The following is a 144,179-nucleotide window of genomic DNA, read 5'->3' on the forward strand; positions in this document are numbered from 1 at the left end:
AAATCACATAGGGTGCGTGAAGCCAACTGTTTCAGCTGCATAACCCCACCACCTTTCTATGACGGATCATATCCACTCATCAGATGAGTTTCCCTTTGGCCTCTATCAGACAAGGTTTAGAGTCGTTTTCAGGTAAACCTTTCTGTCCAGTGAGTGCACACCCATCATATTCAGGTTACGCCAAGGTACCATGAGAGAGTTCCCATTTTCTGGTGAAGCCCCTCCCACATCGGTCTATTACACCCCTATCATCTAATGAAACACTCTAACAGATCCAACAGCAAATGGATAGCCCAATTTAATGGTGTGTTTCCTCATTACTGATGGATCCATCATTGTGCTAATGACGGAAGGCCTTTAGAGAGTCCATCAAATGGATCTCCCTATCACACGCACTCATATCTGCTTGGATGGAACAAAATTATGCACTAGTTCTAATTTAGGTCAAACCAAAGTGGCTCCCACTGACTTTCATAAAGCCAGATTTCTGGTGGGCCTCAATCAGCTAGGGGTTTCGTACGCATCCCTTTTCAGGGTTGTGGGGCCCACCAAGTAGAGAGGGGTCATCCAATGACCTTAAGGGACACCATGGAAATGATGTGCATTCAGCCATGGTGTGCGCAAGAGCCACTAACAAGTTAACATGGGCCAAGTGCTTATGGCCCATGGTCGTAGCACATCATACATCCAAACATCACATGTAAAGAAAGAATTGATCCAATCAATTAACTACTGTAAAGCCCATCGAATAGCCCATTTAAAAACCTAAAGCATTAACAATTAATGTTTACTAGGTGTATGGGCTGAATAGCAGTTAGCAGATCGGCCCATACAGCTTTTCTCACAATAATGGGCTTTTGCAGTTTTAACCCTTTAAAACTGGGCTTTACAAGTGGGCCGAATTAATCCCTGTAATTGAACATCAGATTTGGAATAACCAGTGTGAGAAATATGGACTGAAAAACAGCCCCTTTCGAATCTCAGATTCGGTCCAAACAGTTTTGGTCCAATCTAGTCCGAAATGGTCCAAAACTGATTTTCAATTCAAGAATTAATTCATGAGAGATCTGAAATTAATAATTTTTTGATTTTAGACAATCACAAATAAAAAAATATGGACTGTTCGTACCACCTGCAAAACAAAGGTTAAACACAAAAGTTACAGTTACATAAACTGTAAATCACAATAGGCGATTTCTCCATCTGCGAATCTCCAGTGCCGCCATCTTCTTCCTTCTTCTTTAATCAAGAAAATAATTAAAACAGAAATCCTATTTATATTAATTAATTACATTCTTGATCAAATCCTATACATTCAGTCTAGAAAAATAAAAAAAAATATTTACAGACCGAATAATAATAAAAGGAAGAAAAAGGGTGCGTAGACTATCTGCGCCAAATCTGCACTACGATCTCCAGGTTCGAACAGTCCATTAAATCAAAAATAAATAAAGAACAATTCTAAATAAATTTTTTTGGATTTAACAAAATTAATTTCAGATCAAACACCCTTAACAAGAAACCATTTCTTGAAAAAAAAGAAAGCAATCTGCGCAGATCTTGGCAGAACATTTTTTGTTCATCTGCGCAAGGTCAGATCTGATTTTCTATTGGTTCAAGATTCAAACCTGTGGCTCTGATACCACTGAAAGAATGGTAGGATCCATCTAATAGACGCCAAGAAGGGTGCAGAATGGGGGGCGAATTTCAAAAAAATTTCCTACCTTCTTCCAATTGGGAATCATATTCCCTAAATTTAGAATACATTATTCAAGGATCCTACTTGAACCATAAACAAATCAGATCTGAACCAAAAGGAAACGGGAAGGATTATACCTAATCTGGAGAAATAATATCTCCCAAAGTTGGTGTTCACGCCCAAAGAAGTAACCAAGATCCGCTCCTGTTGAAGATGACACAGCTGTGGATGGAACGGAATCAGCAGGGTGCGTCCTACACACTAGATTCTTCACAAGAACCATCTGGAAACCTTGAACGCCGAATCCTTTTGTCTATCTTGCAAGACTATTGTAAAGAATTGCTTTCTTGACTTCCTGTTGCTGCAAAAATTCAATCTTCCAACAGGTAGTGGCGGCGGCTGAAGGAGGAGAAGTCCAGGGACGAAGATGGCAGAATTGTCTCTTCTCTCTGGAGTCTGTGAGAGATTAAATCTCAGATTGCAGGATGTGTTTCTTGCTTGCTCAAACTCCCTAGTTCGAAATCTGATATTTCTGCTAGGGTTTTCTCCTCTTTCTTCTTAATTAAGAAACCTCCCAATATTTTTGGGAGTTATCCCAATCCAAATCAGTATTTGGATAGAGGTTAATCTTAATCCTATATGCGGATTAAGTTAGTTAACTCCTGATCTTATCAGGAGATTACCAGATTCAAATCTAATTTGAATTTGGTCTCTTAGAGTGGATAAGGTCAAAGACCCAATCCTTTTACTAACACTAATCTCAGATTCGCCCCATGAACTGGTGATCATATCAGTGCAATTCGAAATGGGCTTTTGGCCCATTAAGTGTTCAGTGTTTAACCAGTTTTCAACCTGCTGCCCAGTTGGGCTTCTTTGTATGGCGTGGGACCCAAGCATTGATCTACACACCAGCCACATGGGTTCGGCCCAGCCTTTATTACAAGGCCCAACCGAATTCACTGAAAGACTCAGTGACCCCCTTGAGCCCATCACATGGACCCTTTGGGCCCAACACTTACATTAAGTGGTCCCTGGGCCAAGCCATCTTATAAAAACCCAGGGACTGTGGGCAAGTGCAAGATTAGCCCATCAGTTATTATCCTAAATGGTCTTACACTTAACCTCTCAGCCCTTAGTGATCAAGCACTGCCCGACAAGAGAAGACCTCTCCCTCGGCTGCAAGGAACAGTGCCACACTCTCTACTCACATGGATCTCGGGAATTAAACCTTTTGCAAATCTTTTGAAACCGTACATATACATATACATATTAATTTTGCAAAACAAAATTTCAACGATTGAAATCAACTACCTGCAGTTTGGTTTCCATCAGAGAGAGTGCATTCCCAATCATTACTATTGTCCGACAAAGGGGTTGATCCTATCACTATGACTACTCATTCTGATGAATTCTCAGACTGCCCCAACATGTCAAGGTTTTGACCCCCACTAAGGATCTCACTGATTGACACATCAAAGACAGCCCGATCCGACACCGAGTGATGTGTCACAATCGAGTCTAGGGGTCAGGTGTAACTTTCCAGTTTTGCCCATCTTTCTCCAAGGTCTAGGACAATACTGGAAATCTGGTCCGGTTCAAGGGTTCAAGCAATCCCATACTACATGTGCCTTGGGTCTTACCCTGATGGTCGAAACAAGCCATCCCAACACTTGGTGGCACATCAGTATCAGCCTTGGCTGGATAAATCTCCCCAGACTTATCCAATGGCTGTGAACATTTAATACTAACACAAGTTTCTATAAGTGTCCAGTTTTAGGGTCTTACACAGAATTACACCAAACAAAATGAATCAAACATGCACTTTAATTTATTTCCACTAAATAACAAAAGTACATCAAATCTGATTGAAGCTAAGGGCATACAAGACTGTCTAACACTGCCATTGTTAACAAGGGCCTTAACACTACCTTTCTTTGCCTCATCCCTAAGAAAGGGGGAGTTTTGGAAGTTAAAGACTTTAGTTCTATAAGTTTGGTTGGGAGCATATACAAAATTTTGGCGGTTCTGGCCAATAGACTTAAAGAAGTCCTTGAAGATCTAATATCGCCAAATCAGTTTGCTTTTGTAAAAGGAAGACAAATTGTGGACAGTATTCTTATTGCAAATGAGTGTGTGGAAGACAGAAAATCCTCTGGGATCCCGGGGGTCCTTGTGAAACTTGATCTAAGGTGTACGACAAAGTGGATTGGGACTGCATTCTTGACTGCTTAAGGCTAAGTGGTTTTGGGAGAAACTGGATCATGTGGATTAAAGGTTGTATTGGCTCTCCTTGGACGAAGTGGGGGCATGTGGCAAACACAACTGCCTCAAACCTTGGTTGCTAACTGCTTCGGGACTTGTCTCACTCACAATGAGCATGGTGAGACTCTCTTCATGCTCTCTACCTCTTGAACTCTCTTAACTCTCACTGTTCTCTTGCTCACATAAGTTGTTCAGTTCGCACGGATAAGTGTATTTTTTATATGTTTTTATAGATTAGTAAATATGTATTTACACTTGATAGTATCTCTAAGATAAAATTATTTATAATTTATGAATAGTTTTTCAACGGTTATAAATGGACAATTTCTTAACTGTTATAAGTAGGTAATTTTCAGAGTGAAAGTAAAGAATATGTATACCTTCTTTGTGCCTGTCGTATACTGCTTAGATAAGGGACAAAAAATGTCTAATTAAAATTCCAGAAAAAAAGAGGCATTGGCTCTAGTATAGATAAATTTGGTAAGTAACGTTCCAACCTAAATCCAATATAATAAATCTAGTGTCATAATCAAGTTGGGTTAGGATTGAAGATTTCAGTGGGTTTTAACAAATCAGGATGGGCTAGAGTTTTGATGTCAAATGAAACCAACATATGGCTCAAAAGAATCCCATGTTACCATTTATTTATTTATTTATTTTTGAAAGACATGTTGCCCTTTATTTTATTTTATTTTTTGAAGCCACAAGTGATAAATTTCATTAAAAATGCTCAGAATATAAAAAACTACAACCAACATTAATCAAATAGTTCAAGAGATTGACAAAAAATGGAGAAACCAATTTTATCAATGCCCAAACTGAGACGAAGGCCCCATACTGTAGAACCGCACCCATCTAATCTTCTACCCCCCCTACCTTTCCAATCCCTCTATATCTAGTAGACCCTATTAACAAGAATAGGAGAAAAACTCTCAGTAGTGAGAGGAAAACATGCACAGAGGTGCGAGATGTTGCCCTTAGCTTTATTTAATGGAGCAAATTTCAGCCCCAAAAATATTGCACAACCTCGTCTCTTTGGATATGTTCGTTGGTTAACTTTCTTTCATGACTTTGGCTTAATGTAACTTTTTGCAAGATAAATAATAAATTTTGCTGAACTTACAAAATTTATAACTTGTTCAAATTATTTGTAGAGAAAATAGAGTATCGTTTTAGACAACGTACATTGCCTTTGAGATGAGAATCATCTCTTTTGTTCAAGTTTGAGGCAGGAGAAAAGTGAGAGGGGGTACGTCTAGTCACGACAGCAACAAACAGCAACAAGTTGCAAGGTAGAACTGACCGCCTATTGGCATCCCTATTAGAGACTGGAGGAAATCTTTTGTTGTCTCTACTGGTTTGTATTGCAAACAGCAAAGGACAGACACACTTCAGAGCTTGACTCTGATGAATCAGCAATCCAACAACTAGCTTCTGTTCTGTCTGGACATGTAGCTTATTAAATGACAACATAGTGGCCTTTGTTGAATCCACCATTGCCATTACCATTAGCTTCACAAGAACCCATCCATGCTTTTTGGATGATGCTTCATACACTGCACTCAAGACATTGCCTTCTTACTTCTCTTGTGAAGCAATTCTAGTACCATTTCCAAGGTAGGTGTGCATGCTATTTAAGTGAGATTTGAGAATTACGAGACTCTTCTAACACATACATAGGATGGCAATAGGTCATAGGTGGGTTCAAGAAGGGTTTTGTAAATTCTAGACCCTAGACCTCCCAATCTGGTATCCTCCCCAAAACCTCGCAAAGGTTCTAAACCCTCCTTGCACAAGAAAATGCAAAACCCGCCTGACCCTATCCTCCCCACATTTGAGAGTGGGGTAGATCAGATTAGTGGTCTAGGTCCAAAACCCACATTTAATTTCTTATTATTTATAAGAAAGGATAACAAATAAAATAACATGAAGGCCCCGTTCGCTTTTGGTAAGTTATTTATCTAGGAAAATGCAGTTACTTGGGTAAGTTTTTCTTAGGAAGCACTTACCTGGGTTAGTGCATTTGCCCATGCTCTTTTATTTTTCATGTAAATAAGGCAATGACCATTTTAGCCATAAAAAAAACAATTATTAAAAAGGGTTGTTTTGTCCCATTCAAGTGTTGCCAACTTTCCCCCTAGATGGGTATCACTTACTCGGGTATGTGATTCTCAAGAAAATAAACTTTCTATGGTCCCCACATAAATCTGAAAAAAGAACATGGGATTCTTGGTCAATGGGAACCAAAATCCCATTGACCAACTCCCCCCCCCCCCCCCCCCCCCGCCTCAAAATTCAAAAAAAGAATGCCCCCGAAGAAATATCAAAATTTCTAATTATTTGATTGAAATTAGGGTTGTTCACAGGTCTGGTTGGGTCAGTTTACTAGTTTTTTTCAGCCAATCCGATCTAGCCGAGTTACCTAAAGATTAAACCGAAATCAACCTTCTATTAAGCAAAACCAACCTGATCGGTTTAGGTCAGTTTGGGTCGGTTTTGGTTTAAATATATACATTTTTGAAATATATATTTCATCTTTAAATATAAATAAATATATATATTGGAAATATACATATTACATATAATATTTCAGAATATATTTTTTGGAAATATATTTAAAACTGAAATATACATTTCAGAAATATACATATATATATATATATATATATATATATATATATATATATATATATATATATATATATATATATATTTCAAACTGAAATATACATATTATTATAATATTTCAGTAAAAATATATTTATAGATAACTCAGTTCGATTCTGTTCGGTTTCGATTTTCATGTGTGAAAATCGAAACTGAATCGAATTATTAGTTTACCCATCTTTCCAACCCGAAACCAACTGATGGTGAAGAAAAATCGACCAAATCGGGCTGGGTCGGGCCAGGTTGGTGGATTTGGTTAATTTGAATTTATTTATAAACAGCCCCAATTGAAATATGTAGAAGATGCATAAATTTATCAAGAAAATGTTCAACTGAGAGGGTTGGTTTAAAAATGAATTGCTTTGGGTGTCTTAGAGGAGGGAGGTGTGACTATTAGTCTTTGGAGATCTCGTTGTAGAGGATGGGATTAGAGTGTGAAGGCTTTCTTTGACAATGTTTAGTCATTCGTTTCTTTGACAATGATGTTGAATCTTTTAACATTACCAGCATTCACCTCTTTATTATACACATTGAATCACGTGTTTCCGAAACAATTTAGGTACAAGGGAGAGAGAGAAAGTCTAGAGAACAATTTTGAATGGAGAATGGTTTTTTAAATTTTATTTGTAATTGATGTTTTTTTTAATTTTTGTATTTCATTTCAATATAAATGAATATAGAAAAAATAAGTTATTCGAAGCAAATTAGAAAAAATAAAAATATATATACAACAGCCGCTAAAGATGCTTCACTGCCACTAAAAAACCACATGTCGGACTTATAGCGGCAAGCATTTTTGTATTACTGGCAGTTGCGACTGCTACTAATTAAAAGTATTTTTAGCGGCAGTTTGTATTTTGTACGACAACATAGAAACTGCTGCTAGAACTTCTAGCACTGTTTTAATGGCTATTTGCCGGCTACCGATAAAGTCTCTAGCGGCAATTTTAGGGACCTTTAAACCGCCGCTAAAAGGCATTTTTCTTGTAATGATGACATCAATCTGCGGTCAAGATTCATCCCCCATGGGCGGGGCTAAGAATTCTGAAGTCATTCTCCCAAATTAAATTTGGTTTTATATATAATGTCAACGTGCAGTTTTATCATTTTCTTTTTAAGTAAGTCCCCAGGCAATTTCATTCATCATCACTGCAAATCATGAGCCAGTACATGAGATAAGAAATCAGATCGATGGGAAGAGTCAAGAGATTTAGACATACAATCAACACACCATGCTTTCAACACATGATTTAATTAATTGTGCATGAAAACGTATTCAAAATAATTCATAGGTGTTTAAATGTATATTTTGGCATGGTTTTCAAAATCGCACAGTACTGGACGATTGGACCAAAAAAATCAGAAATCGATTCTGTTTTACTCCAGAATTGTTATTTTGTCAAAAATCATTGATTTGATTAGTAAACCGCTGATTCAGGCGTTCAAACCATCCAATAGTTTGGTCATTTTTTATTTTTTTGTCAAAACGGGCCATCTGTTTAGTTCAAACGGTCAAACCGTTTGACCCAAGAACTTGACCCCTGAGCGGTTCGTTGTCCAATTCAATTTTAAAAACCTTGTACTTAGGCTTTGAAAATATAGGCACTCCTTACCAGTTGCTACCCATATTTCCCACATTAATAGACATCCACGGAATAGCCATCCATCATCTTTTATATTATTACTTTGATCTAGTTTCCACCAATGGAAAACGTATAAAATCTGAAATAACATTACCGCAGCGTTGAGGACTCAACCGAAGGCACGACTCAAACCAGATTGATTGAACCTTTGAACATAAAAACATCGCAGCCACACATGGGGAATATCTCATCCTCTTACATGTTATTATGTATATGGAGAGATGTTCCCAATGCAGAGAGATAGTATTTTGTGGATAGGCATGGATACAATTTGGATAGGAGATAAGGAGTCCATGTAATATAGGAAATATTCAATTTCCCCACAAATGGAACAATCTATATCTATACTAAAGTTGAGCTTGCCATGTCAATAGTCCTCTTTTTGCTCCATTGCCCAAACCAAGCAATTATAGAAGGGGTGCAAAATTCCCTCTAGAATCACTAAGAGTTGTCACCTAACATGGCTTATTTCCTTTTTTTCCTCTCCCTAATTCCTATTTAAACTAGAATCATAAACGTGGTAGCAAATATGGTGTTATTTATCAAAATTCATGGGTGGATTTTGATTGGTCAAAATTCTTTCCCTACTATATATTTCTGCATCATAGATTTTCCCCTTAAATTATCTCCAATTCCTATTCATCATCTCCCCCACTTTTCATCTATATCTATCTAAAGAAAGTTTCAATGAAAACATTTAACAATTATTTAAATATTATGATGAAATTATTTTAATAACTTTAAAATATTTATTAAAACACAAAAAAAAATAATTATAATAGGTTTAATAATATTCATCAGTGTTTTAAAAGGTGTGGGAGGCCTGAGGCGTATGCCAGAGGCACTAACAACTATGAGGTGTATGCCTCAGGTGCAAGAGGCATATGCCTCTTGTGCTTTTCCCATGAGGCGTGCTAGAGGCGTACGCCTCTTGTGCTTTTCTCATGAGGCGTGCTAAAGGCATAGGCCTCTTGCGCCTCGTGCACATCTGATATGAAAAAACAAAAAAAAAAAAAGGAAATGAAAGGAAAAGAAAAGAAAAGGAAAGGAAAGAAAAGAAAAAAAAAAGAGAAAAGGAAAGAAAAGAAAAAAAAAAAAAAAGAGAAAAGGAAAGAAAAGAAAAGTAAGGGAAGGGAAGAAAAGATAAGGGGAAAGAAAATGGTTTGCCCCCTATCCCTTCGCTTCGACAAGACCCCCCCCCCTTTGAACTAGTGTTATGCATATTTATTCTTCTTAATATAAAAGATTTTTATTAAAAATAAAGAAAAAATGAGATCCCCCTTCCTTTTCATCCTCCTCATAACCCCCCTCCTCTTAAGGAGGCTTACGCCACCTTGTGTTCAGGAGGCTTACGCCTCTTGTGTTATGAATTATACCTCATGCCTCTAGGTAGTGGAACGCCTAGCGTCACGCCTCCATGTTTTAAAACATTGATATTCATATTATTAATAATTTTATATTTTTATGAAATTCATAATGAAATTATGTAATAACAATATAAATTATAATTTTATGGATTATTCAATTTAATAACTTAATAATATTTTACAAACATAAATAAAAAGTTATTTAAATAACAAAATATTTAAAATTACATAATAACATTAAAGAAACAAAATTTAAATAACAAAAAAGGTTAAATATTTTACATATTTTTTAAATATTTAAATAATGAAATATTTAACATAACTAAAATTTAAATAGTTAAAATAACAAAATTATATAATAATTTTAAAAAAAATCTTAAGAGTAGAATAATAATTATAATAGATTTCATAACTTTTGAATTAATAATAATTTTATATTTACAAAAATAATAAAAAAATTATGTAATAATAGTATAAATTATATTTTCATGGATTACTAAATTTAATAAATAATGGATATTTTAAAATTTTAAATAATGGTATTATTTAAATAGTTAAATAATATTAATAACTAAATCATATCTTATATTATTTTAAAAACAAAAAATAGATTAAATAACAAAATTATTTTATAACTTAAAAAAATATCAATAGCACAAAAGTAATTATAACTAGTGAGGCTCCAAGCGATGCATAGGATGTGGTACCCCTTCCTATCCCTCACCTCCGTAGTCAAGAAACTCTAACCTATTCTTGCCCTATCCTTGGTGGCGGGCGGGTTGGAGGCGATGCACCCATTCCCCATTGGGGATGGGGAATCCCTAAATTTCCCCACCCTGAGGCAACTACCTAAAAACAATCTAATTTGTGGATATTTTACAAATAGAATTATGGGAATTTGGGGTATTTTACGAATTGGGTTATGATAATTTGGGGGCATTTTATAAATGGAACTGTGGGATCCTAGGATTATAAGAATATGAGTTAAAACTTAGAGATATTTTAAAAGTCAATATTAAATATATTGATATTTTACTAATTTACCATCAGGTTTGGGGAATTATATGCAAACCCTGTCCCTGATTTGGAGTAAAAATATTTTCCCCATCCCCATCCCTATTTAAGATTCAATAAAACTTGCCCCGTTTGAGATGGGGCAGGGTATTATTTATGTTTTATATAATATGTTTTAATAATTATTTATGTTTTATATATTATTTTTAAATGTTTTAATATAAAAAATTGAATATTAAATCATATTTTAAGCATTATTTAAAAACAAAAATAGATTAAACAATAAAATTCTATAGTAACTTTAATAAGAATATAAAATATAAATAAATGAAAAAATAGATATTATTGAAATAGTGGAAGTAGATTAAATAACTTAGAGGTGTTAAAGCTTTTTATTAGTTATTTATTGTATTTTTGTTATAAATATATTTTCAACAATTGCGTATTTTCGCTATAAATTTTCAATAATTATTAGAGATTAAACTATTGTTATTTGTTAGAGATTAGGCTATTAATTTAACTAAAAGTAAGAGTGTCCACTAGGAAATTCAGTTCGGTTGGAGATTAGGCTATTAATTTAAATAATAGTCCATTGTTATTATTTTAATAAATAATTATGAAATAATTTAGGAGAATTATTAAATCTATCCACACCGGTCTAGACCACTTGGTTGACTTCAACCACTCTTGGCTTTAAATTAATTAACAACAAATGATTTACTTTTAATTAAAATTAATGTAATTTTCCATAATTACATTAATTTACTATAATTACGTAACATTGATTAATAATAAATAATTTAAGCTTAAAATGTAAATAATTTACATTAATTCACATTAATTTATTGTTATTGTAAATAACTAATTTACTATACATTTTTTTCTAATCAACAACAATTTCAATAATTTTTGAAAAGTATCATAAAATATTGTAATTTATTATAATTTAATTTAATATTAGTTAATTAGTTATAGAAAATTATTAGAATTATAGGGATGACAGTTTTCCTGTAAAACTAGGGTCGTACCCTACCCCACCCCAAACGGGGCAGGTTTTCTCGAATTTTAAATAGGGATGGTGAAGAGATAGGGTGGGGATGGGGAAAATATTTTTGTTCCAAATCATGGACGGGGAAGGAATGGGGAAAATATTTTTGCTCTAAAAATTAGGAACGAGGTTTGCATATAGTTCCCCAAACCCTATTGTAAATTAGTAAAATATCAGTAGATTTAATATTGATTTTTAAAATATTTCTATGTTTTCCTCCTTATATTCTTATAGTCCTAATATCCCACAATTTTATTTATAAAATACACCAAAATTATCATAATATAATTCCTAAAATACTTCCAAATTCCCATAATGTTATTTGTAAAATATCCAAAAATTAAATTCTATGCATCCGTTAACCAATGCTTGGAACCACTTTTTGTTTTTCTTAGAAAAAGTCAAATCGTCGATGCCGGGGATCGAACTCGGGTCGCCCGCGTGACAAGTGGGAATACTCACCACTATACTACAACATCCTTAGTTGGTCAATGGCTTATTCACCATATGCATCCTTAACCTGTCCCAACTCATCTCCATTTATTGGGCCTGGTGTGGTCGTGTGGGTGGGTCGAACTCAATTGACACTTCAACTCGAAATAGAGTGGATCAATATGGACTTATCCGATCCATTGAAATCCCTAACTCTTAACCCATTGTAACCCGAATTCTTTTTTTTTTTTTTTTGTGAAAATTATACCCCGAATTCGGAACCCAATATTTTACCTATAATCAGGTACATTATAATGCAAATCCAAACAGCCATATCTTTTTCCCATTGCTCTCTTGGGCATAAAAAGACTCATTTCAATGAAGAATGCCAATTGGTTGATTTGGTATGGGTTTTGATGTTGTGCGATTGGAAATTCCCTTGTATTAGGTGATTTGAACTCTAATTCAGATATCTCCTAGTTAGGGCCAAACTGAAAGGTGGACAAATTAATTTATACTGCAAGAGAAAGAGAGCTAAAGTACTCGGGTGTCTTTTATTCGGGGAGGGCACTCCGATGCTTAAGTCAGAAGATGTTTGTGAATTCTTTTGAGAGATTGAGAGAGTTAGAAAGTATGTAGTCGTGTGTCCCTTCACAGGTAGAAATGAGTGCCTTATATAGGTACCTGTTGTCAAAGTCCTCTTACAACGTGCTTCAGCTTCTCACGGAACTGTTACCGCTTAGTTTGGTGCAGTTATGTGTCGGTTGTGAGATTGGCATATGGTAGGCCGGTCTAACGGTTGAGGTATACGCACTTCGGAGATCTTAGGCTAGTAACATACTGTCAGTTAAAGTCAGCATGTTTACCTTGCAGCTCGCCATCAAGTCCTACAGCTCGACCGGTCTTTGAGGCAACTCGCCATGAGTGGAGAACTAATAAGCTCATTCTGGCTGAGGTGGAGGTCGGCCAGGCAAGGTGTTTCGAATTGACTTGCCAAATTGATTGGCTTACTCAGCGCCAAGATGTCACTCCGAGGCCACGTGTCGCAAGATGATTAAGAGGACCAAATTACCCCTCACAGGTTTAAATCAATCGAATCCTACCCAAATCACTCCAACACAAATGCAACCCAACCTAGTAATAGGCCCTTCTTCCTAATAAAGGCCATATTTACAAACTTTCGAATGTAACTCATCCAATGGTTGAAGTTAATTCGGTGCAGATCAACAACAAGAACCTTGATATAATCGGGTCAAGGCAGCTTTTGCACTTAATACAGGGCCCGGATTTAATAAGTACGTTAGGTAAGCACGAGTGGACCTAATAACTGTGTGACACTTGTCCCAGCTATTACGTTAGATGGGAGAGGTAGCATTTTTCTAAAGGCACTGTAAATGGACTCCGAAAGTTTGATATTCGATTTCACTCTCAATCCAATTATTTCGGATTTGGTTGTTAAAAATTGCATCTGATTAATGATCGAATGGGATGGGCTGAATAAAATTAAAATCTGAGTCTGAAAAAATATTATTTTATATTATATAATATATATAATCATATTAATATTTTATATTTTATATTTTATATAAAATATAATTAGTTTTTTTTCAAAACCTTTTTAATTTTTTATCATTTTAAACGTGAATTAAATCTGAATCTAATCTAAGTCTGACATGTTGGATTTCGGATTAGATTTAGATCCAACAGTTTGATAATCGGCATATTGGATGCGGATGTAACTGGATGTAATCCATTTGCAGCCCCTACTATGGTTATAAATAACTAAGTTGTCAGTTATTCAGTATGATTGATACCACTTGATAACCCTTTGGCCTGTAAAGACAATCTTACATTGAAAGAAGCCTAAACTCCTTAGCTCTCTTCATCACTTCTTGCACTCATAGTCTCTCTGAGCTCACCCTAGCCAAAGCCAAAGCCAACCCTTCTTAATGATACATCAAAGACTTGATCTACCTCTACCACTCCTATGCTTATTGGTCACTATCATCTCGTCTAGCTCACCAATTCGAGACACCTTAACTCGTCCAACTCAATAGAATCAATGACCATCATTTCTCGATTCACATACAAGCCAAGTTAAAGAACGGATCAAGTAGGGTCTCCCTAAGAGGATGACATGTGCTTAACAAGCATGAAATGCAATGGCTCCCCAACTCAAGCAGGGCCTTCCTAAATTATCTCTCCCCCACTTTTTATCTATATCTGTATGAAGAGAGATTAAATTAAAAAATTATAAATTAAAAAATTATTGAAATATTCTAAAAAAATTATATAATAACTTTAAAATATTTATTAAAAACATAAAAAAAATAATTATAATAGATTTAATAATATTCATATTATTAATAATTTTATATTTTTACAAAATTCATCATGAAATTATGTACTAAAACTATAAATTATGGTTTTCCAGATTATTTAATTTAAATGTTATTCAAATAATAAAAAATTAACATTAAAAAATATTATTTAAATATTTCAATAACTAAATATATTAAATAAAAAATATTAAAAATAGTGAAATAATTATACAACAAAATATTTAATATTATGTAATAACTTTAAAGATAATAAAATTCAAATAACAAAAAAATTTAAATATTTTATATATTATTTAAATATTTAAATAACTAAATATTTTAACAAACAAAGTATTTAACATAACTAGATTTTAAATAGTTAAAATAATGAAATTTTGTAATAAATTTTTAAAATTTCTTAAAACTAGAAAAATAGATATAACATAATATTCAAATTAATAATAATTTAATATTTTACGAAATGAATAACAAATTATGTAATAATAGTATAAATTATAATTTTATGGATTATTAAATTCAATAAATAATTAATATTTTAAAATTTAAATAATGATATTATTTTAATAACTAAATAATATTGTAAATAACTTATTTCACTTATATAAATTAATAATTCTAGAAAATAACTTTCAAGAAAAGTAATATTTATTAATAATAACTTTAAAATCTTAATCCATATTTATTATATATTTATATATACTAAAATTAATATTTATTATTTTTTAAGTAGTTACTTATTTTTTTGAGATAAATATATTTTCAATAATTATGCATAAATCTATTTTTTGTTTTGTTTTTAACAAAAATTTTTCAATAATTATTGGAGATTAAGCTACCATTATTTAATTTTTTAAGTTTTATTTATTGTACTTATTGCATTTTTGTTATAATTTATTGATTAATATTTATTAGAGATTAAACCATTTATTGAATAATTTAATTTTTTATAGTGTTTATTTTATTTTTGTAATTATTGTACTTATTGTATTTACATTATCAACATGTTTTCAATAATTGTGCATTTTTATTATAAATTTTTAATAATTATTGGAGATTAAACTATTACTATTTATTAGAGATTAGACTATTAATTTAGCTAAAATTAGGATTATTCGCGGGTTGGTTCGATTTGGTTGTAGGCTGTTTGGCTAACCAAATTGACCTGGCTAGGTTAGGGAATTGGTCACCTGAAACCAATTGACCATTAGTAAAAACCAACCAACTCGGGTTGTATTAGTTTGGGTCAATTTTCAGTTTGTTGGTTAGTTCAAAAGTTTTTAACTTCAAAATTAAATTTAAATTTAAAAATTATAGTGGCATTATTAAAAAATAAATTTATGATATAAAATATTTTAGACTAAGAAATATGAAAAATTTCCCACTTTCCCATATTAAAAATATAATATATATATATACATACATATATGGTCGAGTCCTTCAATTTTGATCGATTTACAAATGGTTAACTTGAAACTTATCTAACTTGATCAAGTTGGGAAACTGTTGAACCAAAGCCGACTAGAAATACTAGAAAACCAACTAATTAAATTGGGTCGAGTTGGTTGGCTTCATCAGTTTGATGAACAACCCTAGCTAAAATTAATTATTATTACCTTTTTATTGTAAAAAAAATTATTAAAAGTAGTATATAATATATAAGGGAAAATCTATGATGTGGGAAATATATGGTATTGGAAGAGTTTTGTCAAATCAAAATGCACCTTTTAATTTTGATAAATAACACGTGATTGGCTACCACATTTATGATGCTAGTTGATTGGTCAAAATTTTTTTAGATATCATATCTTTTCCGTATCATAGTCAAATCCAAAATATAAATAATTATCAATTATTTAAAAATTAAAAATATAAAAAAATTGTATACTCTTATGTGTTTCTATTGTTTAGCTCGCTCTTAACAAATCACGTGCATCGCACGGGTCCCGCTAGAATATATATTAAAACAAACCCCTCAGACTAGAGAGTTTCTCACTAGGGGTGGATTCGAGTTGAGCTGAGCTGAAAAGTACCAAACTCGAGCTCGACTTGAGACTATTCTACAAGGCTCGAGCTCGGCTCAGCTAGAGCTCGATTTTAAGAAAAGTATTTTATAAAAATAAAAAATTATATATAAAAATAAAAACTTATGTATAAAAATAATATTTTTTATTTGATATCCAAAAAATCAAGAATTATAATATTTTTATTATATATATATTATTTTCTATAACTTTATTTTATATATATATTCGAGCCGGCTTGCGAGCCTCATGAGCCAAGCTTTTGTAGGCTCGAGCTCAGCTCATTTCATAATCGAGCCACTGAATTGGGCTCGAGCTCGAGCAACTTGTGAAAAGCTCGGCTCGTTGCCGCCCCTACTTCTCATTCAGACAAGTGACATCATTTTTTTTTCAGGAAAGAGCATCTTAGAAGTAGTTGCTCATACTCTCATATGAAAAGCTATCCACTATCAAAAAGTGAAAGTGGTTAACCCCACTTTGAAAGAAAAAGTTATCTTCATACAGGTGGGAACACATCAACACAAAAGAAGATCCACTCTAATTTAGATCTCTATCCATTAAGAAAGAAGTAACTAGCTAGCAATGTGCCAATCTGATTGGTAAGGTCTCCTGCTGGTTGTAAAATAAACTTGGGATCAAATCCCACCTGCACCTGGGTTGGGGGATGATCTGCCCTGCATTATGTAGCCCTTTAAAATAAATAAAATAAAACATAAAAGAAAGAAATAATTAATCTAATTGAGTTTTAACCAAACTCAAATTCTTCTTAACTAATTAAAAATTAGTTTCCTAGTTACAATAAAAAGATCCACCTCAAGTGGATTAATTCCAAGGCTCTTTAACTATTATTCATGCTAACTATTTCCCCAAACGTTTAGATGTGCATATGAAATAACTATTATCCATGCTAATTATTCACTGTGAGGCGAGCTCGGTGAGCAGCAGATCCGAACTGTCTAGTACAAATATGAGTAAAGCATATAAACATACCAAATATGTTTATATGCTCTCTAGTATATAAACATACTAGAGAGCATGTTTATATACTCTCTAGTATATAAACATATAAACATACCAAATATGAGTATCTTAATTAAATAAAGCATATAAACATATGAGTAAGATTAGATATTTTAAAGCAGATCCGAGCTCTCTAGAATCTTAATTAAATAGAGCATATAAACATACCAAATATGAGTAAGATTATATATTTTAAATTTATTATTGCTTAATTAGTAAAAAATTCAATATAATCTGAGGAAAAATTCCACTTTACTACCCTGAACTTTGGGGGTAGTGTCAAGTTAGTATTCGAACTTTCAAATGTGTCACTGTAGTACCTAAACTTTCAAAAAGTGTCAAGTTGGACCCTACCGTTAATCGACCGTCAGTTATCTATTGAAAATTATCAAAACTACCATTCAAAAGAAGACACTACTCATTGTATTATACCTTGAGACTGAACCGGTTGAAGTGTTTGGGATTCTAGACTAATGAAATCATTGTCTTCTACTTTTAGATCTGAAATACATTATTGTCTAGTTATTTCTTTGCTTTCAATTATTGTTTCCCTTTATCATATTTCATGTTTTTTCTCTTTTTTTTTTCTTTAAAAATAACCGGTTTAACCTCAAGGTAGGAGACAATGAACAATGTCTTCTTTTAAAAGGTAGTTTTGATATTTTCAACAAATAACTGACATTAAGGGCAAGGACCAACAACTTGACACTACCCCCAGCCCCAAGGTTCAGGATAATAAAGTGAAAATTTCCCTATAATCTAATACAATAATTTTAAATTCATTTTAAAGTATAAAAATTAGTAAAAGTTAATACATTTATCTAATAACAATTAATAAAAATTAAAATCTATTTAAATTCCACAAAATAAGAAAAATATAACAAATGAATAATGAATTTTGGTAATAGGTGTAGCTGCCCCGTGCTTAGTACGGTGGTCAACTGGTCATTCTCTAGTCCAAAATTCAAAGCCGAGTCGGAATCGGTCATGCCAGAATTCTCAGTCGTCGACTCATCAATGAGCTCGCATTTCCGTGCGAGTCAATTGGGAGTAACGTCGCTCGACTCAAACTCGAAACTCGAAGATCGAAAGTTGCAATCTTCTTCGAGATCGGAAGAGCCACTTCCTATTACTGCAATCTTCATTGTCATGACATGCCATTGACGGCCGTTCTGATACGTTCTCTGGTCGCAGTCGTACCAACAAGAACTATCTACAGTACCCAGAAGATTAAACGTTCTCTATCACTCTCAGGTCAGTTTGACACCTTCAACCATTGTCGACTCTCATGGTCTTACAATATTTTTCTGTTCTCGTCTTTCCTGTAATCTGTTATTTTGTTTTAGCCATGGAGAACCCATCATCTTCTGTGTTGGTTTTATTCGGAAAAACATCTGTGGAGAACTCTCTCTCTCAGTCTATGAGGAACAGTAAGAATTTGAATCTCCCAGACGGCAGTGAAGTTTCAATTCTTCTAAGTTCGGAAATGGAGAAATCCTCTGGTGAAGAGTCTTTTAGAGCAGAATCATACATGAATTCCCTTTCAACTGCTCAGTTCGGCAGATTTCTCATTTGGTCTCCTCGATTGGCTTCGACCCACGATGTCGTTTCTCAGTAAGTATCTCTAAGTTCAAAAAAGTTCTCATCTTTGCGGAATTTCTTCGAACACGTTAACTTTTGGGGTATGGAACTTTAAACTCTTTCAGTCATGGGCAGCAATTTCAGCGAGCTTCCTATTGGTACCGCTTGTGTTGCTGATGTTCAGTTCAAAGGCAGAGGTTTGAAGTTCAAACTTTGAATTTTAAATGAAATTTGTAGAATCTTTTCCGAAAGAGTTGTTGTAGTCTGATTTATTTGCTTATACATTTTTCAGGTCGCTCGAAGAATACTTGGGAATCTCCAAAAGGTTGCCTTATGTTTTCATTTATTCTACAGATGGAAGATGGGCGTATTGTGCCTCTTCTGCAGTATGTGGTGTCTCTTGCGATAACGGAATCGATAAAAGTTGTTTGTGATGCAAAAGTAAGTGCTTTTATTTGAGTTAACTGATTTGTATTTTTGACGAAAGAGGAATTAAATGCAGCCATACTGCTTTTCTTCTATATGGTGTTGTTATCTTGGTTTTGGACTCAGTGGACTGATTTGTTATTGCTCAACAACATATTGAAGAACTACTGAGAAACAGAAGGAGCATATTGAAGAACTGGATATTGGAAGTGTCTATGGAATTTCTTCTTTCAAATAATGGATGGGTGGATATGATAGGAATATGGGCTGAAAGTAGCTAATAGATCAGTAGTTCTAGCTAGGCCTTTGTATTCTTGACAGGAATATGCCACCCCAAAGGCATGCATGCTTGACACTTGATTCATCTTGAATCATATTTCTTCTTATCAGTGTCACCATGGTCCATGAGACAATCCAATGCAATGCAGCAATTGCTACTTTGTTGCTATTGCAGTACATGGATATCCCCATGTGGTAACATTTTCCACATACATTGAGATTGGTCTGGATATACAGGAGGAAGTAGCTTGACACCTGACCAGAAATTTTTGAACTGGACAGATCTGATTTTGTGATACTATTGAATGGTTAATAATTTAGTTTCTTAGTTTTTCATTTTGTTATATTACATGTAATTGGGGTGCCAGCTTATCACCCTAGTTTGATATTGTACTTTTGTCTCAAATGAATTTTTTTTCTATTTACTATTAAAAAATGTTTGGGCTGCAATATAGACTCCCTTCTTTACAAAAGTTTATCTTCTTCTTGGGACTAAATGCAATTCCAAAGCTATATGGGACCCATCATCAAGCATGTCTTACTCTACTAAAGATGTAAGGTTACAATTATCACCTACTTCCTATCACTTTTCCTTATGCCTGCAAGTAAGGGAGGCCCTAGAAAATTGATGAGGGATCTTTTGTGGCGGGGATAAAAAGATGAATTCAAGTTTCATTTGGTATACTTTGGAAAGAATGTGCTCCCTCAGAGAGTGGTGCGCTGGGTATTAGGTATCTTAGAATGGCCAATATCTCCCTCCTAAGAAAATGGTTCTGGAGATTAATGAAGAACCTGAAAGCCTGTGGAGAGAAGTGATACTTGCAAAATGTGGATTGAGAAACAATAGATGGGACCCAGAAGAGTGTTGTCAATCATTATGGCTGCTTAGTCCAGAAAAGAGATTAAGATGGCCTACCCCTCACTTATATAAGAGGAATGGAGTACAAGGTAGGGGATAGCATTCAGGGTGGGTTTTGGAGGAAAGTATGGTGTGACAACAAACCATATATAGAGCTTTGCCCCTCTTTTTACTTGGTAGCCTCAGAAAACAAACTATGATCCCCATTGTTTTTATCTTTTTAATGTGGAGATCATAGTTTTCAAGGCACCAAGATGAGGCTAGGTGACAGGGGGTGCCTTGCACCTAGTGACCTAGGTGGTGTATTTTTCTTAAATAAAAACCATAGAATCCTAGGGTGATTCCTTAGGTTCCATGGCAACCAGCAACCGTCTTTTACTAGTAATTATTTATAATCCTCGTAAAAAAGTATTAACTGCATATTAAAACATAGAAAATCAACATATTCATGAGAGAAAAGAAAATAAGAAAATTCAGAAAATAGAGGGGTTGAGGTTTTTGTCCTAGGAAAACATAGTTGTCAAGGTGACATCTAGGCAGCTACCTAGGTGACAAGTAGGGACGGCAATTTTCCCCATCCCTGTCAAGTACCTGGCCTCTCCAACCCCATTTGGTTGGGGGTGGAGATTGCCTTGGCATGGGTAGGGATGGGGATGGGGATTAATAGGGATCCCCGATCAATGAGAAGGATGAGGATGGGGAGTGAAGTCCCTGCCTTGACCCCGAGTATATATATTAAATATTATTTACATTAAATATATATTATTTATAATTTTATATTTACAAAAAATTCCTTTATTTTAAGTAAATATATTTTCTAAAAAACTTTTAGGGATTTGGGTCCTTGATGGGTAAACTGTCTTCATCAGGGATTGGGGATGGAATGTAACTTTTATCCCTAGTGGGGGGTTGGGGTTGGAGACGGGGACTTGTTTCAAAGTTGGGGTCGTGGATGGGGAGTATTTTCCCGTGAATCCACTTTGTTGCCATTCCTAGCAATGAGGTTCCCATGGAGGGTTGCCTTGCTTAATTGCCTATCTGTTTTGTACATGGTGCTATGAAATACTATTATATTCTTTATTCTTGGGGATTATAATAACATGGATTCTGTTATGTGTTCATTCACTCACCTTGGAGTCTGCAAACCACCTTTCCATCCATTGCTAATTTTTATCCACTCACTTGTCATATATTTTGGTATTTTCAGAATTCGTTGGTGCTTTCTGTAGTCCATAGAACAGATTTTCAGGATCTAACAGTTAAAAAGGGGCTTTTCTTTTTATAAGTGCAGTTAAAAGGGGTTTTGTTTGAATGATTCCTTTTACGATTTTTAGTTGGCTAGAAAGCCTCTCGTTGAAACAAGGTCAGCGCTGATGTTTTGATTTTAAGAGAAGTGGTTGAAGCAATTTGGTCCTGCACGTTAATCAATATGAGTTCAGGGACCCCCTCACTCTTTTTTTTTTTTTTTTTTTTGAATTTGAGCCTTATTTCGACATCATGTTTGAGATATACATATACTTCTTTCTGTATGATCTGTCCATTTGTACAGAGCCTCATTGTACAGGGGTTCTGAGTGTACATGTTATCCTTTTACCTTTTTGAAATGTCTCTATATGTTACATTCTTAAAAAAAACAACAAAAAGAAGCAGAAAAAAAAAAGAGATCATGGGATGAAGCTCTCCAACTTTACAAATTAGGAAAAATATCAACTTTGGAATTCTGGTTTCTGGTTTATATATTATGTATATGGGTTGTAGTTTTGTAACAATGACTTTGTGTATTAGGGTCTGTTCCCTATTATAGTTTCACATTGATATAGTTTACTTTTACTGATCTGAAAAAGAAAAGAAAAAAGGAACAAAAGAGTTTTCTCAAGTTTGGAAAGGAACAAAATAGTTTTTTTTGGAAGTTTTCTTTTCCTATTTGGAGCCTGTGCTTGAATTTCACAGTATTTTGAAACTTTGGATGTTTGTCGTTATTGATTTGGAAGCATATTCTAATTTCAGGGCTTGCCACATCTGGATGTTAAAATAAAGTGGCCAAATGATTTGTACTTAAATGGCCTAAAAGTTGGAGGGATCCTATGCACCTCGACGTATAAATCAAAGAAGTTCAATGTTAGTGTTGGTAAAGGGGCCTTAACCTTCTGCTCACCACATGGCAAGACCATGTGTTCTCATATTTTTGTTAACAATCTGGCTATACTATTCCTTTTCAATACCACATTCGCTTAATTTCATATATTCCAATTATTCTGAAGTTAATTTATCCATGGTTCCTGTCTGGCAGATATTACAAGTAGATAATGGTTAATTTATTGAAGCATGCCTTTTTTTTTTTATTTTTCAGGAATAGGTTTGAATGTGGATAACAAAAGACCAACCACATGTTTGAATGCAGTGCTTCAAGAAATGACTTCTGCTTCTTGCCAAATAAGGAAGGAGGATATTCTTGTGGCATTTTTTAAAAGATTTGAGTATCTTTTTGATATCTTCTTAAATCAAGGTGAATAAAGTTTTATGCTGTGATGTTTTCCTTTTCTTTGTTCTCTTTCTTCATTTATGTATCACTTTAACTGGTTTTTTAATTCCTTTGAGAAAATTTAACCAGAATTTATTAAGAAAAAAAGCGGGGGGGGGGGGGGGCAGATCAAGAGGAGATATACAAAGCAGGGGGGTGGGGGGGAACCCCTACAAGGCCATCTGCAGTATGATTGTGTTTCCTAGGAACAAAAAACTAAGTTAACATTCCAACCATCCAAAGAATCCCAATCTTCAGTCAGATAGTGATTCAATCTCCAAGGGCCCCCTTTTTTGTCTCTTCACCACTTTATCGTATTTGCTGAATCACCTGCAATGATCAAAGTCTGAATTCCCAAATTCTTTATTATCCTGATTCCGGTGAGAGTAGCCATCACTTCAGCCTTTGTGGAGTCAGCCCAACCGATTGGACCACTAAAAGTCCAGCAGATATTGCCCCTTTCGTCCCTTACTGTACCACCAATACCTGCAAGGCTTGGATTACCTGAGGCACAACCGTCAAAATTAAGGGTTATCGCACCTTCACTGATGGATACGGGATGCCTCAAGGATGTTTGCTGGGGATGAGGCAGAAACAGAAAGAGGTGAATATCTCTGATAAGATCATTAACTGAAAGTCCTTTAAACAAAGCTGAATTCACTAACCAAAAGATGCAAAGATAGGTAATATCTGAGATTAACTCCTCCAAGCATAGTTGTCAAGGCATCGCCTAGGCGACTAGGTGCCCTCGGCTGGGTGCCTGCCTGGGCGATTAAGCGCCCGCCTAGGCGACAAAAATGACAAGGCGGGTGCCTTTTATAATATCATTTATATTGTTGCATCTTATTAATGTATGTGTTAATACATTTTATTATATGATATATATCAATTATATTTTGTTTTAATGGTTTACTATTGAAATTTAATGGTTTTGAGAAGAGAAAAAGAAAGAAAGAAAGAAAAGAAAAGAAAAGAAAGGGGAAAGAAACAATTAGAATGATAAAGTTTTTTTTTTTTTTCTATTCTCTCTCTAATTAAACAAAACAGAAACTCCACCCTTGTTTTTTTCTATTTTACTTTCCATCTTGAATATTTATCATATAAAGTTAATAACCTTCTTTAGCTGTTAATTAATATGAATTTGCTCTACTAAATACTTATTATAGTAGCATTATTTTTGAAAATAATGAAATTAATATATGTAAAAGATTTTTATCTTTTAGATGTGATGATTTGCCACATTTTTAGAGGAAATTTAATGTTCTTAATAAAGAGAATTGCTATTTTTCAATTAACACACATGCCGAATGGTATATAAAACTAAGAAACTAGCCAAAAGTTAGTTTTTCATATTATAAAATTTTTATTGCACCCCAGTGTCGCCCAGAATTGCGTAGACGCATTGAAAACTAAGCCTCCAAGGTTCTGCTTTTATTGTCAAAGATACGGATGTTTCTTTCATCCCAAACACCCCACATCACAGCATGAGGCACTGATTGCCAAAAGACTTTACCCCTTTTGCTAAGCCCTGTTCCTTGCCATTGATTCAAGTTGTCCATAATGTGTTTTGGAAAAGCCCAGCTGTACCCTGTCATATTCAAGAATTGGGATCATATCCTTTGAGTGAAACTGCAATGAAGAAGAATGTGATATGTAGATTCACCCTCACTGAGACATAAAATACTAACATGAGGAGAAATGGAGCGTCTTCCCAAAAGTTTTTTCTCTAGGAGATCACAAGTATTAACTTTCTGAGACAGGCTTCCCATACAAAGAAGCAAATTCTTAAGGGGATGTGTCTGCACCAGATTTTCTTGTAAGGAAAAGAGGAATGCCGATCTTCAGCAGTCAAAGCCCTGAACATAGACTTAGAAGAGAATTCACCATTTGGGTGAGGGGTCCATATTCGGGTGTCAGAATGAGAGGGGGATATGTAGGCATCTTCGAGGGTTTGGATTAAGGCTATTAAATCAGAAATCTCCGAGTCGCTTAGGGGTCTTCTAAGGTGGAGGTTTAAAGAATTCTCGGCGGTCTGGTTTGGGAGGCAAGAAGAAATAGAGGCTTCTTGGTCAAGGGTGAGGTTAAACAGCCTAGGGAAAGAGGCTTTCAGGGTAGCTTCCCCCAACCAAAGATCTTTCTAGAATTTAATTTTAGAACCATTTCCCACTTTATACCTTATAAAAGGAAGGAAAGAAGTATGAATGGAACATATACCTTTCCAAGGATTTGTGGCCTTTATCCTGTTCAATTGGAGATTGCAATCCCACCCGCTTGTATTTCATCCGTATTTACTTGAGATGACAGTTGTCCAAAGAGCACTAGGTTTTTTTGGAAATCTCCAGAGCCATTTGCCTAGGAGAGAAGAATTTTTCTCCTTAAGCTGTCCAATAGCCAAACCTCTTTCATCTTTTTGTCTGTATACTTGTTTTCAGCTAACTAAATGGTTTCTCTTATCTCCACCACCTTCCCAAAGAAAGTTCCTTTGAAGCTTCTCAATCTGATTTCTGACTTTGGTCGGAATCTGGAAGACAGAAAGTAGACCGGTAGATTTGATAAGGAGGCCTTTAAGAGAGTAAGCCTACCCCCTTTGGAGAGATAACACTTTATCCAAGTCGATAATTTCTTCTCGCATTTCTCCATCACTGGTCTCCAGAAATTGAGGGATTTTGGATTCCCTCCAAGAGGCATCCCAAGGTAGGTAATGGGGAGATTTTCCACTTTGCACCCCAACAAAGATTTGAAAATTTCTAGAAGTTCCACTTCCACTGAGTTAATAGCAACAATACTACTTTTGTAGAAGTTAACTCTCAAACCAGTGAGAATCTCGAAACATTTGATTACCATTTTAGTGTTTGTGATGTTGGTTATGGAGGCATCCAAGTATAGGATTATGTCATCGGTGAACTGTAAGTGAGAGATGTGAATTTTATCCCTACCCACTTCAAAACCTTTCACCAAGTTGAGAAGAATTGACTTGTCAAAGAGATAATTAAATATATCCATCACCAAAGTGAAAAGTAATGGGGAAAGAGGGCAATCTTGTCTTAGACCCCTACTAGCCTTGAAATAACCTTTCGCTTCACCATTTATCAATACTGAAAACCAAGGAGAGCCAATACAACCTTTAATCCACCTGATCCAATTTCTCCCAAAACCTCTTAGCCTTAAGCAGTCAAGAATGCAGTTCCAATCCACTTTGTTGTACACTTTCTCTAGATCAAGTTTCACAAGGACCCCCGGGATCCCAGAGGATTTTTTGTCTTCCACACACTCATTTGCAATAAGGATGCTGTCCACAATTTGTCTTCCTTTTACAAAAGCAAACTGATTTGGGGATATTAGATCTTCAAGGACTTCTTTTAAGTCTGTTGGCCAGAACTGCCAAAATTTTGTATATGCTCCCAACCAAACTTATAGAACTAAAGTCTTTAACTTCCAAAACTCCCCCTTTCTTAGGGATGAGGCAGAGAAAGGTAGAGTTAAGGCCCTTGTTAACAATGGAAGATGAATGGAAGTCCCTGAAAAACTCCATGAGATCTGACTTTACAAATTCCCAACACTTTTGGAAGAAAAGAATAGGGAAGCCATCCAGCCCTGGAGCTCTATCTCCGTCCATGCTGAAAATAGTCTTCTTGACTTCTTCCTCTTCAAAGCTTCTTTCCAACCAATCACTCTTTTCAGCTGATAGGGTAGTTCCATCCCAATTATGTAATGTAAACTGATTTTCACTATCCTTGGAGTAGAGGTTTTTAAAGAAAGAAAGGAAAGCTTCAGAAATTTCCTCAGAATTCTCCACTTCTCTCAGATTGAGATTGAGCTTGGAAATAAAGTTCTTCTTACTTCTTCCCGAGGCATAGGTGTGAAAAATCTCGAATTATTGTCTCCTTTTTTCAACCATCTCACTCTTGATCTTTGTTTCCAACAGATATCTTCCCTTCTAACTAGTTGCTCCTATTCCTTTCTTAATTCTGCTCTTTTATTTCTGTTTAAGGCATTGAGGGTCCCATTTTGCTCTCTATTATCCAAGTCCTCTAGTTCTGAAAGAATTCTTTTTTTTCTCTTCTTCAACAGCTTTAAATTCTTCTCTCCCCCAAGCTTTAGGATTTTTCTTCAAAGCTTTTAATTTCTGAAGAAGTTTGAATCCAGCCCGACCCTCTACTTTGCAGTCTTTCCACCATGTTGCAACCTTTTTACTGAAGTCTTTGTGTTGAAGCCAGAATTTTTCCAATCTGAATGGGGTCTTTCTTTTGATGATTCTTTTGGTGTTCAGCAATATGGGCCGGTGGTCTGAGGTACATCTTGGATGAAGTTCTTGACACAGGTTTGGGAATCTCTCCAACCAATCCTGAGATAGCAAAAATCTGTCAAGTCTGCAGCTTATGGCCTTTTCTTGCATGTTTGACCAGGTGAAAAGTCCATTGGTAAAAGGGAGATCACATAGACTGTGTCTGTCAATAAAATTAGAGAAATTTCTCATGCTTCTGGTTGGGGTTCTACCATTAGAATGTTCTGAACTGAACCTGGTGGTATTGAAATCACCCACAAAAACACCATGGAATGTCCTCCTTTTCATGCAGGGACTCCAACTCAGCCCAAATCCTCACTCTATCAGAGGGAGAGTTAGGACCATACACACCAGCGAGGATCCAGCTGAAATCATCTTTAATATTAGTGAACAGAACTGAGATTGAGAATTCACCTCTGTCAATCTCCAAGCCTGAAATTTCATCTTCCTTCCATGCTAGAATGATACCTTTAGCGGAACCCTCAGCTGGAACAGCAATCCATTTTCTACCCCTTATTCCCCATATGGCTTTCATAAGTTTTCTGTTGATGACTTCTTTATTTGATTCCTGAAGGACAATTATATCTGGATTTTCTCTCTTCAATGTTTCTTTCACTAGGCTTCTTTTGAGCTGACCTTACAAACCCCTGACATTCCTCTTCATTGAGTCACTTTGACAGAGTTCCCCTTATTCATCCTATTTCCCTTTGAGATGCGATCCATTAGACCCCACTGAAGCCTTTTTAGTTCTTTTTTAGGACCTTTTTTTTCTGTTCTTCTCCTGGGCCTTTCCAGATTTAGTCACCTCTTTATTAAAGATTCTCTCCTTTTCATCTTCTTTGTCTCTTCTCACAATTCCCAAAGTTCCAGCTATATTGTCAATTCCCAAATTCTATCTCCTTCCTGCCAATGCTTGATGGAACAGCTGTCTGAAATGGAAGGATCTGCATTGGGTGGGATGGCAACTCATTTGAACCTGAAAGAGTGGAAGGGGAGAAAAGACAGTGAGATGCAGAAACAGAGCAAGAAAAGGAGATTGAAGAGAAGACAGAACCGAATGGGGGGCGGGGATTCTCCCCGAGTGCGATTTATGGTTTTGGTCAGGAAAGGAAGTTGACGAATCTCTCCCTTGTCTGCGAACAGGGGGGTCTGATTCTGAAGACATTCCGTAGCCTGGATCGATCAACTGGGTCTGCTCGAGAATCTCCACACAACCCCAACTCCCTTTGTCTGTGAACAGGTCTTTTCCTTTTTTAAGAGCAAATTCACGAGGGTCTGGATCTGCTTCAGTAGCGTACAAGCTGAGGTCATCCTCTGTGTCTTCTTCTTCACTGGCAGATGGCAGGCCAGAACTCAAGGACGGAGTTGGAGCCATGAAAACTTTACCAAGATGCCGGCCCAAGCTGGGAGGAGTTTCGGGAACCGCCTGACTGAAGGAAGAAGACCCAGTTGATTGGTAAATTTATGGGAGTAGACAGAAAGGGTTAGTTCTGTCAACCTCATCTTTTAACTCATGTAATATATTTATGTAAGTTAATTCCAATAGCTACTTCGCGAGAGAAAGGGTGAAGTAGAACTAGTAACTGATTTTAAGGAAGAAGATAACATCCTATTAAACAAAATTTTCATTCCATTAACTAACTCTTTGTCTTCAGGAATGACCATCTCATCATGATGAAACTTTTCTTCAAGAATGTAGTCAACATCATCATCAATTTCTTTGAGAACCCATTCAACACCCAAATCTAGATCTAGATCTACAATAAACTTTTCAGCTAGAGCTGATTGCTTCTCTTCTTGCACTTCATCTATAATATGGAGTTTTGATGCTTTATAGATGGTAGCTATTTCTTAGCATCTTGAATCTCTTGGCGTTTTTTCTTTTAAGTTTGCTCACACTTTGTAGACAATCTTATTAAATTGAATGTATGAGAAAACAGATATGAAGTTAGGGGTCTGAGAGTGAGGCATCAACCATGAGAAAACAGATATGAAGTTAAGAAGCAAAGCAAACGCCTCATGGGTATCTCAGTAATATTGCATGTTGACCTTGCAGGATCAGGCAAGATTTGCTGAGAGAGGATCCCACAAATTGTATCCTTGCATGGTGCCCAGTCTTGTAGTGTTCAACAAGGCCCAATAGCTGGATCTTGCGGGATGAGAACCTTGTGAGCATTTTTGAAGAGTGATTTTACTGGATTGAGCAAAGTTGGAGGCCAAGTTGAGGATCTCGACACTGGAGAGGTGCTCAAGGATGTCAGATGCATGATCACCACCATTGGAACATGTTTTGCTTCCTGAGTGGTCCCCAAGAACGTGGTTTAACAACCCTGTGGTCCCTTTAGACACGTGTCCATGGGGGAAATAAAGGTAGGCTCTGCTTCCCTCATGTCAGTTAAGACCAGGAATATTCTAGAATGTGTAGCCTTATGCACGTAACCCAACCTTCCTATTTCTATAAATAGGGAATGTCTTAAGCTAAGGACCATTTTCCTCTTTCCTTTACCAGCTTCTTCCTCTTCCTTCACTTCCAATCCTTGAGTTCTGAGCCTTAGCCATTTTCTGGTTCAGACTCCCTTGAACCCTTAGCCTTCCACAACCATACACATCCTAACCCTTGCAGTATTCTTCTCCTTAGTTCAAGATCAGCAGGCCATCTTCATTCGGTTGGCTTACAGAATGTTAAATTAAACTTAAAATTCTTCCAATGAGCATTGGAAATAGAAGTAGAGATTCAGATCTGAAATAGAAGAGAGAAAGAAGAAATAGAGAGGGAAAAGAATATCACTCTATTACCTGTAAGTAACTTCAAAATGAACTACTATTCCATCAAATCAACTCTTAAATTCCAATTAGAGATTGACAGTAAATCTATTTAATTTATAGACTAAACATGAAGGCTTGAATCTAACTTCACTAACTCCAATTTCAACTAGGAAACTGATGCAAGACAAATTCTAACTACTATGTAGCTATGGTAACCCAATAGATAACCTATAGGGACACTCAAATAAGGAATAGCTCCCAAACAACTTCAAAAATAGTAAATTATTATTTTACTATAATAGTAATTAAGAGATTACTATGAATAATAAATCCAAAAGTCACAGGTAGATGCATTATATCCTTCTTTCTCCTTTTGTTAATCAATTTATACAAGCTACAGTCATACATAGATGCATGCTCACACTCACTGACTTTACCAGAACAATGGCAATTCAATGTAAGTGTTGTCCAACTACTCAGCATCTATTAGAAAAAGACTTTATGATGAACTGGGATTAGTTTCTTGTCATCTCTCTGTACTGTTGAGCGTCAAGCTTTTTTTCTATCATGCAGGATTTCAAGCTCTTGAGGAACTATATTACAACAGTTGGCTACATAGGTAAGAAGGAATTTGTCTACTTTTTTCCCAACCTTTATTTGTGTGTGCATACAAGAGCATACATTCATATGTAGTAATCTGTTTTTTTTTTTTTTTTTTTTTTTTTTCAGGTGTTTAGAAGCCTTAAATATGTTTCTAGCACTAGATAATATAAATGATTAAATTCTTCCTAGGATGATCATGGATGAAGCCATGAATTAATATAAGAGCCATATATAATAGTTTTTTTCCTTCTAGAAAAGCATTTGTTGTTTCTTTTAGAATAATATGACTGCGTTATTTTATGACAATAATGTTGATAAAATGTGTCATTATAGTTGAGGTAAAATTTCTACTTAGTTATATCTCTCCCTTTTTCTGTTAAATAAAAGAGATATTGTATCCTTTTGGTGCTCAATTGATGGACCTTTAATCCTACTCCCTGAATTTGACATGAGCTACACAATTTCTATACCAAAAATAAGAAAGACTTGAGCTTCCTGTTCAAGTTTCCTTTTGATGTTTGTCTTTTTGGCTTCTAGACAATAAGCTGATAAAAGTTATTGCTAAAAGATACAGAATGAAGGGTAAGTTCTCTAGAGGCTGGAGCAAGGTTCAAAATAACGATACACCCAATACACCGGTAGGGGTGTATCGGGCAAATCGATACCTCTTTTTTTACTTTTTTTTTAACTTTTAATTATTTTTTTTCAAAACCGGTTCAGGGGGCGGTTTAGGGCTCCTCCACCCCCTGAACCGGTCAGACCCCTGATACACCCACTGTAGGGGCGTCTCGGAGAGGTCCCTGAACGATACGTGTCAGCCGATACGTGTCGATACATTTAACCTTGGGCTGGAGAAGATGGAGTTCATTCAGATAACAACCTGCTATTCAAAACATTCAGAGTGAAGGGGAAGACCACGTTGAAGATTAGGGAAATCAGAAAAACCATGGTACATCTGGTTGGGCTGGATGTGATTGAGTGGTTCAAACTGTTCATGGAAGGTGCACTTCAAGCAGGTAAGGAGGTGAATTGGAAGAGTGTGAAAGAAGATGAAAGAAGGTACCTTGTAGAAAGAAGATGGAGCAAGAAAGGTAGATTCTTGTCTCTGTATGAGTTTTTTGGGGAGGGCAAGAAGCAGCTATTATGCTTTCCTGAAGAGAGGAATGAATCAAGCTGGAGGGAGGTTAAAAACTTGCTGCAGGACATTTTAACTCTGATGAAGGAAGGGAATGAGATAAAACTGATCAATGGAGAAGTGGCAAAACCTAGTTCTGAGAAGGTAGTAAAACGTCCTCCTGAGAAGGAAATAGACACAGGAAAACACATTCTGGCAAATGGACTGGGGAGTTGGGAAATTGGTATACATCACGGAGAAGGAAGAGTGGAAAAGAAGCTAGTGGTTGAAGTATGGAAGAAACCAGAAAACTGGAGGGAAATAGCAGTTGAGATAATCGAGAAATTAAAGTTAAATGGTCCAATAATATTTACTCCTTTTGAAGACTTTAAAGCAGTGCTAGACTTAGTGCAGAACAACCTTGATGTCAGTGTGTTGAATCTTCAGTTGGGTCTTGGAGTGGCTACAGCAATGAGACGTCCCTTGTTTCAAACTCAAAGAATGTTTCTGTGGAAGATGGTGTTACCATTCAGGTTGCTGGCCTACCTTTCCACTTATGGAAGATGGAAGCATGTCTTGAAAGTGTTTTCTCTTTAGACCTCTGATCAGCGGCCATGAAGGTGAGTGGGGTAAGGCCTGATGAAATCTCTAGGAAGGTTGAGGCCTTTTCTGATAATAGTTTCTATTTAGCATGGCTTTTGACCTCCATTGAAGCTGCTCTGTGGAGGGATTCCAGGAGGGTGGAAAACGAAGAGCTAGAAGAAGATTACCTATGTGGAACAAAGAGATTGGCCCATTAAAAATTGGCTGAGATTTACATGGAAATGGAAGGTTTAGAAAGGGGGAATTTGAAAGGCCTCTTCAATGATGAAAGATTTCTGTGTTTTTTTTTTTTGTTTGTAAAAGGTAAGGTAATTTATTCATTCAAAGAGACATTACAATAGAGCCCAGGCCATTAAAGGCTGCCTAGGACCACCTCAGATTACAATCTCATCCAAGACAGAACAAAACAACAAACACAAATTCTGATTTTTAAAGTCCTCCGCTGCCGACACCCAAGACAATAACTTGCTCACAGCATTCTGCGCTATTTCATCTGGACTTTTAGAATTACCATGGGAAATTGTTATTTCTCTCAGTCCAAATAGCCCAAAGTACAGCTGCCGGAATGGTGTTCCAAACCAAATTTCCTTTCTTGCCGAGACCCTCAATTCTCCAACAGTTCAGCAGCTCCTTCACTGAATTTGGCATTATTACCCAACTAACTTCCGAGGCCTTAAGGAAATGCCCCCAGACATAAGCAGAAATTGGGCAATGGATACACAGGTGCTGAGTAGATTTTTGCCAAGGTACCACACAAGCCACACGAAATATCAAAAATCTGAATGCCACTTCTCACCAGATTAACTTTGTTCAGACACTTGTCTAGAACCATTGTCCAAACCAGAAAATTTACTTTAGAGGGGACTAGATGAATTCCAAATCTGTCTGGCGGGAAAGTTCACTTGACCTGAACTGACCAACTTAAGAAACATAGATTTAACAGAGAAGTAGCCATCAGCTTTCCATTTCCAGCTCCATTTGTCTTCCAGATTTAAATCAATCAACTGATTTTGAAGCAAGCCCAGCAGAGCCGCATACTCTTCAACCTCCCAATCAAAGAGACTCCTCCTAGAAAGCGGATTCCAAATAATAGAATCAGCTGATACATTAAAGTTCTCAGCTATAGAGGATTCCTGATTTACAGAGATTTGGTACAGAAGAGGGAAAACTTCTTTCAGACACATTTCTGAGCACCAAGAGTCCTTCAAAATTTAATTCTTTCTCCATTTCCCACCTTAAATCTGATCCCTTCCTCAAATATAGGAAGGACCTTCAAAATACCTGCCCAAATGGATCTTGCCCCTCTTAAAAGAGGGCATTTGGATCTCCATTCACCCCATTCCATTCCATATTTTTCCGCAATAAGGTTTCTCCACCATGCATTTCTTTCATTAGCAAACCTCCATAACCATTTGCTAAGAAGGGCAGAATTAAGTTTCTTCAAATTCCTTATTCCCAGCCCACTAACTTCCTTTGGGAGACACACTTGTTCCCAATTTACAATATGGACCTTCTTTTCCTCCTCCCATCCCCTCCATAAGTTCCTCTGGATTTGCTCCAATCTATTTGCTATTTTGATTGGAATGGGGAAAAGGGAGAGGAAGTAGGTAGGAAGATTAGAGAGAGTGCTCTTAATCAGTGTCACTCTGCCCCCAAAAGAGAGATATTTAGCTTTCCAAAAATCCAATTTGCTCTCCATTCTCTCAATAACTGGAACCCAAGTCTTAGAGGAAGAGCATTTAGCCCCAAGAGGAAGCCCCAAATACTTGACCGGGAGAAAAGCAATTTGGCAAGCCATCACTTCTGCACATTCTTCTAAGTTTGTTACAAGACCCACAGGGATGATCTGACTCTTACTCAAGTTAACCTTGAGTCCAGACACCACTTCAAACCAACTCAGAATTCCAAGCACCAACTCCAACTGACTTGGGGAAGCATCAACAAAGCATAAAGTATCATCTACAAACTGGAGGACATTAACTTTTTCCTTTCCTGGAGAGATTGCAAAGCCCTCCCAAAACCCATTCTCTGCAGCTTTCTTGCTAATAAGAGTAAACATTTCCATGATACAAATGAATAGCAAGGGGGAAAGAGGGTCACCCTGCCTCAAACCTCTAGAGCTAATGAAAAACCCCGTCGATTGGCCATTAATTAGGATAGAAAATTTTGGGGTCCTAACACGTACTCTGATCCAGTTTCTCCATTTCTGCCGAAAATTCATTTTCTCCAACTCCAGGTCCAGACAATGCCAGTTAACATGGTCATATGCTTTCTTAATATCAAGCTTACAAATTACACCCGGGGTTCCCTCTCTTCTTCTAGATTCTAACAGTTCATTGGCAATGAGAATTGAATCTACCATCTGTCTGCCCGGAACAAATGCACTTTGGTTACAAGAAATAACACTACCTAGTACACCTTTCATTCTTTCTGCCAAGACTTTAGCCAAGATTTTATAAAAACTGTGCAGGAAACTGATAGGTCTGAAATCCTTAATATTTACAGCCCCCTCAATCTTTGGGATGAGAGTGATAAAAGTAGCATTCAAGCTTCTTTGCAGTGATGCATTTGTATGAAACGCTTGGAACACCTTCAACAAGTCTTTCTTCACAATATCCCAGCATTTTAAATAAAAAAGGTTTGAAAACCCATCCAGACCAGGGGATTTATCACATTCTACCTTCTTGACTGCTGCCTTGGTTTCCTCTTCTGTAAAGGGTCTCTCAATCCAGAGTTTCTGCTCTTCATTCAATTGCTTGAAAGGAAACTCAGAAGGAAATGGCCTATGGGCCCACTTCTCCTTATAAAGATTTTTATAGAAGGATGTTGCTACTGATTTAACCTCTTAACATGATTCACCACTCCTATCCTCCCACACCAGTTTGCTGATCGAAGAAACCCTTGCACAAGCATTTGTCATTTTGTGGAAGAAGAACTTCGTATTTTTATCACCCTCCTTTAGCCAAGTGGTTTTGGCTCTTTGTCTCCACTTCATCTCTTCCTCTATAGCCAACTTGTCATATTTGATTTTTGCATTAGACCTTTTTAATCTCAATTCTTCAGTCAAGGTGCTCGCCTCTTCAGCTCTATCAATCTCAACAATGGTGCTCAATAAGGCCTTCTTTTCAGTCCCCAATTTCATTTCATTCTCCATACTCCAAATTTTCAACTTTCCCTTGATGGCATTTAACTTTTTTGCCAAAATAAAAGAACTAGAACCTTCCACCTGAAATTCATTCCACACAGATTTGATCAAGGGGATAAGCTTGTCCTCCTCAAACCATGCATTTTCAAATTTAACTAGAGCACTGATTATCTCACGATGACCACTGTTGAGCAAGAGCAAGAGCAAGTGAGAGACAAAAGGAGAGAAGAGAGGGAGAGAGGAGAGGAGAGCCGAGAGGACTGAAAGCCCCTATTGAACTTAGGGGGCGAAAGAATGATCTATTATTATTTATACTAGTACACAATGTAATCAAAGAGGAAATTACATCAGTACCCTTATGGTACTAAACCTGAATACATAAACATAAACAACTGACAACACTCCCCCTCAAGTTGGAGCATAGATATCAATCATGCCCAACTTGTCACAAAGATCATGATGTCTGGAAAGGTTTAAACCCTTTGTAAAGATGTCTGCAAGCTGGTTCTCAGAAGTGACATAGGGGGTACACACTTCGCCTGTGATAACTTTCTCTCTGATAAAATACTTGTCAACTTCGATGTGTTTTGTTCTATCATGTAGCACTGGATTGGCAGCAATGCTTATAGCTGCTTTGTTCTCACAAAATAGAGTTATAGGTTTGGTCACTGGGAAACCCAACTCCCCCAACAAATTCTTTATCCACATGCCTTCAGCAACCCCGTGGGCCATAGCACGATATTCAGCTTCAGCACTGGATCTAGCTACCACATTTTGCTTTTTATTTTTCCATGTAACAAGGTTCCCTCCTATGAAGGTGCAGTAGCCACTAGTAGACTTTCTATCACTTTGGGATCCAACCCAATCTGCATCTGTATAAACATCAACTTTCAAATGTCCATGCTTTTGAAACAACAAACCAGTACCCGGATACTTCTTCAAATATCTGAGGATTCTCTCTACTGCTTCAAGATGAGAAGACCTAGGAGCATGCATGAATTGACTGAGGACACCAATAGCATATGCAATGTCTGGGCGAGTCATAGAAAGGTATAACAATCTCTCTACAACCCTCTGAAACTGTTTCACATTCTTGAGTGATTCACCACAGTTGTCACCTAATTTATGGTTGGGGTCGATGGGAGAGTCAACTGGCTTCACCCCCATCTTTCCAGTGTCCTGAAGTAAATCTAAGACGTATTTCCTTTGAGAAATGAAGATACCCTTCTTTGATCGGGCAACTTCAATTCCAAGGAAGTATCTGGCAGGTCCTAGATCCTTCACTTCAAACTGAGTTGCAAGGAAGAGTTTCAATTTTTGAATTTCATCCTTCCAATCACCAGTAACAATTATGTCATCCACATAAGCAATTAGAGCAGCAATTTTACCTTCTTTTTTCACGAACAGTTTGTGATATGACTGACATTGTCTGTATCCTTTCTGCTGAACTGCCACATGGAATCTACTGAACCAAGCTCTTGGTGATTGTTTCAGCCCGTATAAGGACTTCTTCAACTTGCACACTTTCTGTTCATTGCCATGGGCTAGAAACCCAGGAGGTTGAATCATGTACACTTCCTCTTCAAGGTCACCATTCAAGAATGCATTCTTGATGTCCAGTTGGTGTAAAACCCAATCCAGATTGGCTGCAAGAGAGAAAAGGACTCTAATGGAATTCATCTTGGCAACGGGGGCAAAAGTTTCAGCATAATCAACTCCATACACTTGAGTAAATCCCTTTGCCACTAAGCGAGCTTTATACCTTTCCACTGTTCCATCAGCCTTATGCTTGACTGTGAACACCCATTTACATCCAACTGGAACCTTTCCCTTGGGAAGATCAACAAGTTCCCATGTGCCATTTTTGTGAAGGGCATTAATTTCTTCCCTAATGGCATTTGTTCATTCAGGAACTGAAAGAGCTTCTGCCACATTCTTAGGGATAGGGACACTGTCAATAGAGGTAAGGAAGGCACGGAATGAGGGTGAAATGTTCTCATAGGAGACAAAGTTGGAAATGGGATGTTTTGTGGTGCACAATCTGACCCCCTTCCTGTGAGCAATAGGACGGTCAAGATCATTAGTAGTAGAGGAATCATTTTCAATAGATTCAAGGGCATCATTGGGAGCTAAAATACCTGAGTGAGTATGATCCTCCCTCGAGGAGTCTGGTGGCATTGGAGGTACAGCTTCCGGATTCTTTACAGCTCTTGGATTTGGCTGGCCTTTGCGACGACGAGAAAAAACACGAAAAGGTGGAGGGTTAGGGAGAGAGGGAAGCTGAACTAGTTTCTCCTCATGTTTGCACTCCCCCTGAGGAGAAATAGGATAGAAAGGCTCATCTTCAAAGAAAGAAACATCCATGGAGACATAGAATTTACGAGAAACATGATCAAAAACACGGTAGCCCTTTTGAGTGAAGGGGTAACCAAGAAATATGCAAGGTATAGCACGAGAGTCCAATTTCCCATGGGTGGGAGACAGATTTTGGACAAAACACCGACAACCAAAGACACGAGGAGGAATAGAAAGAAGGGGAGCCTTAGGAAAGAGAAGTTGATGTGGGGCTTTGTACTCTGACCGATGAGAGGGCATACGGTTTATAAGGTAAGTGGAACAAAGAACAACTTCAAGCCAAAACCATTTGGGAACATTCATATGAAGTAGTAAACCTCGAGCCACTTCAAGGAGATGTCGGTTCTTCCGTTCGGCCACACCATTTTGTTGTGGTGTGCGGGCACAAGAGCTACGGTGAAGGGAACCATGCGAAGCAAAAAATTCCGTGAGGTCACTATGAAAAAATTCTTTTGCATTATCTGATTGGAAAATTTGGATTTCAGTTTGAAATTGAGTGAAGACCATCTGCTGGAAATCTTGAATGATTTTTGGTACTTCTTCCCTGGTTCGCATCGGGTATACCCATGTAAATCTAGAATAATCATCAATGAGGGTAATGAAATACTTGTAGCCACTCTCAGATGGTAAAGTAACAGGGCCCCACACATCAGAATGAACAATGTGAAATGGAGATTCAGATTTACTATGTCTTTGAAGAAAATGATTTCTACAATGTTTACTCAACTAACAGTTCTGGGAATACAACTTTCAAAGACTCAAAAGACAAATGACCAAGACGACAATGCCATACATAGACTTTTTTCTTACAGGACTGACTCATAGACTCTGTAACATGAAGACCAGCCTTATTCTGCAGCATGTAAAGTCCATCAACCATACGACCCCTACCAATCGTCCTCCCCGAGGCCAGATCCTGAATCACACAATGAGAAGGGATAAAAGTCACTAAGCAATTTAAGGAATTAGTAACACTACTAACAGAGAACAAATTAATGGGAAAGTTTGGAACATGAAGAACATCAGAGAGGGTAAGGCCAAGAGGAAGAGAGAGAGTTCCTTGACCAGGTATGGAAGAGTATGATCCATTGGCTAGTCTCACCTTGTCTCTTCCAGAAAGAGGGTGATAGGTTTGAAAGTAAGAGGACGTACCAGTCATATGTTTTGATGCTCCAGAATCAATGATCCATGGAGAGTCATGGGTGTGAGAAGCAACATGGAAAGTAGTGGCAGGGTTACCTGACGTAGATGCAAATGAGGTTGAGGGAGGAGTATCCATCTAACGAATTGCTCTACCATAGAGCTCTAAATGGTCACGGAAGGAATTCATAATGTCCTCCCTTGGGTCAGGTCCAGTGAGATGTGTCTGAGTCACAGTAGAAATGGTAGGCTGATGCTCCTAAGTAGCCATGTTGGCCATGTGATGTTTCCTTGTATTTTGCTGCCCGTACTTCTTATTCACCTCTGCACTTTGCTTCTTAGTCAGATCTTGAGCCCATTTTGGTTTCCCATGAAGATCCCAACAGGTATCTTTGGTGTGTCAGGGTTTCTGACAATGAGTGCACAACAATTTTTCCTTATCTTCAGTTTTTTTCTGGAGATCTCCTTTCCGGGAAGAAGATCCCCCACCAGTAGATACACCCCTTTTTGCAACTAACACAACACCATCCCCACCAGGGCTATTCATCAAATTTCTCCTGCTTTCTTCAGATTGTAGAAGAGCATAGACTTCCTGAACAGAAGGGAGATCCTTAGAGCTGAGAATCTGAACTCTGATAGATTCATACATAGGATTCAGACCATGTAAGAATGCAAACACCCTTTGCTGGGAGACAATCTGTTTGTACTTTTTAGCATCCTCATCACACTTCCAATCCACACTCTGGTAGTGATCCAACTCCTTCCAGGCAGATGTTAATTCAGAGTAATAGACCAATAAACACCTCTCCCTTTGTCTACGAGTAGATGATGCTGCCTGTTCCCAGATTTCATTCGCAGTTTCAGCCCACATGAAATTCTTCCTGATTTGAGGCTGCATTGGAAACCAAGAGCCAGGACATAACAATACTGTTCTCTTGATTCCATCTATCATATTCAACACTCCCGGAGGATGGTTCTTTTATCCTCCCATTAATGTAGCCTATCTTACCTCTTGCAGTGATGTATAACTTGATCCCTCTTGACCATTCTAGGTAATTTAATCCATCAAGAGGAACAACAGCCATAGGGAAGGATAGGTCACCACCCCTACTCATTCCATTCAGCATTGTGGAGATTCCAGATGTGGCTGAATCTTCACTATTCATGATTTCAGGTTTAAGAACACACAACACTCAAGGCACACTGCCTCACAGAGCTGCTACAGAAAAGGGATCTTATGTCCTTCAGTCCACAAAAGAAGAAGCACTTGCTATTTCAGCATACAACTCGGTACTTCTGACCTGTGGTTTCATAGAGAGCCAAGAACAAGCATTGTTGCTGTAGCACTTGGACTAGTCTGTATGACCTACAATTTTTGTAGGAATCCAATGAACAAACATACAAACACTGCAATGCAGTACATAACCAGGTCTGTATGACCTACGGTTTTACAGTTTTCATACAACTCCTTAGTAGAAAGAGAGACACAAGGTGATAGTTCACCATACACCTAATCGGCTGACACCAACTTCAGGGTAGCCGAACAGTCACTGAGATCAACAATGTAGCCGAACAGCAAGAACAGTCAAGGAAGAAAAAAACTTCAGTCCATCAACAATGTAGCCGAATAGTAGTGATACACAAGAGGAGAACACCACATTCGGATTTTTAGGGCATCAACAGTCCATCGAAGGGTGCAAGAAGAAAAAACAACAAAAAACAGCTTCAGTTGAATACCAGGGCACCCGAACAGCAGATGGACAGTACCTTCTTGAACGCCAGCCTCTCTGCAAACCAGAACCTCCTCTTCGTACATCAGGTGACGGCCTCTCTACAGCCGAGCAATCAATGAAAACAACATATGGGCTGGAATACGAAAAGACTCTGTACCATAACTCTTTTCTGCGCTAAGAAGCTGAACAGTCAGGCCGGCACCTTCTTCCTTCTTGAAGTCGAGCATCAGGGACAACTTCTAGGAGATGAAGAGGCAACCTACTCGGCATTGGAGAATGACCTCAACTAATTTGTTTTCAGGCCTGGACGAACTTGCTTTGATACCATGTTGAGCAAGAGCAAGAGCAAGTGAGAGACGAGGAGAGAAGAGAGGGAGAGAGGAGATGAGAGCCGAGAGGACTGAAAGCCTCTATTGAACTTAGGGGGTGAAAGAATGATCTATTATTATTTATACTAGTACAGCCGAACAATGTAATCAAAGAGGAAATTACATCAGTACCCTTATGGTACTAAACCTGAATACATAAACATAAACAACTGACAACAACCACAAACAAGCTGAATAGGGCTGTGGTCAGAAACCGGTCTAGGAAGAGTGATCTGCCTAAAATCAGGAAAGAAATCATCCCAATTTGAGGAAACCAAAAACCTGTCCAGTCTTACCAGAGTCGGGTTTGCTTGATTATTAGTCCAAGTAAATCTGTTACCCTGAATTGGAACATCCATTAGCTCCATATTATTGATAAATCCAGCAAACAAATTCATCGATCCAGTTCTTCTACCCCTTGTAATTTTCTTTTGCACCGATATAGTCGAATTAAAGTCACCGCCGGTGACCCAAGGATGATTCTGAGACTCTCTCACATCTGATAACTCCTCCCAGAAAGCCGCCCTAAGATTTGGCTCTGTTGGTCCATAAACATTTGTAACTTGAATATTTTTCCACCCTGTAACTTCATACTTAAAGAGATTGAGAAATTTCCAATTCTGCTGGAAACAAGGCTACAAAATGCAGGATCCCAAAGACTCAGAAGACCTCCGGCACTCCCAGAAGCAGCCAAAGCCTTCCACCTGACCTGGCCTTCCCCCCAAATACTTCTGTGTGTAAGTAAAAGCAAAGTGATAGAGGGTAGCGGGACCTATGTCAGAGTTGTGGCAGATGGAATAAATGCAGAGCCAGGTCCTCAGCATTCTCAAAGCAGCTTGGAGAATATTAAAATGCTCAAAATGTGTACTGAGTGAAACCAAGAGTTGCGGACTGAACTAGATAACCATTTTCGATGTGGGGCTAAACTGACTTTAAGCAACCCTCATCTTGGGCCTTCGAGTGAACCCATTATATTAGGAAATGAGAACTCAGGGTCGAGGGGTGGACTGATACAAGGTTCAACTTGGCCTAGGTTAGAAAAGGGGTCACATGATAACTTAAACCTCCATATGACAACTAAAGAGGGGGCTAGAGGGGCAGGAGATAGTTAAGGATGTATAGCATCGTCCTAGATACAACCTATGTCGAAGCGGATTATGAGAAAGGGTGCACAGGGAGGAAGAAAAGGAAATTGGCTTAATAAAGGGTAAGCCTTTTTGGGTATTGTACTTAGGTATTCCCTATTAAGATAATCAGTTGGAATGTAAAGGCTTTGGGGAGTTCAAGGAAAAGAAGGATGATTAGGGAAGTTTTTAGGAAAGAGAAGCCAGATATTGTTTTAATCTAGGAATCCAAATTAGTAAAATTGGATAGGAGGTGGGTAAGAAATGTGTGGTCAGCACAATCTTGGGGGGCTTTAGGGGGAGTTGTTACAATTTTGGAAGGATGAGGAGATGGAGTGTATAGAAGAACTTATTGGTTACTTTACAGTTGCAATTAAATTAAGGAGGAAAGCAGATGGATTGGAATGGGCCTTAACTAATGTCTATGGACAAAACTCCTATAGGGAAAGGGAAGAGTTGTGGGAGGAGTTAGCAGCTATAAGGGGTCTTTGGGAGGGTCCTCAGTATGTGGGGGTGGTTTTAATGTTATCAGATATGTAAATGAAACAAATAACCCCAATGATAGGATTACCTCCAACATGAGAAAATTTAACCTCTTTGAGGCTTCCTTTGAGTTGAGAGAGTTGCCTATGTTGCAAACAAATCTTACTTGGTCCAATTTCCAAGAGGATCCCCTTTATTGTAAGCTGGATAGGTTCTATTCTCTTCAGATTAAGAAATTGCTTGGAGGGGATTGGTAGTGAGGGCCCTCCCTAGACCTACCTAGAACATTGTCCAATTAGACTTTCCCAAGAAAGAGTAGGAGCGGAACCTTGCCCGTTTAGGTTTAGAATATGTGGCTGCTTCATGTTGAATTTATAAAGAAAGTGAAAGAGTGGTGGGAAGAAGACCAGGTGGTTTTAAGGTTGAAAGGCTATAGGTTCTACAAAAGCTACAATCCTTGAAATCTAGGATCAAAGCCTGGAATAAAGAAGTGTAATCATTCATGGAGAGTGGGAGACGAGAGAGAGAGAGAGAGAGAAAGAGAAGAAGAGGGAGATATGATTGAGAAGGAAAAAAGATACTACTGGCTGCTGCCAGTTCTCTATTTATATTAACTTAATAAAAAGAATAGAAATTATAAGTATGCCCCTGGCGGCACACCCTAGAACCAAACTAATAAGAAAAAAAAAGACAAGTACCTAACTGACAGTATCTTAAGAAGTCAGCCAGTAACAACAACTATAAAGTAACAATTAAATAAGCCTTACAACACTCCCCCTCAAGTTGGGCTGAATATGTCTATCATGCCCAGTTTGTCACACTGTGCTGCGAGTATAGAAGCCCCTTTGTGAGGACATCAGCAAGTTGTTCCTTGGAGTTGACATAAGGGATGCAAATTTCCCTTTTTTCCAAATTTTTCCTTATGAAGTGTTTGTCCACCTCAATATGCTTGGTCCTCTCATGTAGGACAGGGTTGTTAGCGATGTTTATTGCAGCCTTGTTGTCACAGTAAAGAGACATAGGACCATGAATAACAATTCCAAGCTCCCCTAGAAGATTCTTTAGCCAAAGGACCTCAGCCACCCCATGTGCCATAGCTCTATATTCAGCTTCAACGCTTGACCTTGCTACCACACTTTGTTTCTTGCTTTTCCAGGTCACTAGATTTCCTCCAACAAATGTGCAATACCCACTTGTGGACTTTCTGTCATCCACAGCTCCTGCCCAATCAGCATCTGTAAAGACTTTCACCTTTAGGTGATTGTGTTTACTGAATAGTAGACCTGTTCCGGGATATTTCTTCAGTATCTAAGAACTCTTTCCGCTGCCTCCATGTGTGGTTTCTTAGGAGAGAGCATGAACTAGCTTAGGACCCCAACGGAATAGGCAATGTCTGGACGGGTCATGGACAAATAAATCAGCTTTCCCACTAGCCTTTGGAACTGTTTCACATCTTTCAGAGGTTCACCAACACAGTCACCTAACTTGTGGTCAACATCCATGGGAGTATCTGCCGGCCTTGCACCTAATTTGCCTATATCCTGTAATGGATCAAGGTTGTATTTCCTTTGAGAGATAAAGATACATTTTTCTGAGTGGGCAACTTCAATCCCAAGGAAATACTTCAGGGGACCTAAATCTTTCACTTCAAATTTAGATGCAAGGAATTGTTTCAATTTTTGTATCTTTGAGATCCAACTTCCTGTAATGATAATATCATCCACATACACTATCAATACAGCAACCTGTTCTTGACATCTCTTCACAAAGAGTGTATGATTAGATTGACATTATTTGAAGCCCATCTGTTGAACTGCCATGTGAAACTTACTGAACCATGCTCTAGGAGACTGTTTTAAGCCATAAAGAGACTTTCACAGCTTGCACACCTTATTTTCACTTCTCTTGGCACAGAATCCAAGGGGTTGAACCATGTATACTTCCTCCTCTAAGTCACCATTCAAAAAAGCATTCTTTATGTCCAGTTGATGCAATTCCCAGTCAAAATTAGCAACTAAGGACAGGAGAACCCTAATTGAGTTCATCTTGGCTACTGGAGCAAAAGTCTCATCATAGTCAACCCCATATACTTGTGTGTACCCTTTGGCTACTAATCTTGCTTTGTACCTTTCAACTGTTTTGTCTACCTTGTGCTTAACCGTGAACACCCATTTACACCCCACGGGGTCTTTCCCCTTTTTGATTTTTGTGAAGAGCATTAATCTCCTCTTTCATGGAATCTGTCCATTCAGGGTATTTTAAAGCTTCTGCAACATTTCTGGGAACAGGGATGCAATCAACTGCAGATAGGAAGGCTCGGTATGAGGGGGAAATGTGATCATAGGAGACAAAATGGGTAATGGGGTGTTTGGTAGTGCATGACCTGACTCCCTTTCGTTGAGCAATAGGAATGTCAAGGTCATCCACAGTAGGAGTAGGGTTAGGGAGTGGACTTACCTCCTGGGAGTCTAACGGTGTCGGTTGCTCAGTGTTTGGCTGCTCCACATCTCTATCACATCACTGATCTCTACGGCGTGTACGTTGGAAGACACGAAAGGGAGCAAGGTCCGGAATAGAAGGAAGAGATACTTGAACCTGCTTCTCCTCTTCCACACTACTACTCTCCTCCTGAGGAGAAGCAGGGAAGAATGGCTCAGACTCAAAGGACACATCCATAGACACAAAACTTACGACTAACGGGATCAAAGCACCGATACCCTTTTTGAGAGGAGGGATACCCCAGAAAGACACAAGGAATGGACCGAGGGTCTAACTTACCTCGAGATGGAGACAAATCTTGGACAAAGGCATGACAACCAAAGACTCTCATGGGAATGGAAAATAAAGGAGACTGATGGTACAATAATTGATGAGGGGCCATGTAGTTCAGCACTTTGTAGGGCATGCGATTGATGACATAAACAGCTGCAAGTATAGCATCCACCCAAAACCTTTTTGGAACATTCATATGTAGCATCATCCCGCGAGCTATCTCAAGGTGTCTATTTTTCTTTCGGCAACACCATTTTGTTGTGGTGTTCTGGTGCATGAGCTCCTTTGAATAGATCCGTGGGAGACAAAGAACTCATTGAGCTCCTCATGGAAGTATTCTTTTGAATCGTCGGATTGGAAGATCTGTATTTCAACATGGAAATGCGTAAATACCATCCTCTGGAAGTCTTTTACAATCTTTGGAACTTCGTCTCTACTACGCATAGGAATTACCCATGTATAGCGAGAGTAATCATCGATTAATATGATAAAGTACTTATATCCACCCTCAGAGATTACATTGGTAGGCCCCCATACATCAGAATACACAACATGAGAAGGAACATTTGATCTTTTATTACTTGAGTGAAAAGCTATTCTACATTGTTTGCTCAACTGACACGTTTGACACTGGAACTCTGACACTGAACATGACTTAAATAAAACTAGAAACAAGGACTTTATTATTTCGAAAGAAACTTGACCTAAACGACTATGCCACAAAAAAATTTGACTCTTATTTGACTATGTGACTCTGAGGATGACATCGAGAGATCAACTTTATTGATGAGAATGTAGAGACCATCCACTAGGCTCCCTCTACCAATCGTCCTTATAGAAGTTAGGTCCTAAAAAACACATGAGTCAGCAAAAAAGGTTACACTACAGTTTAAAGAGCTTGTAATGCTACTAATTAAAAGCAAATTTATAGGAAGTTGAGGGACATGCAATACACAATTCAGGTTAAGGCCATGTGGAAGAGATATTGATCCTTGGCCTGCAATGGAGGAAAATGAACCATCTGCAAGTTTCACTATCCCTTTGACGGGTTTGTCGAAGCCCTCAAAATTAATACTAGTCCCACAATAAAATATTTGCAATAAAAGTGGTTCTAGGTCGAATTCCACAGGGAGCAAATCAATAATCTCTAAGCCGAATGGGTAATGTAATTGAGTGAGAGAATTTAAATACTGAAATTAAAAGAAAAGAAAATAAATAGCAACTTAAACAAGAAAAAATCAGTCTTACTGAATTCTGGTTCAAGGGTTCGGGGTGAATCGATTGGCCATCGATCCTAGGTACATTTCAACATTCTTGCAATTCAAGCATTTAACCTTAGATTTATTAGGATAGCCATAATAAATCTTGTGTTTTCCTAATTCAGTTGACCAAACCCAACATTCGATCAACACTTATCACCACTCAACTGGGCATGATAGCATCCATATTAAACAGTGATAGCATTAAGATTTGTGAAAATAGTTAAACCAAAATAACAATAATTGAGAAAGCTGCAATTACTGAATCTCGTTCCATCGATTCCTTTAGGTTGAACCATGTTAAAACATTGGTCAAAGGCTGTCACGAACAATTGACCCAAAAAGAAATCAACCTAATTGCTACTTGCACCATTATTCGTGACAATTACGGATCACTGAAATCATGGATGGCAGTAGGAAGATCGACATTAGTTCAGTTTGTCAAACTAATTAACATCAACATCCAATAAAAATATGCACAAGAATCAATGAATACTTGAATTAGAGAGCAAGAAAATAAAGTAACTACAGAACCTCACAATGACACAATCGAACCTCCCCCGTTGAACTAGAAAAAGAAGCTTAGCTGCTCATGATCTGCGCAATCTCCATGCTTTTCTTCTCCATAGCCGAACTGCCTTGAGCTTCTTGGTCTTCTTGATGATCTCTTGGATCTTGGAGTGAGTGATGCTAGAGCTGGTTCGCCTCCCTCTTTATATAGCCAAAGGAGAGGGCTGTTTTCCAACTCCTTCTCGGAGATCATCTTATCGTTAGAGAGTCTTGATCTCCTTTGAACTAATCCTATGATCTAATCTCAATCTTCTTATCTCTCTAGGATTACATTCAAGTCTTTAGATCTGATAAGACTCTCTCCTTGGAGATTACATTCGAGATTTGGACTCTTGACTCCTGAATTCGAGTTGGGCTGCTTTAAAACTTGGGCTGCTTTAAGGTACTTCTGCGAGTTGGGCTTAAGTTGTGAAATGGGCCTGGCTACGAACTTGCTCCCACTTCGGGCTCGTTTTCGTACTCGATTTGGGCCGAATCTGTCAAAACCCAAAACATAAAAGTTGTGGGTCTTCCTTTCATCTTTCTAATGCTTCTTGAATTGTCCAATTCAGAGTCCGAAATTGAGAGTTAGGCCCAAATTACCGACTGTCACCGAAACTTTGCAAAATCACCCGATTTGCCCTGTTTTCTTCCAATTGCCTTTTTTATTGCCCTGAATCGAAATACAAGAGTAATGAGTCCATTTAAGTGCTAAAGTAATGTAAAAATATGAAAATTAGGGGACAAAAATAGGGTTCTTTTCAGTCTCGTCACCCTTCCTAACAAAAGGCTATAAGTCTGAAACAAGTTCGACTTACCAGTCATGTGGTTGGAGGCCCCTGAGTCAATGATCCAAGGGGAATCCATGGGAGTGACATGGAATGCAAAAGCCCTATTACCTGAAGTAGATGCAAATGAAGTAGAGGGAGTACCAGTGACTGGGTTGTCCATTTGTCGCAAAGCCCTACCATAAGATTCCAGGTGCTCTCTGAAGGAATTCATTATCTCTTCCTTGGGGTCAGACTTATTAGGGTGGTCTCGGGTACTACCGGCAACCTGAGTTTCTTGGGTTGCCACATGTGCTGCATTCTGTGCTGTGTTCACCTTCTTCTGACCTTGACTTTTACCCTGTTCTTGATTCTTCACTGCCCACTTGGGTTTCCCGTGGATGTCCCAACAAGTGTCACGTGTATGTCGTGAACGCCAACAGTGGGTACAAAACAACTTATCTTTATCATCAGTCTTCTTAGTGTCACTTTTCTTCCCCGTGGAGTTATTATTCATTGCAGCCAAAGCAACTTGTTGCTCCCCCTTAGCTGTAACCATCACACTCCGTTTGCTTTCTTCCGATTGAACAAGGGAGTATACCTCGTGAACCGTCGACAACTCTTTGCTTCCTAGGATCTGAACCCTCAATGGTTCATATGCAGGGTTTAGTCCCAACAAGAAGGCAAACACATGTTGCTGAGAGACCAGCTTCCTGTAGGCCTTAGCATCATCATCATGTTTCCACTCTATGGCTTGATAATGATCCAATTCTTTCCATATGGAGGTAAGGGCTGAATAATATGAAGACAAACTACGGTTTCCCTGTTTATAGGTTGAAGATTCAGCTTGTAACTGGTAAACCTTGGCATAATGCCCTTGCTCAGAATAAGTAGTTTTGGCCTGTTCCCAGATCTCACTAGCGGTGTCTGCCCACATAAAGTTCTTCTTCACATCAGGTTCCATGGCTGTGAGGAGCCAAGACATCACCATACTGTTTTCTTGGTCCCACCTATCATGTTCAGCTGTCTCACCCTTGGGTTCTTTCACCCTTCCGTTAATGTAACCAGCTTTACCCCTTGCCGTTACATAGAGTTTAACGCTTTTAGCCCACTCCGAGTAGTTTAGACCATTTAAAAGGGGTAATTGGCATGGGAAAAATCATGTTTTCACCTCCCATACCAGCTGTGCTACGGGTTGGTGTAACCCCCGATGAGGTTGATTCATAACTCGCCATAGGATACTGCTGAAAACCAGTCCAAACACCACACAACTACACAACAGCCACAAACAGAATACCAACCCTCAAGGAATTTACTTCTAGGATGTGAGGAAGAGAACAAGACACTGCTGAAATCAACTCTGAGATGGTTCAGTCATTAAACCAGCCCGGTAATCAATTCAACACAACCAAGGTAGACATTGCTATCAGTCCGACTGCAGCTCATACAGTCTAACAATCCAACATCCAAACAAGTATATATAACCAAGGAATAAGCCCTTCATACCATTGGCCAAAGAAGACATAAACAAGAACACACCTGTCCAGCACCTGTACGAAGGTGCCAACCTGAAATCAACTGCACAGCATCGAACAGAGAAGGAAGAGAGTCTCTATCAGCATCGCCCTTCTCTGACTAGGGTTTCCTTGGTATTACGACCAAGGAAAAACCACAGGAAGTGCCGCCAGAAATCTGCTAGGGTTTCCGCCAATAACCTACTAGGGTTTCTCTGTCTTCCACGCCCAAGAATTTAAAGAAGGAAACCTTGCTCAAAACAGGAGGGATCGTAGGTCTTTTACAGCCCAGAAAATTTGCTCTGATACCATGTAATCATTCATGGAGAGTGGGAGACGAGAGAGAGAGAGAAAGAGAAGAAGAGGGAGATATGATTGAGAAGGAAAAAAGATACTACTGGCTGCTGCTAGTTCTCTATTTATATTAACTTAATAAAAAAAATGGAAATTACAAGTATGCCCCTGGCAGCACACCCTAGAACCAAACTAATAAGAAAAAAAAAAGACAAGTACCTAACTGACAATATCTTAAGAAGTCAGCCTACTAACAACAACTATAAAGTAACAATTAAATAAGCCTTACAACAAGAAGAATTTGGAAGAGTGGAAGAAAGAAAGGAGTGGATTGCCACAAGGATTCAAGAAATTGATGTAGGTGAAGTATAAAGAAAATTGAGGGAAGAGAGATGAAAATTGGAATAAGAATTGGAAGAAATCATTAGAAGAGAGGAGGTGAGTTGGAGAAAAAAATCTAGATGTGGTGGTTGAAGGAGATGGTAATACTATTTTTTTTTCACACTTTGGCAAATGAATTTTTCTTTTTGGCAATAAATTTTTCTTTATTTATCTTCAAAAATAAAAGAAAAATGAAGAATCTTGTGGAAAGATTGAAGTGGAATGGGGAACTGCTTACAAGGGAGGAGGATATAGCAAGAGCTTTTGTAAATCTTTTTAAAGCCATCTATGACAGACCGAGTAGAGTAAGAGAGAACCATCTTGATTTTGATTAACAAGTAGGGAGTAGGGGGAGTTGTTGGATACTTTAGAAAGTAATTGGGGCCTAACCGCCTAAGAAGTAGAAGATGCAGTGTTTTTGGTGGAAAGATCTAAAGCCCTAGGCCCAAATGGATTCATGATGGATTTTTACCAAGATTGTTGGGATATCATAGGTGGTGACTTAGTGGAGGTATTCTTAGAGTTCTTTGAGAAAGGCAAAATATATTCGGGTGCAAATGTTACCTTTATAGCCTTGGTTCCCAAGAAGGTGGATGCAATTTAGCCTAAGGATTTTAGGCCCATAAGTTTAATTGGGAGTATCTATAAGGTCATTTCTAAGGTTTTAGCCTTGAGAATAAAAAAAGTACTCCCCAACCTAATTTCACCGAATCAAGGAGACTTTGTGTTTGGGAGGCCAATTGTTAATCAAATCTTAATTGCCAATGAGTGTGTGTGGATTATAGCAAAAGGAAAAAGGAGAGAAGGGGCTTATTTATGAATTTGACCTGGAAGAGGCTTACGATTTGGTGGGTTGGGACTTTTTGCTTGAAGTTTTGAAAAGTAATGGTTTTTAAGAAAGGTGGTGTAGGTGGGTCAAGGGTTGTGTTTAGACTTGTTGCTTCTCTATTTTGGTAAATGGCATAGTTAGGGATTTTTTTCCCTGCTAAAAGAGGCTTTAGACAAGGGGACCCTCTTTCCCCTTCTTATTCACCCTAATAGTGGATGTTTTGAGTGTCTTGATTACTAGTGCTGACTTTGAATATAATTCGAGGTTGGAGAATGGGGAGGCAAGTATTTGTCACTCACAATTCATAGATGATGTAATTCTATTTTGTGAAGGGGAACCAGAGGAGATAATCTGAAATCCTTGGTGGCACAGTTTGAGAGGGTTTCAAACCTAAGAGTGAATTGGAATAAAAGTTGTGTAGTAGGTGTAAATAGGCAAGTAGATGAGGTGTCTTCATTGGCTAGAGCTCTAGGTTGTGAGTTAAGTGAGTGGCCCCTAAATTACTTAGGTTTACTGTTGGGGGGAAATCCTAGGTTAGAGGCTTTTTGGTACCCAATGTTGGACAGATTCACAAGGAGGTTAGTAGAGTGGAAGAGGAATTATATTTCACTAAGGAGTAGAATCACGATCACCTGAATCAAGTCTACACTTGCAAATTTGCTAGTGTACTTGTCTACTTTCAAGTTGCCTATTAAAGTTGTGAACCAAATTGAAAAGATCATGAGAGATTTTCTTTGGGAGCCAAGCAACTCAAAAAAGGATCACTTGGTAAAATGGAAGAAACTTAGCATCGCTAGGAAAATGGTTGTGGAGATTCCCCCAAGAGTAGGAAAGTTTGTAGCACATAGTGATAGTAATTATCCATGGAATGGCATCTCATGGATGGCATGTTGGTCTTGACCCGGTTTCTCGTTCTTCTCTGTGGAAAGACATTATTGGAGTTACCTATTTTTTCTCCTTTCATTAGGTATGATGTTTGCATGGGTAATGAAATTCTTTTTTGGGAGGACATTTGGGTTGGGGACACTCCTTTTTAAGGACAAATTCTCGTTTATCATTCCCTTTCTTTGAACAAATTTAAAACTATTTCTTGTGTTCATGTTTGTGGGGATTCTTGGGATTTGGACTTGAGAAGAGCTTTGAGGGACTCAGGAATGGGCATTGCAGATGAACTGTTCTCTCTTTTAAAGTCATTATTTTTGGATCAGTCGTTTTGATAGTAGAATTTGGGTATCTCACTAAAGGTGTCTTGCACTGTAACTAGAGATTGATAAGAATGGCGTTCAAAGGACATGAAGGTTTCTCACCAGCCAGTAAGTGGAGAGAAGTGTTGAGAATAGAACAAAAGGAACTGTTGCTGGAGGAGACTTTTTACCAAAAGGGAGCTTACGATTAAGATCAGAGAAGGAAAGAAAGGAACAATTCTGTTAGTGGGAGATGTCGTTCCGTGGTTTTAGAGTTTCCTAGATGGTGCCGCTGGCTAGGTGAGTTGGAGAGAAAGGTTGACAAAAGGAAGAGACATATATTAGTTATCCCTGAAGGTGTTCGGCAGCAGGGATGGACAGCGGTGGCTAATGCTCTACACAGGAGATTAGTCAGTGAGGAATCAAAGGTAGTGAAGGTACAAACAGAGAGAGTAGTTGGCGGACAGAGTAAGAAAGAAGAGATGACAGAAAGAAGAAAGAGACTAGAGAGACTGGGCTTAGAAGACACAGTGGGAACCCAAGGAAAGCCAACTGTGGCGTTTACTATCCCAGAACCAAGAGTTGCATTGGATGAGGAGAAAGGAAACTAGGAAAAGAAATACATTTTATCTGTGAGGGAGGAGGTGAAGGACTGGATGGGGCTGCTAGAAGAGGTGACAACGAAGCTTGGGTTGAACCAGACGGTCATCCTTATTCCTTTCAATGATAGGAAAGCAGTCCTTGATGTGGGTGAGTTGTTGATGGATTTCACTATGTTGGAAACGAGTGAAGGTCCTGTAAGAATTGAAAACTGGTGTCCTCTTTCAAATGAGGTTGCTGCTGTAGATGGAAGCTTTAAATTGAAGCTGCTGGGTTTACCCTTTCATCTCTGGCAAAAATCAACCTTGAAAAATCTGGTGCAGGCGATGGGCAGTGTTCTTCTGTCATATAAGACCACAGATTTGAGGGCAACACACTTGAGAGTTGCTAGAATGAAGCTTGAGGAAGTTCCAAGGGTAGTACAAATATGTGCAGAAGGCTATTGGTATAAACTCTGGGTGAGTTTGGAAGTTGAAATGTTGCAATGGCTGGGGAGGTCGAAGCTTGAGGGAGATGATGACGTGGCAAGATGGGTTACAGTTGGCAGGTCCGAGCAAAGGAAGTCTGGACATGTGGCAGCCGCTGGAGTAAAGGTTTCTCTGAATGAGGAAGCTGAAAAGTCGAAGGCCAAAAGCAAAGAGGCATTTGTGGAAAAGTTTTCAAATTTTTTTGAAAACCAAAACAACTCTACCGCTGTTTTGTCCTATGCAGACTTGGTCAAAGGTGTAACCAGGTCAGACCAGGGAGGGGGGTTTGGCTCAAGACTATGTTCGAGCTATGCACCACTCTCTGAACCAATTGGTCCATTTCCGGGTCGAGCGGTTCTCACCGAACTTAAGGGCCACAATCAGCTTTTGGACTCATGTGACCACTTAAGTGGTCATGTGAGTCGAATCTCTACTCAGTCGTTGATAGACAAGAATATGGGTCTATCTTCTTCTTCACGTGGCTCGACCCCTGGGAACCGAATTTTTTCTTCAAGCAACCAGAGCTTATCGAAGAGGAAGTTGGGCTGGTTACCGGTGACAAAGCACAGAGAATGAAGGGATGGGAGATCCATCATATAGATGGCCGAACCCTGTAGGAAGGTTGAGCGAAATTCCGAAATTTCTTTACTCCCATCCGGGAATCCTATTCCCAATTTAGAAAACTGCATTTTCAATGTTCGTTCTTGTAACCAAACCGAACCAAATCTCAAACCAAAATTAGGGAGGGATATACCCGATACGGAATCCACGCAAGAATGCTCCTCCCAACGTAGGTGTTCACACCCAAAGAGTGTACCAAATCCTCCCTCCACTGAAGATGACACAACTTAGGATGAGGCAGGATTAGCAGGTAGTTCTTCACCAAGAACTTGTGATTCTTCAGCAAGAATTGAATGGGATAGTGAGCACAATTTCTAAATTGTTTCTTCTGGCAAGAAACAATATCAAGATTAAATCTTGATGAAATCCAAGAACTGGAGATCGAATAGGGTAGGGCGGCAAGAGCAGGAAGAAAAAGAACTTAAGGCAAGATCAGTCTAACTGAGTTGTCTTCTCTCTGTATTGAGTGAGTGCCTTTTTTAGGTTCTCCTTGCTCTCTTATTTATAGCCTTAAAGAGGCAAATTCCTAATCTCATTAGGAGTTTTCTGATCCAAATCTTTATTTGGATCTAGACTCTTTAAGTGGATAAGAGTAATCCTCTTATCCTTATTTGTTGACCCAAACCCAGATCCACCCCTATTTAATTAATCCAATTAACCCAGTTCGAAATGGGCTTTTAGGCCCATTAAGCTTTCAAGCTCACTTCCTATTTAATGTTGGCTAGCTTGGCTCTCTTTGTATGGCGTGGGACCCTATCATTGATCTACACATTAGCCACATGGGTTCAGCCTAGCCTCTGTTACAAGGCCTGGCCGAATTCACTACTGAATACAGTGAACCCCTGAGTCCATCACTATGGCCTCTTAATAGGCCCAACATTTACACTAAATGGTCCCTGGGTCCAACCATCTTATGAAGGCCCAAGGACTGTGGGCAGATGCAAGATTTGCCCATCAGGTATAACCCTCAATAGTCTTACACTTAACCTCTCAACCCATAATGATCGAACACTGCCCAACAAGAGAGGACCTCTCCCTCGTCTGCAAGGTGCAATGTTGCACTCTCTACTCACATGGATCCCAAAAATTAAAACCTTTTTGCAAACATTTTGAAACCATAATATATATATGTATATCTCTATATAAATATATTTTGCAAAAACAAATTTCAACGGTTGAAATCAATTGACGTCAGTTTAGGTTTCCATCAGAGAGAGTGCATCCCCGATCATTCACTTTGTTCGACAAAGGGGCTGATCCTGTCATTATGATCACCCACTCAGATGAATTCTGGGACTGTCCCAACATACCTAGGTTTTGACCCCCTCTAAGGATCTAATTGATTGGCATATCAAATACAACCCAATCCGACACCTAGTGCAGTATCATAATCGAGTCTAGGGGTTAAGTGTAACATTCCAATTTTTCCCATCTATCTCCAAGGTCCAGGGCAATATTGGAATTTTGGTCCGGTTCAGGGTTTCAAGAAAACCCACACTGCATGTACCTCAGGTCTCACCCTGGCAGCTGAGACAAGCCACCCCAACCAACTTGGCGGTACATCAGTGGCAGCCTTGGCAGGATAAATCTCCCCAGATCTATCCAACGGCTGTGAAGATTGTAAACTAACACGAGTCTCATATGTGTCCAGTTTAAGGGTATTACACAGAAACACACCATAATAACATGAATCAAATATGTACTTTATTCATTTATAATAAATGTCATAATGTACATTATGCTGACTGGAGCTAAGGGCATACACTATCTAATAGAGAAGGCAACCATGACGGATCAGAACGAGAAAGGCCAAACCCGAGGTACTCCAGGGTGAGTAGGGAAGATTATGAAGACGAGGACGACGGATGGATAAGTTGCGACAGTTCAGAGGAGATGTCAGACTCCGATGCTGAAGCTGAACTTCAGTGGGAAGATCGTCAAGGAGAGTTGGAAGATGCCCTGAATACTGATATCCTTTTCTTAGAGCACGTTGCAGATGATCCTTTCTTGCATAAATTCTCCACTAGGTGCGGAGGGTTGAACGTTGTCAAGCATACCTTAGAAGATGAGGGGGAAAGTCTAATACCAAGTAAGGGAGAACCAAACCAAGAGAGTAACTTAAGACAAGGGACCTGGAAGAGGACTTCGGCTGCTCATCATAGTTTGAGCAGAGACGGCACAGACGGGGATGAACGACAGAGCCTTGAAAGTACGAACAAGGGTGAAGTTAGCCTAGGTGCCGACCAAATAAGCCCTACACGAAGAGTGAATGACTAACCCAGTTGGTTGTCTCTTCTCCTTCTCCTTCAGTCCCAGGTATGGCCGGGGTTTCGACTTTAGATACTAATGTCTGCTCTGCCTGTGATGTTTGTCTTTCAGATCCCAGCCGTGCCCCTTTGCTGAATACCCAAGGTCCAAAGGCTGATACTGAGGAGGTTGGGGAGTTATAGGATGGGGGTGAGAAGGTGGGGAGGGTGGGGAGAGCAGATCAAAATGAATTAACCAAAGGAGAAACTAAGGAGGACAGTGGTAAGATGGAGGAGAAGGAGGGGAATAGGAGTGAGATAGGGGGGAAAAGGAAGAGAAGGGAGAGGAAGAAGTGGAGTCATTAGTTGAATTTGTAGAAAAGTTGGGTTGTAAGGTGGGAATAGAAGGAAGAGAAGGCTAGGCGAAGTTGAGAAATTAAAGTTGGAAGTGGATGTGAGCACAGAGGCTAGAGTGAGGAAAGGGAGGGTAAGAAAAGGAGGTTGTAGAGAAGATGGGCCGAATGGCCCAGAGGTTGTTTATTCTTCTTGTTATTTTGGGCCCATCCTGTCAATGTTAAGTTATTTTTTAAGTTCTTTGTAAATTCTACCCAACTAAGGGCCTCCTTGTAATTACTCAAAAATATCTAATAAAAGAGTGTTAGAGGGCTGAGATAGAGACTGTTTGAAAACTCTTCTCAGAACCCTCATTGCCGAAACACACAAGTCTCCTCTCCTCTCTTCAGTTTCAACATGGTATCAGAGCATATCTGAACTTGAACGTCCTAGGGCTGGAGGCTTAGTCACGTACTGCCTGATTCTTGGAGGTCATTGGACAAGCCCAAGACTAGAATCTCTTGGAGAAGGGGTTCGGTGACCAGGAAGAATCAGAGAAGAAGAAAAAAAAAGGAAGGGGAACAGCTCGGTTCTGTTTTTGAAGCTCGACTGTGTTTGGATTGCTGAAGCTCGAACTGTAAGTTGTGCTCAGTTTTCTGGTTCTGTTTTGCATTACCTTCGACTGTGTTTGGACTGTTGAAGTGTTCGAAAATCCTAGCTGTTCTGTACTACCTTCAACTGCATTAAATCTGGTTTAATTCAAAAATTTCTGGGTTGTTTTTCTCTTATTCTTGGACTGTTAAAACCTGCCGAAACATCATTGTAACAAGGTTGTGTATTGTTACTCTTGTTCGGCTGTTTTTAGAGGGCTGTACGAACAGTTTTTTGGGGTCTTTTCTCTTCTTTGACAGTGGAGTTGTCTCTATTGCCCACACTGTGTTTGTGAAAAGGCCTATTCAGCAATACAGATTGGTACTTACTCTTCTTGGCTGAGTGTACAACCTTGAAAAGGTACTTCGGCTAAGTGCATAGTGCCTAGGAGTTTCTGATTTCTTCTTGAAGCCTGAACTCAGTGTGTTGCCTCCTTGTGGTCGGCTGAACTCAGTGTGTTGTATCCTTGTGGTCGGCTGAACTCAGTTATTGCTTGTTCTTATCCAGCATATTTGCAGAAGTTATCTGAAATCATATTTGGAGTGTTTACATGATGTACTCCTCAGAGTTTGAAAACAAAAGTGGTGCTGAATATGGACTGGGTTAGGGGACTCCAAGTGATTCCTTATTGACTGTGACCACAGTTAAGCTAGATGGAACTAACTATTTGGCATGGTCACAATCAGTAAAGATTCATGTTTGTAGTAGAGGAAAGTGGGGGTTCATTTCCGGGAGTAAGAAGGCTCCCCCAGAAGATGATCCATCCTACGAGAAGTGGATGCAAGAAAATTACACTGTCATTGGGTGGCTTGTGAACTCAATGCAGCCACAGATCAGCCAACACTATCTATGGATGAATTCAGCAAAGGAAATATGGGATACTATTGCTGAAACCTATTCCCAAAAACTAAATGTGGCTAGAGCCTGTAAGTTGAGAAGTGATGTGAAGAATCTGAGACAGGGGGAGAAACCATTATCTGTATACTTCTCAACTTTGAAGTCTTTGTGGCAAGAAATAGACTTGATAGAAGCTGTAACCTGGGACACCACCAATGATGCAGAGACCTACAGGAAATTGGTTGAAAGAAACAGGATATTTGAGTTCTTAATTGGACTAAACCCGGAATATGATATCACAAAACAGAATATTCTTTCCAAGGAGTGTGTATCTTTGTCACAGGCTTATGCATTGGTGAGTAGTGAAGAGAGCAGAAGGGCTGTACAGGTTCACTTTGCCAATATGGGGATTAAACCTAAAGGGAATGTTGGAACTTCTAGTGGCACAGGAAAGAAAAAAGTTGTATGTGAGTACTGCAAGAGGCCGAAGCACACCAAAGACAAGTGCTGGAAGTTACATTCTAATCTTGTTCCCATCAGGTTTCAGAAAAAATATGATAGTAAAAGATCAAGAAGTGCAAATGTAGCTGTCGGGCCAGATAGTGAAGAGATGTCTGCTTCTGCACAGTTAGCAGCCATGAGAGCAGAATATGAAAAGTTTGGGAAGATGATCAGTCAGCTGAGTGATGTGACCTCTGCTACCGACCCTTCAGGAAAATCTACTACTTCAGCATTTGCTCATTCAGGTATAAGGGCTTCTGCTAATCATGCTACTTCTTCAGGTAATCTCAAGATCCCTTGGATTATTGACTCAGGTGCTTCTGACCATATGACCAATCTGTCTACCTTGTTTGTTTCATATGACTTACTTCCTGGACGTGATAAAATCACTTTAGCTGATGGTCCACTTGCCCCTATCTCTGGTAAGGGAACCATCAAGGCTACAGATTCCTTGTACCTTCCTTCTACCCTTCATGTTCCTAAACTAAATACAAATTTGTTGTCTGTGAGCAGTTTAACCAAGTCACTAAACTGTTGTGTAACATTTTTTCCTTCCTACTGTGTTTTTCAGGATCTAGAGTCTCAGAAGGTGATTGGGAGTGGCCATGAGGCGAATGGAATATACCTGCTTGATACTCCGGGACAATGCATTGATCATCTTGGGAATGTTGCTCTTGGATCTGTCTCTTCAGAGTCTTTTAATCAGATTATGTTGTGTCATTGTCGTTTTGGTCATCTGTCTTTTTTGGCTTTGAGTCATCTATTCCCTGAAATGTTTAAGGGAATTAGTCTGTCCATTCTTCATTGTGAGTCTTGTGAATTGTCAAAGCATTGTAGAAGCAAGTATCCTTTGAGAAATAAAAGATCTTCTGTTCCTTTTAATATTGTGCATTCTGATGTGTGGGTGCCTTACCACTTACCCTCCATGGGTGGCTACAAATATTTTATCCTGTTTATTGATGACTTTTCACGATTCACTTGGATATTCCTGATGAAATCCCGTGATGAAGTCCCAAGACTTGTAAAACAATTCAATGAATTTGTTCTAATCCAATTTGATACTAGGATTAAAATCTTCAGATCAGACAATGCAAAATAATACTTTGAGAAAAACCTATCCTGCTATCTTTCTGACATGGGGGTTATTCATCAAAGCTCATATGCTAGGACCCCAGAACAGAATGGGGTTGCTGAGAGGAAAAACAGGCATATTGTTGAGGTTGCAAGAAGTATCTTATTTGCCTCACATGTTCCTACCAGGTTTTGGGGTGATGCTGTACTTACTGCTACCTATATCATAAACCGCATGCCATCCAGGGTTTTGGGTTTTAAGTCTCCCTTCACTCTTTTTCATCTGGACAAAGATCTTTTTCCTATTCCTATTCATGTCTTTGGCTGCACCTGTTATGTACATGTTCCAAGTGTCCAAAGGCATAAATTTGAACCCAAAGCCCAAAAGTGTATCTTCCTTGGTTATTCCCCCAAACAGAAGGGTTATTGCTGTTTTGATCCAAAGTCTGGCAATCGGTATGTCTCAATGGATGTCACCTTTGATGAGTCTTCCCCTTTTTATGGTTCATCTCCAGAAGGACATTGTCCACAGGGGGAGAATTTGACACAGGTGTTTGCTCTATCTCTTCTTGTCCCTGTTGAGTCCCTTGATGTGTTTGCCTCTCCCTCAAATGAATCAAGGTTGGATCGATCGTTCCATTCTCCTTGTCCTGGTACCCTACCTCCTCGTCTTGTCCTCAATCCCAAGGTGTATCAAAGGCAAAGATCCAGAAATGTGCAGGTTGTTTCTCCTACAACACATGAGCCTCCTACACTTCCAGCCACAGAAGAGACAACAGGTACTAGTTCAGCACCCTTGGATTCATCCATCACTGACCTTGATATTCCCATTGCTGTTAGAAAAGGAAAACGGAAGTGCACTGCAAACTGCATTTCCAAGCACCTTTCTTACAGTTTGCTTTCACCTTCATACTTTGCCTATCTCTCTTCTGTTGCTTCTCATCCTATTCCCAGGTCTGTGTCAGAAGCTCTTAAGATTCCAGAATGGAGGGATGCTATGAAATCTGAAATAGATGCCCTACACAAGAATGACACATGGGAAGTGATGGATTTGCCTGAAGGGAAGGATCCTGTTGGTTGCAAGTGGGTCTTTACTATCAAATACAGAGTTGATGGTACCATTGAAAGGTACAAGGCTAGGCTAGTTGCAAAAGGCTATACACAGACATATGGGATTGATTATTAGAGACTTTTGCACCTGTTGCCAAGATGCCATCTGTGAGGGTTCTTCTATCTTTAGCTGCTCACTTTGATTGGCCCCTTTATCAATTGGATTTGAAGAATGCATTTCTGAATGGTGAATTACATGAGGAGGTTTACATGTCTCTTCCTCCAGGGATGTATGGAACTGATATAAAAGGGAAGGTATGCAGGCTGAAGAAATCTCTTTATGGACTAAAACAGTCCCCTAGAGCATGGTTTGAGAGATTTAGAACAGCACTTGTTAACTTTGGTTATGTGCAGACACAGTCCGATCATACTCTTTTTGTGAAGAGGAGTGGACCTCTAGTAGTATACCTCATTGTGTATGTAGATGATATTGTAGTGACGGGTAATGATGCCTCAGGAATTCAAGATCTAAAATCTTTTCTCCATACAGAGTTTGAGATTAAAGATTTGGGGGAATTGAGATACTTTCTTGGCATAGAAGTGGCTCGATCCAAGGATGGGATTCTTATCTCCCAAAGAAAGTATGTTCTTGACTTGCTCTCTGAAACTGGAAAGATGGGTGCTAGACCAGCTGCTACTTCTATTGATATGAGTCATAAACTCTCAGCCTCAGAAGGGACATTGTTAGAAGACAAAGGAATCTTTCAGAGACTTCTTGGGAAACTTTTGTATCTATGCATGACTCGGCCAGATATTGCATATGCAGTCAGTTGCATTAGCCAATTCATGCATGCTCCTCGATACACTCATTTGGCAGCTGCAGAGAGAATCTTAAGTTATTTGAAGGGCTCCCCAGGAAAGGGTATTCTGTTTGCCAAGCATGGTCATATGAAACTTGAAGCTTAAACCGATGCTGACTGGGCCGGGAACATTGATGACCGAAGATCTACATCTGGGTATTGTAGCTTGGTAGCTGGTAATGTTGTTTCTTGGAGAAGCAAGAAACAATCGGTTGTTGCTCGGTCTTCTGCTGAAGCAGAATACAGGGCCATGACACATGGGGTTTTTGAATTATTATGGCTAAAATCTTTGATGGAAGAACTTGGAGTTGAATATGACAAGCCAATGATGTTATATTGTGATAATCAGGCTGCCATCAACATTGCTCACAACCCAGTGCAACATGATAGAACCAAGCATATTGAATTTGATCGACACTTCATTAGGGAAAATGTCTCTTTGGGTGAAGTGTGTCTTCCTTTCATCACATCTGAAGGACAGTTGGCAAATTTTCTTACCAAAGGCATTCCCAAGGCAAAACTTCAGCATGATACCAGCAAGCTTGGCATGATTGACATCTATGCTCAGCTTGAGGGGGAGTGTAGAGAAGATGGGCCGAATGGCCCATAGGTTGTTTATTCTTCTTGTTATTTTGGGCCCATCCTGTCAATGTTAAGTTATTTTTTAAGTTCTTTGTAAATTCTACCCAACTAAGGGCCTCCTTGTAATTACTCAAAAATATCTAATAAAACAGTGTTAGAGGGCTGAGATAGAGACTGTTTGAAAACTCTTCTCAGAACCCTCATTGCCGAAACACACAAGTCTCCTCTCCTCTCTTCAGTTTCAACAGAGGTTACTAGAAGGAAAGGGAGTGGGGCTAGGCAAAGCTGTGGAAGGAATGAAGATTATAAGCTGGAATGTGAGAGGATTGGGGGGTGTAAGGAAAAGAGCTTTAATAAAGGAGGTTTTAAAGAAAGAAAATCCAAACATTGTTTTAATTCAGGAATCTAAACTTACGACTTTTGACAAAAGGTGGGCTAGAAGTGTGTGGAGAGTGAATGGATTGAGGTGGGTTATGAGACCCTCCTGGAGCTCATCTGGAGGGTTAGTTACTTTGTGGAAGGAGGATGAAGTAGTGGAGGGAGTGGAAGAATTAGTGGGAAGGTTCTCAGTTTCTATCAAATTTAAGCAGGTGTCAGATGGATTTGAGTGGGTCCTTACCAATGTTTATGGTCCCAATGATTACAAACAAAGGAAGGAGCTTCGGGAGGAACTGGAAGATATTAGAGGTCTGTGGGAGGGGCCGTGGTGTGTGGGAGGGGATTTCAATGTGATAAGGTTCATTGAAGAGAGCAATAAGGTGAGACAAAGGAGCATTACCAACATGAGGAAGTTCAATGAGTTCATTAATGCTTTTGAGTTAAAGGAATTGAACCTTTCTCATAATAGCTTCACTTGGTCTAATCTCCAAGCTGAACCTATCTGCTCCAAATAAGATAGATTCTTGTTCACCATAGATTGGGGGGAGCATTGGGGAGATCTGGTGTCAAGGGCTCTATCTAGAGTTACTTCTGATCATTGGCTAATAATGATTGGTAAGTCTGATATTGGTGGTAGTGGGCCCTCTCCCTTCAGGTTTGAAAATATGTGGCTATTTCACCCGGACTTCAAAGACAAAGTAACCCGAAAGTCAATTGGGAAGGGATGAAATTCCATTGGAAGCTGAAAGAGCTCAAGGTCAAAATTAAGGAATGGAATTCTCTCCACTTTGGTAGGCTAGAAGAGAAGAAGCAGCAATTGATAAGTAAAATAGAGGAGTTAGATGCTAAGGAAGAAAGAGGATGTTTTGTGTACCAGTATAAAGAAATGAGGTGGGAGTTAAAGAAGATCCTAGAGGACATAATCTTCAAAGAAGAAGTACGTTGGAGACAGAAATCTAGACACAAATGGGTGAAGGAAGGAGATAGGAATACAAATTTTTTCCATGCAATAGCCAATGGCAGATGAAAGAAGAACACCATATCTAAGTTGGTTGTTGATGGGACAGTTTTAACACAACAGCAAGAGATTGTCGGGGCTTTTGTGGAACACTTCAAATCCATCTCTAGAAAGCCTCTGCAGAAGAGATTAAGGATTGAAGGGTTGGATTGGCCTAAGCTCCCTAATGAGTTGATGTTGTGGCTGGAAAGAGAGTTTGACTTGGAACACTTCAAATCCATCTCTAGAAAGCCTCTGCAGAAGAGATTAAGGATTGAAGGGTTGGATTGGCCTAAGCTCCCTAATGAGTTGATGTTGTGGTTGGAAAGAGAGTTTGACTTGGAAGAAATTAGAGAAGCCCTTTTCTCTATGGATAGATCCAAAGCACCGTGCTTTGATGGCTTCACGATGGCCTTAGAGACAATTAAGGCTGACATTCAAGTAGTGTTCTTGGAATTCTCTGAAAGAGGTGTGATAAACCCAGGCCTGAATTCTACTTTTATTGCTTTAATACCTAAGAAGGTTGGGACTTCTCATCCTAAAGAGTTCAGACCCATCAATTTGGTTAACAACCTCTACAAGATCATTGCTAAGGTGTTATCCAGAAGAATTAGAGAGGTGCTCCCCTCGATCATCTCCCATAACCAAGGTGCCTTCGTGATGAATTGACAAATTATGGACCAAATCTTAATTGCAAACGAGAGTGTGGAAGCCTACGGAAGTAGTGGTGAGAAAGGGCTAGTGTGTAAGTTGGACTTGGAGAAGGCATATGATTTGGTTGATTGGTCTCTGTTGTTGTAAATGCTAGAGTCTTGTGGTTTTGGGTGGAGGTGGTGCAAGTGGATTAAAGGGTGCATTAGGACTTGCCATTATTCTGTGTTAGTAAATGGCAAGGTGGTGGATCACTTTCCAGCTGTGCGGGGTATTAGGCAAGGGGACCCTCTCTCCCCTTTTCTCTTTACCCTAATTGCTGAAGTGCTAGGGAGGCTTATTGAGAGGGCAGACTCCAGAAATCTAATAAGTGGTTGGAGAGTGGGGAGGGATAGGGTTCCGGTCACTCACCTACAATTCGCAGATGACACAATTCTGTTTTGTGATGGAGAGGAGATTAGCCGGGTGTGCAATATGAAGATGGCGATTAGGGTGTTTGAACAAATGACCAACCTCAAGGTAAATCTTGGTAAGAGCTGTGTGATTGGTATTAATATGAGTGAGGGAGAGGTGGAGGAAAGGGCTTGAGTGTTAGGATGTGAGATAGCTCATTGGCCACTGAAGTACTTAGGGCTTTCTTTGGCAGACAATCCCAGAAAAAGGAGCTTTTGGAATCCGGTGATTGACAGGTTCACTAAAAGGCTATCTTCCTGGAAGAAGAACTACTTGTCTCTGGGGGGCATGATAACACTGATTAAGTCAACTTTGGCAAACCTTCCATTATATTTCTTGTCGATGTTCAGAACCCCAAAAGGAGTTTGTAGGGAGTTGGAAAAATTAATGAGGGACTTTTTATGGGAACCTAGGGAGGAGAGAAAGGACCATAGAATTAGGTGGGATCTAGTTACAATACCTAAAAGTGAAGGGGGACTGGGCTGGGAAATCTACGGAAGAAGAATGAAGCTCTTTTAGGGAAATGGTTATGGAGATGGTTCAAAGAAAAAGAAAATTTGTGGGCTAAAATAATCCTAAGTATTCATGGGCAAGAGGCAGATGGCTGGGATCCGGGACTATCATCTAGGGCTTCAAGAGCCTCCCCTTGGAAGTCGATTCATGCTGTCCCGCAGTCTTTTCTTCCATTTGTCAGGTACGATCTTGGTTTTGGTTTGCCTGTACTTTATTGGGAACACACTTGGGTGAGGGATCTTCCCTTGAAAGAGCAAATTCTCTCTTTGTTTGCTCTGTCTAGGTTTAAAAATGAACCAGTAGCAACATTTGCTATCTTGTCTAATTCCGCTACTGGTTGGAACTTGGGTCTTAGAAGGGCTCTAAGAGATTTTGAGTTGGAACCCATTTCGAATCTGCTTAAAATCTTGGATGAGGTATTCCTTGAACCTTCCATTGTGGACTCCAGGGTGTGGTCTCTTGTTCCCTCTGGTATCTTCTCCTGCTCCTTCAAAGCATTGACATAGTCTAGTCCGGTACCTAGGCCTCATTTTCCAGTTCGGGAAGTTTGGGGTAGCCCCATCCCTCCTAGGGTAGGTGCTTTTTGCTGGGAAGCAATCCTAAGAAAGTGTAACACTTGTGACCTACTTCAAAAGAAAAGGCCTAATTGGTGTTTATCCCCACACTGGTGCATCTTATGTAAGAAGAATGGTGAAAGCTGCTAGCACTTGCTTGTCTCTTGCCCTTTTGTTTCAGATATTTGGTGTTGGTTCTTTTCTTTATTTGGTTGTAGGTGGCCCTCCCCTTCAAGTGTGCAAAGCTTGTTTAATTCCACTCCAGTGAGGGGTCTAAAGAAGAGAGGTAAAATTTTGTGGAGATGCGCTAGAGCTGCTGTTTGCTGGATAGTTTGGGAAGAAAGAAATCAAAGATTATTTCATGAAAAAGAGAAAAGCAGGGAAGCCCTCATAGAACTTGTATATGTCAGGGTGGCTCATTGGGTCAAGTCTTTGAAGCTTTTTGAAGCCTATTCAGTAGAAGACATCATTAGGAACTAGGAAGAAGTGTCTCGGTCAGCTCCTATGTCTAGTGATATCAGACCTGTTTGAACTCCACCAGACTTGGGTTTCATCAAATTGAACTTTGATGGTAGTAGTGAAGGAAATCTAGGCCCTTCAGGCATAGGTGATATTTTTAGGAATGAAGAAGGGCGAATTATTGCTATGTTCTCAAGACCTATAAGGCTGGGGGGGTTCTCTGAGAGCTGAAATCCTAGCAGTTGTAGGAGTCAAAAGGGCTAAGCAGTTGAATATTAGCAAGTTGCTGGTGGAAGGTGACTCCCAACTGACTGTTAGATGGTTGTAGATGGAAGAGTCTAGCATGTGGAAGTTCTCAAATGAAAAAAAGAAAATCAAGCAACTAACTCAGAACATGACATTAGGGTTTCAACGGACTAAGAGGAGTACCAACTCCATAGATGACTCCTTGGCTAACAGGGGGTGGGAAGATCTAATTTGTTTTGGGCTATTCTGTAATATGTTTTTTCGGGTTTGAAAGGGAGGTTTAAGACATTTTACCCCTCCTTTCTGGTTGTACCTTACTTATCTCTTTTAATAAAAGTGTTGTTATTGATAAAAAAAAAATTGGTTAGAATCCTCTCCGGGTTGTTTCTCTTGCTCTTTGTTCTTTAGTGCTTTTTTGAAGCTTAATAACTTTCTCATCTCATTTCTTGTTAAAGAAGTGTGGTGTGCTCCTGTACCTTCAAAGATTAGCGCTTTTTTTTAATAAATGAAATTATTTATAAGCAAAATATTAAAACAATTACAAGCTTCCTTGGGGGGTGGGGGGAGGGTGAGATGCTGCCACACCCTTTTGCCCAAAACTCTCAAAGAAAAGGAATTACAACTCAGTTACAAAGAGAATGCCCCAGAATGCCCTTGTTTGGCCAAGGCATCAACCGTAGCATGGGTTGACCTGCTCACCCGTTGTATTCTGGTTGTCATATTTCTTGTCAGCTACTTAATTTTCCTTAGTATTGTTAGACAGTTTTGTATGCCCTTAGCTTCAATCAAGATGGTGTACTTTATGAGTTTATTGTAAATGAATAAAAGTGCATATTTGATTCATGTTCCCTTGGTATGTTTCTGTGTAATACCCTTAAATTGGACACTTAATGAGACTCGTGTTAGTTTAAAATGTTCACAGCCAGTGGGTCGGTCTGGGGAGACCTATCCTATCAAGGCTGACACTGTGGTGCCACCAAGTCGGTTGGGGTGGCCTGTCTCAGTTGTCAGGTGAGACCCTAGGCACATACAGTATAGTATTAATTGAATCTATGAACTGGACCAGATTTCCAGTATTGCTCTGTACCTTGGAGATTGATGGGAAAAACTGGAAAGTTACACCCGACCCTAGACTCGATTATGATACTGCACTAGGTGTCGGACTGGGTTGTCTTTGATATACCAATCAATGAGATCCTTAGCGGCGGTCAAAACCTGGTATGTTGGGACAGTCTGAGAATTCATCTGAGTTGGTGATCATAATGACAGGATCAGCCCCTTTGTCGTACAAAGGTAATGATCGGGGATGCACTCTCACTGATGGAAACCAAGACTACCGGTAGCTGATTTCAATCATTGAGATTTGTTTTGCAAAATATATTTTATATGAGATATAAAAGTTAATATATTATGGTTTCGAAATGATTTGCAAAAGGTTTTAATTTCCGAGATCCATATAAGCAGAGAGCTGTTAGACAGTTTTGTATGCCCTTAGCTTCAATCAAAATTGATGTACTTTTTGAGTTTATTATAAATGAATAAAAGTGCATATTTGATTCATGTTCCCTTGGTATGTTTCTGTGTAATACCCTTAAACTGGACACTTATTGAGACTCGTGTTAGTTTAGAATGTTCACAGCCAGTGGGTCGGTCTGGGGAGACCTATCCTGACAAGGCTGACACTGTAGTGCCACCAAGTCGGTTGGGGTGGCTTGTCTAAGCTACCGGGGTGAGACCCTAGGCACATACAGTGTGGGATTAATTGAATCTTTGAACTGGACCAGACTTTCAGTATTGCCCTGGACCTTGGAGATTGATGGGCAAAACTGGAAAGTTACACCCGACCCCTAGACTCGATTATGATACTGCACTAGGTGTCGGATCGGGCTGTCTTTGATGTACCAATCAGTGAGATCCTTAGCGGGGGTCAAAACCTGTGTATGTTGGGACAATCCGAGAAATCATCTGAGTGAGTGATCATAGTGACAGGATCAGCCCCTTTGTCGGACAAAGGTAATGATCGGGGATGCACTCTCACTGTTGGAAACCAAGACTGCCGGCAGGCGATTTCAACCGTTGAGATTTGTTTTGCAAAGTATATTTTATAATAGATATAAAAGTATATATATTATGGTTTCTAAAATGTTTGCAAAAAGGTTTTAATTCCCGGGATCCATATAAGTAGAGAGTGCAACACTGTTCCTTGCTGTCGAGGGAGAGGTCCTCTCTTGTCGGGCAGTGTATGATCATTAAGGGCTGAGAGGTTAAGTGTAAGACCATTGAGGATAATACCTGATGGACTAATCTTGCATCTGCCCACAGTCCCTGGGTGTTACAAGGTGGCTTGGCCCAGGGACCACTTAGGGTAAGTGTTGGGCCCATAGAGCCCATTCGATGGGTTTCAGGGGGTGCACTGTCTTTAACAGTGTATTCGACCAGGCCTTGTAACAAAGGCTGGGCCGAACCCATGTGGCTGATGTGTAGATCAATGCTTGGGTCCCACGCCATACAAGGAAGCCCAACTGGGCAGCAGTTAGGAAGGTTAAGTGAGCACATAAGCTTAATGGGCCTAAAGCCCATTTCGAACTGGGCTATTTATTTAGTTAATTAAAGGGGTGAATTCTGAGATGGATTAGCAGATAGGATAGGGTCTTAATCCTATCCACTCAGAGAGTCCAGATCTGAATCACATTCAGATCTAGAAACCTCCTAAAAGGATTAGCAGAAAGCTAATGTAATCTGCAGATAAGATAAGGGTTTATCATTATCACTAGAAGAGAAGGCTGATCCAAATATGATTTGGATAAGCAGCTCCTAATGGGATTAGAAGCTGATCTTTTAAGTTAAGAAAAAGGAGGGGGCGGCAGCCTTTAGGAGATATACATCAGATCCTCTTTAGTGTTGAAATCAAGAAGAGAGAATTCTGCACCCTGCAAATACTCTCTTGCCGCCCTATTTGCCAGTTCGATCTCCAGCTGTGGGAGAAGTCAAGATTGGATCTTGACATCAATTCTTTGAGAAAGGATTGAAAAGGGAGCTATGCTCACGTTCCATCCTGCTGTTTCTTGCGAAGGACAGAGTTCTTGGGGAAGAACACTGTTGATTTTGCTCCATATTCCCAGTTGAAGGGAGAGAAAATTTTTTTAAATTCGCCCCTTATTCCGCAATCTTTGGGCGTCCATGTGATGGATCTCTCAACCCTTCAGTGGTATCAGAGCCACAGGTTCAAATCTTGAACCATTCTATTTCAGATCTGAACCTGCGTAATTAGGGAGAAGGCGTTCTACCCAATTTGCGCAGATTTGGTTTTGGGAAATTTGTTCCCAAAACAGTTGGGCAAATAATCTGAAATTAATTTTAAATAAATCTGATTATTATTTAGAATTGTTCTTTATAATTTTCTTGATTTATGGGTTGTTCCTACAAGAGGAGATCGAATTCTTGGTTTGCGCAGGGAACCTGCGATTTTGCAGTTCTTGATTTATTTTGGGTCTGTAAATATTTTTTTTTCTAGACTCAATGTATAGGTATTTGATCTGATGTAATTATTAATAGAAATAGGATTTCTATTTATTTTATTTTGGATCGAAGATGGTGGCGGAGAGAAGGAGATTTCGTAGTTAAGAGAAATGCTATCTGCGATTTGCAGTTTGTGAAACTACATTATGTGATCTAACCTCTGTTTTGCAGGAAGGATTGTGCTAACAGCCATGTTTGACTGATTCTTGTTTTTCCTTTTATCAGTATTTAATTTCAGATTATTTTCTTGAATTAAGGATTTAATTAAAAATCAAACACTAGACCCATTCAAACCAAGATTGGTTCAAAACTGTTTGGACCAATTCTAGGATTTAATCAAGGCTGAATGTCAGCCCTAATTTCCCACTAATGGGCCTAAGGAATGATATTTAATTAAATGGTTAATTCGGCCCAGCCTGTAAAGGCCCAGTTTTAAATAGCTAAAACTGCAAAAGCCCATTTCAAAGGATAAAGCTATATGGGCCGAACTAGGTAACCCTAATTCAGCCCATATACCTAGATAATATTAATGGTTAATATTATGGAATTTTAACGGGCTTCCAATGGGCCTTACAGATAATTAATTGATTGGATCAATTTATCCCTGCATGTGATGTATGGATGTGTGATGTGCTACGTACATGGGCCATAAGGACTTGGCCCATGCTCATTCGACAGTGGCTCTTGTGCACACCATGGCTGAATGCACATCATTGCCATGGTGTCCCTTTTGGTCATTGGATGACTTCCCTCAGTGGTGGGCCCCACACCTCATCAAGAGGTTGCGTGCGAAACCCTAGCCGATTTAAGGCCCACCGAAATCGGGCTTTATGAAAGTCAGTGGGAGCCACTTTGGTTTGACCTAAATCAAACTAGGGCGTAATTTTGTTCCCTCTAGCTAATATGAGTGCATGTGATAGGGAGATTCATATGATGAACTCTCTAAAGGCCTTCCATCATTAGCATGAGGATGGGTCATTCAGTAATGAGGAAACGCACCAGAAAATGGGCTATCCATTTGCTGTTGGGCTTGTCTGAATGTTTCATAAGATGATAGGGGCGTCATAGACCGATGTGAGAGGGGCTTCACCAGAAAATGGGAACTCTCTCACGGTACCTTGGCGTTCACGAATATGATGGGTAAGCACTCACTGGATAGAAAGGTTTACCTGAAAATGGCTCTGAACCTTGTCTGACAGAGGTCAAAGGGAAAACTCATATGGTGAGTGGATATGATCCTTCAGAGAAAGGTGGTGGGGTTATGCAGCTGAAACAATTGGCTCCATGCACCCTATGTGATTTCCCACATTTCCAGAGACAACCCATAGTCTCCGTCACTGAAAGAGGAGGGAAATCTCAGAGACGAATAAATGGAAATGGATCATAGATTAAAATCCATATCTATGAAATGAACATGAATCAAATTAGGTTGTGGACTGATGTTTGCTCTTTTATCAGAAAATGGCAAACGGATCTTTTGCAAAACTACTTGATGACAACAAATTGAAGGGCCCAAACTATGCTGATTGGTACAGGAACCTTATGCTGGTCCTAGGTTCTGAAAAGCTGGACAAAGTGGCAAAGAATCCTGCCCCGGAGCGTCCGGGTGATAGGGATTCTGAGGCCCGAAGGAGAGACTATCAAGAATGGGAGGAGAAAAACTCCCTTGCCCGGTGTTACATCATTGCCTCCTTAGACAACCCGATACAGAGGCAGTTCAATCAGATTGAACTTGCCAAAGACATATTGGACAGTCTCAGGACAATGTATAAAGTGCAGAATCGTTATACTCGACAAAAGGTCTTGAAACAGTTCATGACCGCACAAATGTCCAAGGGTCAACAAGTTCACGACCATTGTTTTCGGATGATGGGATACATCAACGAACTGGAGGCTCTTGGATCCGGGCTGGACCTTGCTACCCAGATAGATGCTATCCTTAACTCTTTGCTTCCTTCCTTTAATCCGTTCATCATGAACTATAACATGAACAAGCTGAATGTCTGCTTACAAGAGCTCAGCAATATGTTGCAAAGAGCTGAGGAACTGATTAGAAAGGATGAGCCTGTAGCCATGCTTGTTGAAGCTGGCAAGACGGGCAAAAGAAAGAGGAAGGAAAAGAAGCCTCAGAAGAAAGCCACTAAGAGCAAGAAGTAGAAGAAAGACAAAGCATCGGATGCCTGTCACTTCTGCAAGAAGACCGGCCACTGGAAAAGGAATTGTCCTGCCTACCTGGAATCCAAGAAAGGTAACTTCGAAACTTGTGTTATAGAAAGGAATTGTCCTGCCTACCTGGTGTATTGACTCCGGGGCTTCGACTCATACTTGGTTCAAATCTGGTTCAGTTTAAGGTTCAAGAATGATCTTTGAAAATATGATTTTCTAAATAGGGAATGTGATTCCCAGTTGAAGGGAGAAAAAAAAATTTTGAAATTCGCTCCCTTATTTCGCAATCTTTGGGCGTCCATGGGATGGATCTCTCATCCCTTCAGTGGTATCAGAGCCATGGTTCAATTCTTGAACCATTCTGTTTCAGATCTGAACCTGCGCAATTAGGGAGAAGGCGTTCTACCCAATTTGCGCAGATATGGTTTTTTGGGAAATTTGTTCCCAAAATAGATGGGCAAATAATCTGAAATTAATTTTAAATAAATCTGATTATTATTTAGAATTGTTCTTTATAATTTTCTTGAATTATGGGTTGTTCGTACAAGAGGAGATCGAATTCTTGGTTTGCGCAGAGAACCTGCGATTTTGCAATTCTTCAATTATTTTTGGGTCTGTAAATATTTTTTTTATTTTCTAGACTCAATGTATAGGTATTCGATCTGATGTAATTATTAATAGAAATAGGATTTCTATTTATTTTTTATTTTGGATCGAAGATGGCGGCGCAGAAAAGGAGATTTTGCAGAGAAGGAGATTTCACAGATGAGAGAAACGCTATATGCGATTTGCAGTTTGTGAAACTGCATTCTGTAATCTAACCTCTGTTTTGCAAGAAGGATTGTGCGAACAGCCCTGAATGACTGATTCTTGTTTTTCCTTTTATCAGTATTTAATTTTAGATTATTTTCTTGAATTAATGATTTAATTAAAAATCAAACCCTAGACCCATTCGAACCGAGATTGGTTCAAACTGTTTGGACCAATTCTAGGGTTTAATCAAGGCTGAAAGTCAGCCCTAAGTTCCCACTAATGGGCCTAAGGATTGATATTTAATTAAATGGTTAATTCGGCCCAGCCTGTAAAGGCCCAGTTTTAAATAGTTAAACTGCAAAAGCCCATTTTAAAGGATAAAGCTATATGGGCCGAACTGGGTAACCCTAATTCAGCCCATATACCTAGATAATATTAATGGTTAATATTATGGAATTTTAACGGGCTTCCAACGGGCCTTACAGATAATTAATTGATTGGATCAATTTATCCCTGCATGAGATGTATGGATGTGTGATGTGCTGAGTACTTGGCCCATGCTCATTCGACAGTGGCTCTTGCGCACACCATGGCTGAATGCACATCATTGCCATGGTGTCCCTTTTGGTCATTGGATGACTTCCCTTAGTGGTGGGCCCCACACCTCATCAAGAGGTTACGTGCGAAACCCTAGCCGATTCAAGGCCCACCGAAATCTGGCTTTATGAAAGTCAGTGGGAGCCACTTTGGTTTGACCTAAATCAAACTAGGGCGTAATTTTGTTCCCTCCAGCTAATATGAGTGCATGTGATAGGGAGATTCATATGATGAACTCTCTAAAGGCCTTCCATCATTAGCATGAGGATGGGTCCTTCAGTAATGAGGAAACGCACCAGAAAATGGGTTATCCATTTGCTGTTGGATTTGTCTGAGTGTTTCATAAGATGATAGGGGCGTCATAGACCGATGTGGGAGGGGCTTCACCAGAAAATGGGAACTCTCTCAAGGTACCTTGGCGTTCATGAATATGATGGGTAAGCACTCACTGGACAGAAAGGTTTACCTGAAAACGGCTCTGAACCTTGTTTGACTGAGGCCAAAGGGAAAACTCATATGATGAGTGGATATGATCCTTCACAGAAAGGTGGTGGGGTTATGCAGCTGAAACAGTGGGCTCCATGCACCCTATGTGATTTCCCACATTTGTAGAGACAACCCGTAGTCTCCGTCACTGAGAAAGGAGGGAAATCTCAGAGACGAATAAATGGAAATGGATCGTAGATTAAAATCCATATCTATGAAATGAACATGAATCAAATTATGTTGTGGACTGATGTTTGCCCTTTTATCAGAAAATGGCAAACGGATCTTTTGCAAAACTGCTTGATGACAACAAGTTGAAGGGCCCAAACTATGCTGATTGGTACAGGAACCTTATGCTGGTTCCTGCCCTGGAGCGTCCGGGTGATAGGGCTTCTGAGGCCCGAAGGAGAGACTATCAAGAATGGGAGGAGAAAAACTCCCTTGCCCGGTGTTACATCATTGCCTCCTTGGACAACCCGATACAGAGGCAGTTCGATCAGATCGAACTTGCCAAAGACATATTAGACAGTCTCTGGACAATGTATGAAGAGCAGAATCGTTATACTCGACAAAAGGTCTTGAAACAGTTCATGACCGCACAAATGTCCAAGGGTCAACAAGTTCACAACCATTGTCTTCGGATGATGGGATACATCAACGAACTGGAGGCTCTTGGATCCGATCTGGACCTTGCAACCCAGATAGATGCTATCCTTAACTCTTTGCTTCCTTCCTTTAATCCGTTCATCATGAACTATAACATGAACAAGCTGAATGTCAGCTTACAAAAGCTCAGCAATATGTTGCAAAGAGTTGAAGAACTGATTAGAAAGGATGAGCCTGTAGCCATGCTTGTTGAAGCTGGCAAGACAGGCAAGAGAAAGAGGAAGGCAAAGAAGCCTCAGAAGAAAGCGACTAAGAGCAAGAAGCAGAAGAAAGACAAAGCATCGGATGCCTGTCACTTCTGCAAGAAAACCGGCCACTGGAAACGGAACTATCCTGCCTACCTGGAATCCAAGAAAGGTAACTTCGAAACTTGTGTTATAGAAACCAATTTGTTGGTAGCTTCTGCGTCCTAGTGTATTGACTCCGGGGCTTCAACTCATGCTTGTAACTCACTGCAGGGGTTCAAGGTAAGCAGAAGGCTGAGTGAAGGAGAAGTCACACTCTACTTGGGGACTACTGCAACTGTTGCAGCCGCGGCCATAGGAACCGTGGATTTAATTTTTAGAGAAGGAACAATTGTACTGAAAGACTATCTTTATGTGCAAAATTTAAGGAGAAATTTGATTTTTGTCTCAAAACTGTGTGCAGATGGTTATTCTGTCTTTTTTAGTAATACGATTACTATTAAAAGAAACAACAGATTCATCGCATATGGGGAAATAGAGAACAGTCTCTATGTTCTACATCCTTCTCTAGAAACTAACATAACCGAAAATACGTCGGCTGAAATCCCCAAGAAGAGAGCTCGTGATACAGTTAATCCCACGTGTCTGTGGCATTATCGACTTGGCCACATCGATGTTGACCGAATCACAAGGTTGGTAAAGGATGGTCCTTTGAATTTTCTAACTGTAGAAGATCTTCCCACTTGTGAGCCTTGCCTATAAGGCAAGATGACGAAACGACCATTTAACGGTAAGCCTGAAAGATGTACAGGCACACTTGACATAATACGTACTGATGTATGTGGTCCCCTGAGTGTTAGGACACGAAATCAACGTGTATTTCATCACCTTCACAGATGATTTTTCACGATACGGTTACGTGTACCTAATGAGACACAAGTCTGAATCCTTTGAAAAGTTCAAAGAGTTTAGACAAGAGGTCGAGAAACAGTTAGGGAGAGAAATTAAGGCCCTTCGATCAGATCGAGGTGGCGAGTATCTCTCTGACGAATTCAGGGACTACTTAAAGGACAATGGGATTATATCACAATTAGCTCCTCCTGCTACACCACAACTTAACGGTGTTTCGGAGAGGAGGAATAGGACCTTATTGGATATGGTCCGGTCGCTTCTCATACACACAGAAGCTAGCCATTCAGCTCTAGTGGAATTTCCTAATCTGTATGGGCCTAAAAAAGTGAAAATATTGCCTTCCTAGTTTCTCAAAACCCCACCCACACCTAAATGCCCTAGGTTTCCTTGACTACTTTCGTCAAAGTTCAATTTTATAAACCCTTCCAAACGTGGAGACCAAACTGCAGTACTTCTAGTGCTTCTAGTAGAACTATTAGCCATTACCAACCAATTTCTCCATAGATCATCAAAGGAATAAGAAAGATTTGGGCTTTTGTTGGGAAGTGGTTCTCCAAAAAAAATCAATACTTTAGATATGCTTCAAAAAAAGAGACCAAATTGGTTTATCCTCCCATGTATATGGCCTTTGTTTGAATAGTGGAGAGATAGTGAAACATCCATTAATATCCTGTTCTTTTGTTACTCATATTTGGGATTGGTTCTCCTCTCTTTTTGGTTGCAGATGGACTCCTCCCTTGAGTGTGGTGCACCTTTTTGACTCAAGCTTCTTTCAACAACCAAAGAAGAAAAGTAGGGTGGAGAACAACAAGAGCAACTATTGTTTGGGACGTTTGGGAAGAAAGAAATAATAGGATATTCCAAGGGTAAGAAAAATCAAAAGATAACTGGTAGAAGGAATTACCATCAAGGTCATACATTGGCTGAAAATTTTGGATCTTTTCAAGGATTTTTCAGTAGATGACTTGCTTAGAGGATGGAGTGCAGTAGTGGGTTCCTCTTCCTCCTCTACTACTATTCATGAAAGCTGGTCCCCTTCTTTATAACACACGGTAAAACTGAACTTTGATGGCGGTTCTGGAGGTAACCCTGGTCCCTCTTGAGTTAGGTGTGTTTTTAGAGATGTGGAAGGAAGAATCTTGGATTTTGTTTTCTCTGGACCAATTGGGATGGGTAGCTCACTTAGAGCAGAAGTATTGGCACTACTACAAGGGCTTAGATTTGCTAAAGAGTTGGGTTTTCAACAGCTGGAGGTGGAAGGAGATGCAATGTTGGTAATAGGATGGATGCAAACAAATAGCTTAGGCATTTGGTCCCTTAGACAAATTGTAAGGGAAGTTATGAACCAAACGAGGGAGATTGGAGTATAGTTCAAATGGGCTAGAAGGTCACCAAATGGTTTGGTTGACTCTTTGGCAAAACAAGGAGTTAATAGGGAAGTTTTGTTTTGGGCATGTTTGTAAGACTTGTAATTTGAGGGTCACCTTCTTATCAATGGTGATAGTTGTATTAATTTTCCTTAAAGTCAATGAAAGTTACTATTTCCTATCAAAAAAATAAATAATAAATAAATAAAAATAAGAAAGACTTAACTTTTTAGTTTTTTCACTAAAATAAAGATTGGGTTTTCAAGAACATATGAATATTTTGTTACCAAAAAAATAAATATAAAAAATTTGAAAGGATGCATATATCTGCTACCTTGTTACGAAGTCTTTGACTCTACATTTTGTTAATGCCTTGAAATGATTCACAAATACCTTGTTACAGCTGGGTTTCCATGCTCCTTAAAACTCTTGAACCTATTTGTTTGGATTCTTCTAAACTTGATGCTCACATTTGGACTCCTAACCATTTGGTCTTGTTCTCGTAATCTCGTGTGCTTCTTTCTTCTCTTCCTTGTGTTCTATTCCTAACACTCAACATTTCCATTGTAAGGAAATTTGGTCCAAACCCATCCCTTTTAAGGTGAGAGCTCTTTGTTGGGAACTTGGGAAGTCTCTCTTGGAATTAAATACTTTGGACAATTTGCAAAAGAGAAGACTTGGACTTAGTGTTTTCCCAAACTAGTGTATGTTTTCTTTGTAAAAAACACAGTAAAGGTTCAAAATAGTGAAAGGAGAGAAGAGAGAAGAGATTTGAAGTCAAAAGCTGTCATTGGTGGCACCAATCTTTTTAGTATTTATATTAGGGTGACCCACTCTAATAATAAAAAGATAAAACTACATATGTTCCCTTGCAACACTAAAATAAAGAAAAAGCTAGCAGATTCAACACTCCCCCTTAAGTTGGGATACATATATCAATCATGCCCAACTTGTCACATATATCATTGTGCCACAAGTGATGTAACACCTTTGTAAATATGTCTGCAAGTTGCTCCTTAGAACTAACATATGGAGTACACACTTCCCCATTAACAATTTTTTGTCTGATAAAACATTTGTCTACCTCAATATGTTTAGTCCTATCACGAAGAACTGGGTTGGTTACAATGTTGATGGTAACTTTGTTATCACGATACAAGGACATGGGGCTATCAACAGGAAAACCCATCTCGCTCAACAAATTCTTTATCCACATAGCTTCATCTACTCCATGAGACATTGCTCTAGACTCAGCTTCGGCACTAGACCTAGCCACAACACTTTGTTTCTTGCTCCTCCATGTGACTAGGTTTCCTCCCACAAAAGTATAGTACCCACTAGTGGACTTTCTATCATCAACTGATTTGGCCAGTCAACATCTGTATATACTTCAACTTTCAAATGCCCGTTCTTTTGTAATAGTAAACTAGCTCCTAGAAACTTCTTTAGCTCTCAGTTGCCTCCAAGTGTGTAGTCTTAGGAGCATGCATGAATTGACTAAGTACACCCATGACATAAGCGATGTTTGGTCGGGTCATGGAGCCTTCCCACAAGTCTCTAGAATTGCTTTACATCCTCGATAATCTCATCACAATAGTCACCCAGTCTATGATTTTGACCGGTAGGAGAGTCAGCTAGCTTAACTGTTAGTTTTCCTGAATTTTCCTTTGAGAAATGAAGGTCCCCTTTCGTGAGGGGGCCATTTCAATTCCAAGGAAATACCATGATGGACCTAGATCCTTCACCTCAAATTTAGTGGCTAAGAGGTCCTTTAGCCTTTGAATTTCAACTTTCCAATTACCTGTAATCATTATGTCATCAACATACACTATCAAGGATGGAATCTTTCCTTCTCGTCTTTTCACAAATAATGCATGGTCAGTTTGACACTGTTTGTAGCCAATTTGTTGCGTAGCTAGATGGAACTTGCTGAACCAAGCTCTTGGTCATTGTTTTAATCCATACAAGGACTTCTTTAACTTGCACACTTCTTGTTCTTTGCCTTGGTCACTAAAACCAAGGGGTTGTATCATGTACACCTCTTCTTCAAGGTCACCATTTAGGAAGGCGTTTTAATATCTAGCTTATGAAGATTCCAATCAAAATTTGTAACAAGAGAGAAAAGAACTCTAATGGAATTCATCTTAGCTACTAGAGCAAAAGTCTCTACATACACCTGAGTAAACCCTTTTGCCATCAACCTGGCCTTGTAAATTCTACTGTGCCATCAGCCCTGTTCTTCATTATGAATAGTGAACACTCACTTACACCCTACTGGTTCCTTACCCTTAAGAAGATCCACTAACTCTTATGTACCATTTTTATGTAAGGCATTTATCTCTTCTTTCATTGCATCTATCCATTTAAGTACTAAGAGGGCCTCTACTACATTTTTAGGGATAGGGACACTGTCAATGGAAGAAAGGAAAGTGTTGGTTCGACTGTCTTAATATGTTTATTTTTCTCTGTTGGGTCTTTAGTCTTCTGTTATTGGGCCTAATCTCATTTTGTGTTTTTTATTTGTCTAGGTGTCCCATCACTAATCAGGGGCATTCTAGTCTATTTGTGTAACATTATGTAATACACTTATTAATAATAGAGTAGGGCCGGCTGAGAGATTTTTGCCGCCATTCTCAACTCTTCTTCTTCTTCTTCTTCTTCTTCTTCTTCTTCTTCTTCTCTTCTCCTTCGGAAGCTTCATTCCAGCAAACATGGTATCAGAGCTCTGATCTTGCACCTGGTTACAGCCGCCGCTTCATCTTCTACTCGTATCCAACTCTCTTTCTTCCTCTTTTTTATCTTGGTTGCTGCAAAGAAACCCTAGGGTTGGTCGTACAACACAGCAGGACCTACATCTAGGGTTTCCCTTGGTTGTAGGGCCCAAGGGGAGTTAGTCCCAGAAGCTGATGCCCTAATAGACTCAGTACAGCAGATTGTAGTCATTCAGCTAAGAGAGATCTGTGTGGAACAGATCTAGGTGGGAGGACTGATCTTGGCAGTCCTAGAACTGGTCGTGGAAGAGATTACAGGCTGCGACAATAGTGATTAGAGCACAGCAGAAGTCTGGACTGATCACAGTCTGCGACAACAGTAATTAGAGCACAGTGCAGCAGTGTGGTGCTCGTGGTTTCAGCTCTGTTACGGATTCTCTGGACAGAATTTGCAGTGCAGCAAGTTCCGTAAGTCTGAAACAGTTCTCTGTATATTGTGTTTACAGTTTTGATCTTCGCAAGTAGGAGAAGATGTCTTCTATATCCGGGGAAGTGTCTTCTAGAGATGTTAGGACTAGTGGGCGGTCCCCTAATCTGGAGAATCCAAATCTGCACAGTCTGCAGATTACTAATGTGTTGTTGGATGAGTATAACTTCAGAGAATGGTCTATTTCAGCCATGCTCTTCATCACATCCCGGGAACTCACTGGTTATTTGGACGGGCAGAAGAAGGAACCTGAAGTGGGTAGTGTTGATTATGCAGTTTGGTGTAAGGAGAATGCTACAGTTATGTCCTGGATACTTGCTTCAATGACTCCAAGGGTAGCTAGGACTGTTCAACATTTCTCCACTGCTGCCAATATATGGGAGAAAGTGTCCAAAACTTATGGACAGAGAAAAAATAATGCCAGAATTTATAGATTGAATAAAGACATTGCTGCCTTGAGGCAAGGGGATATGACTGTTGCAACATATTTTGCTACCTTAGAAGGACTATGGGAAGAGATAGATCATCACCTCATTCTTGATTGGGAGAATGCCAGAGACAAGGAAAGGCATGACAAACAAATTGAAGAGGGCAGAGCATTTAAAATTTTGGCTGGCCTAGATCCAATATATGAGAGAATAAGGTCCCAAATTCTGGGAAGGGATGAAATGCCAGACTTACATCATGTCTACTACCTCGTGAGGAATAAAGAGGTTAGAAGAAAAGAGATGCAAGTTGATACTCAAACTAAGCCAGCTGAACAGTCTGTGGAACATTTGGCCCTAATTTCTAAAAATCAAAAGGGGAATAAGTACTCGGACAAGAGACATCTGAATTGCACCCACTGTGGGGGAGAAAGGCATGTGAAAGAGACTTGTTGGGTTCTCTATCCACATCTAAAACTAGTTGCTTTGAAGAGATAAGAAGCATCAGAAGGGTCAAGCTGCAAGTGGGAATCTGTTTGCCAGTCATAGTGGTGATGGCTCAAAACACTCATCCACAGTTACATCCTCTTCCATGGGACAGATTGCTAATTCCCCCGGACACGGGTCCTTGGGTTTCACTGCCAATGAGGTAGAAGTTCTTAGCCAGGCACTAGCCTATCTAAAGACCAGTTCTCTTGCTTCCACCTCCCTGCCAGATCAGGTACTGCCTCTGCTTTTAGTGCAACTAGTTCTATTGATCCTGCTTCTTGGATTATTGATTCCGGTGCAACTGACCACATGACACATATGTCTTCTCTATTTTCTTCCTATCATTTACTGTCTGACCAAGATAAGATGAGGGTTGTTGATGGTTCCCTCTCTACCATCTCTAGAAAAGGGGTGGTTGTCCTAAGCAAGGACCTCTCACTCAAATATGTTCTACGTGTTCCCAATCTTTCTTCAAATCTCTTATTTGTTTCAAAGCTTACCAAGAATTTGAATTGTAGCATAACTTTTTTTCCTACTCATTGTGTCTTTCAGGATAGCTTGACGAAGAGAACGATTAGGAGCGGTCATGAGTGTGGAGGCCTCTACTACCTTGATGCAGACATCATTTCGGCCTTGCAAACATCTGCTACTAGTAGTCAGTCCAACGTGGAGTCAATAGCTAGGTTACATCTGTGGCATGCTAGGCTAGGCCATTTACCTTTTTCATCATTAGAAGTGTTGTTTTCAGAATTATTCAAAGGTGTTTCAAGTCAAAATTTAGTTTGTGAAGTCTGTCAGTTATCAAAACAATGTAGAACTGTTTATCCAATTTCTAGTAATGAAATTCAAGCTTCTTTTGATTTAGTCCACTCTAATGTTTGGGGCCCTTCACCCATTATTTCTGTTGATGGCTTTCGGTACTTTATCAGTTTTATTGATCACTACTCTTGATGCACATGGATCTACTTGTTAAAAGGACGAGATGAAGTGCCACGGGTAACCATGGCGTTTTACAAAATGATCGAAACACAATTTGGCAAGAAAATTAAACAATTCAGGTCTGATAATGCAACTGAATACTTTGAAAGGTCCCTGAATCTGTTTATGGAGGATGCTGGAATGATCCATCAGTCATCTTGTGCTAGTACCCCCCAACAAAATGGGGTTGCTGAGCGCAAGAATAGACACCTATTGAAGACTACTCGAGCCTTACTATTTCAGCACAAAGTTCCCAAAAACTATTGGTCTCAAGCAGTCCTTATTACATCATATCTGATAAATCGAATGCCATCCAAGGTATTGGGGATGAAAACTCCTTTCTCTGTCCTTTGCCCTCATCTTCCAGACTTTTCTCTTCCACCGAGAGTCTTTGGTTGTGTATGCTTTATACATGTAAAGGATCCAAAGAAGACCAACCTGGATCCTAGGGCTACGAAATGAATCTTTTTGGGGTACTCTCCTACACAGAAGGGTTACAAGTGTTATGATCCAGTCACCAAGAAAAAAAATGTCACAAAGGATGTGGTTTTTTTTTAGTCTCAATCATATTTCCATTCTTCCCAGAATCCTCTTCAGGAGGAGACTAGCGGGATGGAAGAGGATTCTTTTGTTCCCTCCTTTGTGCCTCTTTCTGCCTCGGACCTTCCATCTTCTCCTCTTGATTCTCCTAGTTGTGGTATCCCGGGTGAATCTAGTGAGGCTCCCATTTCACCAGCTACTACTAGTGATGTTGTAGATGTTACTAAAGACTCCGGAAGGCAGCAAAAAGATATAAAAATCACTACAACAGAAGGAAAAAGGGTCCTCCAACTCATGACAGCAACCAATTGGACTCGGATCAACCTGTCTCAGCAACCCCAAGTAATCCTATCACACATCCCTCTGACTTGGATCTTCCTATTGCCCTTCGTAAGCCTACCCGTTCTTGTACTATCAGACACCCCATTGCTGATTTTGTGTCTTACTCACATTTGTCTCCCCATTATTGTTCTTTTGTGTCTGCTTTCTCTTTTGTGCATGTTCCTACTAGGTATTCAGAGGCAGTATCCAGCCCAAGATGGAAAGAGGCTATGGATGAAGAAATGAAAGCCTTAATGAAAGCAAGAACTTGGGAATAAGTGGATCTACCAGAAGGGAAAAGCATTGTTGGAGCAAGTGGGTGTTCACTGTAAAGCATAGGGAGGACGGGTCCATTGAAAGGTATAAGGCCAAACTTGTAGCAAAAGGGTTTACTCAAAAAGAAGGGATTGACTACAAAGAAACCTTTGCTCTAGTAGCAAAACTCAACACAATCCGAGTTCTATTGTCATTAGCTGCAAATTTCTCATGGGAGCTACATCAGTTGGATGTGAAGAATGCCTTCCTAAATGGCGACCTACATGAAGAGGTATTCATGGATCCTCCACCAGGTTATGGGTTTGGCAGGAAGGTGTGCAGACTAAGAAAAGCACTATATGGTTTTAAGCAGTCTCCTCGAGCTTGGTTTGAGAAGCTTTGTGGGGCCATGAAGAAAGGTGGTTATACTCAAAGTGGGGCAGATCATACCTTGTTCATAAGGAAGAGAAATGGAAAACTTACAGCACTTATTGTCTATGTGGATGATATGGTGATTACAGGGGATGATCAGGAAGAGATTAAAAGACTAAAGGAGTTCTTGGCTGCTGACTTTGAGATCAAAGACCTGGGTTAGCTGAGATACTTCCTTGGGATTGAAGTTGCTAGATCAAAAGAGGGCATCTACATATGTCAGAGGAAATATGTCCTTGATCTTCTACAAGAGACAGGCATGATGGGGTGTAGGCCAGCAGATACTCCAATAGAACAGAACCATGGCCTACAGGAATCAGTAGGAGAGGACTACCCTGATAAGGAAAGATACCAAAAGCTGGTGGGGAAGTTGATCTATTTGTCCCTCACTCACCCTGACATTGCTTATGTTGTACATATTGTCAGTTAGTTCATGCATACTCCTGAAATCCCTCACATGAAAGCTGTGGAAAGGATTCTTAGATATTTGAAGTCTTGCCCGGGGAAAGGGATTCTGTTCAGAAAGATAAAAGTTGAAGCATATAATGATGCAGATTGGGCTGGCTCTGTTGGGGACAGGAAGTCCACTTTTGGGTACTACACCTTTGTTGGAGGAAATCTAGTTACATGGAGGAGTAAAAAACAAAATGTGGTTGCTAGATCAAGTGCAGAGGCTGAATATCGAGCTATGGCTCATGGTGTTGCTGAACTTTTTTGGCTTAAGATCCTTCTTGGTGAACTTGGAATAAAGATCGAGAGCCCTCTCAGGTTGTACTGTGACAACAAGGCTGCCATCAACATTGCAAATAACCCAGTGCAACATGATAGAACGAAACATATTGAGATAGACCGCCACTTTGTCAGAGAAAGAATTGTCTCAGGAGAACTATGCATTCCTTATACTCCCACCGAGATGTAGATCGCAGATGTTTTAACTAAAGGGCTAGCTACAGTAAAATTCATGGACTTACTTGGCAAGCTAAACATGATTGACATCCATGCTTAGCTTGAGGGGGAGTGTTGGTTCGGTTGTCTTACTATGTTTATTTATCTCTGTTGGGTCTTTAGTCTTCTGTTATTGGGCCTTAGTTATTGGGCCTAATCTTATTTAGTGTTTTTTATTTGTCTAGGTGTCCCATCACTAATCAGGGGCATTCTAGTCTATTTGTGTAACATTATGTAATACACTTATTAATAATAGAGTAGGGCCGGCTGAGAGATTTTTGCCGCCATTCTCAACTCTTCTTCTTCTTCTTCTTCTTCTTCTTCTCCTTCGGCAGCTTTATTCCAGCAAACAGAAAGCATGAAAAGAGGATGAGATATCCTCATAGGCGACAAAATGGGAGATAGGATGGTTGGTGGTACAAGACCTAACTCTCTTTGTGCAATAGGGATGTCTAGGTCATTAGCAGATGAAGTATCAATAGCAAAAGGGTCAAAACCATCAATAGGAATAAGAGTACCTGGTTGGATAGGATTTGTCCCCAGTGAATCTTATGATGTTTGTGGTATAGCTTCAAGTTGCTCCATAGCTCTTGAACTTGGCTGACCCTTGTGGCAACGAAGAAAAACTTAGAATGATGGACGGTCAGGCAAAGGAGGAAGAACCTGGACTCGTTTTTCCTCCACCTTACTCTCCCCTTGAGGAGAAACAGGGAAAAAAGGATCACTCTTAAAGAAAGATACATCCATAGAAACATAGTATTTTCTGGAAACGATGTCAAAACACCGGTAACCCTTTTGAGAAGAAGGGTAACCCAAGAACACACAAGGAATAGTACGGGGGTCGAGTTTACCACGAGTAGGAGACAAATCTCGAACAAAACAATGACAACCAAACACACGGATAGGAATGGAGAAGAAAGGAGCTTTGGGAAATAGGAGTTGATGAGGGGCCTTGTACCCTAACAAGCGAGATGGCATATGGTTGATAAGGTAGGCAACATATGACACAACATCCAACCAAAAATGTTTAGGAACATTCATGTGTACGAGTAACCCACGAACAACTTCAAGGAGATGGCGGTTTTTTCTTTCGGCAACACCATTCTGTTGGGGGGTTCTAGCACAAGAGCTACGACGGATGGATCCACATGAAGCAAAAAATTCCATGAGATCACTATGAAAATACTCTTTGGCATTGTCCAATTGGAAAGTGTAGATCTTCGTCTGAAATAGAGTAAATATCAAGCATTGGAAATCTTTAATAATTCTGGGTACTTCATCTCTGGACCATATTGGATACACCCATGTATATCTGGAGTAGTCATCAATAAGTGTAATGAAATATTTATAGCCAGTCTTAGATGGTAAAGTAACAGGGCCCCAAACATCATAATAAACAATATGGAAAGGAAAATCAAATTTATTATTCCTTGAAGCAAAATGATTTCTACAATGTTTGCTCAATTGACAAGTTTGACATGTGAGTTCAAACACCGACATTGACTTAAACAAGTTTGGAAACAAAACTTTTAACGATTCAAAAGATAAGTGACCTAAACGACTATGCCATAAATAGACTTGACTCTTACTAGATAGACTCTTGGACTCAATAGCCACAAGACTAGCTTTATTTTCCAGCATGTGGAGACCATCTACCATACGACTTCTACCAATCGTCTTCCTTGAGGCCAAATCCTGTATCACACAAGAATAAGGGAAAAAGGTTATTGAACAGTTTAACAAATTTGTTATACTACTAACAAAGAACAAATTTATAGGTTGTTTTGGAACATGTAGTACATTAAGGGTGTGTCCAAGAGGAAGGGAGATGGTTCCTTGACCAGCAATGGTGGAGAAAGAGCCATCTATTAGTCTCACCTTGTCCCTACCAGATAAAAGATGATACGACTTACTAGACATATGGTTCGAGGCTCCATAATCTATTATCCAAGGGGAGTCTGAGGGATGAGAGGACACATGGAAAGCTGTAGCAGAATTACCATTACCTGATGTAGACGCAAAGGAAGTCGAGGGGGAAGGAGCAGAATCCATCTGGCAGATTGCCCTCCTATACAGCTCCAAGTTGTCACAGAAAGAGTTAATGATATCTTCCCTAGGATCACTCACAGAAGGGCGGTCCTGGCTCAAGGTAGTGGTAGATAATTGAGACTCCTGAGAAACCAAGTTTGTTGCATTAAACTTCTTCTGACCTTGCTGTCCTGGTTTCTTATTTTGGTCTGATTTTTTACTTAGCTCCCGGGCCCACTTTGGCTTCCCATTAAGTTCCCAACATGTATTCCAAGTGTGTCTAGACCTCTGACAATGAGTGCACCATAGTTTATCCTTGTCATCAGCTTTCTTCTAAAGTCACTCTTCTTAAAGGAATTACCACCTCTTGTAACTACACTCCCTTTAGCTACTAATGCAATCTGCTCCCCCTCAGAATTATTCATCACATTTTGTCTGCTATCTTCTGACTGTACTAGGGAATACACTTCTTGCTCTAATGGGAGATCTTTACTGACCAATATCTGAACCCTGATAGACTCATATGTAGAATTCAGCCCCAAGAGGAAGGCAAAAACCCATTGCTGGGAAACCAGAGACTTGTAGGCTTTAGCAATTAGCATCTGCATCACATTTCCAGTCTATGTTCTGATAATGGTCAAGTTCTTTCCAAATAGAGGTCAAATTTGAATAGTTGACAGAGAGACTCCTCTCCCTCTGCTTAAAAGTTGAGAAGGCAGCTTGCAACCGATAGATTTTGGCATAATGACATTGTTCTGAATATGTAGATTTAGCCTGCTCCCAAATCTCATGAGTTGTTTCTGCCCACATGGAGGTCTTTCTCACTTGTGGCAGCATGGACAATAGCAGCCATGACATCACCATGCTGTTTTCCTCGTCCCACCTATCATGTTCTACACCTCCAGACTTCGGTTCTTTGACTTTACCATTAATATACCCCACTTTTCGCTTGCAGTTATGTAAAGCTTGATTCCCCTTGACCATTCTGGGTAATTAAGACCATCAAAGGGGATCAAAGCCATGGGAAAACTCATGTCAAATCCTCCGTTCATTCCACTTTGACTAGAAGTCACACTAGAATCCTATGAAGACATGGTATTTGTTCCCAGTTCATTCACAATTCAGTCAAGGTACTTGTTCTCAGTTCAGTCACAGTCTCACAGTTCAGTCAATATACTTAGTTCAATAACAGTTTAGGCACAATTCAGTTCTTGTTCTCACACAGCAGAGTTATATCTGATCACACAACAGTACTTTTTCTCAGACTACCACACTACTGAACCAGTTTCAGAGGCAAAACAGATCAAGTTCAGGTCTGAACGGTCCCTACAAGTAACAATTCACCAGAGTTTTTGCCAGATTTTTACCACACAATTCACCAGATTTTTTGCACACAACTACTGCAGTTTTTAACAAATAACAAAGGGAAAAAACTGCTGTCACAGCAATTACAGAGCATTCAGACCTCAACAGCCCACCTTTCAGGGCACAAAGAAGGACCACCCAATCCACACAGGCTGAGAAAACACAACCTCAAAACAGCCACAGGTCATCAGACCAACATAACCCACTTACTTGGGTGCAGAAGGATCATTCAATCCACAAAGATGAGGGAAAAAACAGGGGACCACCTTCACAGCATTTGGTTTCCCTTCCCTTGGTGTTTTCTTGGCACACGACCAAGAGGGAAAGGGAATAAATGCACAGAAAGTCTTCTTAGGTCAATCCGATGCACCCTTTCTTGGATTCGGTCCATAGTAGACAGTAAAAAAAACCTGGAGAGAAAAAAAAGCTGATCGCACTGCCCCTAATCACAGATCTATGGCTTTGATACCATGTTTTCTTGGTAAAAAACACTGTAAAGGTTCAGAACTGTGAGAGGAGAGAAGAGAGAAGAAAAGAGAAGATATTTGAAGTCAAAAACTGTCACTGGTGGTGCCAGTCTTTTTAGTATTTATATCAGGGTGACCCACTCTATTATTAAAAAGATAAAATTACATATGTGCCATATGTGCTCCTGCTGCACAAAAATAAAGAAAAAGCTGACAGGTTCAACAGTGTATACTCTCAAAACTAATGGAGAACGTTGTTGCCACCTCCTTCCCTTTTGTTGGAGGTCTTTGGGAAAAGCTTTTTGGTCTTTTTGGATGTAGGTAGACTGAGCCTCTGCAAGGTAATCTATTTGACTCTATAACCTTCAGGTGGCCTAAGTGAAGAGGTAAGGTCATGTGGAGATGTTTTGTGGCTGCTTTGGTGTGGACAGTTTGGAAGGAAAGAAATGCTAGAATCTTCAATGACAAGGAGAGAGATGAGGTTGTGGGTGATTGTATGATTAACAAGGCTATAAATTTGGTTAAAGCCTCGAACTTGTTTTCACAATTTTCCTTCGATGACATTTAGCGAAATTGGGAACTAGTTGCAAAAAGCTCTACTATCAAGGATAAGCATGTGGTAGATTGGAGGCCCCCTAAAGAAGGATTTATCAATTTTGATGGCTGTAGTCTAGGCAATCCTTTGCACTTTGGCATTGGGAAAGTGTTTAGAAATGCAGAAGGTCAGATTATAGCATTATTTTTTGGTCCCATTGGAGTGGGGGATGTTAATGTGGAAATCCATGTGGTCTTACAAGGAGCAGAGATTGCTAGAGAGCTGGACTATGAGAGATTGCTGATCAAAGGTGACTCTAAACTGGTAATTGGGTGGCTAAATGAATCAGAGACAGTGGCTTGGTCCTATAGGGGGGCTTTTGAAGATTCAAGTGGCTAACCACAAATATTGCAGCTAGTTTTCACTGGAAAAGAAGATTGGCAAATGGGGTGGCAGATTGTTTAGCTAAGCAAGGGGTGCATAAGAATTAGTTATTTTGTGCTCAATTGTAATTTTGTTTTTTTGCTTTTGGGGCTGCATCTCACGTCTCTTTGTGGGAAGCTTTTGTTGTGTATCTTTCTTATTGAGTTATTGAATCTTAATAATATACCTGTTACTTATCAAGAAAAGAAAGCTCCAAAAATAAAATACTCATGGAAAAGATGTGTCATAAAAGGTATTGTTGAGATGTGTGAATAAACCCTAGTTGTTTCTAGGTCAAAGTAGAGAAGAATAAAGAAGAAAGAAAGAGAAAGAAGAAGAAGAAGGAGAGGAGAAGAGTATTCGGCTAGACTAGAAGAGAGGATGTTCAAAAGTCACTCTCCTAGCCAACCCACTTGACTTTTATTCATGAAAAACTTGAGTTACAAGAAAGACAATTTTGTCCCTCATAGAAGATGGGACACATAACTTAAACTCATATACAATAGACATTTCACTTTCAATAAGATACACCAAAATGACCAAAATATCCCTGACTCGAGCATTCTAACACTCCCCCTCAAGCTGGAGAGTATATATCATATAGTCCCAGCTTGTTACAAATGTAATCTATTCTTCCCCGAGACATTCCTTTTGTGAAGATATCTGCCCACTGATTTCCTGAGCTCACATGAGATGCAGTTATTACCCCACTTATCACTTTCTCTCTCACAAAGTGACAATCCACCTCCATATGTTTAGTTCTTTCATGGAAGACAGGATTGGATGAGATGTGAACAGCAGCTTGGCTATCAATTGAGAAACCCATCTCCTGTGGTAGGTTCTTCAGCCATACTAGTTCACATGTGGTATGGGCCATAGCCCTGTACTCTGCTTCCACACTACTTCTTGCCACCACCGTTTGCTTCTTGCTCTTCCAAGTTACAAGATTGCCACCCAGGAAGGTACAATACCCTGTGGTTGACCTCCTGTCTGATATAGAGCCAACCCAATCAGCATCTGTGTACCCTACTATCTCAAGAGGTCCTCCTTTTTGGTATAACAAACCACGACCTGGAGCACCCTTTAGGTACCTAACAATTCTCAGAACAGCTTCCCAGTGAGGAACCCAGGGATGTTGCATAAACTGACTCACCACACTCACAGCAAATGATATATCCGGTCAGGTAATGGTTAGGTAGTTCAACTTTCCCACCAACCTTCTATATCTTCCAGGATCATCAAACTCTTCACCTGCATCCACACTTAACTTGGCATTGAGTTCCATAGGAGTCTCTGCTGGTTTAGCACCTAACAACTCTGTTTCTTCAAGTAGATCAAAACATATTTCGTCTAACATAGGCTGATCCCCTGTTTTGACCTCGCAACTTCTATTCCTAAGAAATACTTTAGCTTCCCCAAATCTTTCGTATTGAAGTGGTCCTGTAAAAATTTTTTCAGCCTGTCAATTCCATTGCTGTCACTTCCAGTTATGACAATATCATCCACATACACGACTAGCAAGATTTTTCCATCTTTTGAGTTATAGCTAAACACGGAATGATCAACCTAACACTGTTTCATCCCAAAGGCCTTCACCACTTCACTGAACCTGCTGAACCATGCATGAGGAGATTGTTTCAGTCCATAGATTGCCTTTTTGAGCCTGCACACCTTACCAGCTTCCCCCTGAGCAACAAACCCTGGTGGTTGCTCCATATACACCTCCTCAACAACATCACCATGTAGGAAGGCATTTTTTATGTCAAGTTGTAGGAGAGGCCAATCATACATAGTAGCCAATGAGATCAACACCCGAACTAAACCAATTTTAGCCACAGGAGAGAATGTCTCCATATAGTCCACACCATATAACTGAGAATAGCCCTTGGCTACTAACCGTGCCTTCAATCGTTCCACACTACCATCAGGAAGATGCTTCACTGTATAGACCCATTTACACCCAACAGTGTGCTTACCAGGAGGAAGGGTGGTGAGTTCCCACATATGATTATGTTGTAGAGCAGAGAGTTCTTCTTCCATGGCTTGCCGCCACCCTAGAGAGGCAAGGGATTCCTGTATAGTCTTGGGAGTGGGAACCGATGAGAGTATTGATATAAACTTGCAATGAGAAGCAGAAAGGTGAGCAGTGGAAACATAGTCTGAAATGCGATGAGAAGTACAAGTATGTTTACCTTTCTGCAAAGCAATAGGGAGATGAAGATCTGAGGGAGGAGCAGTAGCAGGATCTGTCGGCGGGTGCTGAAGTGGAGGAGGAGCTGAAGCACTTCTGTGAGTATACACTTGAGTAATTGGCGGCCCTCTGTAGTAACTGGCATATGATGTGCATCTGCAGTAGGAGTGGGAGCTACGGGAAGGGGGTCCACAACCGGAATAGGAAGAGGAACCACTGAGGGAGAAGAAGAGACCCCAGCATTGGAGAAAAAAGGAACTGACTCAAAGAAGGTGACATTAGGGCACACAAACGATTTATGAAACTTAGGGTTATAACACTTGTACTCTTTTTGAGTCCTTGAGTAGCCAAGAAAAATACACTTCGTAGCCTGAGCATCTAGCTTGTTACTCCAAGCCCCAAGTGCTGAACAAAACAAACACAACCAAAGACTCTTGGGGTGAGAGGAAAGGGAGACAAAGTGGGGAACAACACGGAGAAAGGGGATTGACTTCCAAGGATTGACATGGGCATCCGATTTATTAAAAAACAGGATGTAAGAACAGCATCACTCCAAAAGTGCTTTGGGACACGCATATTGATCATCAAGGACCGAGCAGTTTCAAGAAGATGTCTATTTTTCCATTCAGCTACACCGTTTTGTTGCGGGGTGTAGGCACAAGAAGTTTGATGAATTATTCCATGATGTTCTAGGTATTGCTGAAATGATGAGATGTATTCTTTGGCATTATCGGAGCGAAGTATTTTCATATGAACACAAACTGAGTGTGTATTTCAGCATGAAATTTCTGAAAAAAAGAGAACAATTCACTACGGTCTTTCATAAGATAGATCCATGTCATCCTTGAAAAGTCATCAACAAAGATTACAAAATACCATTGAGGAGAGATCAACATCACCAACACCACAAATAGGAGATGTAGAACCATTAGCAAGTGTAACTGTCTGAGATGTGGAGGTGCGAGAAAGGGTAGAAAATACATCAGGAGTCCCAGACATATGGTCCGAGGCGCCAGAATCAATGATCCAGGGTGAGGCTTTGGAAGCTAAACAAGTTATACCTGAATGGGCAAGTGTAGTTGTGTTCTGTTGATATGTTTGAAGGAACTTGCTCATATATTGCTTGTGGTACACTCACCATTTCCTGCCCGGAAGCACAAGTGGGTGTGGAGGGGGTTGGTGCAGTTTGCTGGCTTTCAGTAATTGTGCTACTACTCTTAGATGTAACATGGTTAGCCCAAGTGTTGGGTGGACCACGCAAATCATAGCAGAAATTAACTGTGTGCCCCTCTAAGCCACAATGTGTACATTTTCTCTGAGCATTACCCCTTCCTTTTCCACGGTCTCCCCCTGACTCACGACCTCCAGTCCGGCCACTGGCCCGGTTAAACATGTGTCCACCACGGTTGCTTAGAGGACCACTGCTGCCACCACCACTTCTACTTCCACGACTACTCCCTTTAATCACTACCAAACCAGATCTATCAGAGAAGGAAGAATGTTTCACTGGCTCAATGGATGTCCTCTTAAGATGGGCAAAAACTTCTTCAAGTGAGGGGAGAGCTGATCCCCCCAATATCTGTGCTTTGACAAACTCATACTCAGCCTTCAAGCCCACAAGAAACCTAGTCACATCAAGTTGTTCACGTTGCTGTTGTTGGATCTGGACATCTGATGTTAGAGGGTGATATACATTTAGCTCATTGCGGGTGTTTCTCAAACTTGCATAATACTCTTCTAAGCTTTGACTTCCTTGCTTCAAATCGAAGTACTCTTGGTATAACTGATACACCCTAGTTGTGTTGTCTTGTCTAGAGTACAACTTTTTAGCATGATCCCAGATCTCTTTGGCTGTATCTAGGAATATGAAGTTCACACTAATCTTTGGTTCCATGCTGTTCCAAAGCCATGTCATTATCTATGCATCATCTTGTTCCCAATCACTGAACCCAGGAGAATCAGAGGAAGGCTTCTCCTCCCTCACATGTTTTACTTTCCTCTTGGCCTTCAAGAACACCTCCACAGATTTTGCCCATGGTACATAGTTCTCACCATTCAACTTGATGGATGTCATTTGAAGACTTAGATAATCTGAAGAGAGCATGATTCCTGTTTTGTTGTCATTCCCAACTACAGTTGAAGCCATCTCAATTATGTCTCCTCTGAATATACACCACAATCTCACACTTGTCACAAGACTTATCTCACTTACAATACCACCAACCCACTTTCTTCAACTGCACATTAACACTACACTCTAAAGCTGAAATCATTCAATCAACACATCAAACACTTGGACTGCACACTGCAGCACCATTTACCACCAACACACCACTACTGAAATTACTCAGTCATTTCATCGAACACTTGTTCTGCATATTGCAGAACTGGTTACACACAAGGTTTAGGGGTTCACTTTTAAGCATTTAAAAACATAGATATGTCAGCCACCACAACACAATCAACATCACACCACTGCTGTCGTGGACATCAGCAGTCTACCACTCTTCTTTCAGCACACATGTGAACAAGAAAACACAAAAAAAGACATGACTGATATGTGTATCAGTTTCACCCAGCACCACAACAACTAACTTTCGAAGCACACAAAAAAAATCAGCATTCACAGTCCATTTCTGAACACACGACAGCAGTGCCCATACCTGTATACGACCAGCCCTCTTCGTACACTGAATAGAGGGTCTAGTATACTACTTCAACGACCACCACAGCACCGGCCAGAGGCATTCTCACCTCCAGGCCCTCAAAACGACAACTCTTTTTCAGCCCTTTATCGAGTCTTCAATCAGATCAGCTGTAGGATGATGAAACCTACTGTGAAGCTGGCGGCGAACCCAGGAAGAAGACAGCAGCAAGAAAACGAAGACCAGACCTTAATGCTTTGATACCATGTGAATAAACCTTAGTTGTTTCTAGGTCAAAGTAGAGAAGAATAAAGAAGAAAGAAAAGAGAAAGAAGAAGAAGAAGAAGAAGAAGAAGAAGAAGAAGAAGGAGAGGAGAAGAGTATTCGGCCAGACTAGAAGAGAGGATGTTCAAAAGTCACTCTCCTAGCCAACCCACTTGACTTTTATTCATGAAAAACTTGAGTTACAAGAAAGACAATTTTGTCCCTCATAGAAGATGGGACACATAACTTAAACTCAGATACAATAGACATTTCACTTTCAATAAGATACACCAGAAACCAAAATGCCCCCGACTCGAGCATTCTAACAAGATGCAAGGGAACCTCAGTTATTAAGATAAAAAGAACAGTTAATTGAGACCATTGAAATCATGGGCAAACCTACGAGTCAAAATATTTGCTTAATAAGTATTAATAAAATGCCAAAAGTACTTAGCACCCCTTCAAGCTTATCAAGTACCCATATACATCATCATCATCATTGTCATCTAAGCCTTATCCCAACTATATGGATCAGCTACATGATTTTTGTTTCGCCATTTTATTCTGTTTAGTTCCAATCCATATACCTGCCTATCAAGAAAAAATACCTATATACATTATCTGCCTTTTAGCCAAGCCAAGCCAAAAAAAAAAAAAACTCAACTAAGCCTTGTCCTAACTATGTAGGATAGGTTCATTATGCTTTGTGCAGTGCCATATTCATTGTTAAATTATGGCCCCTTAAATCATTTCTCCCTACCTCAACCCATATCCTTTTTGGCCTGCCCCTAGCTCTTGTAGACCCTTCAACTTGTATTGTTAAAAGGACACCTCTCCACTGGTTCTGTAGATGGTCTTCTGTTCTATTTCATATAATTGTAAGAAACACTTAAATATGCATCTTTTTCTTTACAAGTAAATGAAAAATTTTATTAGAACTTAACAAAGATGAAACACTGTGTACATTCATTTTATTTTGATTAATGAAATTTTATGTATGTACAAAAAAAAAGATGAAACAGTGTGCGAGGTGCACTTCCCGAATAAGAGAAAAATTAAATTACAGTTGTGCCCAATACAAGAATTCCCTGAATATGCAAAATTAATTAAAAAAAGACAGCTGTTTTCCCTGTTCATCACTCTAATTTACATTTTGTCTTTATTCAGGCAATTTTCAGAAGCAAGTATCCTATCATCTTCAACCTTTAAGACATCACAAAATGATTTTTGACCCAAAATAGAATGCTTTTGTTGCAGTACATTGACTCTTTACTGCTCTATGTATGCAGTGGACAAACAGTTATTGTACAGGAAAAGAAAGAGGATGAAACGGTGGAAGACTTTGTAGTTACAATTCAGGTGAGATGGGTAAAAAGATTTACAAGAACATAAATGAGTGGCATTTCATATTGTTTGCTTTTCTTACTGCAGGGTTTAACTTCCTCAGGATATTTATTAGCTACTGGTGAGGGTAATCAAAAGTACGAGCTTCACCCTGATGGTAACAGGTACTATCTTTTTCGGCAGTAATATTTTCTGTTTATAATTGACAGAGCAGTAAATGAAAGCAAATGTATCAAATAAGTAACTGTTCCCATCAAGGTCTTCTGTCTTTAGTGTATGACATCCAGTATTGGAATCTTCTGCTGCTATATGTGAAATATTCAGCCAAGTAATCATCAGAAAATGCACATTCCATGTATGAATATAATTCCAGGTTAGAAAATCTCTAGTTAGTGCTCATAAAAATGATGTTGATAGTCTTCTTGAATTTTAGAAAATGCGCCATCAGGAAAATGTTAAGGTTCCTTTGTTGTTTTCAAGATCATCACCTAGACTATAATGTTGACTCTTATCTATTGACCTGGGAAATATTATTTTGTCACCTTAAAGTAGACAAGGTGGGCTTTGCTTTTCCTAATTTATGATTGTTCAGTGATTCAATGAAACCATCAAAAAAGGAATGCACAATTCTTAAGTTCAAGAGTGGCAATTGGATGGGTTTGGGTTAAGTTTCAACCCACCCATCTTATCCGTCAACCCACTAGTGACTCATTTACATATAAATTAAAGAGTTAATTACTTATATATACCCTGTATATTTAGGAAACTACTTAAATGTACCCTAAACTTTCAAAACCTACTTATATATACCTTGTTGACCTTTCAAAGGTTAAGTCTAACAGATGAGTTGTAAAAAACATAAATGTCCTTAACTGTTCATTAAATTTTCAAAATATACCATTTCTTCCCTTCACAGTGGTATTTTCAGAAAATTAATGGACGCCCACTTAAACAATAACAAAGAAGGCTTCAAGGATGGTGGTCGCTGAGGATGATTAACAGAAAACGACAATGAGCCTTTCCTCCTGAAATCAAGCACTTCTCATTTGCTTCTTTAGAAATTCCTATAAATTTTTGTCATTCATCTTGTTCTTTTATGTTTCTCCCTTCTAAAAATTAATCAAAATTGCTATCTCCCCCATCTTCTCCACTTCTCTTTCATTTCCTTTTCTTTTTCATTTTCCCCCACTCTCCATTGCTACTGTAATCAAATCATAAACCGAGCATCATCAACTGTTGGAATAAGATACACTTCCACCGAACTGAGCCACTGACACCAACTGCATCTCCATTGTTACCATCAACAACCGAACACCTTCTCATACTTCCTCCTCCCTCTTCATTTCTGTTGCTGAACGGAAGTCACCCTCTACACTGCTTTATAGACGAAGCAGAGTGTGCCTGGGTCTATATAGTTTGAACCATTCATTGACAGTTGAAGCTCCATCACTTGCTATAGACTAACAGTCTGACATGGCCATAAGGACATCAGAGAAGGTAGAAATCTACCTTGCTCTATTGTGGCCAGTTATACCTAGCTGCAATAACTGGTGGTCATCTACTTGTGAGGTCTTCATCTCCGCTCCATTACATCCAGGCCTTAAACCAAACCTATTACAGCCCGTCACTGCTATATTCTCATCGAGCACTCCACACCTTTGTTGCCTTGTTCACAGCCGATTCTCCAGATTATATCAGAGCCACAATCTCAGGTTTGGGTCTTCCCTGTTCCACCATTGAAAGTAGAAAAAACGTCTTAATCTGACCTTTCATACCAACAAGAGAAAAAAACATTGGGATACTAAGGAGAGAGCACTCAGGATAAAAGTCCCTAGGGATTTCCTTGCCTGATCGCTCCAGTGGTCTCATGCATTACTGATGAGAAATTGCCGTAGTGGTTTGTAATGCAAACACAACATCTTAGTTTGAAGACGATAAACAATAGAAGGGTACATTTGGGATTTTGAAAAAAAATAATGGGCTTGTGAAACAGTCATGAATGTTTCTTTTTTAACAGATGGCTATTTGTATTATGTGGGGCCATCTTATAAGGTATATATTGTGAAGAATCCTGATTACCTTATTTCTGTAGTCCTTGTTGTACACTATCATGTATTCTTTCTTTCTTATTTTATCTTCTTTGCCCCACAAGGGCCTTTATGTAAATACCATATATATATATATATATATATATATATATATATTGACAGAGCAACCTGCTCTGATGTTGTACCTCTTGGGTGGGGTTGGGGTTGACAGATTTCTGTTTTCACCCTAAACTGGTTATGCTTTCTTGTTCGAACTGGTTGTGTGACATGGTATCAGAGCAGGTTGCTCCATTGACTATCTGCTCCATGTTCACTCATTAACCTCTCAAACCTTGCTGGTTTCTGGACTCATAGACTTAAGATAGGGCTGTTTCAGTCAACCCTAATGCTGGTTACTCTGTTCTGCAATTTCAGCAAGGGAAATCTTCTTGGAATTCCTTTGGGAAGCATCTGTTCGAAGTGAAACTTAACTGGTGTGTCGCCGAGACCTGGTTTACCTACTCAGAAAATATCATTGTAATTGGACAAGTATTTGGGGAGTTCTGATCTCTCCTCTCTTGGACAGCAGTTTCTGGAAATCTGCATACCAGGTTGGTGAATCTGACCTATCAGCTCAATCGGATATCCTTTGTTTCTGAGAACTTTAGTTTTAGTGTTGCCCTAGGGTACTCTCACTCCATAAACCACTCAGTTGTATTTCGGATTCAGTTCTAGAGAGTATTTTCTTTCTCTCCAGTTCGACAGTCCTTAAACTCTGCTGGCTTGCACTGTTATCACTTAGAACTATCAGACTGAATCTGTTTTAGCATTTCCTTCGAAGGATTTTGATTCCTTCATAGCTTGGCATATCTCTGTGGATTGCATAAGTGAGGTGAATGACTATATATTACCTGCTGAACTTGATCTCTCTGCTATTTCTTCATATTGTTTGCTTCAGCTTTGCTGTCAAGGGTGTCTCTTCTAAGGGATTCTCTTGGTTGATTGCTGGGACATTGATTTCAGCAGTTGGATGATCTCTGGATCAAGTGTAGAGATTAACAAACCTTGATATTAGTTACCAGAGCTATTACTTCTCTTGTAGATCATTTTTCTTGATTGAAATGGCTGAAAAGGTGGACATTATTCCAGTGAAGTTCGATGGAACTAACTACAGCATGTGGAAGTTCCATTTGACTTATTTTTTAAAGGAAAAGGGCTCGAAGGATACTTAAATGGGGCTGTTAATAAACCTAATGAATCAAACACTAAGGCATTTTCACGATGGAAACTTGACAATGGAAAAATTGTTTCCTGGATTCTCAGCTCTGTTGTTTCTCACATTACCATTACTACGAGGAGAATGGAATAGCCTATGAAATGAATTCTTATTTAAAGGTCTATCATCAGTCCAATATGTCAAGAAAGTACCAAATTGAGTCTGAAATATTTACCTATTAACAGGGAGACAAAAAGATATAAGATTACTATGTGGACTTTCTCGACTTGTGGGCAGAATATGAATTAGTACACATTGAGCCATCAGATTAAGCAGAGTGTATTAAGTATCTACAAAAGCACTTTGAGAGGAGGGTGAACCATTTCCTCATGAGACTGAGACCTGAATATGTGATTATTTGGTCTAATATTCTGAGTAGGGGTACATTACCAGATTTAGATTCTGTGATGGGAGAGTTGCTGAGAGAAGAGACTAGACTTATGATTGTTGCAAATCTGGAAGGGAAGCAACTTGAATCTGGGGCTGAAACAGTTTTTGTTGCACAAGGGAGTAAGAAATTTGGTGGAAAGGATGTCTAAAACCCAATTTTATTGTTGAGCAAGAGCAAGTGATAGACAAGAGGAGAGAAGAGAGGGAGAGAGGGGAGGAGAGCCGAGAGGACTGAAAGCCCCTATTGAACTTAGGGGGCGAAAGAATGATCTATTATTATTTATACTAGTACAGCCGAACAGTAATCAAAGAGGAAATTACATCAGTACCCTTATGGTACTAAACCTGAATACATAAACATAAACAACTAACAACACTCCCCCTCAAGTTGGAGCATAGATATCAATCATGCCCAACTTGTCACAAAGATCATGATGTCTGGAAAGGTTTAAACCCTTTGTAAAGATGTCTGCAAGCTGGTTCTCAGAAATGACATAGGGGGTACACACTTCGCCTGTGATAACTTTCTCTCTGATAAAATGCTTGTCAACTTCGATGTGTTTTGTTCTATCATATAGCACCGGATTGGCAGCAATGCTTATAGCTGCTTTGTTATCACAAAATAGAGTTATAGGTTTGGTCACTGGAAAACCCAACTACCCCAACAAATTCTTTATCCACATGCCTTCAGCAACCCCGTGGGCCATAGCACGATATTCAGCTTCAGCACTGGATCTAGCTACCACATTTTGCTTTTTATTTTTCCATGTAACAAGGTTCCCTCCTATGAAGGTGCAGTAGCCACTAGTAGACTTTCTGTCACTTTGGGATTCAGCCCAATCTGCATCTGTATAAACATCAACTTTCAAATGTCCATGCTTTTGAAACAACAAACCAGTACCCGGATACTTCTTCAAATATCGGAGGATTCTCTCTGCTGCATCAAGATGAGAAGACCTAGGAGCATGCATGAATTGACTGAGGACACCAACAGCATATGCAATGTCTGGGCGAGTCATAGAAAGGTATAACAATCTTCCTACAAGTCTCTGAAACTATGATTCACCACAGTTGTCACCTAATTTATGGTTGGGGTCGATGGGAGAGTCAACTGGCTTCACCCCCATCTTTCCAGTGTCCTGAAGTAAATCTAAGACGTATTTCCTTTGAGAAATGAAGATACCCTTCTTTGATCGGGCAACTTCAATTCCAAGGAAGTATCTGACAGGTCCTAGATCCTTCACTTCAAACTGAGTTGCAAGAAAAAAATTCAATTTCTGAATTTCATCCTCCCAATCACCAGTAACAATTATGTCATCCACATAAACAATTAGAGCAGCAATTTTACCTTCTCATTTTTTCATGGACAGTGTGTGATCTGACTGACATTGCCTGTATCCTTTCTGTTGAACTGCCACATGGAATCTACTGAACCAAGCTCTTGGTGATTGTTTCAGCCCGTATAAGGACTTCTTCAACTTGCACACTTTCTGTTCATTGCCTTGGGCTAGAAACCCAGGAGGTTGAATCATGTACACTTCCTCTTCAAGGTCACCATTCAAGAATGCATTCTTGATGTCCAGTTGGTGTAAAACCCAATCCAGATTGGCTGCAAGAGAGAAAAGGACTCTAATGGAATTCATCTTGGCAACGGGGGCAAAAGTTTCAGCATAATCAACTCCATACACTTGAGTAAATCCCTTTGCCACTAAGCGAGCTTTATACCTTTCCACTGTTCCATCCGCCTTATGTTTGACTGTGAACACCCATTTACATCCAACTGGAACCTTTTCCTTGGGAAGATCAACAAGTTCCCATGTGCCATTTTTGTGAAGGGCATTAACTTCTTCCCTCATGGCATTTGTCCATTCAGGAACTGAAAGAGCTTCTGCCACATTCTTAGGGATAGGGACACTGTCAATAGAGGTAAGGAAGGCACAGAATGAGGGTGAAATGTTTTCATAGGAGACAAAGTTGGAAATGGGATGTTTTGTGGTGCACAATCTGACCCCCTTCCTGTGAGCAATAGGACGGTCAAGATCATTAGCAGTAGAGGAATCATTTTCAATAGATTCAAGGACATCATTGGGAGCTAAAATACCTGAGTGAGTATGATCCTCCCTCGAGGAGTCAGGTGGCACAGGAGGTACAGCTTCCGGATTCTTTACAACTCTTGGATTTGGCTGGCCTTTGCGACGGCGAGAAAAAAAACGAAAAGGTGGAGGGTCAGGGAGAGAGGGAAGCTGAACTAGTTTCTCCTCATGTCTACACCCCCCCTGAGGAGAAACATGATAGAAAGGCTCATCTTCAAAGAAAGAAACATCCATGGAGACATAGAATTTACGAAAAACAGGATCAAAAACACGGTAGCCCTTTTGAGTGAAGGAGTAACCAAGAAATATGCAAGGTATAGCACGAGAGTCCAATTTCCCACGGGTGGGAGACAGATTTTGGACAAAACACCGACAACCAAAGACACGAGGAGGAATAGAAAGAAGGGGAGCCTTAGGAAAGAGAAGTTGATGTGGGGCTTTGTACTCTAACCGACGAGAGGGCATACGGTGTATAAGGTAAGTGGAACGAAGAACAGCTTCAAGCCAAAACCGTTTGGGAACATTCATATGAAGTAGTAAACCTCGAGCCACTTCAAGGAGATGTCGGTTCTTCCGCTCGGCCACACCATTTTGTTGTGGTGTGCGGGCACAAGAGCTACGGTGAAGGGAACCATGCGAAGCAAAAAATTTCGTGGTCATTATGAAAAAATTCTTTTGCATTATCTGATTGGAAAATTTGGATTTCAGTTTGAAATTGAGCGAAGACCATCCGCTGGAAATCTTGAATGATTTTTGGTATTTCTTCCCTGGTTCGCATCGGATATACCCATGTAAATCTAGAATAATCATCAATGAGGGTAATGAAATACTTGTAGCCACTCTCAGATGGTAAAGTAATAGGGCCCCACACATCAGAATGAACAATGTGAAATGGAGATTCAGATTTACTATGTCTTTGAAGAAAATGAGTTCTACAATGTTTACTCAACTGACACGTTTGACAAGAAAAGTCAGAGACAGACATTGACTTGAACAGATCTGGGAATACAACTTTCAAAGACTCAAAAGACAAATGACCAAGACGACAATGCCATAAATAGACTTTTTTCTTATAGGACTGACTCATAGACTCTGTAACATGAAGACCAGCCTTATTCTCCAGCATGTAAAGTCCATCAGCCATACGACCCCTACCAATCGTCCTCCCCGTGGCCAGATCCTAAATCACACAATGAGAAGGGAAAAAAGTCACTGAGCAATTTAAGGAATTAGTAACATTACTAACAGAGAACAAATTAATGGGAAAGTTTGGAACATGAAGAACATCAGAGAGGGTAAGGCCAAGAGGAAGAGAGAGGGTTCCTTGACCAGCTATGGAAGAGTATGATCCATCGGCTAGTCTCACCTTGACTCTTCCAGAAAGAGGGTGATAGGTTTGAAAGTAAGAGGACGTACCAGTCATATGTTTAGATGCTCCAGAATCAATGATCCATGGAGAGTCATGGGTGTGAGAAGCAACATGGAAAGCAGTGGCAGGGTTACCTGATGTAGATGCAAATGAGGTTGAGGGATGAGTATCCATCTGACGAATTGCTCTACATAGAGTTCTAAATGGTCACGGAAGGAATTCATAATGTCCTCCCTCGGGTCAGTTCCAGTGAGATGTGTCTGAGTCACAGTAGAAATGGTAGGTTGACGCTCCCGAGTAGCCATGTTGGCCATGTGATTTTTTTTGTATTTTGTTGCCCGTACTTTTTATTCACCTCTGAATTTTGCTTCTTAGTCAGATCTTGAGCCCATTTTGGTTTCCCATGAAGATCCCAACAGGTATCTTTGGTGTGTCGGGGTTTCTGGCAATGAGTGCACCACAATTTTTCCTTATCTTCTGTTTTTTTCTGGAAATCTCCTTTCTGGGAAGAAGATCCCCCACCAGTAGATACACCCCCTTTTGCAACTAACACAATAGCATCCCCACGAGGGCTGTTCATCAAATTTCTCCTGCTTTTCTTCAGATTGTACAAGAGCATAGACTTCCTGAACAGAAGGGAGATCCTTAGAGCTGAGAATCTGAACTCTGATAGATTCATACATAGTATTCAGACCATGTAAGAATGCAAACACCCTTTGCTGGGAGACAATCTGTTTGTACTTCTTAGCATCCTCGTCACATTTCCAATCCACACTCTGGTAGTGATCCAACTCCTTCCAGGCAGATGTTAAGTCAGAGTAATAGACCGATAAACACCTCTCCCCCTGTCTACAAGTAGAAGATGTTGCCTGCAGTTGATAAATTTTGGCATAGTGTCTAATTCTAAATATGTAGACTTTGCTTGTTCCCAGATTTCCTTCGCAGTTTCAGCCCACATGAAATTCTTCCTGATTTGAGGCTGCATGGAAACCAAGAGCCAGGACATAACAATACTGTTCTCCTGATTCCATCTATCATATTCAGCACTCCCGGAGGATGGTTCTTTTATCCTCCCATTAATGTAGCCTATCTTCCCTCTTGCAGTGATGTATAATTTGATCCCTCTTGACCATTCTAGGTAATTTAATCCATCAAGAGGAACAACAGGCCATAGGGAAGGATAGGTCACCACCACCACTCATTCCATTCAGCATTGTGGAGATTCCAGATGTGGCTGAATCTTCACTATTCATGATTTCAGGTTTAAGAACACAACACCCAAAGCACACTGCCTCACAGAGCTGTTACAGAAAAAAGGGATCTTATGTCCTTCAGTCCACAAAAGAAGAAGCACTTGCTATTTCAGCATACAACTAGGTACTTCTGACCTGCGGTTTCACAGAGAGCCAAGAGCAAGCACTGTTGCTGCAGCACTTGGACTAGTCTGTATGACCTACAATTTTTGTAGGAATCCAATGAACAAGCATACAAACACTGCAATGCAGTACATAACCAGGTCTGTATGACCTACGGTTTTACAGTTTTCATACAACTCCTTAGTAGAAAGAGAGACACAAGGTGATAGTTCACCATACACCTAATCGGCTGACACCAACTTCAGGGTAGCCGAACAGTCACTGAGATCAATAATGTAGCCGAACAGCAAGAACAGTCAAGGAAAAACTTCAGTCCATCAACAATGTAGCCGAATAGTAGTGACACACCAGAGGAGAACAACACATTCGAATTTTAGGGCATCAACAGTCCATCGAAGGGTGCAAGAAGAAAGAACAACAAAAAACAGTTTCAGTTGAATACCAGGGCACCCGAACAGCAGATGGACAGTACCTTCTTGAACTCCAGCCTCTCTGCAAACCAGAGCCTCCTCTTCGTACAACAGGTGACAGCCTCTCTACAGCTGAGCAATCAATGAAAACAGCATATGGGCTGGAATACGAAAAGACTTCGTACCAGAATTCTTTTCTGCGCTAGGAAGCTGAATAGTCAGGCCGACACCTTCTTCCTTCTTGAAGTCAAGCATCAGGGATACAGCTTCTTGGAGATGAAGAGGCAATCTACTCGGCATTGGAGAATGACCTCAACTAATTTGTTTTCAGGCCTGGACGAACTTGCTCTGATACCATGTTGAGCAAGAGCAAGTGATAGACAAGAGGAGAGAAGAGAGGGAGAGAGGGGAGGAGAGCCGAGAGGACTGAAAGCCCCTATTGAACTTAGGGGGCGAAAGAATGATCTATTATTATTTATATTAGTACAGCCGAACAATGTAATCAAAGAGGAAATTACATCAGTACCCTTATGGTACTAAACCTGAATACATAAACATAAACAACTGACAACAGTTATGAAGGTAAAGGTTTTGGACATATTGCTTCACACTGCAGGAAGAAGAATGTTTGCACATACTATAAGCAACATGGTCATATCATTCCAGATTGTCCTATTCATCCCTTTAATGGTAGTATGAAGGAAGAATCAGCCACGGGCTTACCAAGTATCTGAAGGACAAACAACTAAAACACCAATGCACCCAATGTCAAAGGTGAATCTTCTCCTCCCATGAACAGGGAAGAGATACGAGAACTAGTATCCTTTACTATATCTCATTTGCATTTTCTGCTATTGGCTTATCTGGTGAGTTTTCTAGTTATTGTTCCTCTTCCTCACATGTTTGGATAATTGATTCTGGGGCTGCCAATCATATGACTTGAGCCTACCCCGAACCTCAAATAAATCTTCAATGATCATCATAAGCATTTTGTTACTATCAATGATGAGAAACTGAATATCATTGGAAGTGATGACTTGTGTTTGAAGTTCTCACCCCCGTCTTCCCTCTTCCTTACCAAAACCTTCTTTGTTCCCAAACTTACGACTAACCTTATTTCAATTAATCAATTGGTTAATGAAGGTCACATTCTAACAATTTTTTCTGATGGTTTTTGACTCAGGACCAGTGTATTGGGAAGGGTGTAGATTGGGCTGCTTGTTTGCACTAGAATTCAAGGGATCTCAATCGGCACAACCATCTACTTATTTTAGTTCTTCATTGAATTCTGGTTTGAGTCAAAGAAATAACATTTATGATCTATGGCACAAACGTTTGGCTCACCCAAACTATGAAAACTTAAATTTTTGTTTGACTTTGGTTTCATTAGAAGTAAAATTCCCTCCTTGCAAACTTTTGAAACATCTTGCGCTACTTGTTGTTTGAGTAAGAGTCATACTTTGTCATTTCTTCACAAGGTTGATCATGCTACCTCACCTTTTGAAATTATACACTATGATGTATGGACTTCCCATATTGTTTCATATTCAGTTTCAATCCAATGTCCGTATCCTATGCTCAAACTCAGGGGGGAGAATACAATGATGGTGAATTTCTATCCTACCTAAGAAATCTTGGGATACAAGTTCAACAGAGTTGTCCAGACAATTCTTAGCAAAACGGTGTGGTAGAACACAAGAATGGTCATATCCTCAATGTTGTGAGAACTCTTCTTCAGGAGTCTCATGCACCATCTTCATTTTGGGTGGAGGCAGCTAGTACAGTTGTGTATCTAATTAATTGTGTACCTTCACCTATTCTAGCTAACATGTCTCCTCATTAGAAACTGTTTGGTTCTCCTCCCAATTTATCTTACCTTAATGTTTTTAAGTGCTTATGTTTTGTAATCTTTCCTCTCAGGGACGTTCCAAACTCTCAGCTCAATCAGTTATGTGTGCCTTCATGGGGTATAGTCCTAACCACAATATGATCCTTCTGCCCCCTACATCCGTATCTCTCAGAATGTCATTTTTCTTGAGCATAATTCCTTTTAATTCAAGAGTAGAGTAGCCAATTTGTCTGTACCTATCTCCGTTTTGTATGACTTTGATTAACAGGATGCTTCATCCTCAACGGCTGTGAAGGATCTTCTCGTCTTCTCTCGCAAGGATGGTCCTTTGGATTTTCTAACCGTAGAAGATCTTCCCACTTGTGAGCCTTGCCTCCGAGGTAAGATGACAAAACGGCCATTTAATGATAAGCCTAAAAGATGTACAGGCACGCTTAACCTTATACATACTAATGTATGTGGTCCCCTGTGTGTTAGGACTCGTAACCAACACGTGTATTTCATCACCTTCACTGATGATTACTCACGATATGGTTACGTGTACCTAATGAGACAGAAGTCCGGATCCTTTGAAAAGTTCAAGGAGTTTCCCACTCTCCGAGGTAAGATGACAAAACGGCCATTTAACGATAAGCCTGAAAGATGTACAGGCACGCTTGACCTTATACATACTAATGTATGTGGTCCCCTGAGTGTTAGGACTTGTAACCAACACGTGTATTTCATCACCTTCACCAATGATTACTCACGATATGGTTACGTGTACCTAATGAAACAGAAGTCCGAATCCTTTGAAAAGTTCAAGGAGTTTAGACAAGAAGTCGAGAAACAGTTAGGGAGAGAAATTAAAGCCTTTCGATCAGATTGAGGTGGCGAGTATCTCTCTGGCGAATTCAAGGACTACTTGAAGGCCACGGGATAATATCACAATTAGCTCCTCCTGCAACACCACAGCTTAACGGTGTTTCAGAGAGAAGGAATAGGACATTGTTAGACATGGTCTGGTTACTTCTCACACCCTCAGAATTACCCACATCCTTTTGGGGATATGCATTAGAGACTGCAATCTACGTGCCGAATCAGGTTCCAACCAAATCAGTTCCGAAAACTCCATACGAACTTTGGACCAGAAAGAAACCAAGTGTCAAACACTTGAAGATTTGGGGTTGTCCTGCGCATGTTAAAAGAATGAGTGCGGACAAGTTGGAATTCAAGACCAGTCGTTGCCTATTTGTAGGCTACCCAAAGGATTCGGTGGGTTATCTATTCTATGACCCAAGTGAGCAGAAAGTGTTCTGTAGTCGAAATGCCCAGTTCTTAGAAACCGATTATATCCTGGACACCCATCGTCAGGAAATAGTTCTTGATGAGGAGAGCTCAGGAGCAGTGGGAGATGTCCCACAAGTTCCAGGTAGTGACCAACCTAGAAGATCCACCCAGGTATACAGGCCACCGGTCCGTTATGGTTATGACCAGGATAGTTACCTGGTGGAAGCTTTGACTAGTGAGGAGGATTCTGTGACTTACGCGGAAGCTATGTTGGACATAGATTCCCAGAAGTGGGTGGAGGCCATGAGAGCTGAGATGAACTCAATGGAGGCCAATGGAGTCTGGACTCTAGTAGATCCGCCCTCTGAGGTAAAAGCAATCGGTTGCAAATGGATTTAGAAGAGGAAGAAGAGCCCCGATGGCAAGGTTGAGACCTTCAAAGCTCGTTTGGTGGTGAAAAGGTATACTCAGAAAGAAGGCATCGAATATGAGGAAACCTTTTCGCCCGTGGCCATGCTTAAACCCATTAGGATCCTGCTAGCTGTAGCAGCATACCATGACTACGAGATTTGGCAGATGGATGTCAAAACCGCGTTCCTGAATGGAGATCTTAGTGAAGATATCTACATGCAGCAACCGCAAGGCTTCATTGTTACTGGTCAGGAACACATGGTATGTAAACTTAATAGATCCATATATGGACTTAACCAAGCTTCTAGGAGTTGGAACATCCGTTTTGACTCTACAGTCAAATCGTTGGACTTTGAGCATAATCCGGATGAGCCATGTGTTTATAGGAAGTCCAGTGGGGATAAGATCACCCTCTTGGCGTTGTATGTGGACGATATCCTACTCATTGGGAATGATGTAGGAATGTTGACTTCGGTCAAGGTGTGGCTTTCGCAACAATTCTCCATGAAGGATCTTGGAGAAGCCTCCTATATACTGGGTCTTCGACTCTATAGAGATAGATCGAAGCGGATAATTGGATTATCCCTGGCTGCTTACATTGTCAAAAGGTACAGCATGGAGAACTCCAAGAAAGGAAACGTTCCTTTCAGGCACAGAGTCACTCTCTCCAAGAAAATGTCTCCCAAGACTTCTGAGGAGATTGAGGTTATGAAAGACGTTCCCTATGCCTCAGCCGTAGGGAGCATCATGTATGCCATGCTGTGCACTGACCCTGACATTGCTCAGGCGGTGAGTGTGGTAAGCAGGTTCTAGGCCAACCCAGGGCAGGAGCATTGGACTGCTGTGAAAAACATACTCAAATACCTTTGAAGAACAAAAGAGTTTTATCTAGTATTCAATGGTAGTTCACTACAGATCCAAGGGTATACTGATACCGACTACCAGTTTGATCCAGATGGTAGAATGTCTACATTTGTTTATATCTTCACGATAGGATCGTGTGTTGTTTGCTGAAAGTCAGCAAATAGGGGCCCTAAGTAGCAAAAATAACAGTCCACAACCCAAGCCGATCACATTGTTGTAAGTGAGGCTGCCTTGTGAATGAAGGTGTTCATTCTGGAATTTGGAATTCCGCACATCACCCATTCCACTGTTGTGTGACAACACTGGATCTACGGGAGATTGATGCAAAGAGGTAGCGTCAGCGGAGAATGTGGCAGACCCATGTACTAAGCTACTGACACAGAAAGTGTTTGAGAAACACGTGGAAAGTCTAGGACTCCAACTTGTACCAGACTGGACCTAAGTGCAAGTGAGAGCTGTTAGACAGTTTTGTATGCCCTTAGCTCCAATCAGTTTTGATGTACTTTTGACATTTAGTATAAATGAATAAAGTGCATGTTTGATTCATGTTGTGTGGTATGTTTCTGTGTAAGACCCTTAAATTGGACACTTAATGAGACTCGTGTTAGTTTAGAATGTTCACAGCCGTTGGATAAGTCTGGGGAGATTTATCCTGCCAAGGCTGACACTGGTTTGCTGCCAAGTGTTGGGGTGGCCTGTCTCAGCTACCAGGGTGAGACCCAAAGCACATGCAGTGTAGGATTACCTGAATCTTTGAACCGGACCAGATTTCCAGTATTGCCCTGGACCTTGGTGATTGATGGGAAAAACTGGAAAGTTACACTTGACCCCTAGACTCGATTATGATACTGCACTAGGTGTCGGATTGGGCTGTCTTTGATATGCCAATCAGTGAGATCCTTAGCGGGGGTCAAAACCTGGGTATGTTGGGATAGTCTGAGAATTCATCTGAGTGGGTGATCATAGTGACAGGATCAGCCCCTTTGTCGGACAAAGGTAATGATCGGGGATACACTCTCTCTGATGGAAACCAAACTGCCGGCAGTTGATTTCAGTCGTTGGAATTTTGTTTTGCAAAATTTATATATAAGATATATAGATATATACGGTTTCAAAATGTTTGCAAATGGTTTTAATTCCCGGGATCCATGTGAGCAAAGAGTGCAACACTGTTCCTTGCAGCCAAGGGAGAGGTCCTCTCTTGTCGGGCAGTGTTTGATCATTATGGGCTGAGAGGTTAAGTGTAAGGCCATTTAGGATTATACCTAATGGGCTAATCTTGCTTCTGCCCATAGTCCATGGGTTTTTATAAGATGGCTTGACCCAAGGACCACTTATTGTAAGTGTTGGGCCCATAGAGTCCATGTGATGGGCTCAAGGGGTTCACTGGGCTCTCTAGTGAATTCGGCTAGGCCTTGTACCAAAGGTTGGGCCGAACCCATGTGGCTGATGTGTAGATCAATGCTTGAGTCCCACGCTATACAAAGAAGCCCAACTAGGCAGCAGTTTGGAAGCCTGTTGAGCACTTACTACATATTGGGCCTAAAGCCCATTTCGAACCGTCTTATTTAATTACCCACTTAAAGGGTCGGATCTGAGATTAGAGCAAGCCAAAGGATTGGGTCTTGACCCTATCTATTCTTGGAGACCAAATTCAAATAAAGATTTGAATCTGGTAACCTCCTGATAAGATCAGGAGTGGGCTGACCTAATCTGTAGATAGGATTAAGATAATTCCCTATCCAAATACAAATTTGGATTGGGATAACTCCTAATAGGATTAGGAGGTTTCTTAATCACTAAGAAAGAGGAGAAACCCTAATCTTGAATTACAAGAATTCGAACCAAGGGTTTAGCAGAAAAATCCTCCTGCAATTGAGATAGGATCTCAGAAACCCTAGAGAGAAGAAAAGCAAATATGCCAACTTCATCTCTAGAGTTCTCCTCCAGTCGTTGCCATTCACTACCTGGTTCGATCTCTCTGAGAGGGAAAGATCAAGAAGGTGTTCTTGATATCAGTCTTTGCTGAAAGGCTGATTGTGTACGGTGCTCTTCGCTTCCGTCGAATTCTTGTGAAGAATTTGGTTCGTAGGACAAACACTACTGGTTCTGTTCCAGTATCACTGCATCATTTTCAGTGGGAGCAGATCTTGGGAGTATTCTTTGGGTGTGAACATCGACGTTGGGAGATACCGACTCTCCGTATCAGGTATAACCCTTCCCTTTCTCTTTGGTTCAGATCTGGTTCGGTTTTGGTTCGATTAGATCCTTGAATATTGTATTCTAAAATTAGGGAATATGATTCCCAGTTGGAAGGGAGGAGAGAAATTTTTTGAAATTCGCCCACCCTGTTCCACTGCATTCTTGGCGTCCATACGATGGATCTCTCCCTCCTTTCAATTGTTTCATCTGTTCCTTTGTTACGTTTTACTTGTATTTCTAGACCCCCCGATCGCTATAATTTCCCTTCAAACCATAGTTTCTTTTCTGTTGCCTTGTCTTCCACAAATATTCCTTGTTCTTACTAGCAAGCCATTAGTAGTCCCCACTGGAGAGATGCCATGGATGGAGAGATTCAAGCCTTGCATGAGAATGACACTTGGAACCTTGTTCCAGCTCCTTCTGATGGCTCTATTATTGGGAGCAAGTGGGTTTATTCTATCAAGTTGAACTCTAATTGCTCCTTAGATCGATACAAAGCCCATCTTGTGGCTTAGGATAATAGACAAGAGTATGGCATTGATTACGAGGAGACATTTGCTCCTGTGGCCAAGATCACTACAATTTGTGTCCTTTTAGCCCTCTCTATTGTGTACATCTATTTTGTTTGTTAATTAGATGTGAAAAATGCCTTTCTACATGGACATTTAAAGGAAACTGTTTACATGAAACCCTTTCCTAGGTACTGTAGTGATCCATCTCTTGTTTGTCGCTGTTGAAATCATTTTTTTATTCAAATAATCTGTAATAAGTGGGCTAGCTAGTTTACTAGCCAAATCGTTAAAATTATAAAAAAGTATCCCGTATGGGAGTTCCCCCTCTTAAGTGGGGAGTTCTCTCTCTTTAAGTGGGGAGTATCTCTCTTTAAGTGGGAGGGGCAGGTGTCCTTCACCTAGGAGGAGGGGGTAGTTACATAACCACCCCACTCCCTATTTAAGCTCCTTAAGGGAAAGCTAGACAAACACACAGAGAGACTCTTCGGAGAAAATTTTCACAAGAGATTCTTAAGAAAAGCAAAGATAAGGAGAGAAGAAAAGAGAAGTGCTCAAGGGAGGGCAAGGAAGGAAAAGTCTCACTAATACAGGTAGAGAAAAGGAAAGTCCTCTCTATGAATACTTCCTATTTATGTCTTTTGCTATGTATCCTTCTTTCTCTCCCTTTGGTTATTACTTTTGAGAAAGGAAAAAGAAGGAAATAAACCATCTACAACAAGGTGCCTTTACTTGGTTGATTATGGTCCCTCTTTCATGACAAAGTTAGGGATTAAACCATCTACAGTCTAATTCTCGAAGACTGATTATGGCTCCCTTCAAATGAAAATGAATAGTAGGGGGAATGAACAATCTACAACCAGGTGCCTCTACTTAGTTGATTATGGTCCCTCTTTCAAGACAAAGTTAGGGGGTAAACCATCTACAATCTAAATCTCCAAGGCTGATTATGGTTCCCTTCAAATGAAAATGAAGAGCAGAGGGATGAAAATCGTCTACAATCAAATATTCAATTTGATTGACTACGGCTCCCTTTTTGTATGCAAAATTCCAAGGAGTAAGGTGAAGGGATAGGAAATCCATCACATGGACGCCCAAAATTGTGGAATAAAGGGGGCGAATTTCAAAAATTTTTCTCTCCCTTCAACTGGGAATCGAATTCCCTATTTAGAAAATCATATTTTCAATGATCATTCTTGAACCATAAACTGAACCAGATCTGAACCAAAAGGAGTAGGGAGAGATAATACCTGATACAGAGAAATAATATCTCTCAATGGAGGTGTTCATGCCCAAGGTAGGATCCAAAATCTGCTCCCACTGAAGATGGCGCAGTGCAGGGTGGAGCAGAATCAACAGTGTTCTTCCAAAGAACTTGATCATTCCCAAGAATCACCTGGACGGCTTGTGAATACAGCTCCTACCAATCTTTTCTCCAAAAGATTGGAATCAAGATCCAATCTTGATTTCTCCCAAGCAATGGAGATCGAACTGCTGTAGGCGGCGGCTAGAGAGTATTTGCAGGGTGCATAATTCTCTCTTCTGTGATCTCAGCTCTGAAGACAAGACTGTTGGTTGTTTGTTGTGATGTTGTGTCTAAAGGCTGCCACCCCCTCTTCCTTTTATAGACTTAAAGGGATCAGCTCCTAATCCCATTAGGAGTTGCTAACCCAAATCATATCTGGATTAAAAGTCCCTTTAAGATAAGGGATAATCCTTATCTTATCTGCAGATTAGATCAGCCATCTCCTAATCTAATTAGGAAGTTTCCAGATCTAAATCTCATTTAGATCTTGGACTCTCGGAGTGGATAGGGTGTGGGCCCAATCCTATCAGCTGATCTTATCTCAAAATTCGCCCCATAATGACTAATCAAATTAGCCCAATTCGAAATGGGCTTAAGGCCCATTTAGGGTTATGTATTCATTTAGCCTTCCAAACTGCTGCCCAGTTGGGCTTCCTTGTATGGCGTGGGACCCAAACATTGATCTACACATCAGCCACATGGGTTCAGCCCAGCCTTTGTTACAAGGCCTGGCCGAATACACTGTTGTAGACAGTGCACCCCCTGAAACCCATCAGATGGGCTCTATGGGCCCAACACTTACCCTAAGTGGTCCCTAGGCCAAGCCACCTTGTAACACCTAGGGATTGTGGGCAGATGCAAGATTAGCCCATCAGGTATTATCCTCAATGGTTTTACACTTAACCTCTCAGCCCATAATGATCATACACTGCTCGACAAGAGAGGACCTCTCCCTCGGCTGCAAGGAACAGTGTTGCACTCTCTCATATATGGATCCCGGGAATTAAAACCTTTTTGCAAACCATTTCGAAACCATAATATATATACTTTTATATCTCATATAAAATATATTTTGCAAAACAAATCTCAACGATTGAAATCAGCTGCCGGCAGTCTTGGTTTCCATTAGTGAGAGTGCATCCCCGATCATTACCTTTGTCCGACAAAGGGGCTGATCCTGTCACTATGATCACCCACTCAGATGAATTTTCAGACTGTCCCAACATACCCAGGTTTTGACCCCTGCTAAGGATCTCACTGATTGGTATATTAAAGACAGCCCAATCCGACACCTAGTGCAGTATCATAATCGAGTCTAGGGGTCGGGTGTAACTTTCCAGTTTTGCCCATCAATCTCCAAGGTCCATGGCAATACTGGAAATCTGGTCCAGTTCAAAGATTCAATTAATCCTACACTATATGTGCCTAGGGTCTCACCCCGGTAGTTGAGACAAGCCACCCCAACCGACTTGATGGCACCACAGTGTCAGCCTTGTCAGGATAGGTCTCCCCAGACCGACCCACTGGCTGTGAACATTCTAAACTAACACGAGTCTCATTAAGTGTCCTGTTTAAGGGTATTACACAGAAACATACCAAGGGAACATGAATCAAATATGCACTTTTATTCATTTACAATAAACTCATAAAGTACATCATTTTGATTGAAGCTAAGGGCATAAAAAGCTGTCTAACATAAGGCTGTCTACAATCAGAATTTCATCTGATTGACTACAACTTATTATGAAGAAAGGAGTGAGAAGAAATTTTCGTTGTATAAAAGAAAAGGGAAATGTATTGCTGTATAGTTCTCAATTGTATTTCTTTTTCTTTCTTCTCATTCTTGTACACCCGATGTAAAAGAAAAGCAAATGAAAAGTTCTTTTTCAAGTATCCTATTATTCTTTTCTTTTGTTCTATGCGTTCATTTCTCCAAGTCAGAATCAAAAGATGTTCTCTACTTTCTTGTGGGGATGTAATTAATGGTATGTTTGGTTGTCGCGGCCGAGATGAGAAAATAGGAATATTCACATAAGATTCCTATTTTCTCTCGTTTGTTTTGGTCAAAACAATAGGATGGGATGAGAACTTACATCCCAAAAGTAGAGACGCGGGTCTCACCAAATAGGTGCGGCCCCGGTGAGAAACGAAAACAATGAGAAGTTGGTGAGAAAAAAATGTCGAAGGTGACATTCCATTCACATGTCCCAACAATCAAATCTCCAACCACTGTTTTCTTCACCTCTAACGATATAAGACCTCCGTTCACCATCTCCATCTCCGTTTCACATTTTTTGGCCATCTTGTATTTTTTCTCTGAAAACTCATTATCGGTTATCTTCCAAGTCGAGGTTCAGACCCTATTGATAGAGTGTTTAATCTCTGGTGAAGACATGGAATCTCCTCCATTTCCTTTCATTGAACCTTTTCTTTTTGTATTTTTTTTCCTCAAAAACCTCATTGCTTTTCTTCCTAGTTAAGCTTCAGAACCCCAAGCGCCAATGAGTCCAATCACTATTTTTCATCTCCAACGAAGGTAAGACCTATCCATGCTCCATTTCTCTCTGGTAAACTATTTTTTGTATTTTTTTTCTCTAAAACTTCGTTGCTTTTCTCCCATTCATGATTTCTTAGCCTTTCGACAACCAAATATTGGTAGATCTGCTTTAACCTCTATTCTCATCGTTGCAGATCTAACAAGTTTGTAATTTTTTTCATGATATATTGGTTAGATTTCTTAGGCATCCCTAATTTCTTGGCCATCACCATCGTTGCAGATATGCTAAAACCTTATTGCAGATTTGTTATCATTGAACCTCTGCTATTAAGTAGAACGATTTATTATTGCAGATCTAAACCTTGCTAAACTTCTATCATCATCACCAATCATGGTTGAAGGGGAATATAGGAGAACCATGGGTGTTCATGTTCTATTGTTGTTAATGGTTGAAGAGGAATGAAATCAAGCATCTTGCAAAAATTTTTCAACAATCAAACACCAGAAAACAAATTTTGTAGAATAAGTGGTCTCAGCAACCAAACATAGGATGCCAAAAAATTTCCTTTCTCATCCCACTATTTCTCAACAATCAAACAGACTATAAGGGGAACAATCTGTATGATTCCCTGAATGGGCCTTACCCAAAATAATAAAAACTCAATCACTTGATTGAGTGAATTATGTTGCATGAGAATTTATTAAAATTTTCACACCAACAGTCGCCTAAAGAAATATCTCTGTGGGCTGAAGCAGGCTCCTCGGGCATGGTTTGAGAAGTTCAGGGATGTTGTGGATGCTGGGTATAGTCAAAGTGATTCTGATCACTCTTTCTTTGTTCGGAAAAAGCCTCATGGTATTACAACTCTCCTCTTGTGCATGGATGACATGTTGATTGGAGATGATGTAGAAGAAATTCTAGACCTCAAATCTCTTCTTCACAGATACTTTCACATGAAGGCTTGGGTCCTCTCACCTATTTCTTAGGACTTGAAGTCCAAAGAAATCATCGGGGATATTTCATTTTCCAACACAAATATGCTTTGAATCTTGTCAAGTTGGCCGGCCTTATTGATAACAAGCAGGTTGATACTCTCTTGGAGTTGAATGTTAAATTATCCAAGTCAGAAGAACCCTTGCTCACTGATGCCTCCATCTATCGTCAACTGGTGGGGGTCTCTTATATATCTCATTACGACTCGACCTAACATCTCTCATGTGGTTCAGGTTGTCAGTGAGTTTGTATCTAATTCTCGTCAACCCCATCTAACTATTGTCTATCGAATTATCCATAATGTTCTCCTATCCATTTGAGGGCCTATGCTGATGCTGATTGGGCAGGTTGTCCTGATACTCATCACTCCACCGCTGGGTGGTGTGTTTTCATGGGTGATTCTCTTATCTCATGGGAGTGCAAGAAACAACAAGTTGTCTCCAAGTCCTCCATAGAAACTGAATACAGGGCAATGTCGTCGGTGTGTAGTGAAATTGTGTGGCTTAAATCCCACTTACAGACCTTGGTCATCCTATCTCTGCTCCTATCCCTCTTCATGTAGACAACACCAGTGCTACAAAGATTGCTTCTAACCCTGTCCTTCATGAAAGGACAAAGCACCTTGAGGTGGATTATCACTTTATTCGGGACTTGTTTCTTGCTGGCTCTATCTCCGTTATGCAGCCTCAGATATGCAAATTGCTGACATCTTCACCAATGCCATGACAAGATCCAGACATCTATTTCTTCTGGGCAAACTGATGCTAATGCACTCACATCAGTTTGAGGGGGGTGTGAAGAATCCTGATGGTGTACCTTATTTCTATAGTCCTTGTTGTACACTACCATGTATTCTTTCTTTCTTATTATCTCTTCTTTGCCCCACAAGGGCCTCTCTCTCTCTCTCTCTCTCTCTCTCTCTCTCTCTCTCTCTCTCTCTCTCTCTCTCTCTCTCTCTATCTATCTATCTATCTATCTATCTATCTATCTATCTATCTACCTATATATATATATATATATATATATATATATATATATATATATATAATATTCTGACTCTCTAGGATGGAGTTGACAGATTTCTGTTTTCACCCTAAACTGGTTGTGCTTTCTTGTTCGAACTGGTTATGTGACATATATAAGTAGGTTTTGAAAGTTCAGGGTACAGTTAAGTAGTTTCCTAAATATATAGGGTATATATAAGTAATTAGCCCTAAATAAATGGGAAAACCCCAACCCAAACTACTAATCAAAAAAAAAAAAAAAGAAAAAGAAAAAAAAAATCTCATCCCAACTCAACCAAACCTCTTAGCATTTGCAATACATAGGGATGATCATGGGTTGGTCCAGGATGGGCCCAAGCCATGTTTTTATAGGGTAATAGAGCATTTTGAGTTGTCCAGGCCTAGCTTAGCCTGCACCCTGAGACCTGGCCCAAGCTTGCTTGCAGAAGTTGATAACACGTATACTATATATATTAAATGTCCAAGCTGGGCTGGGCCAAGCAATGCAGTCCCATGCAAAAACAATCATCCTTATTCCTTAGTAGCACATTATTATCCAAGATTTAAAGTATTGATGCATATTGGTTTTTTGGTGATGCTGATACATGGCATGGTTTCCTATTGTACCACAAATTGGCATCACTAAAACCCAATATATATCAAATTATATTAGTTGATATCTATCAATGCTTTAAACTTTGGTAGAGAGAAAGAACAATTTATAGAGACTAGAAAGGACTAGGTGGAGAGAGAATATATTAGAGGGAGAGTAAGAGTAAGGAAGGAGAGACTTGCCTGCAATCTTGTTCATGTAGCAGATCCAACAGAAACCCCCAACTCATTTAAGTCTACCGTGGGTGATTCAATCCATTTCTAACCTTCTAAGTAATGGGAGGGTTGGTGGGTTATAGGCGGGTGGGTTGCATCACATGGAGTTGGGTGAGAATTGCCACCCCTAAGGTATGATCAGGTGAATCTCACAATATCTGGCCATATGTTGAAGAACCAATATTTATTCTCTGGTCGGTTAGACTCTTAGGATAGAATAGTTTTTAGAGCATGGTAACTACTACGCTGCAAACAGATCAGATTGAATTCAGATTAGGGTATATCCGGTTCAATTCGATAAGAAAATTGTATAGATCCGAATTCAATAACTATCCAACTGATATTACATATTGATATTTGTATTCGATTTGATAATTTTGTCGGATATCCGATTCAAATCCATGATAGATATTTTTGTCAAAAATTGAAAGAAGTCTTCAGAGAGAGAGAGAGAGGGTACACCTTCCTTTTGAAATGACATATTAAGGCCTGTTTAAAATTAAAATTACAATATTTGTAAAAGTGTAAAAGGACAATAGGAACAGATATGTCTTTAAAATACATACATTCATATACATATATATATAATGGATCAAATCGATGTATATTCAAACCCACCAATTATCAGATCAGATTCAAATTGAATTAAATCAGATGTGGCTTATTTGCAGCCCTAGTAACTATTGGCCATATTTGGAGGGAGATGATAGATAAGCAGTTTGGGTTGTGCTATTCGGCAGATGCTCTTTGGGATAATTCATTCTCCTTGAGCTCTTCCAGCTTTTGCACTTTTTTGACTCAAAACTAGCCACCTAGTGTCCAAATCCTATGTATATTCTAGAAAATGCTATTTGGAAAATCTGAGGCTTACTGATGTCTGTTTACTGTGGAACCTCTTCTGGACACCTGGACTGTGAATGGGTGTTACAGAGGCTGACTCCTTGGGAATTAGGTTTACTGCCAAATTTTGTGGAATTGAATGTATTGGTGTGTAACTTGATAATTCTTTACAAGACTATACATTTCACCTTGGAGAAATGACACTTGACATGTCTTAGTGCTCACCCCTGACATCCTTTTTAGCCTTATGCAGACTTTATGTTTCACCTTATAAAAATAACACCAAGGAATTGGGGGATTTCATAGACAATCTTGTGACTTTCCAAAACCAAAGAACAGAAGATGCTGCTCTTTTTTGGCACTGCATGTATTAATCATACACCTCGGTATTTCTTAGCCAGACCATACATTTCTCTTATTAGGAATGACTCCATACATGTCCTTAGTGCCAATTGCAGACATGTCTAGTCTTTTGCAGACTTTATGTTTCACCATACAGAAGTGACACTTAAAGGGATTTTATAGACAATCTTACTTTCCAAAACCAAAGAATACAAGAAAATGCTGTTCTTTTCCCATTTATCCATATGTTATACTTCATTATACCCCATGTGCAGTTGTATGGTTAACTCTACAACAATATTAACTAGATTTGTTTGTTTGAATCTTTTCTTTATGTCACAGTCTGTTAAGATGTAACTGACCTGTCTACCTTTAATTGAATTCTTGCTTATGCTTTAATACGTTGACAGCTATGGTATTAGTTGGCCTGGTTGAAAGATGTCTTTATTTTCATATCTGGAGCCTTGCTTTCTGACATAAAATTTAACCACAAAGAGGCATATATTAATTTATTGTAATTTTTTGGGTCTTCATTCATCAAGGATTAACCCACTTCACGCCTACTGGGCACAGTACATCTAAATGTCTAATCTGCAACTACAGTATGTTTTTTTCTCATATTCAATACGGATTCTAGCAGTTTGCTACAGTTTTGCTAAGTATGGATAAGGATTACTTATCAGCACTTATATCATTGGCTTCATGTGGATCTAGCTTTGACTTCTTTAAAGGACTGATCAGAAAGAAACTGGGTTAAAGAAGATAGCTTTGCACCTTCCATCTTGGAGGAAACAGCCGCTATTCCTGCTCATGGGCATCAATGCTTCTCTTTCTATAAAAATTTGGTTTGTCAATTGGGTGGGGTTTTTCAATTAATTATTATATAAGGAAAGTGTGACTATTGTACAAGATTTGGAATACCTTCAACCCCAAACCATAATATCCTTAATGCATCATCTCCTTTTATTTATTGACTTGAACAGCAAATGCCTTGATTGTCCCAGATATAGACACATTGGTAATCTTCTTGGTCTCTTCTTTGCCAGTCTTGAAAGGATTTGAATAATCAGATTCATGATTGAACTGGTCCTTTTACTAATTAAATATGTTACAGGCATTTGTTCTATTAGATTATTCAAGTATACTTAACTCCTAAGTTTGCTGGATTAGCTATGAGAAATTAAGGGTGGCAATCCATGGCACCACCTGTAAGCCAGGTCGACATTACAAAGACCGATTAATAATCAAGTCACGTGGGTTTGGTAGCATTTTCCAACCTAACACAAGTCTAATGTGACTTCCCTTCAACCTCAATCCTGTTGAGACTTCAGACCCTTGTGGCACCATGATGTCGTAGTACTATTGGTCCAAACATGTCTTCCAGGGGATGATCAATGGCAATGGAGTTGCAGGGGTACCAGTGCAGTGCAATTTCAGCACAATTTTATTTGTTTCCGCCATTGGTTGTGGCTTGTCATTCTGGCTATTTTCCCATAACTTCTCCCTGTTTCTGTTTCTTCAAAGGAAAAAAATTCCCCACACGCAGTCTTCTCTATACAACGGAAGGAGACAAGCAGTGTATAATTGATCTGGTCACAACCCATTTAGGGCCCAAGAAAGCAGAGGTTGTCTCCATCATATTGTGGAATTTTATGAGGCCAAGTTTTCCTCAAAAGGCTACAAAAGGTGAATTGGGGGAAGGCTTTTAACGCCCCTAGCTTTCCAGCTGAGAAAGTACCCTCTCTTTGTCATTCATGGGACCCATCCCCCTCCCCCCTCCCCGCAAAACCCTACCCCACCTCCTCTCCTTCATGCTTCACAGGATATGCCGTCCATCCAACGTCCCATTGAATTTCCCTATTCCTTACAAGGTTGGAGCCCGTCCAGTCTGTACCATGTATGATGTACCCCACACATCAAAAGATTTCAGCTTTTGTCTCTTGGCTTGCCTTGCTTGGCCTTATTATTAGGGTAGCCCAAGTTTTTGGACGAATACCCCTAAAAGTGGAAAAAATTCTACCAAGTTAAAAAGGGGTGTTTTGGTCTTTATACAAACATATTCGTTGTTTTCCACTAGCATTTATTTGAAGGACAACATTACCCTTGTGGAATTCACTTTTGCTTGTAATGTATACATGATTTCTTCTGCCATTTCATTAGGGATATGTCCAATTTATCAAAACCAGGGGGGTGCCCAAATCCCTACCCCTTAGATTTTGTTGTGCATGTGTTTCTTGGTCTGGCTGGCCCATCCTGACCCGGTTTACTTTTTGTTCGTTGTACATACTTGCAACCACTTGATCTGCTCCTCACGTTACTTTGTAAGCAGCAGCACCAATCATGGGTGAACACATCACTATTTTGTACACATGGGACCCACACCTGAGTATACAGTGTACGGATTCGCATCCGCCCTCCACAGAGTTGCCTTCTAAATACAGCCCACGCGTTGTAGGCGCACCACGTGTCCGCTCACACGCGAAATAAAGAGACTCGTGCGGAATTCATAGGACAGCCGTTAGTTCCGCCCCGTTAGCACCCTCTCACCCAAAAGGGCATCATCCCCTTATCCTCTTTCTCCAATTTCAGACTTGAAACTCTCTACCTTCCGCAATCCGTCGGAGATTGCTCTCTTCGAATTCTGCCGGTCGACGCCGATGACCGTTCCGGCAGGAGGTAAGTATCCCTCGACCTTCCATAATCCGTTCTCTTTCTCCAATTTCAGACCTGAAACCATCCACCTTCCGTAACTCTACATCTATGTCTGATGTTTATGAGACGACTGAAACTGCATGTACACAATAGTGTGATTTCATGCTTTTATATATTTCAGCCAATCCACTTGGGATGCTGCTGCTAATTATTTATTGGGATACACAAATGTTAGATTAATCGTCTTCAAGCAAGTAAGGACAGTTACAGCCAGCACCCGCACCTTCAGTCTCCTCACTGTCTCTCAGTTTTCGCAGTGAAGGGCGGCCTTGATCTTCTGCACCGTGCAAGATATGAGGTTGCTGACGGTCTCAATCGACTCCACGGTGCGCTTAGCCGTCGGCAGATTATTGACTAGTATCTGAAACGTCACCGTCGTAGTCCGGTTTTCAAACATTTGGCATACATGTGGAGTAGTCCGGCAGAGAAGCGCCATTAACTCAGAGATGTCTTTGCTAAACAGGTGCGGGTCTGCAGCAACCGAATCTTGATCTTCTCTATAGAAGCAGAGAAGATCAAGATCTTACAGTTTGACGGATCCCATTAGGGAAATACCAATTCCAAAAATACTTTCAAAGGAAATGCCAGTTGAACCTTTATTCAGACTTCAAGAGTGTTCAGACATCAGACTACTCCGCATGCATGCCAAATGTTTGAAGCAGGTGCAGAGAAAGAGTTCTCAATCCACATGGTGCTTCTCGGCCGGCGGAACTCGACCGGTTAATTTCCGGTGGGTGGGTTACGAAAGGGCAATGGTTTCAGGGTTTTAGTTTGAAGTGAATGGAGAAGACAGGGAGAAGAAACCCTTTGGGCAGGAGAGGAATTAACCGGGTAGCCTGAAACGGCGTCAAATTGATTTCGCACGCGTCTCGGCTTATGCGCGTGTTTCATGACACGCGTCGCGTTCTGGTAATGTGAGACGTTTTTGGGGGCAAATGCGAACCCGCACTCCCGCAGTGTACGAAATACTGTTGCATTCACTCGTGATTGGTTATGTAGCTTCTTACACAGCAATGCCTTTCCACCCCATGATAGTGTAAGACTAGGAGGGACGTGCGAATAGAAATACGTAAGTGTAGATAAAAATAATAATAATTAATTTTAGTTAAATTAATAGTTTAATCTTTAATAAATAATAGTAGTTTACTTTTTGATAATTATTAAAAATTGGGTAAAATATAAATTTTTTTCTTGAGGTTTTTGACAATTATAAAAACCTCTCCTATAGTGTCATTTTTACATAAGCCTCCTTTGTAGTATTGAAAAATCCTGTAGTTACCTCCTTTTTTTATTGTCATGGATAGAAAATATTGGTTTAATGCATTAATTTTTCAAAATACCTATTTTACCCTTACATTTATCAATTTACATGAAAATTTACTAAAATACTCCCAAAAGATTTTTTCACTTTTAATTAAAAAAAGATCTATGAGTTATATTAAAAAGAATAAATGAAATTTTACTCTATAAACCATTAGGTCTAGTGAAGTTTAGAAGAGCAAATTTGTCATTTTAATTTATATTCAAAGATTCCCTAATAAATTGTAAGGGTAATTTCATAACTTCAGTCTTCATTACTAAAACAAAGATGGAAGGGAGGTACTTGCATGTTTTTGGTAAAGTACAGGGGAGGTTTTACATTTTACCTTTGAAAGTTTATAGCAAAAGTATACAATTATTGAAAATAAATTTATAACAAAAATAATTTTAAAGAACTAATAAAAATACAATAAATACTGAAAATGTATTAAAATTAATCAATAAATAGTGTAATATCCAATAATAGTTTAATTTCTAATCATTTATAACAAAAATAAATAATTACTGAAAATAAATTTATAACAAAAATACAATAAATCCAATAAGTATAATAAATTAAATTTTAAAAAGTTAAATAACAACAACTTAACCTTCAATATTTACTGAAAATTTATTTTTAGATAACAAAACAAAAATATATTTATACATACTTATTGAAAATATATTTATAAAAAAAAAACTGTAAATAATTACTAAAATACAATAAATATTAGTTTTAGTACATATAAGTATATAATAGATATAGATAAAGATTTTAAAACTATTATTAATAAATATTAATTTTTTAATTTGTTTATATTTTATATTCTCATTATCAAATATTATTAAATCTAGTATAACTATTTTTGTGTTTTTTATAATTTTTTAAAGTTATTATATAATTTTGTTATTTAATCTATTTTTGTTTTTAAGTAATATTTAAAAGATAAATTAGTTATTAATTTTTTATATTTAAAATTTAGTTATTTACAATATTACTTATTTATTTAAACAATTTTTATTTAAATTTTTAAATATTAATTATTTATTAAATTTAATAATCCATAAAGTTATAATTTATACTATTATTACATAATTTCGTTATTAATTTTGTAAAATATAAATTTGTTATTATTTTGAATATTATGAAATCTATTACAAGTATTTTCTATTTTTAAGAATTTTTTAATTTATTACATAATTTTGTTGTTTTAACTATTTAAGATTTAGTTATGTTAAATATCTCGTTATTTAAAATTTTGTTATGAATTTCATAAAAATATAAAAATATTAATAATCTGAATATTATTAAATCTATTATAATTATTTTTGGTGTTTTTAATAAATATTTTAAAGCTATTGCATAATTTTGTTACAATATTTAAATAATTCTTAAATATTTTTAATTCAAACTTTTTTAGATAGATATAGATGAAAAGTAGGGGAGATGATAAATAGGAATTAGAGATAATTTAGGAGAAAGTGGGAGATAGTGGTGCCATGTGGCTAGATATCAAAAAACCACCTCTGCCTTGTTTTAGTGGTGCCATGTGCAAGGTTCAAAATTTCGATAGGCCTATAGGGGCGTGGAAAGCTCCAATATGATAGGTTATATATATAGACACACACACACACAGGTCGATACGCCTTACCAATATCAGCCTATATCAATATTTTGAACATTGGTTTAGTGTGACCAGTAAAGGATATTGACAGCAACTAAACTAAACTTCTAGTTTTGCAACATGACAAGGACTAGTGACCATTACATTGACATCTACACACATAGATGGTGACAAGGTTTTGGTGTTTTTTGTGGCTCTAGAAATAGCAACCGACAAGAGAAGGGGAGGAAGGAGGTAGGGGAATGCCTTGAAAGCAAAGGAAACTCAAATTGTATTCAATCTTTAAAAAAAATGTTTATTACAAGGCTCAATTTGGTTTATATAATGCCGAGAGAAAGGAGATGCTATAATTTTGGTGCCTAAAGAATAAGCATGGCAATTTCTACCCTACCCAATGGGTACTTGCTTCTACCTGCCCCAACAAGGAGGGTTTTCTTCCTTTGAAAGATGGATTTTGGGGTAGGGTTGTGGGGATGGGTTTTGGGATTTCACAACCTATATGGGTATGGGTAGGGTATGATATTAGTCTAAACCTAACCCTCCCTAACTCATATATTGTTGGAAGGCAATATGAACTTATGTACTATATGTTGATTGTAATAATATTTTGAATTTTATGTGAAGAATAATTGATGGTTTATGTATTTTTTACATGTTTAATCAAATAATTAGAAATTTTGATGTTTGTTCATACTATTTTACTTGTCTATTTCTATTATATATAATAGGAAGTTAGATGAGGGTTCTAGACCCAACCCACCGATCTAACCCACCCCAGCCTCAAATGTAGGGAGGGTAGGGTCGGAGAGGGTTTTGCATATTCATGTGTGGAGCGGGTTTGGATTCTGAATATCCAATTCACTATGCATTTTGAGAATGGTACAGGTTAGAAGGTCTAGGGAGGTGGGTAAGGTCTAGAATTTACAAAACCTGCCCCGTTGCCATCTCTACTAAAGAACATTCTACCAAATTAACTAATCAAAAGGATAGTTGAATCAAATGGACAAGTAGGAGACTAAGGGAAACAGGCAGCTGATTGCGTCTAGCATGCCATTTGGTTGTGAGAAGATCCTAAGCATAACCGCTGGTGGGTCAGCTTTGTAATTGTCACATACTAAGAGTTAATTGCAGAGCTCTAGTAGATGACAAGTAAGTATGGAGTTCACCTCTCCGCCCAACAGTACATCCCCGCCATGTATTGTGAACATCTCCCAATGATAGTACCAGTATTGGTGATGTCATCATCGAGAGATATTCCCAATACACGGCAGGGATGTGCTGTGGGGCGTTGTGGGGCAGAGATGTGATCTCATAAGTATGACAACCCGAACAATGAAGCTTGTTGGGGGTGATGATGAGTTGTCAAAGGGGTAAGGGTCCTGGTGGGCATGGTAAGCACGATTAAGTAGGATTGTGTTCATCACAACTTAAGCATGTGTCGTGTGATTGCATGGTAGTGAAATTTTGCAGTTTGGAAGGAATTCAAATACAAATATATAGCATGCAAAACCTTGTATTTTGTATGTATTTATACTATACATATTTGTTTTTGTACTTCCAAAGTGAGCCTTCATGGAATGAGATTTAACTCGTCACTCCTTACTTCTATCGCATTCAGTGCTCGTCCTTGGTGACACAAGCCGAACTTTTCACTTTTCACAAACTATTCAAGCTCTATTTGTAAAAAGATCAATTCAGAAATATATATATATATATATATATATACTCACAATCAAGCCCAAACTTGAACCTCGGTTTTTTCTTAGCGAGCCAAACTCAAGTAGACAGATATTTGGCTTGACTTGGCTAAAATCCAACCGTACTCATCACAGCTATGAGATCATCGGGTTGCATCATGATTGGCCTAGTATCGACCGATTCCCTTGAGGATAGAGAGACGAGTATATCTATGTAGGGTGGTTTTAAGCTTTTAGCAATCACCAGGACAAACCAGTTCTTTTCCGGACCGAAACAATGTTAAGAAGGGCTATAGATAAGACCTCGGCAAAGAGGATCTATTGCTGATATTGGACCGTGTCAGGTTCTGTTAAAATTAGTCTGTTTGGGATTAATTAAGTGACCAAACAAACCTCAGTCTTAATAAGACAATTTGTAATAAATCACACCGAACCAATGCCAGAAAGGCACTGTGCTGGGCCTACCACTTTGGGACCAAGGGCTCAACCCCAACGTACCCAACAAGGAAAATTTTCCCACTCCAAACACATTTTTCAATCATCTCTTGTATGATCACATGGCACACACACGCATGGTGGGCCAGACTGCTAAACCCATAGTCCACAAAATCGTGTGTTCTCCACCAAACGGCAGTTTTTGGAAGCCCACAATTATCTTTGAAATTAACAATCAGCCCCACGTGATTATGTCAAGATTTGATTTGAAAAATGTGAAGAGGGCCGGCCCTTTAAGTCCACCCAATAAAATCCCACTCTCACAACTCACAAGCGTCCAATCTCTCATCCCCGTCAATCCCCATATTGGCCCTCACTCCAACCCCACAAAGCTTCCCACTTAGCAGGCTTCTTCACTTCTCCTTTGACCCAATAATTTTCTTTCAAATCAATCATTTCCATGCACTCTTTTGAAATGGATAAAGCAACAACAATAGCTAACAACCTTGGTTCTGTTCACCACCTTTGTGTTATAGCTTTCCATATTATATTTTTGGGGCTCTGTTCGGGTTGAGATGTCCTGACCCTGACCCAAATCAGATTCATTGAATTCTTTTGAAGGATGGAAAGATATGGATTCAGGTTCCTATTCGGGTCATGATATTCTATCAAAACTTGGAATTTAAGGTTGAGAATCAATGCTTGACAAAACTCAACCAGGTTTTGGACTGGTTTATGATTAGCCGCCCAAATGATTTATAGGGAAGGTTGAACAATGCCCAATCCGGACCCAGAAATGATCATTGGTTTGATTTACTATGGCTTGACTCTTTTGTGCATCTCTGAGAGAGAGAGAGGGAGGAGATTCGAGTAGGTTGGCGGGTCGTGTCAACCGACTGTCTTAGTGGTTGGATTTGGTTGGATAGTCATGATCCTGTCTGCTTAGCATTATGGCTTCAAATAGGGCCTTCGAGAGCAATGGCTGTAGAGAGGTGATTTTAGCTTTGAATTATTAGGGAAAATAAGAACATACCAGCTTTACAAAAAATGTCTGAATATGAAAGGCACATGTAGGGCATATAGTCTCAAGTGATTGCAGACTCAGAAATGGTCTAGTACATTGGATTTGTTTTCTCTTCTCTATCAGATTTCAAGAGTTTGTTTGTTCAGCCCTGTTTCAGATTCCTTACTGTAGGCTATAGCCAAATTGGTCAGCAAGATAATTGAATGAAAACTACATTTGTGTCTAAGAATGTAGAGAGAAGGATATTGATTAAAACAGAAAGCAAAATTAGCATTTTCTTGTATGCTAATCAGCCTTGTATCAACCAAAGGATCAAGGACAGCTTAAGACTGAATGTGGGTTTGGGTTTTTTTCATGCCAGATCAAACTGCATTGGGCTACTAACAGAACTGGATAAAACAACAGCCTGAATCAGGAGACAACTTGGAAGATTAGCAATTCATTTTAATAAAACAACTGGAGCAGTCATCCAAATTTGAACTTTGAACATAAACAAAGAAAAATCCAGGTTCAGAGCATTGACGTGTCGGTTGGGATTTTCGACATTTCGGGCTTTACAAATTTTATTTCCCAATAAAAGATCCTTATTTTATTTATCAAATTGAGAATTAGAAACTCAATTACATGCATCTAGAGATTTCGATTTTTTTTTTGTACTTGGGGTTGTGACTGTTGATGAAATAGAGGATTCTTTGGTTTGGCTTTGTATTTAGTGCCTTAGCCCACATTGTGTCTGCAATTGCATTTCTCTTACTAGCCTAGCACTGTTGGACTTTGAATGCAAAACCCTAAAAATGCGGCTTTCTTTTCCAATGTGGGTTGTCTGTGATCTGAAATCTGCTACATGAAGAGAGGCTGATGTGGTTAAACAAGTCCAACCCTTTTGAGATTCCCATGACCCACAGGTGAGGGGTCTCTTTTCTACAGAGTTCTCATTGGAAAACCCCATGTGGCTTGTCCATGCATTATACTTGTTGATATAGCCTCATGCAAAAGCTTAGCTGTGCTGTCTAGATGGAAATAGGGCTGCAAACTGTATCCAAATGCCTGGATTTGAATCCAAAGTCGATATCCCTAAGGGTGACCCAAATTCAATCCATTTATAAATGGATCAAATATGGATCCACCCCCTATCCAATATAATCCAATTCGATTGATTTAAATATCTATATATTCTCATCTATGCTTAAAATTTTTATTGCATCTATTTGTAAAGTTGGACTGAATTTTTGTATTTTACTAAATTATCATAGGCTCAAATTTGGTACTCATACAGGTAATTTTCAATTAATTTTGTTCATGAAATACAATATTAAAGTCAATTTTATCTCATTTTATTAGTAAATACATAACATTTTTTTATCATTTTTAATATAATTTATTTATAGTATTCAATATGTGATTGCAATCTGACTAACTATATATATTTGACTTGAATTTGAATATAAACTAATCAAATTTGTATCTACTTATATCCAATTCAATTGGATCAGTTTGCAGCCGTACATGGAAATGAGTTTCTTTTCCAAGATGGGGCTAACAGTCTTAAATCTCTAATTTTGCAATTCCAGGCTGCTAAAAAAGTAAGCCAAACAGCAGATTTCTGGAGCTTACAGAATTTGGGGTGACCAATTATGCATTGGCAGGTAGCACTCTAGGCTTAGTTTGGAAAATATATAAATACAAAATATAAGGTTTTGCATTCTACAAATTTGTATTTACACTCCTTCCAAACTGAGACCTAATTTCACCAAATCCAGACAGAATCTGTAAGCTATACAGTTGCTTTACAGTTTACAGGGGTGGAATGCAAATCCATCCACTGCTTTACCTTTCTCTAGTATAGAATCATCAAACCCTATGCTAAGCTGCTTAATAACTACGCATTGGTAAGAAAGAAAAGAATCTGTTATAATGTTTAATTATAGAATGTGGATTTGTTAAAGTAGGGAATGAAGGATTTAATAATATCAAGTTGCAAAACTAACAGTACTGGTTGCCTGATGTATATTAGAGTGGTGTCTTCTTGTAAGGCTAGAATAGAAGAAATGCTAAATCACATGTGCCTTTGTATTATTTTAATTGTGACTCCTCATGATGGATCAATTAATTAATAATTTGTGAGCTCTTACAGCCTGCAACTAAGGTGCACCCTCCTCTCAAAGCTCACCAAATCTGGCCCCACAAAGGGTTAAGATTTACTGTTGGATTTCCATGAACAACAAAGGCAACAAACACCTCTTCTATTCATAGTGGAATGAAAAAATCAATGTTTTGAAAACTGAACCACTGGCTGGTTGAACCGGGTTCAGTTGGAATGGAACTGAGACCCTTTTCGGTTTTCAAATTAGAAGTGGCTAAATATATACTTCATGGTTGAGCCATGAAGCTTTTCAATTTTCATACCAAAAGTAAAAAAAAAAAAAAAAAAAAAAAACATGAAGTATTTGAATCATTTACTCCAGTTTTTTCTGTCATTTTTTTTTTATTTTTATTGATCTGCTTAAAGGGTCATGCCCTTGTCATGGTCCAACCGACTGAAAATTTGAACTGGAGGCCTTTCCGATTCAATGCCCAGTCCAGTTTTGAAAATATTTGGCAAAACAGGATTCCTGTTTCATACTTACTAAACTCCAAAATTGGGGATTTGGGATAAGATAAGGACCAAAAATTCAATGATTCCCACTTAGAATATTTGTTTAATGCCAAATTGGCGTTAGCAGGTGATATTCCACCATTTCATATCTAGAGATTGCCTAGAACTTTTCTTGGAATTTTCAGAATAAAAGCAAATAAATATAATAAAATTATAAAAATGCTATTGCCAAATCATGGTATTGTCATTTCACTTGTGAGAATCAAATTTCCAGGTGGCAACATTTGAGTGTGCCGAAATGCTACCATAAAGCTTTGCCAATATTATACCTGTTGAGTAGGAGGCCAAGAAGAAGAAGAAAAGAAGGAGAAAATAAAGAAGAAGGAAGAAGAATAAGAGGCAACTGAGTTAAGGCCTCAACAAAACATAGCTTCAGTCAAGTGAAGCTTTGCATTTATACTATTCTGGTCGTACATAACAATATGTCTACAGAATTACAAAAATACCCCTACGGGTACTAAGTCTGTGAACAGTACATATATTACATTTGTTAACACTCCCCCTCAAGTTGGGGCATAGATATCAATCATGCCCAACTTGTCACAAAAACCTTGATGTATGGAATGGTTTAGCCCTTTTGTAAATAAGTCTGCTAGTTGGTCTTCAGAGCTGATGTATAGAGTGCATACTTCGCCTGTGATGATTTTCTCTTTGATAAAATGCTTGCCAACTTCAATGTGCTTTGTTCTATCATGTAGTATCGGGTTGGCAGCAATACTGATAGCTGTCTTGTTGTCATAGAGTAGAGTCATGGGTTTACCAACTGGAAAACCCTTCGGCTACTCCGTGTGCCATTGCACGGTACTCAGCTTCAGCACTGGATCTAGCTACCATGGTTTGCTTCTTACTCCTCCAAGTAACAAGGTTCCCTCCTACAAAGGTGTGGTAACCACTAGTAGACCTTCTGTCACTTTGGGATCCAACCCAATCCGCATCTGTGTAAATTTCAACCCTCAAGTGTCCATGTTTCTGGAAACTTCCTTGAGCCAAAAAACCAGGGGTTGAGCCATATAAACTTCCTCTTCAAGGTCACCATTCAAGAAGGCATTCTTGATATCAAGCTGATGTAGATCCCAATTCAGATTGGCAGCAAGAGACAAAAGTACTCTAATAGAGTTCATTTTGGCAACAGGGGCAAAGGTTTCTGCATAATCAACTCCATATACTTGAGTAAAACCCTTTTCCACTAAGCTTTATACCTCTACACAGTTCCATTAGCCCCATGCTTAACAGTGAACACCCATTTACATTCAACTGGAACCTTACCCTTAGGGAGATCAACAAGTTCCCACATGCCATTCTTATGAAGAGTATCAGTTTATTCTTTCATGGCATTTGTCCATTCTGGTACTGAGAGAGCTTCTACCACATTCTTGGGAATAGGGATACTGTCAATGGAGGTAAGGAAGGCACGAAATGAAGGTGAGATGTTCTCATAGGAGACAAAGTTGGAAATGGGGTGTTTTGTGGTGCACAACCTAACACATTTCCTGTGAGCAATAGGAAGGTCAAGATCATTAGCAACAGGGAGGTCAGGACTATCATTGGGAGTCAAGTTACCTGAGAGGGTATGATCTTCCCCCGAGGAGTTTATGGCACTTGAGGTATAGCTTCTGGATTCTCCACAGCTCTTGAACTTGGTTGGACTTTATGGCGATGAGAAAAAACACGAAAAGGTGAAGGATTAGGAAGAGAAGGGGGAGAAGGAGAAGGATTAGGAAGAGGAGGAAGTTGAACCAGTTTCTCCTTATGCCTACACTCCCCCTGAGGAGAAACAGGAAAGAATGGCTCATCTTCAAAGAAGGTAATATCCATGGAGACATAGAATCTCCAAAAAATATGATCAAAGCAATGATATCATTTCTGAGAGAATGAGTAGCCAAGAAATATACACGAGATAGCACGCGAGTCCAATTTCCTTCGGGTGGGAGATAGGTTTTGGACAAAGCACTGACAACCAAAACCACGAGGAGGGATAGAAAGAAGAGGGGCCTTAGGAAAGAGAAGCTGGTGTGGGGCTTTGTACTCTAACCAACGAAAGGGCATTCGATTAATGAGGTATGTAGAACAAAGGACAGCCTCAAGCCAAAATCGTTTGGGAGCATTCATGTGGAGTAGTAAAGCCCATGCCACTTCAAGGAGGTGTCGGTTCTTCCGTTCAGCCACACCATTTTGTTGTGGCGTACGGGCACAAGAGCTCCGATGAAGAGAGCCATGTGAAGCAAAGAACTCCGTGAGGTCACTATGAATAAACTCTTTTGCATTGTCTGACTGGAATATTTGAATCTCGGTCTGAAATTGGGTGAAGACCATCCGCTAAAAATCTTGGATAATTTTTGGTACTTCCTCACGGATTCGCATTGGATATACCCAAGTGTATCTGGAATAATCGTCAATGAAGGTAATGAAATACTTGTAGCCACTCTCAGAAGGTAAAGTAACAGGGCCCCACACATCAAAATGAACAATGTGAAAAGGAAACTCAGATTTACTATTTCTTTGAGGGAATTGAGTTCTACAATGCTTGCTTAACTGACACATTTGACAGGAAAAATTAGAAATAGACATTTAGTTACACAGTTATGGGAAAACCAATTTCAAGGTTTCAAAAGACAAATGACCCAGACGACAATGCCACAAATACATTTTACTCTTTTTGAACTAACTCATAGACTCTATAACATGAAGGCCAGCCATATTCTCCAACATGTAGAGTCCATCAACCATACGACCCCTACCAATTGTCCTCCCCGAGGCCAGATCCTGAATCACACAATAGGTAGGGAAAAAAGTCACAGAACAGTTTAAGGAATTTGTAATACTACTGACTGAGAACAAATTCATAGGGAATTTTGGAACATAAAGAACATCAGAAAGAGTAAGGCCGAGGGGAAGAGAGAGAGTTCCTTGATCAGCTATGGAAGTGTATGATCCATCAGCTAGTCTCACTTTATCTCTTCCAAAAAGAGGGTGATAAGTTTGAAAGTAAGAGGACATACCAGTCATGTGTTTTGACGCTCCAGAATCGATAATCCATGGAGAGTCAAGGTTGTGTGAGGCAGCATGGAAAGCAGTGGCAGAATTACCTGATATGGATGCAAAAGAGGTGGTGGAGTTTACAATATCCTCCCTTGGGTCTGATCCAGAGTAGCTGTGTTGGATATGTGGTGTTTGAGGCACAGTAGAAGTGGAGGGCTGATTCTTCCGAGAAACCATATTTGCCATGTGGTGTTTCTTGGTACCTTGTTGCTCGGGTCTTCTAATTACATCTGAGCCTTACTTCTTAGGTAAATCCTGAACCCACTTTGGTTTCCCATGGAGATCCCAACAAGTATCTTTGGTGTGTCGAGGCCTCTGACAATTAGTGCACCACAATCTTTCCTTATTCATGATTCTAAGTTTAGAAGTACTCAAAAAATACAGGTACACTGCCTTACAGAGCTGTTACAGTCCACAACTAGGCACTTGCTGATTTTTAGTTTCACAGAGAACCAAACACAAACACTGCAACTATAGTACTAGGGGTTATCACATACATTGTGTAGGAGTTCACAAAAAACACTATACAAATTGCACATGTAGTGTAACCAGGTCTGAAAGACCTACAGTTCACAACTTTGATACAGCTTCTCAGCCCAAAAAAAATACACAGTAGGAGCAGCAATACGAGTGGTGATTCACCACACCTAATCGGCTAATATCCACTTTCCAGGGCAGCCGAACAGTCACTCAAGTTCTAGGTTCATCAATAGCCCCTTAGAGTGCAGACTATGGCAACATACAATCGGAGGAAGGGGAACAGTCCCTACTCAGATTCTGGAACATTAACAGACGTGCAAGAAGCCATAAACAGGAAGAGAGAGAAAAAAATTCTCAATACCAGCAATAGGCAGCACAGTCATCAGTCATGAACTCGAACTTCCCTTCAGGTCAGATTGCAATAGGTAGTTCAATCATGAACTCGAACTCCCCTTCAATTCAGAGCCTTCCTTCGAATATCTGGGATGGATTTCTACAATCCTCTTAGCCAAAGCAACTCAGATACCAGCAAAAAACATGTAGCCGAACCCTTTTTCTGTGCTAGGAAGTTGAACAGTCAGCATACTTGTAGCAAAGCCCTACTCAACAGTGAAGACTAACCGCAGCACTAAAAAAGCTTCCTCTTCCTTGTCTTCGAGCATTAGTACTATAGCTCCTTCGTAGTAGAGGAGAGAGACCTCAGTTAGTTGTTTTCTAGGCCTGGACGAACTCTGATAGCATATTGAGCAAGAGGCCAAGAAGAAGAAGAGAAGAATGAGAAAAGAAGAAGGAAGAAGGAGAAGAGGAAGAAGAAGAAGAATAAGAGGCAACTGAGTTAAGGGCTCAATAAAACTTAGCTTGAGTCGAGTGAAGCTTTGCATTTATACTATTCTGGCCCTACATAACAATATATCTATAAAATTACATAAATACCACTACGGGTACTAAATCTGTGAATAGTAACAATACCCATTTCATCTCTCTCTCCAAGTCTCTATTTTCTTCTTCCCAAAGGAAGGAAGGAGATTAGTTCTTTCCATACAGGATTTGTCAATTGTTAGACCATCAGAACCAAAGAACAACCAGTTCGATTCCTTTTCGGATGGCTAAAAAGATTTTAAAGGTCTTTCAATGGGCAGGTGTAATGGGTACCAGTTTCCCGACAAATGATCAGCCCACAAACAATTTAACTATATGAACTTTATGAAGTTTGAAATTACAATAGGAGAGTGTAAATCCAATTTCTCCTTCATTCTGACTATCTCTAACTATATAATAATATTAATATGAATGTAACAAAATTACATGACTGGAACTACTTGTGTCAAAACTTGGCCTGAACCCAGCATGATGCACATACAACAGGGTTGAGTCTGGGTATTGCCCAAACCCGACCCGCTGTTGACACCCTAAATTTGATGGGTCATGGGTCGCTCTCATTATGCAGTTGAGATTTGAGAAAGACAAACGAGAACTTTCTGGTTTGAATGGGCCTAATCTATTTGGAAGCTTTTCCTTCTTGCCTAATTAATAAGCTGTCGGCCTCTAAACCATTATGGGTTAGCAGGTGTACATCACACGTATGCACGTTAAGTTCATGTGACTTGGTCTCTACCCACTTAGGCATATCTACGATCATTGTACCAGCAATCCTGCTTAATGGGGCTTCTGATCACTCACTCACTCAGTCATGACATGAGAAGAGATAGAGAAGGATTACCCTACAAAGCTAGAAGCCTTAAGACCATATAAATGACCAACATTAGCAGACATACAGAGACTAGTCAAGAACCCCACAGCTTCACTTCATGTGTCCCACTTAATAATGAAGCATCTTAAGTAAAAGTTAATTGTTCGGGCACTTCATGGGGGCAACTTGTGTCTTGAGAATATGCGGATGTTGCTTCAAATCTTGGGGTAAATGGGTAAGTGAATAGAACTGTTTAGGATGCATGATTGGGATCTCATAAAGGTTGTGATAGTGAATGGTTGGAGGGGCCTATCATGTTTCCATGAAAAAGCTCTCATTTCTAAAACTCATGGCTGAAAATATTGCCACATCGACCATGTACTGAGTTTAGTTGGCATTTCGGAATATTGCAAAACATGCTACAGCGTCGGTTTGGTCACCTTCGATATCAACAATCGAAGAATATGTGAAAATTGGACAATCAAAAGAAACAAATAATAAGATTGAAAAGATGGATCAAGTAGATTTATTCATTAGGCTCAGTTTGGAAAGAATACAAATATAAATATATACGGTACAAATATATACAAAATAATACAAAAAATAAGATTTTGCACTCTACATATTTATATTTATATCCAAACCGAGCCTTAATATGAATTTAACTATTATCTTTGAAAAAATTTGGACCAATTCAATATACGGCCATTTTGGATCCCATGCTTACCATTTAACCGCTGAAGTTGCTGAACTAAACAACTTATTAATTTGTTTTTAATGGATAAAATAATAAAATTAATATTGAAGGGTATAATAATCTATCCGCTTTCACCTTTAAAAAACCAAAATACTTGTTAACTCAAGAACAAAGCAGTGGTATTTTCAGTTCAGCCACTTCAACTGTGATCAAATAGTCCCTCCGGCCTCTAATTTCAGACCTTTGGATAATGTGCATAATGCATGAATTAGAATTGCTCTGGCCTCTAATTTAAGACCTTAAGGGCCATCCAGTTCAACTGCCGGACGGGCCGGATTATTAAAGAAGAGAACCAAGACAATTTATGCTTTAGAAGGAGCCAGGCATCCCATTTTGAGGAGAGATCTTATTGGGAAGGAGTGCAACCTCGTACGTACACGTGGCACACGTTAAAGCCTGGCCCCATAACCGTCAACCTCTTCTCGACACGTGGCTAATCTTCTCTTTCTTTCTCCCCCCGGTCTGGTATCCAACGTTCGGACGTACAAACACGGTGGGACTGTAGAGAACCTCTTGTCGCCCCGTACCTTCGCGACTCTGCCATGATGCCATCCCATCAATCCACCTCTACCACCGCTCAGGCCATGCGTACGGAGATGACGTTGCATATCGTAAATCATAATTGGCCAACGTTACGATTATAACCGTAGCCCATTTTATGTCCAACCAAGCGAAGCCAAAAGCTAACGCCCAAACGATGCTGGCATGCTGCCGCTACGATCGCTGTAAAAGAGCAATGAACGCGATCTACTCAAATGACTTCTAGTAAGTGCCACGTCATCCAAGTACAGTCGACTGAAGACTGGTCAAACTGCCAACGTCGGCAGAAACTCTCTACATGATCGTGTTCAGCGTGGTATACGGATCACGCGCGTGGCCCCACCCTCGCTGTTCTGTTCGGCACGGATAGCGACTAATCTGCATCGATGGCACGTGTTTAAAAAGTTAAAATAAAAATGTTAATTTATTTTATTTAATAATAAATTTCGGGACCGAAATTTTTATTTAATAATAAATAAAGAGAGTCGAATAAACTTGGGAGAAGTCGAAGGATCGAATTCCCCTATTTTATTTATTTTGCGCGCGTAAGAATCAGTCACATAAAACGAACGGCAACGGATGTTTCTTATTAAAAATAAAAATTTATTAACGGGGACCCGTGCCATGCACGAGATAAAACGGAAAGATCGAATCATTTTATTTTATATTAATTAATTGATAAATAATAATCGAAATGTGTTGTTAATTAATTAAAAATGTTCAAATATTATTAATATTTAAAATTTTAATAATTGCAATGGATGTTTCTTATTAAAAATAAAAATTTATTAACGGGACCGTGCAATGCATGAGAAAAAAACCAAAAGATCGAATCATTTTATTTTATATTAATTAATTGATAAATAATAATTGAAATGTGTTGTTAATTAATTAAAAATGTTCAAATATTGTTAATATTTAAAAATGTAATAATTGCATATTTTTATTTAATGTTGATTTATAGAAAATAATTATTGTTAACTTAATATGAAAAAATATTTTTAATAAATTTAATTTTAGTAATCATTTGTAGCAATTTTAATAATTGTTATTATTTTCATTATTTTTAATGAGGTTTTGATTGACTTTTTAATAAATAAAAATAATTACAAAAGCTAATATTTTTATTAATTTCTCTAGTAATTAACAATTAAATAGGAATGGCAATAGGGCACGGTACCCCCTTCCTATCCCCACCCCGTAGTCAAGACATGTACCCCGTCCCCGATGTCAAGCAAGTTCAGGGCAAGGTACCCACTCCCTATTAGTAAGGCTGCAACTTGGGTCGGGTTGGCTCGAACCTAACCCTAACCCAACCTGAAAAAGTTGGGTTGGGTTGGTTTGGGTCGGGTTGATGTTTGGGTTAGGGTTAAGATTGAAATTTATGAACCCGACTTTACTTCGGGTTGGGTTAGGGTTGTCCCCGAACCCAACTCTATACTACATATCATTAGGGTTGTTCACGGGTCGGGTTGGGTCAGTTTACTAAGGTTTTTCCAACCAACCCGACTTGGTCGGGTTACCTAAGATGGAAACCGAAACCGACCCAGTGTTGAGCAAAACCGACTTTGTCGATTTGAGTCGGGTTGGGTCGGTTTGGGTCGGCTTTGGCTCTAAGTTCATCCATGCCCCCCATGGCCACCTAGTTTTCTGAAAATATATTTAAAACTAAAATATGTATTTTAGAAAATATATACATATATATATATATATATATATATATATATATATATATATAAACAAAAATATACATACAAATATATTGGAATATATATTTTCTGGAAATATATATCTGACATATTTCATAATATATATTTTTTAGATATAGATATTAGAATATATATTTTCAGATATTTCAGTTTTTAGTTAAGTAGGAACTAAGTCGGATCGGTTCATGTCGGTTTCGGTTTTCACACAAAAAAAACCAAAACCGACCCAAACCATCGGTTTATGAATTTGTACAACCCAAAACTGACCGGTGCTGATGAAAACCCGATCGGCTCAAGTTGGGTCAGTCCGAGTTGGTCGGTTTGGTCGGGTTGGGCCTTCTTATGAACAGCCCTACATATCGTATATAAATATATGTTTTATATATGATATATCATACATTGATTTGTTTAGATGCATGATAGTTGTATAGCCCCCACCACTTCTTTTAAGATAATCACTTCACTTAATCCTAATTGAAAATACTAAAACCTTAATAACATATTTTATATTTTTTGAATATTTTATTCTTTAACACCTCTTTTTGTTTGCCACCCATAGCTTGTTGTCAATAAAAGATCTATAATAAGTCATAACTCATAATAAACTATAGTCATTTCAAACACTTTTTTTTTCTAAATTTTGCATTTAAAGAATTGATAAAAATATCAACAAACAAATACTAATAAAACGTATGATTAATATATGTAGTGAAAGTTGAGTTAAGATCTGAGATTAAGAAGTTTGTACGAGATTTTAAGGGATGGGAAAAAGATTGGGTTGGGCCCAAGCCAACCCCATTCCAACTTGAAGTTAAGGTTAGGGTTGGGTTAGGGTTGAAGGAATTTAGTTAAGGTTAGGGTTATGTAGGTCGAGTTAAGTTAGGGTTAGGGTTGGGGTTTAGAATGTAGGGTTGGGCTAAGGTTGACCTCAACCTGACCCGACTTGTAGCCCTACCCATCAAGGATAGTGAATCCTCGAATTTTTCATGCCTCGTCTCTGATGTAGGGTGGGTTCAGGGCAATGCACCCACTCCTTATCAGGGACAAAGAATCCTCAAATTTTCCCCACCATGTCCCTAGTGTTGGGGCGGGTTTGGGGCAAGGCACCAACTCCTCGTCCCTGACGGGGAACCCTCGAATTTTCCCTGCCCTGAGGCAACCACTTAAAATTAATATTATTTGTGGATATTTTACAAATATGATTATGGGAATTGGGGTACTTTAGGTAGGGGTGAGCATTATTTAGTTAACTGAAGAACTGAACTGAAAATTTTGGTTTCATTTTTTTTCGATTCTTTTTTTTTTGTTTGTGTTTAATTTGGTATGGTTAATTCATTTTTTTAATATTTTGGTTTTGGTTTCGGTTTCGGATTTTACAATTAGAAATTTGGTTAACCGAATTAACTAAACTTTGGTATATAATATGTAATATGTAATACATAATATGTAACATATATTATAGTATATATTTATATATTAATATAATATAATGAAATTTGATTTCACAATATATGTTATAATATATATATATATATCTGTGTGTGTATGTATATATAATATTCAAATTTGGTTTTAATCAAAATAATTGAAAACCAAACCAAACATTTTGGTTTTGGTTATTTTAGTTTTTTTATAATATAGTTTTTATTTTTTAATTTGATTTTTTAAATTTTATTTATTTGGTTCTAGATTATGCTAATTTTGGGTACTTTATAAATGGAATTATGGGATAAGATTATAATAGTTTGAGGAAAATTTAGAGATATTTAAAAATCAATATTAAATCTATGGATATTTTACTATCATCAAGTTTGGGTAATTGTATGCAAACCTTGTCACCTGCCCCATCCTGGTTCGGGGTAAAAATATTTTATCCCCGCCTCGTCCTTGCCCCGATTGGGGCAGGGCAAGTTGGAGACCAGTAAGGGCAGTTAGATTGCTTCTTTACTTGGGTTTTTCATATGCACAATAGAAAAATACAACTGAAAAGGTGAAAGTTGTGTTGGTATTGGATTGAATCCCTAAAGTGTTGGGTCAAGTTAAGAAACAATATGTCATTATGTTGGGTTCAAGTAGAAGAGTTAGAGGATTAGGTTAGGGTGAAGGCAAACCCATATTGAACCTGACTTTATTGTATTTATTTTTCATTATTTTAAAATTAAATTAAAATCAATTTTAAATTAGTATTTTTCTTTTATTAAATTTTAATTTATTTAGTAAATTGTTATTGATGTGTAATTCATGTTATGATATTATGATAAATTTACTGTTTAAAATTTTTAATAATGTTGGAATTTGTTGTTATAAATTATGTGTAAAGAAAAACCCATATTGAACCCATCTTGTTGTGTTTATTTTTTATTATTTTAAAATTAAATTTAGATCAATTTTAATGTTTTGCGTTAATAATTTTTAAATGGAAATCAAATGAATACATTTATTAATGACTAACATTAGTTAACTAACTAATTAATTTTGCAAAGAGAAAATTGAAACGTTGATGTACACATTTAGACATGTGTGTGTGTTCTCCAAAATTTTGAAAAAAAATGATAAATTAAAATAACTAAAAAAAAGCATAGCTCTATTTGTTTAGATTAGATATGTTTGAAGCTAACAATTTTTTAGAAGTAGAGTTAACCTCTCCTTTTTTTTGTTAGTGGATAGACTTGAATTTGAAGGTGAGTTTACCCATTCTCACTTTCCTAATTTTTTGGGCAAAAAAATTGGAGATTGCCATGCTGAGATGGCAGCTCCTTGTGCTCTTTGAGAGAATCTTGCACCCCCTCTAGAATTGCTCCCTTTGCTTAATGGAGCATATATCAAGGGGACTTGAGATTGGCATATCCAACTTGACTACAACAAAGTGTTTGCTACTTTTCAACCCAACCCGTTTTGACCCTTTGTTTTTTTGTAAATACCCTTCTTCATTTTCATGGAAATTCCCTTAATGAATCTAGCTCTAATTGAATAGTTTGGACTTGAGTTTGATTAGACTCAATTTGAATTTGATTCTAATTGAGTTTGAGTCTTAAGTTAAAGTTAATTAGTTATTCAAACTCGAGCTCAACCAATAAAAAATTTGATTCTAAAACTTGTAAGTCAGGCTCAATTAATATATATTTACATAAATAGATGAATACATATACATATACATATATAATAAAATATAAAAATATATTTTATAATATATTATGAAAAAAATTATGCAAAATATATATTTATATAATCTTCTATATACCTATACTACTTATAAAATTGAGAATAGGGTCGAGTTTTCTGGAATTTTCATTGGACATAAAATTACCCCTTAATCACAAAATTTCTTGGGGACAAATGTGTACTTTGACAAAACACCATAATTAAGACATTTAATATTGTAATTTTCTGAAATTTTCATCGGACATAAATTACTCTTAATCATTTAATTTGTCGGGGACAAATGTGTTCTTTGACAAAACACCATAATTAAAACATTTAATATTGTAAGTCATTGTTGAACCATAGGAGCCATTTATGTAGATAGATGCCACCTCATCCTCCAATTAAAATTCACCCAATAAAAAAGAAACGTACCTTCACCTACACCATTGTAATTGTAAATTTTCCTTCCATTCAAGGGAACAAAATTTACAAATAAAAAAAATAATTATAAATATACGACAGGAAATAATAATTAAAGTAACCAAATCTAAATTTGATAAATAATATAAAAATATAAAAAATATAAAAAATATAAAATACTATCATGTGCAAAGCATGTGCACACTTACTAATAATATAAAAATCTACATACAAAATAGTATTCGATCGAGCATTTTCGCAAAGGTTACTATGTTTAATCTCGTTTATCCACCGTGTAGATAAAATGAAAAATTTATTCATTGGGTAAAGCAATGGGTAGATGGATACAAACTGGTGCCTATTGTTAATTTATTTGTTGCTGGATACACAAAGTAAAGGATTTGATTTATCCATTGGATAAATCATGGTATTATCCGCCGACGTCATCATAATGATTATGGTAGTCTGGATCGGTGCAATGCATGAAAATTGTCAAGTACATTTAAGGTAGAAGGAGTCTTATGACATTCCTAGTTAGGTCAATCTAAATCAAACCCACCCCATTTTTTTTTTTTTAAATACCGGAGGGAAAAGGCTAGGAATAAAGCAACCCCATTGATCAAGGGATGAGCTAGTGTGATGGTTCAGCCACCATCAGTATGCCATCTAAGTGTTTTGGGTTGGGTCCTTGTACTCCTTTTGTAAGGGGGGTATGTCAATGGCAATTATATAAATAGTAGTATGCATGTACACTATTTTGATGTATCATTTTGTCACTCCCCTAAAAGTTTAACGTACTCTTTGAGGGGAGGTAGGTAGTCGAGTGAGCTCATAAGCGTGTAAAGGTTAAGCACGAGATCCCCTCGACACTGTACTGTGTGCTTGTGCTTGCCATTGATTATTATAATACAAATATCCTTTTGCTAATTCGTGTTCCATCTTGTTGCCTTTTTGTGTGTATTTGCTTTGTTGCGTAGGCTTACTCGCCTCTTTCGAGTGCCGCACGGGGCCCCAACGATTATCCTCGTGACAGTTGGTATCAGAGCCTCGTTGACACTAGCGGTTGTCAAGCCCAACGAGT

General features: G+C 39.1%; 1 protein-coding gene across 7 annotated transcripts; it reads left to right on the forward strand.

Moving 5' to 3' along the window:
- Positions 1 to 18,498: 18,498 nt before the first annotated feature.
- LOC148874122 (biotin--protein ligase 1, chloroplastic-like) lies at positions 18,499 to 120,858 on the forward strand. Of its 7 annotated transcripts, none has more exons than XM_088964948.1 (11): positions 18,501 to 18,769; positions 18,862 to 19,129; positions 19,222 to 19,293; positions 19,389 to 19,537; positions 22,668 to 22,788; positions 23,011 to 23,166; positions 30,806 to 30,851; positions 95,961 to 96,030; positions 96,103 to 96,179; positions 98,478 to 98,653; positions 120,586 to 120,858. In XM_088964948.1, exons 2-10 carry the CDS (start codon positions 19,117 to 19,119, stop codon positions 98,524 to 98,526), a joined length of 753 nt encoding a protein of 250 aa, XP_088821074.1. In that variant the 5' UTR covers positions 18,501 to 18,769; positions 18,862 to 19,116; the 3' UTR covers positions 98,527 to 98,653; positions 120,586 to 120,858. The 7 variants fall into 7 exon arrangements, with proteins under 7 accessions (XP_088821071.1, XP_088821074.1, XP_088821076.1 ...); XM_088964950.1 differs by lacking the exon at positions 98,478 to 98,653 and adding an exon at positions 120,414 to 120,473 and having other exon boundaries at positions 120,586 to 120,725; XM_088964946.1 differs by lacking the exon at positions 98,478 to 98,653 and adding an exon at positions 120,414 to 120,473 and having other exon boundaries at positions 18,507 to 18,769; positions 19,232 to 19,293.
- The last annotated feature ends 23,321 nt before the right edge of the window (positions 120,859 to 144,179 follow it).

Source organism: Nelumbo lutea, chromosome 1, assembly GCF_056320005.1.
Source record: "Nelumbo lutea isolate HS-2025 chromosome 1, American lotus-T2T, whole genome shotgun sequence".
NCBI classification, from domain to species: Eukaryota; Viridiplantae; Streptophyta; class Magnoliopsida; order Proteales; family Nelumbonaceae; genus Nelumbo; species Nelumbo lutea.

Coding starts and splice junctions, on each gene's coding strand:
- LOC148874122 (XM_088964951.1), top strand. CDS start 18,670: ATGCCATTGACGGCCGTTCTGATACGTTCTCTGGTCGCAGTCGTACCA. Junction 22,789..23,010: donor GAAGTTCAATGTTAGTGTTG/GTAAAGGGGCCT, acceptor TTTATTTTTCAG/GAATAGGTTTGAATGTGGAT. Junction 30,852..95,960: donor TACAACAGTTGGCTACATAG/GTAAGAAGGAAT, acceptor CTATGTATGCAG/TGGACAAACAGTTATTGTAC.